This window comes from Tyto alba, unplaced genomic scaffold, assembly GCF_018691265.1.
Source record: "Tyto alba isolate M040663 unplaced genomic scaffold, T.alba_DEE_v4.0 Super-Scaffold_14, whole genome shotgun sequence".
NCBI lineage: Eukaryota > Metazoa > Chordata > Aves > Strigiformes > Tytonidae > Tyto > Tyto alba.
In genome coordinates, this window is record NW_024881276.1 from 15,564,327 (window position 1) to 15,674,131 (window position 109,805).

The following is a 109,805-nucleotide window of genomic DNA, read 5'->3' on the forward strand; positions in this document are numbered from 1 at the left end:
GTGACAGCCAATATGGCTTCACTAAGGGCAAATCATGCCTGACGAATTTGGTGGCCTTCTACAATGGGGTTACAGCGTTGGTGGATATGGGAAGAGCAACTGATGTTATCGTCCTGGATTTGTGCAAAGCATTTGACACTGTCCCACAAAACATCCTTGTCTCTAATTTGGAGAGATGTGGATTTGACAGATGAACCACTCGGAATTGGCTGGATGGTAGCACTCAAAGAGTTGAGGTCAACAGCTCAATGTCCAAGGGGAGGCTGGTGATGAGGGGAGCTCCTCAGGGGTCAGAACTGGGACCAGTGCTGTTTAACATCTTTACTGGGGACGTGGACAGTTGGATTGAGTGCACCCTCAGAAAGTTTGCCAATGACACCAAGCTGTTTGGTGCGGTTGACACGCTGCAGGGAAGGGATGACATCCAGAAGGACCTGGACAGGCTTGAGAGGCAGGCCCGTGCAAAATTCATGAAGTTCAACAAGGCCAAGTGCAAGGTCCTGCCCATGGGTCGGGGCAATCCCAAGCACAAATACAGGCTGGGCGATGAGTGGATTGAGAGCAGCCCTGTGGAAAAGGACTTGGGGGTGTTGATGGATGGAAAGCTAACTATGAGTCAGAAATGTGTGCCCAGAGTCCAGACAGTCGACTGTATCCTGGGCTGCACCAAGAGAAGATTCTCCCCCTCTACTCCACTTTTGTGAGACCCCACCTGCAGTGCTGTGCCCAGCTCTGGGACCCCAACATAAGGACATGGACCTGTTGGAGCGAGTCGAGAGCAGGGCCAGGAAGATGATCAGGGGGCTGGAGCACCTCCCCTGTGAGGACAGGCTGAGAGAGTCGGGGTTGTTCAGCCTGGAGAAGGGAAGGCCCCAGGGAGACCTTACAGCAGCCTTTCAATACTTAAAGGGGGCTTTTAAGCAAGATGGGGACAGACTTTTTAGTAGGGCCTGTTGCCATAGGACAACGGGTGATGGTTTTAAACTGAAAGAGGGCAGATTCAGACAAGAGATAAGGAAGACATTTTTTATGGTAAGGGTGGTGAAACACTGGAACCAGCCACCTGGAGAGCTGTTAGATGCCTCATGCCTGGAAACATTCAAGGTCACTTTGGACAGGGCTCTGAGCAACCTGATGTAGATGTCCCTACCCATGGCAGGGGGGTTGGACTAGCTGACCTTTAAAGGTCCTTTCCTACGCAAACCATCCTGTGATTCTATGAATCAGGAGCCTCATTTCTGTTTAACCACACTCGTAAGGCGGCCACCATGTGCGCTACATGGAGCTTGTTCACAAACTGCTGCCCAGCTGGCAGCAATTCCAGATGTCAGACCTAAGGCAGAATGCTTTTTCACATTCCGGCTATTCACGAGGCCAGAACCCAGAAGCTGCACATGGCACAGACTGGTACACCCACGAGTGATGAAATGCCCACAGAACCCACGCTGCTGCTGACAGGAGGCATCTCACACACCGGGTTGAGAGCTCCCTTCTGCGATCACACCCACCGGGCCACACACACGCTCTCCCCCCACGTCCACACGCATCCTCCTTTTTTTCTGCGGGCGCGTACGCAATTTGCCATCTCCTCCGGGGCCTAAGCGTGAGGCCACGGCACCGCCCGGGGCCCAGCCGCGGCGGCAGCGCCCAGCCCCGCCGTCAGGCCGCGCCCGCGGGTGTCCGCGCCCCGCGTGCGCAGCGCGGCGGCCCGCGGGCCTCCACCCCTCCCCCCGCAGCGCCCCGGGGGGCGGCCCCGAAACGGGGACGGGGACGGGGGGGGGGGAAGGGGCCGGGCCGTGCGGCCGGCGGCGCGTGCGAGAGGCGCGGGCAAGCTCCTCCCGGCGGCGGGACGTGCAGTGGGTCGGCGGGCCATGGAGGAGGCGGCGCGGCGGCAGCGGCGGCCGGGCCCGCGGGCGGGCGGCGGGGCGGCGGGGGCCTGGTGCTCCGCGCTGCTGCTGCTGCTGCTGCTGCCGGCGGCGGCGGCGGCGGAGGAGCCGCGGTCGTCGCGGCAGCGGGGGGACGAGCAGTGCCATTACTACGCGGGGGGGCAGGTGTACCCCGGGGAGGCGGCTCGCCTGCCCGTCTCCGACCACTCGCTGCACCTCAGCCAGGCCAAGAGTAGGTGCCGGGGGGGGGGGGGGCCGGGGCTGCCCGGGGGGGCGCAGGGGAGGGCGGATGCCGTACGGGCGCCTTTCGCCGCGCTGCCGGGGCCGGGGCCGGGGGAAGGCGCCCGCAGTGTGTGTGTGTGTGTGTGTGTGTGTCCCCACTCGGGGCGCGGGAGGCCTCCCCGGGCAAGGGTGGGCGGCCGCGCCCCAACCGGCGGCTTGAGCAGCCCCGGGCCCTGCGCGGCCCCCCCACACCCACCCCACGGGGTGACCGTCGCGGTTGGGGTCCCTGCGGGAGCGGCACCGGTCTCACGCCGCGGCCCCACGTCGGCCCCGGGCCCGGGCGGGAAAGCCCCTCCCAGCCCTGCGGGTTCGCCGTGGTAAAGCGGCGGCGGGTCCAGCGTTTCACGGGCGTTCGTGGAGGTCTGCGGTTCCAGAAATAGCGAATGAGCTCAGGGAGACGCTTCAAAGAATATGCAGAAGCGGTTTGTGCCCGCGCGGCGGTGAGAAATACGGCACTGCCGTCACCTCTCGTAACGCTTCGGCCGGGTGGCCGGGAGATGTTTTGGGGCACCCGTTCAGGTGGCCCGATGCTCCCCAAAAGCCCCGCTCCGCAGCGCAGAGCAGACGGAGAAGTCGTGCCGAAACAATCACTGCTGTGAGAATTTGCAGCTTTAAATCGTTTTCCTCTACCAAGCCAGGGCATAACGTCTGTTTTAAAAGTTTGCAAACAGATGCTATGAAAAAAAGATGGAAAAGCAGCCGAGATATTTGTAACCAACGCTGCATGGTTTTTCCTCCCTTTGTAACGTAAATCATTACAGCGATTCGGACAAGTGTTTTTAACCCCCCCCCCCCCCAAAAAATCACCTCATTTAGGAAGGGGTCAATATATGTTACTTAATTTCTTTTCCTTCTCCCTCCTAATCTCAAAGTCAGTTGAAGAGAATGTTTTGCTACAAAGAGATTAGATGTGGGATGTCACTATTTTGTAAAGAGTAATGTATTTGAAACATTTTTTGAGAGCTAAAAATAACTTGGAGATTAATCCTTGCTTTCACTTGAAAATAGTCCCATACCTGCAAAGACTCAATAGAAGAACATTAGAAGTCAGGGGCTTGAAATCTGATCAGAAAGATTTCTGCAGAAGGCTTGAGAGGAAGAAGAGCATTTCTTCAAAAAATATAAATTGAAATTATCAGTCATACCCACTGACATTCTGTACCTGTATTGCTATGTCCCTTGCAGGTTATACCAAGTGAAACCAAGGCAGCTGCTGCTTTCCCACACGGGGCAACAGCTGTCTGATAAATTGGGGTATTTTTGGCAGTCCTTGTTATACGTCCTCACTAACTATATTTTACAGCTATGGGTTGTCCTAAGAAAAGGAGAGCCCAACAACTCAGTCATCATCCAAATAATAATTCAGATTCCATGTATTTTTCTCAGCAGCATTTCCCCAATTTCCTGGAGCTGTATGTCAGTGTCCTTGACATCACAAGTATATTCAGATCACCTTGTATCTCCAGCATACCCTACCCGTTGTCTCAGAATTCACATTACTATGAAAATAGTATCTGGGAGATTCATTTTTAATATTTTAAATTCAAGGTTAATCCCTTTTGATAGGAATAGTAAATACATTTCATACCTTTTAATTGGATTCTTCTTTTTTTTAAGCACAACTATCTTCAAGTTGCAATTTGCTTAGGAGTTGTAATTTAATAAATATACACTGCATTTTTAAGCATTTGTCTCTAAACAGGTCGTAGCGTGTATTTTTTGTGGACTTGAGTTCCAAATAGATTTTCGTGGCTAAAAAGTAACAGTGAATTTGAACCATCTTATGCTTCTGGTTCACAACAACTATTCTTAACAAAATACTGAGGGTTCCTGAAGTCTTAAAACATTTTCTCCTTCAGTCCAACAGATGTTCTGCCATGAGCTGGTTGTGCACATGTGGTTTGTTCAGTATGCCCAGATAAGGTTTGTGTGGCCTTGGTTATCAGTGATTCAGAGGGCTCATGTATAAGAACAAGTTGGTCAAAATATTTACTTTCCATGTGTACTGCAACCTACATTTCTTCATCATCCTTTAACCTCTGCCAGCTGTTAACTTTTTAAAGTGGTAAGGAAGTTTCATTTTGTAACTGTCCAGTAGGTTGTTTTTCAGGCAAAGGGAGGAACTGTTGTCCTTGCACACCAGCTAGCTAATGAACAGCTTTGTTTGAACACGTGCTTCGTATTCTGACTTTTAATTGAACGTCCTTCATATTTCAGTCTCCAAGCCAGCACCTTACTGGGAAGGAACAGCAGTCATTAATGGAGAGTTTAAAGAGCTGAAATTAACAGATTATGAAGGAAAATACCTTGTCTTCTTCTTCTATCCTCTGGACTTGTAAGTAAGACCACTGTAGACATATCAAGACTGAGTGCAGCTACACTAGACTTGTAATTCATTAATTTTTCTCTTTTTTTTTTTTGTTGAGGTCTTGGGTTTTTGTTTGGTAAGGGTTTGAGGGAGAAGAAAGGAGTGACAGAAGAAAATACATTATTTGCATTTGTGTATTCATCATGCATTGGTAAAATTGTAGCACAGTCTTTGTTCTAATAAGTGTAGCTGCCAATTTGTGTCTCCACACCAAAAAATAGCTTTCAGACTGTAGTACCCAGTCAGGCAACCTTTACATTCTGATGATACTGTAAATCACTGCTGCAAATAGAAGACTGCATCCCATCTATATTTTCTCGAGTGTATTTAGTGTATCTAAGAGATGGCATTTTCCCTTTAAGCTTCTCCCATAACATCCTAAGAACACTTAATATTACCCTCCTTTATTTAGAATGCAGTAACTTCACTGGTTGAGTGCAAACATCACTGCTTTCTACCAGATGATCCCGTTCCTTTCCACAAAATGAAGAAAAGAGGACAGAGATGCGTAACTGCCGTAACATTATAAAGGAAATAATGTGGCTCTTGGCCATTAGCTTCAAGGCCCTAGAAATTGTGATCTTTACCACTTTTTCTTCTGTAATGGAAACAGTTTAAGTCAGAATAGTTAAAACTTTCAGACATGTATGGTAACAACAAATTACAGTATGTTCCTCTGAAAAAATGGGCTAATTTGTGGTTAAATTCAGCCACTTGAATATTCATAAAGACTAAAAGAAAGTAACTGTAAAAATACTTGAATCCAGATTGTAAGCTAACTGTAGATTTACAATCTTCAGTAATAAATCATTTATAACTAAGCTAGAGTCTAAGGCTGGAAGATCTGTCAGGCAGCATTTCCGTTAAATATTTGAAGAAGCAATAAAAAATAAGTAAAAGCTGAAATAATTTATGATAAATCCACCATTTTAAGTTAAACAGAGAACTCACTGGATGTTTCATGAAATTCTGACTTTATTTTGTCTTAAATTACCTAGTACATTTGTATGTCCAACTGAGATAATCGCCTTCAGTGACAGAATTGAAGAATTCAGAGCAATAAATACCGAAGTTGTAGCATGTTCGGTGGACTCAAAGTTCACTCACTTAGCATGGTATGTATCTTATCCTTGTCTTTCACTAAAAATTATTCATGGGTCCATCTTAGCTGAAGAACAGTATCCCCAGATTTTTAGCCTATGTAGGTATATCATAATGTGTAAAAGTGTGATGCTACTGATACAAATGCTTAGAATATTTTTCAGTGGTAAAAATTTTTAATGCTAGTGCATGGAAAGTACCTTTATCTTTGAAGCTTATTTAATATGTATTGCTTGAAATATATCATCACAGTACAAAAAAAATACTACAAATACAAAAAAGACATAAGGATGCAAGCATCTGTAAATCTGTCTCACTGCCCCAATTCAGGAGCACATTGGTATAAAGCAAATATGACTGATAAGAAAGAGGTCATTATTAATAGATGCAGCCAAAAACTGCAAAATATCTACTCAACATTTTGCTCGAACTATAAATACTATTCATCTCCGTTGTGTTCAGAACAAAAAAAATGTCACTTGAGCTAAATCCTTCTGTCTGTACTGCTCTGGTTTGTGTCTCCTAACTTTGTGTAGGGAATATAAATCTTTATGAGAAATACATCTGTATCTTATGTCTTTTAAAGGATTAATACTCCTCGAAAACAAGGAGGACTCGGACCTATGAAGATTCCACTTCTTTCAGATTTGACGCACCAAATTTCAAAGGATTATGGAGTATATCTAGAAGATCAAGGGCATACACTTAGGTATTTCACCTAATTACAGTTCTTTTTTTTTTTTTTTTTTTTTTTTTTTACTGGGGTAGTACTAATTTCTATCTAAAGAAGCATTTGAAATTTTTCTTAGAGAGCAGATCATAATTGGGGATTTGTGCTGAGAGAAAAAACGAATATTGAAGAACACAAAAAAAACAGTCATAATGAGTCAGCACAGGGGTGGAGGTTAATGTCCTGTTTAACAGCAGTCATCAGCAGATACCTAGAGCAGGGCAAACATGCAGAATTCCCCAGAACTTCAGTTACTTGGGGACCTCTCAAGTCCACCTGGAGTCAAGACCAAGGGTAATTAATGGCCTCAAGAGAGACATCTTTCATAAACTGGATTCATGCTTTTGGGATCCCTGTAGCATCACAGCATCTGCAACATCTCCTGGCAGGGCCTGTCAAAGTTTAGTTTTATGTTCTGCAGAGAAGTATACTTTTTTGTTTTTAACTTACCCTCAGCTCGTGTCATCTGATGCCCCAGGTAAAGAACGGTAGGTTACTAGTATTCTAAGGTGGTGGGTATTGTATGGTGTTTGCAGAGCTCAAATTCCTCCCATTCAGCAGACATGAAATAGTGCGTAAACACAGCACTGTAATTAGTTCTGTTTCCTAACACACACAAAAAAAATATTTTCACAGAGGCCTTTTCATTGTTGACGATAAGAGAATCCTTCGACAGATCACGATGAATGACCTTCCTGTTGGGAGATCAGTGGATGAAACGCTTCGTTTAGTACAAGCATTCCAATACACAGACAAGCATGGAGAAGGTGCTCTTTTAAATACTTTCATGCTGAAGATTGTTTTACTTAGACTGGAAGCTGTATTTGTATTTTTTTGGAAGAAAGGTACTCTTGGTATGCAGTGAATGAAGTGGTTTGATTGCCCAGCTACAAGATCCTGTAGTCCCGGTACCTCCATGGGTTGTGTATAGAATAGTAATACACATTTAGCTTCACATCCATGAGAATGCAGAGCATAAAGCATTCCTTAGTCTGAATTAAGGCATTATGTACCATTGTCGTTGTTTAAGCCCAGGCAGCTGCTAGCTCACTCCTTCCCCCTCCCAGTGGGATGGGGAATCAAAAAAACTCATGGGTTGAGATTAGAACAGTTTAACAACTAAACTAAACTAAAATAACAATAATAATAATAAAATATAATAATAATTGTAATGCAAAGGAATATAACAAAAAGAGAAATAAAACCCAAGGAAAAACAGGTGATGCACAGTGCAGTTGCTCACCACTTGCTGACTGACCCCTCCTGGCCAACTACCCCCCACTTTATATACTGAGCATGACGTATGGTATAGAATATTTCGTTGGCCAGTTTGGCTCTGTTGCTCTGGCCGTGCTCCCTCCTGGTTTCTTATACACCTGCACACAGGCAGGACATGGGGAGTTGGAAAGCCCTTGATCTTTCAGCAACAATTGAAAACATCAGCGTATTAGCAGCATTCTTCTCGTACCAAATCCCATGCTGAATCCAAACCACAGCACTGTTCTAGCTACTAAGAAATAAAACTAGCTCTGTCCCAGCCAAAACCAGGACAACCATCTGTCACAAGCATAAGTCTGTACAAAATATGAGGCCATGAAGAATCGGGCACAATATTTCAGTACATTTTGGCATGCTAATATAATCGAGGTGCAGGCCATCCTTGTCTTGTGTCATTCATTGAGGATCTGTGACAAGTAATTGAGAGTGCTTCATGGCAAGATACATGGTGACACTGTGAAAGGTAGACTGTCATTAAGTGTATTTTCTTTACAAGTGCTATGTGATCATCTTCCCCTGACAAAGCAGCTTTCACTGGCTTCACATCATTACTTTGTCTCAAGAATTCGTATTCCCCAAGTTCAAGCATAGGGTGAACTTTTCACATTTCTTTACAAAATGTGTTTAAATAAACACAATTTATTTAAAGATTTGTTTAACTATTAATACACGTGTTCAGCAGCTTAACTTTCATTTGAACTCAATTTTGCCTGACATTTTAAAGTATCTTCATCTGAAGATACAGTCATTATTTGTTATTCGCTGTACAGATTTAAAAAGATCAATGCTGATACTTACCTATGCACTGTTGACTAAGGAAATTTAGCTTCTCTCATTTAGTTACAAAGCTGTCTTACAAAATATTGACCTGCAGTGTGTTTCCACAGTACCACGTTTTTTTCCAGCTGTATGTGGAATCTCACCAGCTTTTGCATGAGTGCTGAGGAGAACCTTCCTAGGCACCTGATTGGATTCTTTGCATAGAACAGGCAAAAGAGTTCTCCACAATTCCTAACTGCATTTGTGGTGTTCTGTCTGACAGCATGCCTTAAAGCAGTGTAATATGGCATAATTCATTGAGGTAAAGCCTCAGAGGGAGAGCTCTGAACAGATAAGAGCTTCACTCCAGAATGTACAGGTGGTCACAGAGCTCTCAGCCACGCTGCATGTTAACTACATACTATAATCCCTTTACTCCTCTGTAAGGCTTCAGTAAAATCACTCAGTCTGTTGTGGAATCTTTGAACTGATCTCTGCTAAAAAATTTCCACTAGCATTGGTTCTAAAGAAGGAAAGGAAGGTCCCTGTGTAGTTACCTGAATTTTATCATGAAACTTTCGTTTCTATTAGAAGAGGTGTTCCTCCTAAGATACTGCTTTGACAGTACTTTGTCTAGAATGGCATGAGAATTAAACCAGGGCATAGACATTGATCAAGAAATACGCAGTTTCCAGTTAACAGAAGCGGTAGGTAGTATCAGGTATAAAATGTTATGATACCATCCCATGTATAAAGAACGCTGTGTATTTAATAGTTACAGATATTTACATGTGACACTTCTGTGCTGTTTTACTTCAGAAAGAGAATATTAAGTGCACAAAAGTAAGTTGGTGTAAAAATATGTTTAACTTTGTCCTTTGTTTTTTTTTTTTCCTCCAGTTTGCCCTGCTGGTTGGAAACCTGGCAGCGAAACAGTAAGTTGCTGGTTTTATTTAAATGCATGTACTACTAAAAAATGCTCAGTTACCATTTCCACTAAAGCCAAATCCAAAATCTTTGCAACTTGCAATTAGATTATATGAGTAAACTCACATTATAGTTACAGCTTTTGGATTACTACTGATTTTGTTACGAGCTGGTTTCCCTCACACTAGACATACTCCAGTTGGTTCAAATTCCCTGTGTATGAACAAAACTCTTGAGCAGCAATGAGTTTGTGGTTAAGAACCTCTTTTCCTGTTAACACCTGATGAGAGGAAGTTGGAAACTCTTGAGTCTGTCCTATCTTATTGGTTATTTGTCCATATAAACTCTTGGCTCTCTTGAGTCTTACTGTGGATCCTAGGAACTACCCAAAAAAAAGAAAGATAAGTTCCCAGGGTGATGTAGTATCTGACAGAGCCAGTGTGCCTCTGTCAGAACTCCAGCAGAGAGCACTGCTTGGCTGTGCAATCGCTCTTCCTCCTTCATTACTACTCCCCTACATGTGACTACAAGCAGAAGAGCTAGGGTTCAGATAAACACAGATCAAACTTGTTTGTGTTCTCTGGCTTGGATCAAGCCTCAGCAGGATAATGAAATTTCCACTAGAGGTCTGAGCTGTGTAGTTCAGATGAGATCACTGTCATTTATTTGAGCACGTGGCTTTCTTCTGAACCATCTGGTGATGACATAGCATTGTTGTTTAAGAGCTGTCTCGACAAAAAGTAGGTCCCAGCAGCCTCTAAGCAGAGTAGTGAGCATTGTAATTGAGAGTAAAAACTGTGGAATGTTAAGCCATGTTTCTTTGCTGGTTGCGAAAACTTCCCAGGATGACTGAAGGCTAGGAGTCATCTCTTCCAAGCTAGCAGAGGACTGTCTTAGTGAGAGAAGCTGGATATTAAGACTGTAAAGTGAAAGACGGCTGGCTGGCCTGACAGACATATTTTGGCACTGAAATGTTCTGCCCTCCATAACTGTGAATCACCTAAATAATACAACATTAACGTATTTTCTAAAAAAGATGCAGATAATTTAAATAGCAGAGTAGTTCAAAAAGCCTTTCTCAAAGATGTAGCCATGCCTTCTAAATGTGTTTGATTTAATTAGATCAAACCAGAGGAAGCCATGAGAGTGTGGTGGCCAAGGGAAGAACTGTAAGTAAATTCTAAGCCTCCTGATTACAGACATTAATTCATTAAAATACCTTGCTTTTGAGGCAAGCAACATAGATGTATCTGCTCACAACTGTCAAAATTCTTCCTCTGGTAGGCTGCACTCTCTCTTCCCCCAGTCAGTTAAATCTTTTTGCTACTGCTGTTAGGTACCTTTAGAGATAAACAGTAATCCAGTATCAAGTCAACTGATAAATTACTCTTCAGTGTTGCTTGTGGGTTGGCCTTTAACATCGTATTAGGAAATACTATGCCTTTCTGGTTTTATAGTTTGTTGTGTTTGTGTGGTTGTGGGTTTTGGCTAACATTTTCCTCTTTCTTTCTTGCACAGATAATTCCAGATCCAGCTGGAAAACTGAAGTATTTTGATAAACTGAACTGAGACTCACTTCTGTTGAATTACATAGGTCACATTCACCTTGATTTTTGCCAATAAAATTTCATTAATTTTGTTACTTTCATGAGTTTGACTAATACGTAACTGTAGTAGATCATTAAAGGTCTTGTTGCTTAAACAGGAGTCTAACCTCCATGAAGCACAGGTACCTCATTAGTTACCAAAGAATATTCTTATTAAATACATGTTTTCCCTGTAAGTCTTGTTTAGATACTTGGTTTTCCTAAAATTTACTTCTCCTAGCATCTCAAGCTTAGATTCATTACTTTTGCTGTTGATAGATTACATAATTTCTGCAAAAATCTTGTCTGCTGAGTCACATTCTAAGAGCTACAGTTGGAAAGGAGCGAATTGGTTATGTTACATTAGTCTGTAGTCCAGAGGCAATAGCAGCTAACCCAAAAGCCAGAAATAAGTTACAGTTGCTGAATTAAATTTCCAGTCTGTCCAAAGCTGGAAAACATTTTTAAACTACTAAGAACATACTCTACACTACATAAATCAGTACAACTGTACTAAAAGAAATACAGCTATGCCAGTTCATGGGATTCGAGAGCTGAACCAGTAATTTTTTTCCATGCTTGTATTTGTAGTGTGGATGCTGGTAAAATCAATTCCATTTCACACTGTCTGATTTCTTTCCTTGGCCCTACACTGTTAACAGATGAACATATTGGTTAGTGTCCTGTCCTTGATCCAGTTGTTAACCCTGGCTCCTAGTTTTAAGTCAGTAATGGTACTCCTTCCCAAGGTTAGTATTGACATGTCCAGTGATCATCAGAAACTTTTGTGGTTCATATATATGAACTTGTAATTTCAAGGGAAGATAACATCTCGATGGAAAACATACTTCATGCTTGTGTGCACTGGAGAACCCTTTCATAAGAATGTCTTTTCTTGCTTCTTCCCACCTCTCTGTCTTTTTGACATGGTGTTCTAGAGTCTCTGCAACTGGAAAAACAGCACCTGAAGTCAGTGTCAGCTCTTCTCCAGGGTCATCCTTGAAAAGGCCACAGAGAAACTTCCTCCCTGCTCCAGTCCAGCATCGCTGCATTATTACTCTTGGTTGGATCCCACACTGGTGGGAACTCGCTTCCCCTTCCCCCACCAGACGATACAGTGCCCTTCCCTGTACGCAGACACTTCGGTACAGTTCTGCAGAACTGAACCAGCAGTTGCATTTTCACTATAAAGTTACCTGATTTTGTACGCTTTGGTGAGCGTTGAGCAGCTCTCTGGATCAGTCGCTGCAGACAGAGAGCAGAGGCGGCTGCTTGACTTCTGCTTCAGCTCCGACACAAATACCCCCACCTGAGCGCAAGCCTGGGGCAGAGGCAACCACGGCCAGAGCAAGCAGAGCCCCGCCGAGGCCCGGGGAAAGGAGGAGTTCCTGATCCCATCCAGAGGGTACTGCAGGCACAGCAGGACCAACGCCAAAGGCTGGTCACGCGCTGGACCAGCCCATGCGGTCCCAAAGACCAGAGGGCACCATGTAGAGAGGTGGTTTCTCACGTTACCAGGCTGTAAATCAGCAGCTTCAATTCTACTCCGGATTTTGTTTACACCCTTTATCAACCCTGAAACATCAAAATGTTCAAATAACTCCAAGCAGCTGCAGCGTGACAAATGCAGGCCCAGCTATGACACGGATATTCATAAGCAGCCCAAGCCACAAAACAAACCTAACACTCGGGCCTGCCCTAGGAACAGTGCTTGTGCCCTCTCCTTCTGCCTCTGCAGCCAGGTCACTCTCACCTAACGCTCTCCCAGCAGCAAAAACCTCTGTGGCACTAAGCCAGCCAGCGAGACATTACAAAAATGGAGACGAGTTATCACCCACGCGCTGAATGCGCTCCATCCAGCCCACGGCTCTTTGTGGAGCCAGGCGAGCGGCAAGTTACAGCAACAAAACCACAGTTTCGCTGCAGCACGTACAGCAGCAAGAGCGTCAAACAAAAAGCAGATGTCGAAAGCTGAGGAAGGAACATAGGCCTGTGAACACTTACCGGCTGAAGAACACTGAGGCCATCTGCACACATTGAATATTGCAGATTTAGGTCCACAGCAGCGTAGCTGTGTCAAATTTGAAGGCCCCAGCCCTCTAAACACACGTGGTAAGGAATGGGCTAAGGAATTCTATTTTTTTTAAAAGCAGTTCAATGAGAATAAAAAGTCTTAGGGAAATAATCCATAAGCAAAGACCTAGTCACTATGCCAAATTCCTTATTTGAAGTGAAAGATGATTTCTCTGGAGAGACAATGGGGTTTTACAGACAGTTGGATATGCTGGTAGGGAACTTTGGGAAGGAAAAGACTAGACAAAAAAAAAAAAATGCAAAAGTGCTGGTGTGTCATGGTTTGAGCTCAGATGGCACCTGCAGGTGCTCACTTCCCCCTTTCCCCCAGCACTGAGAAGGAGAAAATAAGTCAAGCTTGGGATTCAAGATAGGACAAGGGGGGGATAAGTCACCCATTATGGTCACAGGCAAAAGACTGACTTGTTAAGGGAAGAAAATAACATAAATTTAATACAGACACTAACAACACTACTTAACAGATAGAGTAGGACAGTGAGAAGTGTTACCACATCTTGAGAACACCTTCCCCCCACCCCTCCCTTCTTCCCGGGCTCAGCTCTGCTCCCGATATCTCTACCTCCTCCCCCAGTGGCGCAGGGGCAGGGAATGGGGGGTGCAGTCAGTGCTGCTGCTTCTTCCATCTTCAGTGGAGGGAGCTTCTGGAACTTGTTCCCCCTACTCCAGAGTGGTCCCTCTCTCACAGAAGACAGTCCTCCACAAACTTTCTCTGATGCGAGTCCCTCCCACAGGCCACAGCGTTCCCCACACAGCTCCATCGTGGGTCACCAACTTTCTCCAACTGGAGTCCCTCCCATGGGCTGCAGCCCTTCCCGAGCTGCTCCGGCGTGGGACACCCCCGCATGCTGCAATCCTCCAGCGCTGAACTACAACAGCGGGGCTAACCTTTCCCATGAGACCCCGGCCTTCTTCGGGCACAGAACCTTGATCAGCCAGGAGAAACAAAACACAGGCCATAAATCAATGTCTGCTCCATCGATCTTCATGGGTGGCAGGGGAGGCCGCCCTGCTGTCTCACCACAGGATACGGGGGGGTTTCCGCTCTGGTGCACCTCCCCCTCACCTTACTCCTCCATTTTTTCACTGACCTCAGTCGTCACATAGATGTCACAACTCCTCCTCACAACTCCAACACCTCCTCCCAAGTCCCTTCTTAAATACATTATCAGATTGGCTCAGCCTTGGTGCAGAGGTGGTTCTGACTTGAAGCCAAGGGAGCTTTGACAAGCTTCTCACGAGGGGCCACCATTGTAGCCCCCTCCCCTGCCACGCAAAGACCCCATGAGTCACTCAAACCTAGGACATGGTGTTTGAGGGGGAGCAGTGGGAGTTTGGGAGAAAACAAAGGCAGATTCTCAGTTACACGCTGCCTCCAGGAAAAAGGAAAACCAAAGGACAGAAGTTGAGAATCATGAATATAAGAATAAAATTGGAAACTCAGTGTGGGGTGGAGAGGGAGAAACACTGAAGTCTGTGGGTTTGGGATCATAAGGATTTGCAGATCATAGGATGGTTTGGGTTGGAAGGGAAATCAAAGCTCATTTAGTTCCAACCCCCTGCCATGGGCAGGGACACCTCCCACCAGACCAGGTTGCTCAAAGCCCCATCCAGCCTGGCCTTGAACCCTTCCAGGGAGGGGGCAGCCACAGCTGCTCTGGGCAATCTGTTCCAGTGCCTCATCACCCTGACAGTAAAGGAATTATTCCTTACATCTAATCTAAATCTGCCTTCTTTCTGTTTAAAACTGTTACCTCTCACCCTATCACTACACTCCCTGGTAAAGAGTCCCTCCCCACCTTTCCTATAAGTACTGGAAGGCCACTATAACGTCTTCTTGGAGCCTTCCCTTCTCCAGGCTGAACAACCCCAACTCTCTCAGCCTGTCCTCATACAGGAGGTGCTCCAGACCCCTGATCTCTCATGACAGCAGAGTAGAGCAGGTGAATCCCCTCCCTCAGCCTGCTTGCCACACTTCTCTGGATGCAGCCCAGGACACAGGTGGCTTTCTGGGCTGAGAGCACACATTGCTGGCTCATAGTGAGTTTTCCATCCTCCAACACACCCAGGTCCTTCTCCACAGGGCTGCTCTCAATCCACTCATCGCCCAGCCTGTGTTTGTGCTTGGGATTGCCCCGACCCATGGGCAGGACCTTGCACTTGGCCTTGTTGAACTTCATGAATTTTGCACGGGCCTGCCTCTCTAGCCTGTCACGACCCTTTCAAATGTTGGTGCAGAGAGTTGAGTCTAAGAACCAGATTTCCAACAGCTGATTTGAAAATGCCGACTCACATCATGGCAACCTCAAATGAGTTCAGATAGATCAGTCGGTGCAATGGTCTCACAAAAACCACCTGCAACCACCTCACAAAACAGTAACTGAACAAACGACAGAGTGGTCTGTTCTTCCAGCAGCCTTCACCTGAGGTTTGAAATAAGGGAAGAATTATCACATAAGTCTGCTTCCCAAACCCTGGGATGTATTCAAGGCCCTCTCAGAAGTGCAGGAAACACAAGCACAGGAGGCTGCTATTGTGAACTTGTCTTTTCAACAGAAAAAGCACAGACCTCCTTCAAAGCAGTAACAAGTGATGAGACACTGCCTTCAACTTCCACTGCTGTTTCAGGCAAGCCTCTTGCACACCTCAACTGCTCTCAGCTGTTAAAAGAGAAAGTTTATAGGGTGGGTGAGGTCTGCAGCTGAACCCCAGCTCTCCAAGCAGGACAGATCTAGTTGGGGTAGGAACTTTTGTGACCCCCCCCCCGACTTTGGGACGGGTACTCCAGCAAGCCCACCTCACTGAACAACACCCACAGGTGCTGCCCCACTGCCCCAGGATGCTCCGAGCAAGTTCTGCCTCCCCGGCAGCCAGCCCTGCCCTGCCCCTCCTGCGGTGCAGAGCCCTGCACTAGCCTACTTGCAATCCCTGTAAGAAGAAACTCACTTTTAGCAGCATTTAATTCTGGAGATGGCCTCCTCCAAGGCACCTCACCAGCCTGGCGGGCTCAGAGGGCCCGGGGCACTGGTCCCTGCTGCAGGACCGTACCTGAATTTTCTGCTGAACAGTTACCAGATAAAGTAAAGAAGCGATGCTGCGAGCAGGGACCAGAACCTGTACCCCTGTCCTTTCTGAGTGCCCCAAGCACCAGTCCCCAGAGTCATGCTCCCTTCCTCCAGAAATCTCCCATTTCTGCTACGTAACAGAAGAGTAGGGAGGAGCCAATGCCCAGAAGTGCCTCCAGCCTCATGGGTAGGAGCCCTGCAGGGATGAGGATGCTCTGCTGTCAGGGCAAGTGCTCCAGTATATCTTCTGTGCAGGTATCATCACCCAACTACACCTTCCACAAAAGGCATCCCCAGTTTCTCTTCCATGAAAACTGAGTACTTACCCTTTTATTTTCTTGTTAGATACTGTCTAGCCCACGCAGAAATAATCTCTCCCAGACCTAGTTAAAAATGCATTCAGAGGAAGACCAGCAATCAAACAAGTCTGTCACCAAAGGCTGGACAGAACGTGCACTAAAACCAAAGAAGCATGCAGTAAGTTGAGGGCAGGTTTCTGAATTAAAACTGCTGCTCAGTGGCCCATGCTGCATCAGCTCCAGCAAGCTTCTTCCCAGCATGCTGTACACCATGAAGCAGCTGCAAAGGAATCCTGTGTATTTGAAGGAGGGCTGCCAGAAGCTGTTACAGGAAGTTTAAGTAAAGCAATTTTCTTTTTTTTTTTTTTTTTTTTAGCACAGAAAAATAAAAACATTTAAAACAAAGCACTTTTTCAGGCACTGAGCCCAGCCAGTCCCACAGAAATCTCCTTTTATATCACCGTTAAGTGAGAGGGTCAGGGGAAGCAATCCAGCTACCACAGACTCCCTCCTCCTCACTGTATTCCAAGATGCGATGGGCACAGAAACATTTACTTGTCACTACAGAGCCACAGCCAATTACACAGGTCCACTATAAATAAAAAGATTTTCTACCAATACCTTTAGGCTTGTGTGGTCACGGTTAGTCACTTACAGCAGTGGCAGGTTGGTCATTAAGTTGCAACATAAACTGAACATTAATTACCATGTTAAAATATTTAAATTCTGAATGTGGGATCTGAGAGCCTTTTTATCTTACAAAGGTATACAACGATGTGCATAAATAACATCCTTGAACAAAGATACATTTAGCCCATTATCAGCGAGGGTGATAACTCGGAGTTAACTTCTTGGAGTAAAAAATATGTAGGCACATATTCTATGTCCTTCTGTTTATTACTGTATATATATTATATCTTTTACATATGTGTAGATATATATACACACATTCTATATGACTGTACATACATTTCTACAACTACTGTGATTGTGGTACATGATTCAGTTACCATGAACTTTGAAAATACACTAATTCTTCTAAGCATCTTCATTTGTGGGATCAATTTTCTTCAAATGCAGCTGAAAAGGCAGTAGAGGAAGAACTTGGTACCCCTTTAACTTACAAATGTTACACAGAAGTGACCCAGGTAGGACCACTGGGTCAAAGATAAAAACCTGCAGACAGTCAGGAGTAACACATAGTTCTGAAATAGATCCCTCCACTTCCTACCGTCCCACTTATCTTTTAACAGCCAACAGTGATCCATGCAGCAACGGGGGAAGAAGCTGGGGTAGAATTTCAGTTCTTTATTTGTGTGGTCAGTCAAGTACATTCAGCTTCCAAAGAGTTTTAAAAAGGAGAAAACCAGAAAATACAATATATATCCACAGTGTCATAATCATTAAAGAAAAAGATAATAACATCATAAGGTTGAATCAGCACTGGAGTGTGGCTAAAGAGAGAAATTCTATGTAAGGAACCAACAGCTCACGATCACCGCAATGCATTCATCTTATATGGAACAGGCAACACCCTGTGCCTCCACTAGAAAGCTAACTAACTTATAAATAAAGGCAGCCAAATCCCAGAAAGGAAAGGCTGATGTGTAACATGCCAGTTATTACAGTGCTCACTGTCCTGACATGAATAGCAATCAGCTGTTAGGAGCCACGACCTTCATGCTATCCTAGCACCAAAGAAAGATGATCCTAACTGAATTTCTCAAACTTTCTTATTCAGAAGTAAAATTTCAACATGTTGCTTATTTTATCAACCTGTTTCGTGCATCTGTGCTGATTCACATAATTTCTACTTGCTGCTTCCTGATTTCAAAAGATTTCAAACCTAGCAAGAAATCCAGAGTCTATTCTCGTATATTATAAGACATCATCCATTTAACCTACCATTGAGCCCAACTACTTCTCTTTGGGTGTCTTGATCAGACAGGGTATCAGTCTTGATTTGAAGGAATCAGAGGTCCCATTTTGTGCTTGTGAGTAATCATCCTCACTGCTAAAAGCTGATGCCTCGTATCCACTCATGTTCCTAATTTCAGGATGTTGGACTTTTATCTGCCAGCTACTGGAGATTATTAAAACTTTATCCACTACATCGGAAGCATTTCAGTCTCAAGTACTTTCTTTCTGTTACTGATTTGCCAGAGTTATGTTCACCGCGGTGTCCCGTCTGTGGTGGGGAACTACTCTGTCCTTCACAGGTAAACTTGACAACCTTTAAAGCTGTGCAATATTCATATTTCATTACAGTCTACCAAGGAAACAGACAAATAATCCAGCTGGGGAGGCTGTCCTCTGACCGTACAATAAAAAAAAAATCAGTGCAACAAAAATCCTCCCACCATTCAGCAGCTGACTTGGGAGCTGGTCAACACAGATCCTCTGGAGCCCCAACTCCAGCACCAAAGATAACCATCACCATTTTAGCAGCATTTCACCCTTCCTGCTCCCAATCCTTAACAAACCAAAATGCTCTGCTCTACAATGCCATTTCCCAGTCCCACCCAATCTCACCAGTCAGATCTCTACTCTACAGGACATGAGAAACAATTCATTAAGGAATTAACTTACAGTTACATTAAAAAAAAAAAAAAAAAAAAAAAAAAAAAAAAAGAAGAGGCTGGTTAGGACTGGCTGTACACAAACAGAATGCCAGAAGAGACCATCTGGCCACCCCATTTCACTGCAAAACTCAGTTTCCTTCCAAGGGAACATAAAACCATCTGAAACAGAAGCTGCAACAACCTTGTAAAAATCCCAGCTCACAGGAAACACCTGCTTTACACTGTGCACACACTAGTAACTTCTGAGTTTATGTTGCTGCCCAGATGCATGTGTCCTTGTTAAAAAAAAAAAAAAAAAAAAAGGACAACCCTAAACCTAACTTACACAAGAATGTAGGTCAAATTACTTCATCTGTGTGTATTTACTTATTGCACACATTTTTCTGATAAAACTTCTATCCCTTATCAGCAAAACACAAAGGAGAGCTACTAAGGGAAAGAAGGCAGATGGTGACAAGACAGCCAAAGTCATAATGAGATCTGTCAAAGCAGACAAAGAGAAGCTATCTATAGCTTAAGATTGTATCTTTTTCAGCCTTTTTTTCCTAGCATTGGCATGTAAAAGAAGATTTCAACAAATCCTAGTAGCAGAGAATAAAAAAATCCAAATCTATGCGAATACATAAATAGCACTAAAAAGGCAGGATTTGTTGTGGGCTTCGGGGTTTTGTTTTGGGGTGGGGTTTTTTTTTTAGTATAGCAAGCACCTGTCTGTTAGCCATCTCTGCCGACAACTCCCTCCCAGACAGCATGCTGCTACACTGCTGATGCAGCACTCAGTGTGTCAGATGTCTTTCATGATTGCAGCAAAGTGTCGCTTCCCATCTAAATACAACATGGACTCTGAAATAAGGTGGAGAAAAGAGAGAACCAGATTAGTAACTCAGTATCAGTACTACAGCAACTATACAGAATTGTGAGATTAAGCAGCAGTCCACACTGTCATCAAAGCATAAAATAAATGTGGTTTGCCATGAAATCCTGTTGAATTACTCAAATGCCAATAGTTCATCTACTAAAACGATCAGTGTTCCAACAGAAAGACAGACGTCTGACCTACAAAGCCATAATGACAATGCATTAATTGGATACTTGCCTCCGTAAGTTTTGGGGACAACCTGTGGGACTTCATTTTCTGATATAAATGTAAAATGGAAGATATTGGTTGTCTGGTGCTCCCTGGTATCTGCATCATAAACCTCACTGTGTACTCGAACCTGGATGTAGTTTTTTTCTGTGTAACAGACCTACACAGTTAAGATAAGAGTTATAGTTCGTAATTTATCACTCGTGCTGAAAAACTGTAACAGGCTTCATTGCACTGTTTAACAATACAAGTCACACACTCTCATAGTGCACTGTTCATTGTCAGCGACTACAGCAGAGAGAAGTTTTTCTCCTACCTGTCCAGAAAGCAGTAATAAGGATCCAACCTCAACTGGCCTCTGAAACATGATATCGTCAACAGATACAATAAAAGGTCTGGAACTCCTGAGCAAGAAAAAGAGAAATTTCTTCTCAAAAATAATGGAAGTGTTTGGAAAAAATTAAAATATTTCATTGTCAGCATTTTAATGAAGGGTTACTAGAAAATAGATCTCAAACACAGGCCACAGGAGGTGGAGAATTATGTCATCACCCAAGACAAAAATAACTGGCAGAAACCTCTCGCATGCATAAAAATACACACTCTCTAAAGATACGTTATTGCATCATTACTGTACCTTACAACTTACACTTGCTAGGCAATCTTCATGCCATCATTGCTTAGGCCTCAGTTTTCCAAGCACTGAAACAAAACTCTTCACTATCAGGCTACGCATGCTTCGTTAAACCTATGCATAGATCTTTGTGGGGTGACGACCTCAGTCACACTTTCTAAGCACAAGCAGTTGCTGGAAGTTTGGAAACCATTCCTCTTGTGTACAGAATGAAAAGATGTAATATTTATTTGATAGAATGTCTTTTTTACATGGCTAGAAAGAAAACATTTCTTCAAAAGACAATCTCAATAGATTGAAAAAAAAACCAAAACAAAACAAAAAACAGAAAAAAGGATGTATTTTCAATCTTGGCATGTAATGCTTAAAAACCAAGCTCCAAGGAGCGAGATTAAAATCTCTTTGTAAGTACAAACAGAAACAGGGCTGTGCACTAATATCTAAAGTAGGATCTTGCACTATCTAGGTCTTTTCTACTCATTAGCTTCCCAACCTACATATATGTGCACTGTGCTCTGGATTATATAAATATTGCAGGTCTACAACTCACCCATAGCTGCAAGCAGTTGCCCATCCCAGTTCAAACGCTTTTCTCATGAGAAAACCCCCAAATATCCTATTGAAGATATTCCGTTCCTGTATGTAGAAACAAAAAAATCAAACTGCTGTATTACACATATTCCTTTCAAAGCATTGTGTTGAAGTCTGAACTTCAGTTTGCAGTATTTAACAGAACTCCTAGTATCTGAACGTATAAAAAGCACTACTGAAGTGTATACGCAAAAGTCAAAATGGCTGAGGCAACTTAATAAGAGCTCATCCAACTCATTTGACAATGTAAGATAAAAACTCAAAATTGTTTCGGCAGACAAAGCCCAACTTAAACACTTTGCAAAGGAATTTTTTTACACAAAATGAATAGTCTGGTAAAAAAAAAAAAAAGTAGTAATTAAAGATCTTCCATTTGCAGTGACAATCCATGCAGAAAATAGAATAACGGCAAAAGAAACTAAGATCTAAATACATTGCAAGGACTGCAGAACTGAAACAAGATAATGGATTGACTAGTCTTACAAGACAATTCATAACTAACTGGTTTCTGTAATTCATTAATACTTTTCAAAATACCTGAGGATGGCAAATCTGTAGGCCTTTTAGCTTTGCATCTTCCATCCACACTGAATTGGGTGGTAATTTACGACTCCGGAAACTTACTGTCCTTTGGAAGAGACAATAAACTTTATAGCCCACACCAGCAGAATTCAGCAAGTGAAAAATGCACAAGCAGACAAACAGCAAGTGCAGACACACACTGGAAAAAACAAAACAAAACAAAAACAACAAAAAAAACACCAAAAACCCCAGAAACACTATCACTAAACACTGTTCCAACTGACCTTGAAGTCTTATCTAAAATGATACTTTGATTTGTTACTGCAATAAGCCTACACTCTTGATCTTTCAAAAACTTCTGCTAATGTTTAAGCTTATGTGAGTGAACAAGCTTAAGAAAGGTACATGAAAGGAAAGATGAATCACACCCACAGAGTGCACACTTTGTCAGAAAACTCTTACTCTTTTTTAACTCATAATATGAATTAGAAGCACACAATGAGCTAACAGAGTAATAAAACATCAAACATGCCAACGGTTTGAGGTTTTCAGATCCAGACAGAATGTGTGCGAAACATCTGCTAATTTTAAGGGAAAGCATGTCTCACTTTTGTAAACAGCTTTGAAAATAACAGTTGTATAGTGCTAGTAAGTTAAAGAAATTATAAATTATCCACAAGTACAACACCACACTAATGCCATTAGGCACTGTTCTAACACCACTGACACTGGACAATTTCACACAAATCTCAAGTATAAGAGAAGTACGCCAACAACAGTGCCCCTCAAATAATGTTGTCAGGTATTACATTTAAAACACATTGCAAGGTTACCTAGTCAAAATATGGCCAATTCCTGCCCTCACAGGTTTTCTTCTAGATATCATGTCAGAAAACTCTTAGGTTGTGCAAGTCACACGGCTGCAAAACCATTCGATTCCCTTATTTGGTTAAACATCACTAAACTTTTTCCTCAAGATTATTCCTAATAGCTTGCTCAGAAGCACTTTGTGCTTACACCCCCACTTTCACCATCTTGGCACAGCTAACACTCCTTAACAGAAAACTCTTTTAAGACATGCAGACATCACATTAAAGTTTGTACCTCTGTTTCAAATAAAATGCCACTGAATTTAAATGGTGAAATGGGAAAACAAAATGCATGCATTTATTCCAGACTACCCTCTTACAAATACCCACTCAAAAGGCACATTACTTTTCTCTTTCTTAAGACTTTAGCTCTTCACCCCTCCCCTTCTTGCCTTGTGTCCAATGTATTAAGGAATATGTCATGAATAATTTTTCTTTCTTCTGCAGTGGGAGCCATTTTCAGTAAGGAAGCAGTGCTGAAATCAATCCTCTTCAGCTTGTTCACTAAACATTACCAAAAAAAAAAAAATCATTAGAGTTCAAAGAAAACAAAAATTTGGCTTCGCTCTGAAGACTTTAACCTGGAATGAGCTGTCTCTTTCCTTTTTTATTTTCCCCCCTGTAAGTTGAAAGCTGTAACTTCTCAGTCCCATAAATTCAAACAGAAGTTTGGCTTTTAGAATTGACTGCAAAGTTCACTGCTACCTCACCAATGTGGTGAAGATACTTTATGCATATACAATGATACCCACCCACCACTCCTACAGGAAACTTAAGTACTCCCCTCAAAGTACAGAAAAACATTCAACAAGAAACCCTACAGAACAATCAATCTTCTTCAGGTTTTGCCAATGGTGCAATAATGCAAATTAATGACAGAACTCATTACCATGGGCCACAATAACTGATTTTTTTAGTTTAAAAGATCTTCTGTTCAGATTATTCAGTCTTTAACGTCTCTCCAATTCTCAGCTTTACAATTCCAGCTTGAAGCAAAAGAAGATGGAGCTACACACTCCTTGCCTGGTTCCCCCAATTTCTTTTTCTGAATTTCCTTCCAAAAGGAACATAGGCACCCAGACAGGTAAGGAGCTGTGATGCACCTAGCAGGCCCACTGCACTCGGATCTGCAGCCTGGAAATGGAGAAGCCTAGGGAGGTGACAAGCACATCAGGAGTGCCCTCGTCTGTCAGTTTAGCCAAAGTTTCCAAGAATGTGATAGCAGGCTTTTAATCTCCCTTACACTACTGACATACACAAGACAGAATGAAAATCTGATTTTAAGCAAATTAGAAGCATTTCTAAGTAGCAGAACTTCTGAAGTTTGCTTCCTTCCAGCTATTAAGTTGAACCTGAGGCCTATGTGCATACTACCAGGAAATATGACATACATTCCCCTTGCTTGAAGATTTCTTCTTCCTTAGGGCTCTCTGGAACGAGTGGATTAACAAACGCTGGCCTATGGACAGGAATTTTTTTCTAAGTTACAAACCTGACAATAAATTGTCCTGTAAATACATTATAACACGCTTCCATTTTTGCTTACATACACAATACAAGACAAAAAGATATACTTCAGGTTATATCATAAATACATTATTTCATAATGTGCAGCTGCCAACAGAGTATCACATTAGCTTTAACTCTAAAGAGACAGTTAAGCAATCCAACCACTACCTAGTATAATTAAGAAAGAGTAAGTGATGCATCTATGCTTCTTAAAGAGCTAAAACTGTACCCATAGATTATAACGAAGATTATTCAAGCAGAAAGCTTTTTAGAAACTCTGCAAATGAAGATGTGATAATGTAGGACAGTCTAAAACAGTTACACAAAACTTGAATGGCATAATTCCTCCTGGAATAAAACGAGCACCGTGCCATAGCTAGCAAGTGTTTGTATAAACTATGTGTTCCCATGACAGCCTTATCAACAGCCAAAAGCTGTTTACCATATGTACCACTTATCAAAGAAGATGATATGCAGCTTCCTTAAGCACAAATTTTGATGTTTATTTTACTGTACTAATAAGTTTACTCTAACCTAATTATGTAATATTTAATTATTTCTTTTCACAAGAAAAGGCAAACACTTATTTTCCAGAACCATTCTTCCCCATAATTTCTAATTATTATTCTTCTACTTTCAACATTTATACAAATACTCAGAACGATAAAGGGGGGGTGTGGTGTGTATACATATATATATATATATATACATGTACACACACACACAAAAGTACCTGCTGAACAATTCACCTCTACCTGAAGCCTTTACTTAGGCTGGTGACAAGGGGCATGCAGAGAAGATCTTTTCACTTGAAACAAACTGCTCTTTCCCAGTTTTCTAAATCTCTGGATTTTGGAGACACACCAGCTCCTTCTCCATTGCAGAGCTCATTCTCACTCTCCTCAGCTCAGACCGCATCTACACTGGCTCTCCTGTCCAAGCCCCAAGCTGCTGAGATACAAGTCTGCTATGTCCAAAACCCACATAACCATGTTTCTGTGGCACCATCACCAATCTAACATACCCTGTAACCTCTGAAAGGTTTTTACCTCACACAGAATAAATATTCTCCTCATATGGACAGAATGCTTCCAAAACACAACTGGCTCGTGGCCAGCTGGCTTGAAGAACAGCCACTGAAGTTTGTATCTATCTGCCCAAGTCCATATAGGCTTGTCCTCAGTCAACCTGCTACTGTATACTTACATCATATTTTATATAATTCTTTTGCAAAGTAAGTCTTTAACATGGGAACCAAAATGGAAGTTTGGGGTTTTTAAAATGTGTAGTATGTTAATGGGTTCTAAAAAAATCTCACAAATCTGAAGGAAACCAACCTAATAACTACTTCTAATGTTACCAGGACTAAATAACTGTCAAGCAAAATCCCTTCACTAAACATATCCCTCTTCATTAAATACAGGCAATTATTTAGACGAGTTAGAAACAGAAAACTGTTTACTACTTTTGCAGGCTATATAAGAAAGAGGTAGGAAATACAACCAATTTTTCTGCTGCTGGAGTCATAAACCAAAACCGAAACTGAGCAGCCTGATAGTTTAATGACCAAGGAAATAAAGAGAGTAAAACCGTAAGAAAATTTGTTTGTTTGTTTTATTGTTAAGTTCTGCAGGAATACTTATCAGTTCCATGTTACTTACATTAACAAGTTTTAGGCTGAATTATTCTGATGACACCTACCATGTCTGTTAGGGAATTAATGGTATTATTCACTCAAAGACTATTTAACGATTGAAACTAATTTTTTTCCATTTTTATGGCAAGAAGACAATTCTAACAACTACTAGAATGCAGGTGGGTTTCTAGCAGACTCATTCACTTCTGTGTTCATCAGGCCAGTTGCTCAAGCACAGGGAAAAGCTGTTAAAAAAGAAGGTCAGATCCAAAGACAAACAGCAATTTCTGGTATTATCTGACTGCTGAAATCAGTGCTCTGAAGCTTGCCACGAGAAAGTAGCACTTGCCAGCAGAAAACACTGACTATGTGATTAATCACCTACACTATATGGCTTCTACACATACATAGCAAGCTGCCATCTTTGCTATTTTCACCACAGCAGGAGTCTGAAAACTAGTTTTCTGTCCTACAAATTACCGTTTATTCTCTGGATCCCGGGCCACCATGACAAAGGTTGCATCTAACACAGGGCTGTAATCACCATCATGTAGCTAAGAGAGACAGGAAACAATTACATTTTTAAACTCTAATATTGTAAATGCACTTAGCAAGCTATTCAGCTGACATCAACAATGCCATCACACTGTTAATGTCATTTACTTTCACATTCTGTTATCCCTTCCAAGGTCTCTCACAACAGGCCAAAGAGAATTAAATAACACAAATTAAAACCCTAGTTTCAGGAATTCTGCAACATGAACATTAAACAGGGAATGATTATTAACTACTGCTTTCAGCTGGGAGGGGAGGAAATCGCCACAGGAATTGTAGAAGAACCCACTTACCATTTATTCTGAGAAACACCAAAATATTTTTTGTCACTATCAAATTGCCACAAATGCCAGCACTGCGAGGAGTTCAGACGACAAAGGTGTATCATTACTTTCTACATCAGAGACTTTACTTAAGGAGACCAACTGAATAAAAAAATATTTACCTGTTTATCTGAATTATAGGCACTAATACCACTTAAGTGTTTATAGCATATCTTTGTTACTCTAAATAATTTAAATTGACATTTTAGTTAAATAATCAATTGACAGTAAATATTCAACAGAAATGTTAAGGATTTTTAAATTTAATTATTAATATTCCTTTTGCTTCCTGCACAGTGCAGCCTAGTTACACCCTTCATTTCTATTATTTAGTATTTAATAACTTGTTACAAAAAATAGGGTACACAGTAGATAAGATGAACATATGAGATACAACTTAATACTGAAACTGAATGCCAACATTAAAATTTATAAATCTAGAAAATGCAAAGGTATAAGGAAAATAAAGTGTTTCAAAAGCACAGAGAAACTTATTTAAGAACATGTAGAGCACAGCCACCTGTTTTTTCCGTAGGAGTACAGTGTTACAGTTTAATTACAAAATGATGGTTAAGAAAAATGCAGGTCTTGAAAGAAAGATTAGCAACAGAGTATCTTGCTGCACCTCGACTACTGGAAGTCATCTCGGTCTTGAAACACAAGGGCTGTCTCAAGCCCTTCAAAACCAGTTATTCTAAAAAACATAACTCAGATTGCTAACGTCATCATCTGGAATTCCCCTTAAGCACCTCATCCCTGTCATAAGATGGAGAGAAGTTACAGGAACTAACCTGCAGCATGTGCATCTTCACTTCCATTGAGGTCCTCCCAACCCAAGAGACATTGCCTGTGAATTTGATGTCACAATCTGGATATATAATCTTCTTGCACAAATCTGCAAGACAAACATTAGAGGTTACTGGAGACAGATCACTCACATCTAATATTAGAACGACTGGATTCTCTAAGACCTTTTTGTGTTTTGCAAGTGGCAACACACGCACAGGCAATCCAGGAAAGACAACTGTTGCAAGGGACCATACTGCTAGCCTGCAGTTTCTGCCTTCTCAGACTTCTAAAGCCAGAACAGGAGGAACAAGTAGGCACACAGGAGGCAGATGGATGTCAGACCCAAAGAGGTGTTCAGCAGAACACACGACACAAGCAAGGTCCAACTCCACCAAAACAAACGCTGTTCAATAATGAAGCTAAGGAAACTCACGTGCCAAAATAAAACCAGAAGTGCAGGAAGCATGAAAGTTGTATTTTGAAGAGAAGGGAAATACAAAATGCTGAAAAGCATCTACAAAATCCTCTTCCCTCCTCCCTTCAACAAAAGCCACAGTGCTCAGAATTCAAAGCTGAAACAAGACGAAGTAAACTAAACAGGAGAGTGGAGAAGGCATCCTCAGTAACAACCATGGGAAGGCAGTAGCGGCTGAAAGAGTGAGACAAACAGATGAAACCATTTCTACTGACCAAATTGCCACTTACTGATTTTATCCACCAGAGCTGTAACTATTGATAAGGGAGACCTTGGCTGCATTTCCTGCTTGGTATGAGTGTAGCAAATAAGAACTGTGGAGAAACCAAAAATGGAGTTAGCTCTTTAACAGAAACCTCAGCATAGCAGATCAAAGTCAACTTCATGAAGCATGAGGAGTACCTGAAAAAAACAAACTGAAGTACCATACTGTAGGAGTGCACAACTTACACATTTTCACGTATGTAACTCACAGGATTGCTATAAAGAAAACAGTAATTCAGCAGCTGTCTCAGTTATATGCATATTTATTTACTACAAAGAGAAATTTAGCTGAGCACTTTAAAATCAACCCACTGCTCCACTTCCAATCCCACGTAATCTCTTCCCTCTACCCCTGCAGCCCACTGTCTGAGATCCTTCCTACCTTCTGTTTTGATTTCATGCAGGTTGCCCAAGGACACATGCCATCTGAGGACTTATTTTCAAATACTGATTCATTTAAAGAGGTGCAGATTAGATTAACTGTGCATTACAGGCATGAAAGCATAGTCAGAGGTATTTAGCACACTGTAATTACTACTAGCCAAACCACTATTTAACTAATTAGCTCTGTTCGTAAGAGTACATGCAGGTAAACAGACTGCTGTCAATAATACAAGGCTGTAAAGATTTTTTTTTCCCTAGTACTCGTGTGATTTTCACTCAACACTGATTTCCATAATCAAGAGTATCTGTACTTCATGAGATCAGAGAGAAGGAAGAATTCTGTCCTTCCAGGTAATCTTTTTTTTTTCCCCTAAAATTACATAAGTCGCAATTCTAAAAACTGTTATGCCTATCAACTCATGCCATCAATATGATCAGTAACAGTTTGAATGGGATTTATCAGAACCTTACCACCAAAGACAAAAAACTAAGTCAGCCAGACCTTTATGCAGTACATCTGCTGAGATCACAGAATATATTGGGGTGGGAGGGAGGAGGGGAGAAGAAACAGTACATTTTCCTGTGAAAACTGCTGACCACCATCCTGAATATGGTGTCACTGGGACAGAATCTTGATTAACCCAAAATGATACATCCCCAGCAGTACTGTCTGAAGCCCAGTATGACTACAAACAAGGCAAAAACGTTCTGTGCTGCAACACAGATCTTAGGAAAAACCTAAGATCTTCACAGATTTCCATGGAAAATAAACAAGGCACAGAATGCAAAACAGGCTCATCTCAGTTACCAACTGAGGGTAGCCAATAGTTTCAAGTCTCCTTTTCTAATTCAGGACAGGTACTGAAGCCAGTATCTTCCACATCCCAGAAAGAACTATAAATCATCTAGCTATTTTGTCTCTCCTTTATAGACAGATGACATGCATTCACTTGTTTCCCTGCCTTCCTCCATTTTGCTCATCTGGACCCACAGAAAGGCTTTCTATCCTGCCAAAAAAACCTGTTCTGTTCAGAAATTTCCCTTAATAAGCACTGATTCTTTGTCAAAAAACTCCATCAAAATGCTCCCAACCAGCTACTGAACTTTGATGAAGAAGGAAGTCACCTGGTGATATTTTAAGATAAAAGTATCTCCAAGTCACATCAACATCCTAGCACTTACTTCAGCTGCAAAACAAAAGTCAAAAATCTTGAGCTTTTAAAGACCATGAAAAGGAGAAAAAAAAAAAATTAAGAAAGCTAACTCATGCAACAACTGAGTTGGTTTTATCCTTAACATCAATTTAGAAACAGAACCCAAGAATTTATAGCGAGTGTTTTTCATTGGTTCTCAATGGATACATTCTGTTCTTTCCAGATTATACTCTCTTCTCTCCAAATGGAAGATTAAAACATTTGCACCTCACTATCTGTTGGGTTTTGTGGGTTTTTGGTTTGGCTTGTTTTTTTTTTTTTTTTTTTTTTTTTAAAGAGAAAAATCATGCGTTTTAATTTGAAACAGCACACTGCAAATTTTATCTGATTTAACATTTAATGCAAATTCATAATCTAGGATCATTTCTCAGTAAATTATTCTTGTAGTTGGTCTTTTACAAAATTGGCAGAGGTAAGAAGCTGAAGCTGAGCAATTTTGCTTCTGTCTACTCTTTATCATCCTTCCTCCTCTTTCATCATCAGTATCTTTTCTTTTTTTCCTTTCCCTCTGAAATAGCACACTGACATGATTCCCTGCCTAAGGTCACACTGTATCATACCACACAGTGCTCAACAGTACTCAAAATCACTTTGTCTGCATTACTTGTGCATTCTTTACAAGGGCATAGATACATACCTCCTAAACTGTCAAGATCTTCAAGTATCCTTCCAAACCTGTAAGATACGGTTTTTGACAATTAAATGCCTACACACAAAGTAAATGAAAGTAAACACTTTCCTGTATGTGTAACATGGTTGCTTTGTTACCTTACACTGTTGTGTACATTCAGGTATTTTTCTCTTATTTCAGGTTGACTTCCTAGAGGTAGAATAACTTCCAAGTAGCTATCCTTCATTCTTCTAGGAGGGAGATCTTCCTGCCGTTTTGCCAGTAAAGTATGAAGAGCTTTTCTTTCTTGCATTGCTTGCACATGATCCCTGGTAAGAAAAAAACCCACCTGATCTGGAGTATGACAACAGAACTGCAATCTTAGCTAAAAGATGGCACACAGAAGATTATCAAAATGAAAACGCAAGAGTAGTAAAAATAGCATGACATAGTAAGTATGCCTTGAAAAGAAAGTGAAATCTACATAATGAGATGTGCTAAGCAAGACTACTGCAGAAAACTTTTAAATAGTTTTGTGTACAAGTGGCAAGTACATACTTTGCGCTAAAGACATGAACAAAATTTATTTAATTCTGAATGCTACAGAAATGGTTTCCCTTGAAAAGAACAAATCAGACATAATTTAACCTATATTTCTCTCTTCCTACCCAGTCATCTTACAACTATACAGAGAAGTTATAGAAAGAAACAATACAGAAAAGGGAGCACTGTCCCTCCAAAGCTGCCTTTCCAGCACCACCAAGTCAGAGGGGTAGCAACGCTCACAAGGGAGTAAGGGCCAACTTAATGTCACTTCCTTCTAATCTACCAAGTTGGTTCCTTGCACAGTTATCTATGATAAGCTTTCCTAACACTCTCTCTTACCTGTTCCTCCAAAGCTCCCTCACCTTAAAAGTGCAATTAGACTGAATAAAGCAAATTATTTCATAACATCCCTAGAATCAACAACAAAGCATTAAAAACCTAAAGGTTAAAAATGCAACAGCTCCAGTATAAAGCCAAGGAGTATGCAAAACTATGAATCAATTTCATAGAGCAAGAGAAGGCATAAAACACTATGTAACCAAACTCAATCTTAAACCTGTGGATATGTGCCATTCATTCAGGTGTGCACGCTGCATTGGTAAGATCTGAGTGCCACTGTGTTTAACAAAACCAATTAAAAAAAAAAAGAAAGAAAGAAAACGAGAACCTTTTCACCAAAGAGAAAATTTGTCTTAATTTTTACTTTGGTTGAAGTCTGGGTAATAGAGATTTAAGATTAAGACTTTTTTGGCTTGAGTTTTATTTTTGGAAGAGGAGAGGTACAAAGCAGTCATGCTTCAACACATTTATAATCCCTCTTTTCTGTTTAATAATTTTGAGGGAAATATGAATAATCCATGATCAAAGAGAGTAAAAATCTACCAGAAAATTTCAGTTAGTTTTGTTTGTTTTAAATATGATATATGGTTTACCTCATCTGGGCAACATAACTATTGCAGAGTCCAGAGAAGACAAATAACTACCTCCTCGAGAGGGTTAATGTTTGAAGTGATACCACTGCATAGAAATAGAATATACTAGATGACTAAGGAAAGATGAAATGTCCAAGATGATGTACCTTTATGCTTTTTAAAAGATTTGTTTCCAAGATCTTTCAGTGAAAGGTTTAAGAGAAATTAATCAGAGGGTAAATCAGAAATTTATCTACAAACACAGAGAAACCAAACAATAAAAATTTAACTATATTCTGTTTTCACCAGTCCCATCCTGGCTCCTCTAAGGTTAGCAGCAAAACTCTTCTTGACTTCAGCTTCAGAATGTACTCTTCAACATAAGGAAGTATTGGGCTTGAGGCAGTAACATTTTTCCACAGATAAATACTGTTACACACTGCAGTACTAGTCATACAGTAACAATACTTCATCTGAATATTAACTAATACTTACCCTAAGCATTCTGAGAAATTACACTATTTCTGAAATGGCCACAACTCTATCTAGATTATAATTAGTAATGAACAGATTAATCATTTTAATTACAGTTTAAGTACAAACCCAGACTAAATATATAAGGAAGACAGCTCTTTCTACTACAAAATGCCACTGGTCTATACAAGAGAAATCACGAACCAAAGTTTCCTTTCAGAACAATTAACGGCTGAAGGCATTCCTCCAACACACATATCTCTCCTCTTTCCCAGCAATCCAGAGGTATGTGCATCAGCCCTTCCCTAGTGCCCATTTCAGGACCCCTGTCAAGCTATTCTCTTAGGTTTGTCCTCTTTAGTCATTCTGTGGCCTAGCTCAATTAAAGCACCGGCTGTTCAGTCTCCACATGTAACAACTCTTTGTCACTCCATTTTAAAAGTGGGATCTCAAAGGCTACATGATCCATGTCCTCCAAACCTCTCCATATTAAACCTGTCAATCTCAAGCACCCCCAGCTATGGGCTCCCCAGCTTTACTTCTTCATGGTAGTTGAAGCATATAGTTTGCAAGCCATTTCTGCTGTATTTTATACAGCATAAGAGATGTGCCTATCTAAGAAAAACATTGCTGTGGCAATCATGGCTTCAGTCTGCTCTCCTTCCAGGATGGGAGCAGTGGGGGAAAAGAAATAGATGGAAGATCAGATTTGACCAGAGCCCCCTAAAATCTTGATCCTTGGATGATACTTCCATATGGCATGGCTCCTCTCCAGCCATTCTGGGCTGTAGGAAAAGCTTTTTTAAAAATCAACTTCTAGAGCTGTTGTCAACTGACCTACCAAAAATTTCAAGCACTCTTCTGCTTAGATACTAAGCAAAAATCAGCCTCCCAGATGCAGGTATTTTCTTTAGCATGCCTATAAACCTGTTTAGATAAAACTAGTTGGAAGGCCTGGACACATCAGACACTCCACCCAGGAATGCCTCTCTCCATTTCCCTATCAGTGCACAAAGTGTGAAAGAAGAGCTCAGCAAACACAGCCATAAGAAAATTAATAATCAATACAATAAATATGGTACCAATCAAACTGCAGTATCTAATTCCCCTAGACTGCTATACTGACTTTTTCAGAACTGTTAACAGTAGAGGATTACAGTCAGCTCTGGTTTATTCAACGTAATGCAGGGGGAGAAAGGTAACCTGGATAAAGCCAAAACATCACTGATTTAAATTATATGTAAATTAATCTAAAATTAAGTTACAGCAGAAAAAATAAATGCTTGGGATATTCCTGACTAAAGAGACACCGATGCTGAGTTGACAATTCTCCAAAGTGACAGGAATGCTGCCAGGCCATTTGCAATGCAGCCTGCTTCACACTGAACCAGCTCAGCTGTCTCTGAATCCAGTGCAGGATAAATCCACCTTGCAGGTAATCCACCTACTGGTAACTCGAGAGGTAACAGCAATGTAACATTTTCAGACAGGCTCTACAGCTCTTAAACTTCCACTGGATTCAAAGATAATAGGAGAATCTTACAAGCATAAAGATCACATATTTTGTTTCTTTGGTGCTAAAGATCTTCTGCCAGAGAAGTCTCAGAAGTTTGTGATCCACAAAGTAACAATTCAGAAACCTTGTTTGAATTACTTTTTAGCTGGATCTTTTGTCTTCCCCAGCCATCAAGCTAACATTGTTAACTTCTACTACCACAACCCTGAGCTCTACCTGGGTTTCACAAATAAAGTAAAATATGTTTAATGTACACTGTACCTCCAGTTGGTAGATGCTCCCACTATATCCCTCAATCTGCTCCGCACTGCAAGAAAGAAAAAAAATCAAAGCAAATCAAGCTTAGCTCTGCAAGTGATGAATATGAGGTTGCCTGGTGCTAAAATGCACAACCCTCATCCCAGAACAGGAAAATTAAGCAAATTCATGCAAATAGCAGCCCAGAAACAAAAATTTGGCCAAATTTACTGATGCTGTTAGTAGGCATATCACAATAATGGGTTGAGTAACATAATTCTGTAGCTTGTTGTGTATAGCCAACAAAGAGTGTTTGTTAATGCAAACACCTGCAGTGCTAATTAACAGCTGAAAGAGCGGATCAAGATCAGATTGAGGAATTAAGATGTGAAAATATTTCAAACTAAACAAAAATCAGAAAGTCGAAAAGAACATAAAAAGGAACAATGTAGCTGGGAGACAGGAAATGATGAGAGTACTATTTAAATAATTCCACCCATGAAGGCAGGTAATTTCAGAAGACTGGCCATTGGCAGCAAGGTTTCATCGCCTAAATTCTAAGCAGCCTCAAAAAACACAGTTTTAAGACACTAAAGACAGGCACTGATTCTGGCACTGTTTGCACTATCAGAGTTAATACTAGTTCTGCACAAGTTTTTCCTAAATTTCAGTAATAAGCTGCATAAGCAGTTTTTCTACTCTTTCCTCACATGAGGCTATTAAGTGTGCTAAGGTCCCATCAAATGTATCAAACTGCTCCATCCCTGTAAGGCAAGTCAATGTACACTGTTTGGAAACATCTGAAAACAAGCAGCAACAATTCCCAAGCTCAGAGCAGAAGTTGAGAATTGTATAGTAGGGATTCATTGCTTAGTTACAAAGACTTTTATACAAGGAGGTTCAAATATTAGGACAAAATAGTTAGGGACATATCAAGGAAGGGCTACCAAAAAAAATCCAAAATTTCAGGGTGAAACAGAAAGAGGGCTGCTGGCGACTCACGAGCTGATCCTTTATAATTGTGGGTTATGAGACATCATCATCACAGGGCTTGGCACTTTTCAAGCTAAATGCCCGGTCAGAGTATTCACAGGGATCGGGAAGCTGTCCTGTGAACCCTGGAGTGAGCACAGCCTGATTTCCTAGGTATTAAATCACATACCCCTCTCTCAGCCAGATCCACTCAGCTCTGACCCCCCTCCTCCCCATACAGTCACTTTAGTTTCTGCTGCTTTCCTGCCAAAGTCCCCACCACCACCACAACACCCCCAGCCCCCCCTTTCTCATTCCTTCCCCTGCAACACCCTCAGCTCCCATCCCTACACTCCCAGCCCGCTTCTGTTCTGCCTGCTCTCCAGACAAGCACCAGCATGAGCTGTGGTTAGCCCAGGGGCAGGCAAGGGGCTGGCTGCTGGCCAGCCAGCACGCAGATCCCAGTCACTCGCCTACTGCCAGCAAACACCCTGGTCCGTGGCCGACCCCAACACTAGCTCTGACACCCTAACGAACCTCTGATTTGGAGGCCAATTTTCACAAAGCTTGTGGAAACACGTTTCTCCTCGAGATCTGTGCTCGTCTATTTTGGCTGACATCAAGCAACAAAAGGTTCTGGAAGAAGAGGGGAACAAGAAGGTAGGCAGACAAAGACAAAATAAATTGCTTATGCCTCATTTCTTTAGGAAATTAGGCTAAAAACATGTTCTGAAATTGGAAAAATTCTACTACTAATTCTAAGAACAAAACAAATTTAAATGAAAGAAACTGATTGAAAATCTTAAGGTTGATTTTTTTTGGAAGGGGGGAAGGTCTGATTCTTGTTTCCTTAAGAAGCAGAGGACTCCTTTACAGAATAGGTACTACTTTCCTGTTACTCATACTCCACCTGTGAAGCTGCCATAGCATGCATTGGATCAATACAGTGTCAGCAGAAACAGTTACAGCTTCTAGAACACAAAACCTCAATTTTCCAACAATGTGCAGACTGTGCTGGGATGGAGGGGGAATAAACAGCACTTTCTCTTTGCTTAAATTAAGTTCATCTTCCTTTTCAACTCTAAAGAGGTAAAAAGCTCTGAAAAAAATCTCAGGTCCAAACCTGCAAACATGTATATACGCTGTTAGTCCCATTTCATACTTCTGATTTCAATTTTAGGCATACAAGTAAACATTCACCAGACTGACACCACATAATTCTTATTTTAACAATAAAAGGGACAAAGCGTGAAAGTGTTTCTAAAATGTTGCCAAGCTAAATCTAGTCCATTTTACCCGCTCGTAAGTACATCGTTTTTCTCTTTCCCCCTCCTTGGGAAGACAATATTGCTCCTCTAGGTATTTAGATATTAGTTACCTTACAAAAGAAATTTGAGTAATTAAGCATCAAATCCATAAACTCTGTTTTCTTATTTGGCAAATGTCTTAAATGTGCAAAACAATTACAGCAAACAGGGTTTATCCGTTGTTATCATGTTGCATATTTCACAGTACCTCCTTAACTGTGATCAGTGGATCATTAATGCCAGAGCAGCCGGGTTTGAGGTTATTTGCACCGCGCAGTGACGAAGGGCACGAGGGCAGCTGGACAAGATGGCTGCATTCACCTCTGCCGATGAGATCCCTGCCCCCCTGGACTGCTGCCTCCCCGGGCTGGACCCAGGTCCAGGTAGGCCACTACAATGTATTTTACCACCAGTTTTAATATAGACCTTGGTCTGGACTTCAGTGAAAGATGCCGGTTCTAATGCCTAGAAGGAAGCTAAGTACTACAGGAGCTGCTGCACAAGAGATTTTGTATCCCACAGGCCTCTCGGAAAGGTGTTAACCAGCACACCACCAGGCATACAGTGGGCCGACAGAGACCTAGTGCAACAATATTGCCACAAATAAGATCAGAGCCATTCACTGAAGGGCAAAGAGGCTTTAAGCAAGTCAACGGAGAAGAATAATAGCATCTCATTTTTCATAAATGCTAAAGTATGGAAAAAGAGTAGCTGAGTAAGTTCAGTGTTATAGAAAATATTAAAATATGTACAGATTACCACAACACACCGTTATTCACATGAATGGGTAAGTGCCCTGCAGAGTGGAAAACAAAAGTTAGATTAACAATTGAAAGAAACAATGCAAACTACATCTAGGAGTTACCTGATTATTCTACCTGCCTGAGTTCCACTTACATACATGTTCCTTATTTTTAGTAAGCAACTGTAGGCAACCTGTCCTTGCCTGACTTACACTCAGTATCTCTGTGTTTTCAACTGAGTTCATCCTTTCCTTCAGTGCCAGCCTTCCAGCTCCTTTGGCTACTGGCTCTGTGTAGTAGCTGCTTGCAATGTAATTCAAATCAGTTTTTCAAACTTGGTGCTACCATGTACGTTGACAAAAAACACTATTAACTTTGGAAAGAATATCTGGAGCATTTTTCAGGAAGCGGAAAGTTATCTCAGAGGAAACTTCCAAAGTCCTGCTTCGTGTCACCTTTGGGACAACCATGGAAGAAGTAACGGCATTCACAACTGGGACCCAAAGTTGGGACGAAGCATGTGAAAAACTAGTCAGAGTAAGTATTTGGTGTCTTGTGAAAGCATGGATACCAAAATAAAGTAACTAGTTTACGTATCAGCAAAAGTTTGTATAACATTATTTAAATGTTACAATTTTGGAACAGAATCTTAAATATTTACAGCTATTATAGTCCAAAAAATATTAGCATTCCTTGGAAAGAAATCAGAGTCAAGGCCAGGGTGGCCTCACTGCTTCACAATTGTCACTGCCCTTCTAAGTGGTATCATTATCAAATACCCAAATAAAAGAGCAGGGTAATATTTGCAAGTATGCAACATTCTGTATCCTTGCTTCTCTCCTTTACCCTCCCAAATTACTATTTATTGGCAGTAACAGAAAAAAAGTTCTCTATCAACAAATAACACTCATTTTCTCTTTTACTGGATAACCTGTGGTTTCTCTTTAGAGAACAAAGGGGAAAATTACATCTCAGAAACAAGCAGAACTCCATGAAGAAACCATTTCTACCTGGCTCCAGCCCTTTTCCTCCTCCCCTTTTCTCAGCACATGGGATTAGAATGAACGAAGACTTTTTTAAAAGCTTCTAAAACAGGAACATTACGGTTTATTACTATTAGAGCACCAAACCAGTCTTTCAACACAAAGGTCTATTGACAAGAGCATTTTCACAAGGCAATGCTGCTGATCTGATTAAAAGATTTCTCCAAGTTTACGAAATTAATGGTACCAACACATAAAAAGATCTGTAAAACATTATTTCTACTCAGTTCATACATTTCTCGGTCATTCTGTCCAGTTACCATAATACCTGTCTGTACTACGTTGACTTTCTGTCTAGAGCCAACTTGAGAAGCAGTTGTCCCTCCAGAAAAGAATCACACACTCTTCCAAGACTAAAGAACCAGATGAGCCTCTAAAACTGCAACTTCAATGATTATGTATATTTGTTGCCATTAACCTCCAAACACACACAGTGTTTGTCTGCTACTTCCTGAATGCTTACACTATAAGCTAACATTCAAGGGCATGTTCATTATCCAAACCATATTAACACATGAAGGGCCACCACCTGAAATAATAAACTCCTTAGAAACACTGCTAAATCTTCCAAAGTACAACCAATTACTTTACCTTCAGACATGTCAGGAAGCACTGGGGAGCCACTGGTGCCAGAAGTGAGCATCCTAGCCAGAACAGGAGGAAGCTTCCTCATGGTGCACAACCTACAGGCAGAGCAGAAGAACTTAGTGTCACTAAAAATAATGCCATGAAAATAACTTACGATTTATTACTGGAATGACACTGATTACACTTCAGAAACCCCACTTATTTTTAGCCTGATTTTCAGAACCTGATCCATTCAGTACAACAGTTCAAGCCAGCTGGAATTCCAGCTGATACATGCCCTTGTCTGAAAACTGGAAGGAAGGATTATTTGCTAGTGGTAACTGTTCTCTTCACTTACTGGGACAACCAGCATAGACCAAATACCAGCTTCTACCCTGTAGACATCCGCACATATGCATCTAGGAAATCATCCCGGATCCTCACCATACACTTCTGCACTTGGCTGGTGTGCCTATAGATGGAAGGTAGAATATCCCAAGAAGGATATCACAAGGCCTCCCACACAGTCCCTCTGAGCTAAACCTGGCCTTCTCCTCCCTGCTGAAACTCAGAGGAAGCCTAACGTGCAGGATATAATCCTCTTAGCTGTTCAGCCAGAAAGGACAGCCAAGAAACCCTTCAAAGAATGTAATCCACCCAGCAATTCGGAAGTATTCAACCAGGTTGTAGCCAGTGTGACTCCTCCAGGCAAGAAAAACTGTGTTAACACAAAAATACAGAGAGCGTCAGCAAGAGTAAAACCCCCTTGTGATAGTTCACGGCCTTTTCCTGACCAGAAACATGGGTTGACTGTCCCTTCATGTTCTTCAGCTGAGGCTAGGGTTTCACCTCAAAATAGAGGCAAGTCCCCAGGCTCCAGCAGAAAAGGAGAGCCATATACACATCTCTATACCTACATATATCCCTCAGGTACATATCTGCACATATATATCATGTGCATACAAGCTTCCTCTGTCTGCAGGTACACCTGGAGCACTTAAGAGAGCAAAAGGGAACACAAAAAAAAAACAAAAAAACAAAAAAAAAAAAAAAAAAAAAAAACCACAAAACCAAAAAACCCCTCAGAAGCCAGCAGTGTCTCGTATGCACCAGAGACAACATGAAGTGCAATGGTGAAAACTCTGTGTCAGGGGTGGGGTGCAGCTTCTGGGCTGGTGTCTCAGGGCACACTCGCCAAACGAGCTCCCGCTCGGCTCCCCCCACACCCGGAGGGGCCAGCGTCCGCAAGGCCGGGCGCCAGCCCCCCTCAGCCACGCTGCCAGCGGCGCTGCTGGAAGTTTCGGGGTGCCGAGCCCCCCTGAGGGCAGAGCAGCCGCGGGGCGAGGGTCGGGGCGCGGCATCGCACCCCCCCGGGCAGGGCGGCGGCGGCGGCGACCGCCGGGCCCGGCCCCGCCGAGGGGAACCCGCCACCTCCTCCCCTCAGGGAGCGGCGTCTCCCCCGGCGCCGCCGCCGCGGGCGGGGGCTGAACAGCACGGGGCAGCCTTACCGGGAAGCCAGCATGGTGCCCGCCGCGCCGCCGCTCGCCCAGCGCCTTGCGGGGGCCACGCCCGCTCCAGGCACGCAGCGCCACAGACTCGCGGCGGGCCGGGCGCCGGCAGCGCTGCGGCAGTGACCCTTCCGCCGTGGAGCTCCCCACGCAGGACCGCTCGCAGCCGGCTCCCCCTCGCCTTTCCCGCCCCCGGGCCCGCCGGGCGGTACCGCTCGGCCCCGGCCTGCGGCCACACCGGGGGCGGCCGCTCTCAGGGGCGGAGGTTGGGACCGCCGGAAACCGTTAGGAGCTGGGAGGGCCGCCGCCAAGCCCGTCAGCCCTGCCCGCCGGGCTCTGCCTTCAGTTTGTTTGTTTGGGTTTTTCAATATTCCCCTTTTTTTTCCCCAGCTGTGTCGGGGGGAGGGCGGGCGCACAGCTGGGCGTGCCGTTGTGGCAGGCCCCGCTCCCGCCGGCCTCCCCCCAGCCCCGGGCCGCAGGGACTGGGCGGGAAGGCAGGGGAGGGAGCCCTGGGGAGGTGTACGAGATAAGCCGTGCGCTTCCCACGGGCGAAGAATCAACGCATTCGAATCATCCAGAATTGCTTATATTACAGGGAACTGAAGAACCTGAGAGCGGAGAGGACAGGCGGCTCCTGGGCTGCACGGAAGGGTCCAGCCCGGTACCGGTGCCCGGCACCTGCGAGTGACTTGGCTTTCACAACGTGTGTGGTTCTCGCTGGTCATTGCAGCCTCCCAGCAAAATGCTCCTTAGAGGAGGAGTTAGCAAGGACGTTGTTAAGCATACCTTGCAAAAGACTTACCCAAAGGCACCACTGAGATCGTAGGAGGATACGTTCTAGCAAACAGTGGGAGTACATTAACCAGATCATTATTTGCAAGAGTAACACCCTATCAGTCTTTTTTTTTTTTTCTCTCTATCGCCTTCTTTTTGATAAACTGCTTCCAAACAAACTAAACTATGGCTACATGAATTGAAAAACGGGACTCATATCTTTTTTATGTGGAGACTCATGGGAGATGGCAGATTTCTGTTTTGCAAGACCAAGAGACCACAGTTGCGTGCCTTGCACACCAAGTACAACCCGCCCGGAACCGACCCTTGCTACTAACACGTTTGTTTTCTGTCATGGATGTGGTGAAGCACTTCCCTCCTGTTTCTTGGCCGCCTCACCGGGCACAAGCGAGGGGCTTGGCGAGTGATCCCAGTTCCTGGAGGAGGCAGAGAGCGGGCAGGGTGGCAGGCATAGCAGCACAGGGGAAAGGCTCCGCTCAGCTGGCCCGCACCCCAAGTATCTTACTCACAAGTCCCAGCCCCAGCTACAGCCCTTGTACAGCCACACGCCTCTTGCTACGTGGCCAGGTGTACGCCAGCTCTGTGTGTCGACAGAGGAAAAATTCGAGAGCGCTATCGCAAAGCTTCCCGTTCCACTGGTTGTGGGGAAAAACATGGAAACCTGGTGCGGGTGCGTGCTGAAGGTTCAAAAGCCAAGACGCCATGAAAAGAATTGCCTCTGGACAGGGCAAGAGACTGCACCAAAAGACTGACTTGTGACTGTGACGTGTAAGAAAGACACCTGCTCATCGTGCAAACCCCCATGAGTTTTAAGGAAAAATTTAGATTCCCCAGGTTTCTTTTTAGAGCCCGAGATGTTGCACCCAGGAACACTGCAGGATCAGGACCAAAGGGACTTCTACTCTATCCCGAACTATAAAGTTATAAAATTGAGGCCTGGATTGATTTTTTCACCAACATTTATTTCTATAACTTTTATACCCCAAATTATTTGCATGCATGATATAGATTATTTGTGGATGCAGGCAGATAATTAGTTATGTCTAAATCCCAAATTCATCAAATTGCATAATTACAAGTGACAGATGAGATGTATTAGCTTCCAGGAACAGGGTTCTAATGACTTTAAATATGCCTTCAAAGATAATAATGGAAAATGATGGTCCTTTTATTTCCACCATATGGAAAGTCATGTAGTTTTATTATGTGAAACTGTTAATTTTGCATCTGCCCCAAATTCTGAGCAGTGCTACTGCAGTATTTATTTACTATTCTGTACTATTCTGATAGAAATTATTATTTTTTTTCTATGTACAGCCTAGTCTTGATCAACTGTAAGTTGCTCAAAAAATATATCTGAAAGCACCTGTGAACTCATAAATATCAATGCAAGTTCTAAATATTGGGAAGAAATTATTCAGTTGAAAATGCTAAGAGAATCCTGAATTTTGCCCAAAGCCTAGTCTGGAAAAATTACAGGTCTATACTGAATATTAATTGCATTTTCCTTGTTTTGCTCCAGAGATTTGACAGGAGATACAATTTGGAGACACAGTTTGGATTGAAATATTTGAGAATATTTAATAATGTAATCAAAAATTATTAACTCACTGCATTTTAATGTGGAATAAGTAGTTCTTCCCTCTTTTATTTATTATAAACAGAGAACCTTTGAGGCATGAGAGAGGCATTCATACGGGAATTCAAGGAATCTTCCTAGAGAAGGAGGAAATCAAAAATGAAAATATGAGAAGAGGGTTGATTACTTCTTTAGAAAGAAAACTGGTGCCCACTTTGAGCCTTTCTGTCCAGCCTCCAAGAAAAGAGGATATTCACAAATCTAGATGCAAATAAAAATACACCATCAAGACAAGTCCAGCTGAGGTCCCGTAACTGAATAATTTGTTCAGTTGCATCGCCATGAAAGGATCTCTGGGAACTAGCACAGCTATTTCCTGTAGCTTGAGACGAGACAAAACCTCCATCTCTGGAGAGGATGTGGGGAAAGCTTGCCTCAGTCAGATACGTAGCGCGCTGTGTGCTTTTATTAACACCAGTTCCTGCTGCATGCTAAAAAAGTGCTGCTTGCTATTTTGCATTAAATTTTCTGTTTCTTCACTTACAAGTAAGATTGAGGGAGGAGATAAAATGAGAGTAAGAGCAACAGTGTGTATGATCTTTCTAGATAATTCTAACCATTCTGTCCCTCAAACACCGAAGTACCAACCCTCCTGGTAGAAATGTGGATGGATTCACAGTCAGCAGGTTCTGCGTGGAAGAAGCTGGCTGGTAACAGAAAAGCAAGCTAATCCAGACTTCAGTGCATATTTCATTATTTCAGGTTACTTCAACATCAGTTTATCTTAAAACACACTCACTAACCACTTCCCAGCATATGTATTTGCGTAATTTGAGAAAAACCTGATTATTTTCAGGAGACTTACCACTACGCATTCCCTTGGAGAGAAGCGCAAATAAACAGGCTGACCCCTCAAGGATAAAACCTGAGCCCTATGCAAGTCATTAGAGATTTCACCACCAACCTCAGCTATGTCAAGGTGACACAAAACCTGCTCCAAGACGAACAGACTTGAGACAAAAAAGCCACAAAGTACAAGGCCCATCAGCAGTCTGATTCATTCACAAAACTGAGCTCTTGTAGAACCTCTTTGTAAAATATTCTTTCCATTCTTACTGACCTTATTCTGAAAAAATACCTCTAGTAATATATAACTACATAATTGCAGCACAATCTCTGAGATCTAGATATCTTAGATATTTTTAATTTTCCTTTTATTTTTTAAACTCTGCGTTTCCTATTTTTTCATGAAACTATTTTTGATACTTTATGAAATTTTTTAATAGTTTTTTCTTCTGCCTCCTGAATTTGAAAGCTAACTCAAATGGACTGTATTCACTGGGGTAACACAGTATCAGCATATTTCTGAGCAAGTTAAAGCAGGACCTTCAAAAACAGTCAAGGTGGAAAATGGAGTTTTTTGCTGAAACTTCAGCTTCTAAAATCATATGACTTTTCTGACTTGATAATGAAAGAAAGAAACCAGTCACTTTCTGCTCTTACACAACAGTAAGTTTCCTGACAGCATGACTTCCTTGTTGTGAAATGCAAAACAAAAGAAGTTGACACAACACAAACACTGTTGTCTTTCACAGAGACAGTATTCCCCATTTCTGATCCCAGTCAGATCATTTCTAGGGATCAAAAAAAAATGTATATTCATTAAATGAATGTAGTTAGGCTGAGTATTCTTTGCTAGTTTGTTCAGATTCAATCTCCCTACCAAAAGCCCTGTCCTGAAGGATTTCCAGATCTGTAATTCATGAAACAAATCCTTACTGTTCTACTACTAGCCATTGGCAGTTGATTTGTGTTTTGGAAATGCTTCTGTTCTTCAGGCATCTCCATTTTTGCTCCAGTAGAGGGTAAACTGAGTCAGTTAGGGTGTCTGCATAAATCCTAAATTACTCTTCCAGCACTCCAGGCACTTTCTACTGTGTGGCAAAGGATTTTCTTGGCTAACACCAGCCAATGGAATGCACACTTCTTTATACAATTCTCTTGTAGTATCATGTTCCATGCTGACCCCCGTGTCTAAATGAAGGTGAACCTTGTAGATTGTTGGATGCACTGAAAAACAGGGTGCAAGTGTTGTGAGAGTGTTTGGGAATCCAGGTTTTCAGGATTGTTACCCTGCAGCACTAGTATGACTCAGTGTCTTCCCATATCCCAAATCACTCAAGTCAGATTAAGCTAAGTGTAAAAAAAAGAGTTCCTTTACAGCATGAAAGAATGGATATGATAGTCGTAAAATTTACAGAGGAGAGTGAAAAGAAAACCACACGTATGCCAAAGAATTGTACTTCTCCTCTGGGTGGCCTACCTGGTACGTCTATAGACACGCGTGGTCATCCAGATCAGGATCTGGCTCTCATTCTGCAGCACAGATCTACATCTGTAGGTAATGTTCTGAGAAGAAGCTGGGCTGGGGATAGTTCCTCCACCCTTCCATACTCCAAAGACATTTTGAGGAGTTTATCCAGATTGGATTTCTTCCTCACACCCACCTCTCTCCTCGTGGACAGCCATACCTCCATCGGGAAGGAGTCTCGGCCTCCCTTACGGCAGGCTACTGGCAGATCCCTCCTGTTTTAAAAACATTCCTGTCCTCTGTGCTTCTCCCAGCGCGACCCCATCTTCACCAGTCAGGCTGGTGAACCGGGTTGGTTATGGTGCGCGTGTCAGGCTGGAAAATGTCCCAAGCCCAAAGTGCAACAAAATGTTTTGAACAGTTTTCCAGCAGGACGCTGTTGCCCACGGCGTACCTTGGTATAGACACACACAACCTCCCCGCAGGGTTTGATACGGATCATTATTTAATATTTCAAGCAAGTGCAGAGGCTTTGGTTTTATTTTTTTTTTTTTTTTCTCCACACAGCGGCGAAAAAAACGGCGCCGGAAGCCGCCCCGCTCCCTGAGCGCTGAGGCTGCGGCCGAGGCGTCGTCACGACCCCTCAAGTGGTGAGGCAGAGCCCGGCGTCAGGCGCTGTCGCACTCGCCGGGGTTAACGACGGGCTCCCTTTTCGGGGGACTCCCCGGGCGGGGCTGGGGGTCCCCTCAGGCCCGGGCTCTCCCCCCGCCAAAACTACCCCCCCCCCCCCCCCCCCCCCCGCGCCGCTGAGGGGGAAGGGGCGGGGTCAAACCGTTCCGCTAGGGGGCGCCACCGAGCGGAAGGGGGGAGGGGGAGAGTCACGAGACACCCCTCCCCAGCTGTTGCTGGCAGGCTGAGGCAAGATTCCGGGGAGGGGGCGTTATCATTGGCTGCGGGCGAGCACCGCGGGCGCTCCCATTGGCTAGGGCGCGGGGAGAGGCGGGGCGCGGGCGTCAATAAAGAGGGAAGCCGGGGCGGGCGGCGGGCACAGGTCGCGTCGGGGCCAGGCCGGGAGCGGGACGGGAGTCGCCTGTTTGCTTCAGCGCCGCCGGGACATGCTCGCAGCCTGACTGACCGCAGGTGGCCGCCGCGCCCGGGACACGAATGAAGAAGCTGTTGCTCCTCCTGTTCACACATCGGGGACTCGTCAGCCGAGGGGGCCGCAGGGGGAAGCGCCGTCGAAAATGGCCTCGTTCAGCATCCGCGCCGCGCGCCCCGATGACTGCCCTGAGCTCCTGCGACTGATCAAGGTGCGGGGGGGGGGGGGGGGGGGCAGAGCTGCGGGCGGCGGCCGGGCGTGGGGGAGGAGGGGGCCCTGTGCCCGTCTGGCGGAGCGAAAACAAGCTCTTGCGCAAGGCGGCGGGGGGGGGGCGGGGAGAGGTCGCTGACAACGTCCTTCTCTTCCAGGAACTAGCGAAATACGAGGACATGGAGGATCAAGTGGTGCTAACCGAGAAAGGTACGAGAGCGGCAGCGGGTCGCCGGGCCGCTGGTCTAGTGGCGCTGTCTGTAGCTCAGGTGCCGATCTGTTCTGCTTTTCCAGAACTGCTTGAGGATGGTTTTGGCGAGCACCCTTTCTACCACTGCCTGGTTGCAGAAGTGCCAAAAGAACAGTGGTCGTCTGAAGGTGAGGCTTCCCAATACTTACTTGAAGATGCTAAATACACAAGAGGCATCTTATACTTAATGTTACCGATTATACGTAAGGTCACACCAGTGAATTGGGGTAGGAGGAGTAGGTTAACTGTTAAATGCAGTAACATATAGCGATACTCTGCTGAAGTAGTTGCTAATCCTGGAGGCATGGGAAGATCAGGTGTAACATAATGTACTTGATTCCAATTAATTAAATGGCTTTTCTTGTTTGACCCTGACTTACCTTTATGTAATCCTGTTGAATCACATTTTTTTCTTTAATTTGTCCCCAATCTTCAGGTTACAGTCTCTAGCTTCGCCATGTACATGGCCCTTCCGTGTACATGGATGGGCGGGGAGGTAACTAAAAGATCCGTTACACAATAAAGTAGATGATCATAATATGAGGTAAGGTCTACAGGGACAAGCGCTATTCCCAAACGTTTACCAAAGACACAGTAGATCAGAAATCTGTTTGCACGCTTCTCTTACAGTATGTGCAGAGTGCTACGGCAGACGTAGTTAAAATACTCTAGGTTTGAGTGGGCTGGTGTTGGAAGAGTTGGTTTCTTTTCCCTGTCAAGCCACGGATTTACAGTTGAAACTGCAGCTTTACTTACTTTGACTTTATGGTGCTGAAGGTAAAGAAAACCACATGATGGTCTCTGTGGAAGCAGAAGTTGAGGTACTGGAGATGCTGCTGTAAAAGTGGCCTGTGAGTGTGCCTTCTCACACAGTGTAGTTACTGAGGAGTATGCATTGAAAGATCGGTGTCCTTGAGAGTTTGATAGACTATTTCGGTTGCTAAGGAAGCAGAGTTGGAGCAGTCATCTAGATTGTGAACTGCTGTGTAAAGTTTGTACTTGTATTTCAGAATGGAAATGCTGATAAATTGGTAGGGTGTGCATTTTTTTTTTTTCCCCAGAAAAAAAGCCTTGTGTTCAGTACTTACTATGATACTGCTTTTGAGGATTTCAGGGTATGGCAAGGGCAATCTTCGTTCTGTCAAGTTGATACAAGTTTGTCAGAACTCGTATTTTCAGTTGTGTGCTTACTTGTAAACTTAATTTGTAATTCTAACCTAGTAGCAAATGTCTGCATGTTACAGAGAATCTGTATGTTTAAACCATGCATGTAAGACTTAATATTTTTGCCTTTTAAATTCAGACTAGCTGAAGTCACACCTTTTGTTTCAGAACACTGCATTGTGGGCTTTGCCATGTATTACTTCACTTACGATCCGTGGATTGGAAAACTGCTGTATCTTGAAGATTTTTATGTGATGGCTGAGTATAGAGGTATGTGTTACAGAATTAGATGAATTGCTTCCCATAGGTCGTCTTTAAAATTGAAACTGAGGGGGGTTTTTTGTTTCTTTTTCTAGGACTGGGCATTGGGTCAGAAATTCTGAAGAACTTGAGTCAGGTATGTTTAAGTGATAAGCCTAAACAAGCAGAACTTGAGGACATGTGGCAAGGTGGTATTCTTGCTTTTCTGCTAACTGCATGAGAGCTTCTCCTTCAGCACTACTCGGAATTAAAGGAGATGACAGGACACTGGATGGCTTAAAACAGTGTCTGGAGCCTGTTAGAGCAACAGGTGCTCAAGTGGCTGACAGAATGAACTTTGACTTGTGGTGATACAGTTAGTTGCTGACTAGTAGTCTCACCAGGTCTTACTAGGCTGATCACCTGGGCCTGTTGTCTGAAGCATGTCCTGTTGCACACTTTTGCAGGTCGCTGTGAAGTGCCGCTGCAGCAGTATGCACTTCCTTGTTGCAGAGTGGAACGAACCATCCATCAGGTTCTATAAGAGAAGAGGCGCCTCTGATCTGTCCACTGAGGAGGGGTGGAGGCTCTTCAAAATTGACAAAGAATATCTCTTGAAGATGGCAACAGAAGAGTGAGAGATGATTCCAGCAAATAAATTCTTTCTACGAATATACATGCTCTCTGAATAAACTCCTTCTTGCTTTTTTGTGTACAGTTTGTAGTGGAATAAAGTAGTGTGGATGCTAATAATGAAAATGCTATACAGGTGTGGTCATAGAGTAATCGGTACTGTGATCTGGAGTTGAGGCATCTGTGAAGTTGCATATGTGCTTGTTGTGCATCCTTTACCAGTGTGGGCTTGTAATCTTTGTATATGGAAACTTCATTCTTGTAAGTGTCACTCAAATGTGTACAATGTACACACTGGTAGGGTTTGTTTTAATTATTGCCTTTTATAAAAATAAATAGTGTTTTCACTTCATGGCAGTAGTTTTGACTTTAATTCTTGCATACACTTTTCACTTAATAAAAGACTCTCACCCAAACAATTTCCACAAATGATGTGTGATTTACCACAGTCCCAGGGTGATTAAAGTCTTGTTTGTGGGGCTGCAGGACCCAGGGGTGAGGTGCGGAGCCCCTGTGGTGAACCTGAGCCTTGGAGGTGTTTGAGCTCAACTTTAATCTCCTGCACTGTGGGGAGCCTTTTGTGCAAGGGAGCTACAACGGGCTAGTTCAGAGTTCTTCAAAGGGGTGGCTGGTCTCAGGCCTCTAGAAAGCAGCCCCTGAACAACTAGAGCTTGTGGTGTTGCCTCCTTAGGGCTTCCAGTGACCTGTAGTAGCACCTTGGGCAGGAGGGCAGAACCTTGAAGGGGAAGACGCATCTAATGCTTCAAAGACTAAGTCATAAAAGTAGGTTTGACTGGTCAGGAGTAGGAGAAAGGATTTTTGCAAGCTGCTAAGGAACTCCCTTCTATGAGTCTTAAAACATTAAAATTGAGTGCTTCCAGTAATCCAAGTTTATGTACGTGATTTCAGATACTGCCCAGAGTTTTTCATGTGCTTCAGTGCTGTGTTGTTGGGGGCAGTGCTAAAGTTAAGTGCTGTGTTAAGCAGTAAAAAACTTGGGTCCTGTGTATTTGAACCTTTGTACAGCTGTAAGTGAAAACAATGCTGCTCATCAACTTTTTAATCAGCTTGGAAACAAATTTATTGACTTTTCAATGCTGTGTCTGCCTTTCTCATGAGTTGATGGTGAAAGCAGGTGCGTGCAAGATTTACACTGCTCTCTTCTTGCTCTGTAGTAGCCCTGCAATAAAAGGCTTATTTTTGCCAGCACTGCTTTCGCTTCAAAGAGACTTACCTGCCTTGTAACCTGCACTGGTTTAAATAAAACAAGGTTTTAAACTGATTTTGACTGCTGCATAAATCATGTCCCATCTGGAAGATGTCTCCTTGTCCTAGAGAGTAGTGGGCAGTGATTGCTTCAACCATGGGTAATGCTAAACTAATTTTAAGAACAAGATGTCCCTCTGCCCAGTGCCAGCAGCAGGTTGTGCAGGGCCTTTAACATGAAACTGTACTTGTTTTCTCTTTTGTTTTTGTTTTTCGCTAAGGCGTAGGCAGCAGGTTGCCAGCTCTGCCCAGGTGTGAGATAGGGCTGTCAGCTGTTGCATCAGGAATGAGAAGGCCAATAGGAAATACAGGAGCTCTTGGAAGAGAGCAGGAGGTAGCATATGCCCAAGTGGTTGCCTGGACAAACACGGGCTGGACTGAGCCCAGAATCTGTCGCATAAATTTAAATTTAGCAGATCAGGTTCTGCGTAGGAACAGACATCTCCAGGCACTCCTCAGTGTCTGTGCAGCACCTCAGCTGCTGTGACAGCATTCATACCATGCACGGAAGCCTGGGGCTCCAATCCCTCTCCTGCCCGAGGGGAACAGAAATCTTGTTTCTCGCTTGACGGTGTATTAACTGCTAGGCCCCGAACCGCCCTGCTTGCTCTTGCTGAGCCTGCACCTTTCTGCAAATCAGCAGGCCAAAGGAGGTGAGAGCAAGCCTGCCCTGTGAACCGGCCTGGTAACTAGAGCTGGAGGCGGTGTGGGAAGGACGAGATGGTCTCCAGCACTCTGGCTGAGCATCAGGGTGTTGCATCTTCTCGCTGCTGAAGCTGCAGTAACTTCACTGGTTAACTCTGCGAGCCACAGTAACCTATTTGCTCATCTCAGTCCTAGTGGAATCTGGTTTGAAGTTATTTCGAGATGGTCCTTTTGGCTCTGTATATCAGTCCAGAAGGTGATTACTAGCAGAGCAGTTTAAGAGTGTTTTTATTTTCAAATTAACAGTTCATTAGATATCTAGGACAGACCAGCTTAAATCTCAGGCCCCAGACTTCTGGAGCACAATAAGGCTATCAAAGCTGCATGACTGAATGGAACAAGCTAACTAATTAGGCATTATAATTAGGAAAGTAAGCAGCTTAGCCAAATTTTCAATTAACTCAAAAGTGTTTATCGTATCTTGGTCATCTTCTTCTGCCAAAGCAGTTTACCACTGAATTTTCTAAACAAATTCTGCTGAAATAGATTCTCATGGAGTTACAGAAAACAAGTAAGGCGTTGCTAAATGAGAACCTTTTCTAGCCAACTGTGATAATTTTAAACATTCACACATGAAAGTAAAGACAAGGACTAACCTTTCAGATATGACTTTCACTGAAATCCTACTGAGAGGTAGGGTTTCTAAAACCAGGCGAAATATTCTCACAGTTATGGTACAGAGTCTCCAACAGGGTGATGTAGTAATGCCATGGCTCAAGAAAAGACCAATTTTAAATTCCTTCAATAACTTTTTCGCAATTTACCAGGGGACCAGAGTGACTGTAACTCCAATCGAGATGTACAGCTGAGTATTTCTATGGGTTTAGACACAGGAGAAACCTCACTCAACTTGATTTTCTTCGTTCCCAGGATCATGATCGCACCACCAAGCTGCAACGCGAGCGTATGATCAGGGCTAAGCAATACCAGTATGATCAGGCCAGCAACACACACCGGCAGGACTCCATCACGGCACAGGCATAGGGCTTTTGTAGGGCCTACAGGTGTGTCAGCCTTCTGTGTTACCCTATTTCCTCACTGCACCATGTTGCCTCTGGGGAAGAGGTAGAGAGTGGGTGTTACGACAGCAGTGATAACATCTCTGGGGAGGTGAGGTGCAAAGTTCCTCCTCAAGCTCATGACCCGGGAAGTCCTCCTCAAGCCAAGCCAGCCTGCAGAAGGCTTCACAATTGCAGTGTTTCCACGTTCCCATCGGGTGGGGATGGAAAGGTGGCCTTGGACAAACTTGCAGCTGGAGAATGCAGCAGAGGGCCATACCCAGCTGCAAGGAGCACCGGGCTCGCCGCCCACTCTCTGTTCAGTGTTTTCCTGCTTGCAGGCTCCCGCACAATGATCTGACTCGTAGCCGTAGCAACGGCATGGAAGGAGGCTTTTCTGTCTACATAATTTGAGTTAAAACATAATATATGCGAGAAAAACAACCCTTCCCCCTCTCCTCTTCTTTTAAAGAGCCTTTGCTCTCAGTGTAATTCAAAAAGCCAATGCAAACTTTTCCCCCAGAGGACATGTAGGTGCTCTAATGCATTCCTGCACATGGCGTTTTGTCTTGGGAGACTCGCCATCCTGGAGCCTGGCCAGCTGAATGCGGAGGTCTCACTGACGCAGCTGCAGGGAAAACACCAGCTACGTATGGAGCAGGGACTCAGGAAACCATCGTGTGACTCACTGCTGCACAGCCCTACCTCGGGCTGGAGGCTGGCCCAGAGACGTGCTTTGTGCCTCCCTTTCCTTGAGTTGACCAGAAGCCTTATTTCCTTCAGCTTGCACAAATTCCCTTCTCACAGAGCTCTCGCACACACACAGGGGCATGCACCGACTGATGGCAGCGCCGATGAAACCTGCAGCACACAGCTGTTTGCCTGGGTTTAAATAATTCAGCTCACCTAACAGACTCAGCTTTGCCCAGTTGTTTTGCTTGCCTGGGCAGGATTGCTTAAACACACTTTTTTTTTTTTGAAACTCAGGTTTCAGAGAAGCGGCTGCAATTTAAATAAAGGCATTAGCTGCTATCTGAAACAAAACAACACGTGACTAGAGTGCCTGCCACTAATGTTTAATCTCACTGCAAACTCAAAGCAGGCTGTAACTTCACCATCCAGACGCGAGTCCCTCTGAGGACTCTTCTTTCTCCACTCAAGACGTGGCTAAATTTTTTTGCTGGCAAGCAGGTTTATGGTAAGTGCAACCTTAATGAAGGGCTTTAGAGCCCATCAGGCGCTCCAACAAATCCCTGTAGGGAGCTCGTGGAGGAGAGGGTGTAAGGCCACTGATGGTGGCCGTGGGCTCTGGGTAGGAGCACAGCCCAACACCCGTGCAGAACCACCAGATGCACTTCTCCTGTCCTCCAGGCCTCACCCTGCTGTGCTCTGACTCCTTCTGCCATCACAAATGCTTACTGTGGTTGATAACAGAATAAAGCACAGGTACACACTTCTATCAAAAATAGATGGGGGAGGAGGGGGGAAGGGGGCTGGAGAATTCCATCTTCAAACCAGTTTCGGTTTCATTTCACAGATTTACTCGAGGCCAAAGCAAGAGATAAAAAGTCCCAGGGAATAATTAGCTCATAAGGATGAAAAACAAACACAGGTTGCAGAAACTCCTCTACGTTAAATAGTTTTGTTTATTTCAATTTGCACTTTTGCATATTTCTATTATTCACACAGCAGGTGCGAGCTGTTCACGTTCATTCAAAGGGAAAAGGTATTTTCATTTTCTTGAGCTCTGTTTCCCTTCTCCACCAAAACAGGTTAAAAAGACTGTGCTTTAGGAAGATGAAACCAGGTGCCCGTCCTCTCCTGAAAGTTTACTGTACGGCATGATGAGGTGGCTTCACATCTTCCAAATCACCTCCCAGGAGCCCACCATGCAGGGAAGGGATGTGAACCCCTGAAATTCCTATTAGAAACCTTCCTCCACCCGGGCAAAAAAGCATGAGAGAGACAGTAGCTTTCCACATGAAAGCCCATTGGTGTTTCCAAGTAATCTGGATATTGCAGTGGTGTTTTCAAAACACACTGGTAAAAGTGCAGGGTGAGATTTTTTCAAAGCTGATTATTATAATTAGGCACCCAGATAACACTGCAAAGGTACCTTTGAACAGTCATCCCCTATTTGCTCTAATGATGAGCAAACTCCAGACTGGCCTCTTCACAGTCTCCCTGAACTTTCACATTTGATCTGTTTCAGCCACCAACACAGAAACACCACCACACAGCTTGTACAAGAGGAACAAAAGGACCCATAGCTTTGGTATATAGTCTTGTGTCTTTTGCAATCAGTTCATATGGCGGAATCTTGTTTTTTCCCCCAGCCAACTTCCTACCATGGCCTAACACAGATGTACATGAACGTTTCTCACCACACAGCCTATATATGTGTTAGTTACAGTTGCAGGCACAAGTTATTTTCAGAGTTAATGTGGAGGGAAGGATCAAAATGTGTGTCCGCCACCCCAAGAGGTAATAACCTTTGTACATAGCTGTAGCTTTGCCATTGGGACAGAACATGTAAAGAAAAAAAGAGTCTGGAGGAGAGGTCTGCAGCAGTGACGGGAAGCTGAGTGAAGGGGTTGACCACGCAGCCTGCCATGGGAAGCCATGTGCCCTGCAGAGGAAATGGCATCAAGGGAAACGGTTTAGGCTTCGTTTTTTTTCAGGTAAATGTAATCAGAAGAAACTAGGAGACTCTTATTTTGCAAAATCAGAAGTCTCAGAGGTAAATTCCTGGGATACATTAATAATTTCTGGATTATTTTTACCTCCCATCGATCTCATTAGCCATAACTCAATGGATTAGCAAGCATTGGATTTAGTGGTGCAGGAGTACGAATTATTTGCTGCTGAAGAGCAACAGGCAGAACTGGCAAATAGAGGTGGCAACAAGTGCTAACGTCAAAGAAATAACACTATAGTAATCCAGTTTTTAACAAAAACAAAACTAGCTGAAAAATCATGAGATAGTGGCAGTCAGTGTATGCTGTTCCTTAGCCAGGCACACCCATTTAATGTAACTACGTATCTCTGAAAGCTGGCAGACTGTAAAAAAGGCTGATAAAACAAAGTCCACCGCATTACAAAGTACAGCTGGTCCAAATGACGATGAAGTGAGGACAAGGTCAAAGAATACCAGAGGAAAAAACCCCAAACCTTTTCATAAGCAAATATTCAGGATTTATAGGCATCAGTTGACTACCTTCTCAGCACAGGGAAGTAATAAAATGATTCTGCATTTCTATGCTGAGTTTGCCATCAATATTTGTCTGAAATGTGATTACAGAAGTCCTGCAGGGAATCAGAACCCTTTCTTGGTATTTGGGCTTGGTGTCAGCAAGCTGTTATTTTCTGCTGTTAAAAGCCAAAGCGCTTTTCATCCCTGTAGTTCAACGTACTCAGACATCCCTGCTTCACCCCCAGGCTGGACCAGGTTTGCCTCTTCATCCCCATAGCCACGTGCCTCTCCAGCACAGCTCAGGCATCTGGGGCTTCCCTTACACACGCATTTCTGGTTTCTCAGCTAGGGTATTTTCTGGAATAAACACAGGACTGCAAAAGCCAAAGGTCCTCTTAACACAGGTCTAAAAGCAATAAGCGTTCATTGAGGTGTAGAGGAGGGCATGACATTATCTCCCATCCTTTCTTAGAGAAGCTGTTGAGCCTTTGGGATCCAAGAATTGATGGTCCTTTCATTTAAAATATAAAGCAGCAGGTGCTCCTGTTTGAAGGAGTAAAGAACGCAGAACTAATATAAATACCCCTAAAGCCATGTGCAGCTTGCAACAAAAGGGTTAGAAACACAAGTACGCCGTGGGCTGTGCTGGGCCAGACCGTGCCACTTGCTAGGGTGTGGGTCCAGCCCCTCAGCTGGCTGGGCTGCCCTGCACGCTCCATAACCCCAGCACTATGGGGACAGTGGCACTTGCAGCTGGTCTTTCTGTTTCATGATATTTTCTGAGTTCAGCCACGGTGGTCTCACTCTACGCGTCCCCAAACAGCAGGGGCATCCCCTCCCCAAACCCACGGCAGGCGCTGCGGTATGTGTTTCAGAGGAGCTTCTGTGGGAGGTGGCGCAGGACGGAGGGGAGCAGAGGTGGCCGTGAGCAGCGGGAAGCCCTCGGCCCCTTGGTTCACAGCACTTGCCCTGCGCGGCAGGTCCTGCCGAGTATTCCACGGGAGAGCCGGCTGCCAGGGAAAATGATCACAGACAGCTCCAAGCATCAAAGTCTCGCAGGGTCGTCTCTGGTGCTACTGCAGCCAGCAAACCGTGCCCGGCTGCAGCGCGGGGAGCACCTCCTGCAGGCTCAGTGCCTGCTGACACACCACGGGGACGCATGCCACCGCCAGTCTAAGCAAAAGCAGTGTCCCTTTCCAGCAAGGCTGAGCCCCAGTAATCTCATGACACGGCAAACAGTATTTGGGAAGAGGCTGGTTTCATCTGAGACAGCTTCACTGCAGCGGGGCTGAGCTGTGACGGACGAGATCTAGTCCCGGCCAGGACACGAAAGCCGGAGTCACAGCCGTGGGCTCGCTGTGGTCCATGGTGGGAGAACAGTGGAGGAGAAACCTGCTGGGGTAAACACAGGAAGACGTGGGGAGCAGGCGTGGGTTCATCCCTCCTCGGGTGTTTGGGCAGGGAGGCCTGGGTGTGCCGAGGGCAGGGGAGGTCCCGGAGCAGATCCACTCCACTGCCGGGCTCCCTCGGTGGCCCTTTTACATCACAGAGAAAGGAAGCTCACACTTCTCCTCCTTCAGACTTGAACATGACACACAAAGGGCGTGTTATGGGGCCACGGGCACACGCTTGGGTACCTGTCTCACAGGCTGGTTCCCGACACGCTGAGCAAAACATACACCGAGTTTTATAAGCGAAGAAATACAGCACCCTGCAGTGAAACAGCAGGCATTCCCCCAAAACAGCTTTCTGCAACACAGCTGGCACAGAACGTAAATACTTTTTCCAGAGACCCTCTTTTACCAGAACCTGCAAACTCGGCCGGGCAGCTGCCGGCAGTTGGGGGCTGCACACCTGCATTTGGGGGAAGCACCAGGGCGTCCCCGGGGCCGGACGAGTGCAGCCAGGAGGATGATCAGGGCTGCACTGAATCAGCCCTCGCTGCAACACCTGGCAACGACCACCACGGACATCCAGCAGAGCTGCCGCCATTAACTAAGTCTCCTTTTCTTCAATGCAGTTTATTAAATCACATAGCCTCATAGTTATGTGTGACTCGTATGCGTGAGTGAGCATATGTATGCGAGTCCCTCTTCTCTTGCTCTGTTATAGTTAAAAGATGTTTCTCACAAAAATATAGTGGAATTTTACTTCATTCCCAGCAAATGCAGTACCTGAGTGATAATGTACATAAATAGAGCATGTTGCACCTGGTCATGATGTGTTTTTTGTATTCTTTCCATTAAAGGAGGAGCAGTGAACTTGTAATGCCAGTGCCCAACTGTGGGATGAGTGGGTTTACGGTGCCCTGAGTGAAGAACTGGCCGAATGACAGGGCTCAAAGTGTTGTAGTGAATGGGATCACACGTACCTGGTGACTGGTCACCAGCGGTGTTCCTCAGGGTTCAATTCTAGGGTCAGTTCTGTTCAACATATTTATCAATGATCTGGATACAGGAGTTGAATGCACCATTAACAAGTCTGCTGATGATACCAAACTGGGAGGTGCTGTTAACTCTCTTGAGGGACAAGAGGCCTTGCAGAGGGATCAAGGTAGATTGCACCATTGGGCAATGATTAATGGGATGAAATTTAACAAGTCCACATGCCGGATTCTGCACCTAGGACAGAATAACACTGGTCACAAGTCTAAACTGGGAGAGGAGTGGCTGGAAAGCAGCCCAGCAGAAAGGGATCTGGGGGTGCTGGGCACCAGCAGGGTCAATGTGAGCCAGCAGTGTGTGCCCTGGCAGCCCAGGGGGCAAACCACACCCTGGGGTGCATCTAACATGGCATAACCAGCGGCCAAAAGAGGTGATTGTCCCGCTGTATTCGGTGTTGGTGCAGCCTCACCTTGAGTGCTGTGTGCAGTTCTGGGCCCCACCATTTAAGAAGGATGTGAAGGTCCTTGAATGTGTCCAGAGGAGGGCAACAAATCTGGTGCAAGAGCTGGAAGGCATGTCCTGTGAGAAGCAGCTAGGGACTTTGGGTTTGTCTACTTTGGAGAAAAGGAGACTGCGGGGTGACCTCATTGCTCCCTATAGCTCCCTGAGGAGGGGATGTGGAGGGGCAGGTGCTGAGCTCTTCTCCCTGGGATCCAGTGACAGAATGTGTGGGAATGGTTCAAATCTGCATCAGTCAGGGGAGCTTTAGACTGGACATTAGGAAGCATTTTTTTACTGAAAGGGTGGTCAAACACTGGAACAGGTTTTCTAGAGAGGTGGTCAATGTCCCAAGCCTGTCAGTGTTTAAGAGGCATTTGGACAGTGCCCTTAACAACATGCTTTAACTTTTAGTCAGCCCTGAAGTGGTCAGTCAGTTGGACTAGATGATCGTTGTAAGTCCCTTCCAGCTGAGCTATGCTACGTTGTGCTATTCTACTCCTATTCTCCTCTCCTCTCCTCTCCTCTCCTCTTCTCTTTTCTCTTCTCTTCATCACAAAGAAGACTACAGAAAGTGTGTTGAGACACTGAACGCTGCATTTATGTATAAAGTACTTTATTCTAAGTGTTTTATTGTTGAGACAAGCAACTGTACTATTAGAGCATTAGATAAGAGACTTTTACAACCACTAGTAACAAGTGCATACTGTAGCCTCTGCCTTGAGAATTGCTGCCCATTGCAACCAAGTGCCATGTTTTGTGTGTCCTTTGCTCAGCTGAGAAAGACATGCTCCACCTGGCAGTCCCAGCATGTCCCCAGCCACCAGCCCTGTCCCAGTGGGGCCAGAAGCTGGTCCCTGCAGCAAGGACTGCCCTGTCAGCTGCCTCCCTGGAGGTGTTACAGGGCTTTTTGGCATGGAAGGAGAGCCCACATCCCACTGAGCCCTGCGGCAGGGCTGACTAATGGCCGAGCCATGTCCCCAGTGCAATCCTGTTTGCTTACAGCGAGCCTGTCTCCCCCTCTTTTCCTGGAGGGCAGGGGGTGGCTGGGTGCCATTTGGGCATTTTTTTCTTCCCTTTCATTCTGGAAAAAGGGCAGGGGGCCCCGCGGCGAGCCCCTGACATGCAGCATGTGGGGTCTCAGCATTGCTGCAGGACCACCTTCCTCCGGCCATCACCTCACGAGAGGCCTCGGCACAGCCCAACACCACGGGTTTGCCCCCGCGCTGCCTGCAATACCAGCTTCCTGCAAGTAAGCCCTAAAAATACCGGTCAGGCATCCGACACCTGCCAGTTTCTTTTTAGTCAGAGGCTCTGCGACACTGTTTTATCTGTCCTTTCCTGCCCTGCGACAACCCCTCATTTCACTGACTCATCTGAACATAAACAATGCCCAGGTAACTCAGCACTCAGCAGGAAATCCTTGTCTCTTCTGTGGCTGCTAAAAGGTTATGAGATGCAGCTGTAACCTTCAAGCATGCACCAGGAAAAACACCTGGTGCACTTTTCAGCAAAGCATTTAATAACATTTATTAATCCAAAACCACCATTGGACTGGGATTATCATATGATATATTACTTCAGGGTGTCTACTCTTGTTTTCAGTAAGATAATCGACAGCTCAGGCTTGTTAATCTATAAAGAGAATTAGGGCACCGTAATTGCACAGCCATGCTTGGAGAGGCCCAGATAGCTGCTTCTTTGTTATAAGCACAATTTTGCTTGTCTCTTCCTTTTTTTTTTTTCCCTCTTTTTTTTTTTTTTTTTTTTTTTTTTTAGGACAAATTAAATAGGTGAGATGAATAAATCAATGGCTAAATCTCCATCCCAGGAGAAGCAAGCAGTTCTTCTGTATGCCTCGCTACAAGTAGGTTGTTCTCCCATGATTTTTTTAAAAACCTCATGTCAATTTTCTTTTCCCAAAGTCAAAATGTTTAAACATCAAAATGTTTAAAGAACACAGTACCTAGAGCAATCACAAGAAAACTCATTATGAAATATGCATTTGAGTGCTGCCTTTCAATCTAATCTAATGATATGATCTAATTTAATTCTCACACTTGTTACGAACATACTGTTGAAAAAAATAAATCCCACCTAAAGAAGGAAGAAAACTCTCCTAGGAGATTTATTAGTAGGCAGGTTTCTCCTCTGCACACAACTTAGCACTCAGCCTCTGCTATTCCCTAACACAAAATAAATAATGTAAAGACCCTTTGCAACTACAAAGGTACCTTAGGAAAAAGTAATTGTGACAAAACTTATGGGGCCACTGTAGCACCTCTGTATGTATAGTTTCTCTGCACACTTTCACTGTGTCCTTTCTGAGCACAGTGCACACTTGTGCTCTCTCTTGCTCTGATGTTTCTTTTTTATCTGGTTTGTCATTGTCAATGTCCCTGCACTCAGCTCGGAGGGAGGGTCAGGTCCGAGGAGCTCACCTGCCCAAGGGTACCACCACGTCCCGCTGGTCAGGACAGATGTCTCCAATAACTGCCTTCACATGAGCTGGAAAACGAGCATTAGAGAAACAAATGCAACGCCAATCTCTTCATAAATAAACACTGATATCCCTCAAATACACTCCTTTTATGCAAGGCGTGCTATAACATCGTTTCAAGATGGATTGGGCTGCAGGGTGTCAAAGGCACCGCAAAGCTGCTGTTGCCAGGCTTTTAGGGACAGCCGCCCGACCTGCAGCCTCTTCCGTAAGGGAGGAGAAGCTGCTGCTGCGCCAGCGCGGCGAGACAACCTGCACGCACCCACGCCGGCACTGGGCGATGTGCCACGGCCCCGTGCGCCACGTGTTGAGGAATAATGGCTTCAAGGGTACCAGGAGTGCTCCAGGCATGCCAGCACCGAGCTGAGGCCTCCCTGTGCTGGGTCTGATGAGGCCATGGGGCCAGCACAGCACAGCCGACACCACTAAAAGTTAACCTGGCTCAAAACCTTGACATTTAAAATATATTACATTAAAAACCAGAGTGAGTTTATTATTCTCCATCTCTCAAAATACTAATTGACCAGGTTTTAAGGAAATGCTGTCTCAAAATCAGTGATAAAAGCTGTTAGCAGTAACCATACATGAGAAGGAGCTTGAGGAATCCATAAACGAGAAACCTTGAAAGCAGGGGTAATGAGGTGTCAGGGTTCCTCAAGAAAATTACCATGGTGAGAAAAAATGTTGGGAAGACCTCAGCAGGACCTGCGGGCCAGGGAGGTGCTCTGGGCAAAGCCAGGAGTCTGCCAGAGAGAGGGGTCACAAACGCAGCAAGAGGAGAAAGGTGAAACAAGTTGGTGCAGAGAATTAAGTCAACAGTCAGGTGTAGAAAAGTTACAGGATCCTCTGCCTAGGGACCCCAGCGTTGAGTCCTACACCCATGGGCAGAAAGGGTCTCTCTTTTCCAGTTGGGAGGGAGAGTGTTGAGCTCTCCCATGCTCCAGGAGCATCCCTCCAGGGCTGGCAGGGGAGCTGGGTGGTTCACATGCTGCTCCTCAGCCTTCCCGCAGGTAGAGCAGCTGCAGGGGAAGAGGGGAGAACTCGTGTGCAAATAAAACTGCTTCCCCTCATGCCTTTCATTCCACAAGGAAAATACGAACACACGGGAAGTCCTGCAGGATTAGTAATTAAAATTACCACTTCACACCTCGCTAACGGTTATGATTTTATTTATGGCAGTTTATTTACAATTGATGGCTATGAATTTATACATGATAGTTAATCCTGCAGCCTGCCAGGACAAAATCAGAATCTGAGCCCTGCACGTTCTTAGCTCAGAGACTTGTGGCCTGAGGTATGTAGCAAGTTCTGCACATCTGTCTTACACCTTAGCTCACCCACCAGGCACCTTAAATCACTTGGGTCTTTTGCTCCCAGAGTTCTGTTACTCTTGGGTGTGAGTCACTGGCTAGCCCAGGGCTGAGAGTGTTTTTACACCACTGTTCCTCTAACATTCCTCAAACAAGAGAGTGTCCTTAGCAGGCTAAACTCATCTACAAATAGAATAGTGTAAAACTAATAATGCTAAAAAGCAACTGGTAAGGAGCTGGCTTTTTAAAGAGTTTAGAAGGGTCATGGTAGTAAAAGAGGATGCTCTCGCATTTACATTGAGCTGCCTTTTTTTTCCACAAGCTAAGACTTCTTCTGCTTTATTGTTTTCTTCTTGGTCAAAACACGGTTGCTGATTTTAGCATCTGTGTGTTTTGCTCTCTTGCACAAGGATAGATTGTACTGATCTTACTCCATCAAGACAAAAGTACAGCCAAAGGTTGTTTGGCCCCAGGGACATGTCCTTGTACAGTTGGATGCTGTGCAAAAGCTGCTAAATGGCAGAGGACTCCAATATTATGTATGAATTGGCTCGCTCTCCCTTTTGGCAGAGATGGGGGAGAGCCGAGCAGATGCACATTTCCTTCTTCCATCAGCCCGTAACAGCTCATCTTTTTTGTTGTCAGATGAACCTGGAGGCGAGCAGAGGAGAGATAAACACAACAGACTGTGCCTCACTGATGTCCCACCGAATCCCAGACGGGACAATGAGTCCTTTGCTGCTGGTAGCAACCGAGTTTTCTCCAGCATCTTCATTCAGTTTAGTGCACGAAGGGCTGTGCTGAGCCCCGCGCCTGCCCCGCCTGGCTGGCGAGGCTGCTGTGCGAGCACCGAGCACCGTTCCTGGCACCGCGCCGGGCCCGAGGCTGACTCACTCACAGCTCCTGATGCCATTCCTCATCTCTGGCAGGATATGGAAAATGTGTCAAGCATGGCACACAATAGTAAACATACTCCTTTGGGCTGGCTTTGGTGCTTTTACCAGCCCATTTTAGTTTGGGCAGTTTGTAAACAATGCTTTTAAGACAGAAGATCAAAAAACCCAGCGATGCAGCTCTCCTCAGTAAATGCAAAGACGACTTCAGCGTCCTGTGTTGAATAACAAAAGTCTTTTTTTTTTTTTTTTGTACAACGCTGAAGTATCGGCGCAGTGCTTTGAACGGAGGTTACCTTTATGATTCACAGCATGAATGAGCACTTAGTGGGTGCATACAAGAGCGCTGTATGAATCAGGAAATGGCTCTTTCAGGTCTCCTTACAAAAGGAAGTGAGTCTGAAGCTTGCTAAATTTACAGAGAGGACGTTTGTGAACTTAATCTAGGGCAGGGGCAGGGGGAAGGGAAGAATCCCTTTTCTTTTGCTGTGGGTTGATACGCTAACTCTGCACGCTACTGTACATAATTTTTAACAACAAAAAAAAAAGAAAGTAGAGGGACTAAAACGGTGGTGGTGAGGGCTGCGTCCACATCTGCCTGCCTACGATCCCTAGCTGGTGTGTGCACACAAACATTTCTGGTTTCATGCTTCAGTATCTCCCCCCATCGCTGGGAAAATGAGCGCTTTTCTACCTCCCTGAGGTAAAGCCGTGGGCTGGCACGGAGGGAGCATCACGGCACACCCCTGCTCAGGGCATCCTCACTGCCTCCCCTGCCTCGAGAGCCGGGGCACAGCAGGCTTGTAGGGTGCCTCAGCCCTCCCAGACAAGGGCTGGATGTGGCTCATTTTCAGTTCAGAGCAAGAGATTACTTCTTCAAAGGCACGGGTGCTGCGCCCTGGAGTTGAGTGTAGGTATTTCAGGTTGAGACTTGGAAGATTTGGATGCGGTGAGATAGAGAACACAGGGATTTTGAAAGGTTGCAGTAGGGGAGGTGGTATGGTCCTGTGGCCTTCACACCGCAATGGCCAAAGGAGGAAGAAATGAGGTTCTCCTCTTGAGGTTATTCTTTTATCCAGGCGTGCAGGTGCTGAACTCACTGCACAGCAGTCTCAGGGCTGCAGGCCGCCTTCCTTGGGTCGAAGGACTGAGGAACCCAGGTAGTAAAGGCCAGCAGCAACAGCCTTCCCAAAACAGCACCTGCCCTCTGCCAAAAAGTGTTACCAGTCACCCATCTTGTTACTTCACAGGGCTCTTACGAACTTCACTTTAGTATTGCTGAACAAGATCTGGACACTTACCTGTAAAGCACATCCATTAGCTTTCAACTCTATCAGATTAAATTATTGAGTCTTGTGCAGGCTTATAGTCACACTATAAACAAAAGGAGAAGTTCCCTGACCAAGCCATCCCACTGACTGACTGGCTTTGTGTGTCCGTTGGTAGATTTAGACCTTTAAATGCACTCAACAAAAAAACAAAACAAAACAAAACAGGAGTTGTCAAGAGAGCCTGATGGCAGGCACTGTAGCTCCATTTCCCATGCCAAAAGGTATTTTTAGAGGAAGATTGGTAACCAGCTGTGAGACATCCTGAGCCTGTCTTTCTCCAGCTTTCAGCACCAATGCAATGGCTACCAGTAACACCAGCTTGAAAAAGTGGCTGAGAGAGCAGCATTCTGGTAGGATCCATGAGCTTGAAGACAAGATAAAAGTCCAGATCAGACTTTGGTCTTTAACCAGAGACGGCCAGTAATGAACTCCACTGACATGAAATGGGAGAAAACAACATAATTGCATCAATATACCAACATTGCTTCCAGAGAGACCTTGAGAGATATCAGCTCCAGCCAATTTAAGAACCATACACTATCAAAAGCCACCAGAATCAGCTAATGGTCTGGGCTTAAGAGGACAGGGGGTTGTTACACAATTAGAAACATCTTTTTCTACTACAAGAACTTCTGCTGTATAGTTAAGATATTGTTATCAAAGGTTTTCCTTGTAAACAAGGAGCTTTTGTACCTGTCAAAACCACTCCGCAGCGGGGCTGACCCAGCCAGCTGCCAGGCCAGCCAGGTGCAACAGCCGACCCTGCTTTGAGGTGCTACAGCCAGCAAGGTCCAGCCGGAGGTTACGCAGGCCCCCCAGCACGCCTGAAGAGCCAAAATACTCTTTGTCAACAGCAGTTTATTATGATAAAACTAGCTTTACACGGAGCTTGGGATTTACAGGAAGGTACAGAAATAACCTTTACAAAACAAAACAAAACAAGGGGGAAAAAGAAATGCATGCAGCAGGAGCTCACATTTGTTCTGAAGGAAATGTGCTCACACTGAGATTTTTCTGCCAGGGCTAATAAACAGACCAGCAGCACACCCCTTCAACTCCCAGGGCATTCTTTTCTCTAAGTCTGAAATACGATTGGCTCCATATCAGTCTTGCTCTTTATTGCACTGCAACTATAGGTCTCTTCGAAGGTGACAGATACGACGAAGAATACTCCAAAACATTTAAGTTACAAACTTTGCTGATAAGTCCATATCTGGGGCCTTCTGCAGTTAGAGTGCTGAGTCTAAACCAGATTTTTGCAATGAACGCTTGTGGCAAAATACTGTGTTTTTATTCAAGGCTGCAAGATTGTGCATATTTACCTGGGCTAAGAGGATTATTGCAGGTTGGTGATGCTCTTTCTAGCAAAAGGCTGCACTGCCCGCTTTTACTCAGAGAGCTAGCACATTACCTACAGGAATTGTCATCCCAGCATTGAGGGCTACACAGGCCAACGTGATGATCTCCAGGTCTGTGATTTTCACGTGCTGCACAGATTAAAGATTGTATTTTTAAGAGAGCAGTGCAACCTGGCCCCGACATATCTGCTAACACCCACTGTGGCCAGGGATGCCGAGATGAGAACGCTTGCTCCTCAGCTGCCCAGCGCTGTTACCAAGCTGAAAGGCTTTGAGTGGAAGGATGACTAAACAACATGAAACCTGGGTGGGGAATATATTGGTTTTAACTTATGTTGTAATACCCACAGGCAAAGTCTGGCAAAAGATAACACATGCATGCACAAATTAGTTCCGTGCATCTGTGTATGTGCACATATGTATATATACATACGAACAGGGGTTCTCTGCTCTCCTGTTCCTCATTAGGAAAGTCGGTGCCAAATGAGTTGAATGTTTATGATCTCTTGCACTCTTACCAGCATGAAGCTTTTTTTCTATTTCCTGAACTTGTGAAAAACAGAAGATGTAAGGAAAGGATTTCAGTTAAGACTATTTTGCTCACATTTTGGAACCATCTCTTCATCGTGTGTGTATGCCGGTGCTCGAAGGCAGTCACTTCCTGCTAGATAAAAGCATTCTGTTTTGATGTCTATGGTTTGGGATGTTTTTAAGCAGCTGTGTAAACCTGCACTATGAAGACATGACCACGTAAAAGGCATTTAAGTCAAGTGACTTATTTAAACCAGGATTTTTTTTAAACATGCACACAGATACATATGTAAATGAAGATTAAAAGATGTTGTGTTTGAATGAGGATTAGCTAATGAAACAGCCTGGACATGAAGAATTTCACTTTGCTCTCACAGGCAGTAAAAAGAAACAAAACAGCTAACAAACTGCACCAAAAAAAGAATGAGGAAAGCACATCTTGGTAGAATCTAGGGGTGAAAATACCTGAATCACCAAGTAAACATGTTCTTAAAGGCCAATGTGGCATATGCCCAATATTACTGAAAAAAACCCCAAGTGTCTAAAGCTGTATTCCTAACTCCACAGTAATAATCTTCTCCAGGATGAGAATGCATAAGTGAAGGACTATCCTTAAGACAAGAGACAAATCTATGCTTGTACTGCAAGCGTGGTGTAACAGAGCAGTTAGAGCTATGACCGATATTTCTCAAGTTTCAGTTCCACTATTGACAAAAACACTACTCTGATCCTCACAAGCCTGTTTGAACTATGTTGGCAAATTTAAGGTAAAAAAACAAACACACACACCCCACCTAAACCCCACAAGAAACTCTGCTCCCTGTGCTAAATCAACATCCGTCTTTACCAGCCTAAAACAATTATAAAAGCAGACACTGAACAAGTTGGGAGATACTGTTTTTCTGCCTGAGGCAACCACATGCCTTATGCCCGTATTAAAGAAGATTTGGCCTGTTTTACAGTGCCCACACAGACTGGTATTCGCTTCACCAAGGTCTGTTTTTCTCTAAAGGTTTGTGGAATACACACAGCTGGAACACCTAACCAAGTAATAACCAAGAGGTTTAAAAGCATTTTGAATCTTATTCACTTTGTATTTTCTTTCCTGTTCTTCAGAAAGTTAATGTATCGTATAAGCACACATTTAATTCAATTCTTCCCCCATTCCTCATATTCACTGATTAATTTAGGAACATTTAAGACTCACCAACACAGCTTTAAATGCTCTGAGCTACTTGAATTACAGTAACCTGCGAAGCAGCATGTCCCAAAAGAGAGACTCATGAAAATAGCAACAAATGATGAAAGTGTTTCATTGTGCAAAGATTTCAAAATGCTGGAAATCCTTTTGTATTTCCCTTCGCTTCACTTTTTCCTCCCCTCCCCTGGCTGGGAATAAGGAAACAGCCAAGTTATTCTATAGCTGGTTCCCACCACTGTAATGTTCTGGTTCCCAATGAGCTGTGCATTCAAGCAAAAACAAGGACAAACATTAACAGCTCCATTCCCATCCATCTACTAGACAGGAACTCACAGATGCTTCATTATATACCTCCTGCTGGCACTGATGAGGCAGAAGATTTGTATAGAAAGGAGGGGGGAGGTTCAGACAAAACACAAGAGTCATTGTAATTGTTCTCATTCATAATTCTATGAGCTAATGTTAGCCAAAACATCATGCTACTTCAGGCTTTGCTTCACTGTTAAAAAAAAAATACAGTCATTGTCAATAGCATCTCGAGAACCTTTCAGAGATTGTGCAAATGTCACATACATGAGTTTAAAGGAGATAAGAGGCAGGAAAAAAACGGGACCATTCTGTGTAACTGGAATTTTATTTTATATATAAATAATAACAAGTGACTAAGGAATTATGAGACTTGCTACTTCCAATGCTGATCCTGCAATGGGACAAACATGGGCAGACTTGAGTCCCACTGCAGAACTGAGGACAAGGTCTCAAGACTGACCCAAAATCCGTAGCATCCTTTCACAGGTTCCATACCAGAAATCCAACTAGCACACTGTCAGTCTTTCCTGAGGCAGAAGGCAGACTAGTCACATTCAAAATCAAAATGGATTCAGATGTTTCTCCTCTTTTTCTTGGGAAATTGTTGCTCATATCTATATTTTTAATTCACCTATAGCCAAAGAAAGGGGACAGAGGATAAGCGGGAGAGGGAAGGAGGGAGAAAGCAGAATTACAATATCATAGGCCTTCTGTTTCCATTGTCAAAGTGCAATAAAAACTGTTTTCTTTTGATGTGGCAAGTTGATCAAAATCTACTTGAGGAACATCCTCAATACCGATTTACTTCTAAGTAAAGATATTTCACTCTTCATATTACTGACATTAGAGCACTAATGATTATGTCTGCCCTAGAGATCTCAATTCCTACAGCTGAATTGTATGCAAATACAAAACAGAAAGAACTCTTCACAGCAACAAAACACCAACTGGAATCTTCTGTAATAAACTAACTTCCTCAAAAATAATGATTTTAAAATTCCCATCAAATGCATTTTTTCCTAATCTCCCTTACTGTGATGTAAAGCTGGAGTAATTTCACTCAAAGAAATGGAATTACATAAATATAGAACCTGAACAGAGTGAAAATGACATAATGTTATCTTCATGGAAAAACACTACGCTGTGTCATTTCTGTGCACCTCTTCTGCACAACAGCTGGATAAAATTAAAGCTTGCTTCTCCCACGAAGGGATGTGGTTTGAGCTGAAGTTTGCATATAATTGTTGATGACAAACATACTACAATAGAGGAGGTGTGATGCTGCTGGTTTTTGGAATGGAGAAATATGTTACTGTCTCCAATCCAAAGTCAGTTTGTCCTTGACTGACCATCCACAATTCAGAGACCTGTGCTGTGGCAAATCGTTGAGGTAAATTAGATTGTCTTTATTTTAGTAACCACATTTAACTAGGATTATTGCCAGCAGTTGAAAATACAGTGAGACTTTCAGGACTGATCTCGTTCAGAATAAACAAATATGTCTTTTCAAAGATAGCAGCAGCATTCTCCAACCTTTGGGATCACCCAAATTCAACAAAACATCTGGACTTGGGTATGAAGTTAAATAACTGGATCTGATTTCAAGCAGAAGCAACAAATCGCCACCCCCACAGAACAGCTGAAAATTGATACTGAATTGAACTTTCACCATCTGGTTGCTCTAGGTCAAAAATCCAGCAGTTCCATGTATGTAACTCCTCCAGAAACAACATGTGGCAAAGCAAGTAGATTTCAAAACCAGCAGCATTCAGGTACTTTAAGCACCTGAGCATGTATCTTCGCTCTTTAAAACAAAAATACCCCGTAGTAGAACATCTGCAACAACAGCTGTGAGGTTTTCCTCAAAACTTACTTATATAGCATGAGTATATTTATGATTAAAATCCTTAAGACTGGGATAGGGTCTGGATACCATATTTATTATGTCTTCCTGATAGCTTTTGGTTTTTTCCCCTCCTCCACACCCCACTCTCACAAAAAGAAAATGTGAGTCAAGCAAAAATCACCAACATTTCAAAAAGTGAATAAAGACCTAACAGGAATTATATTCACATAGTAAGAAATGCTACAAGAAAATAAGAGCTATCTACAGACTTCTGTTTGTAATGAACCTTGATATCTGTACAGTGTCCCACATACATAAACAAAAGTTCAATTTTCCTGGCTGTTTACCATTTAGTAACTCTATCCTAGTTCACAGTGAGTACAATATTTTAGTGAATTTTACATAAGTTTTTCTTCCTCTTGGTTCTCCTGGGTATCTTTACTCAAAACCCCACCTGTTTGGTTTTTTAATTTTTATTTTATGTGGATCTTTTATAAAATACTTGGAAAACGTGTATTCTTAAAGACTTTATATTCATATGTCTGAAGAAATACCTAATGCACTCAGTAAATGAGCCAGCTAACATACCTTTTTGCCCTTGTGAGAGTTAGCTAAAGCAATTAAAAACACATTAAGAGAAACACAACATTAGAAACTAGTTTTGCTTTTAAAGCTGACCATGTAACAGTGGAACGCTGTTGCTCAGCAGATGTGTGTGTTCCATCACATCGGCAAACATTTGTGACTAGTGATGATGCATGGAATCAAAAATTGGTGCAGTTTTCTAAATCCGGAGTCTATTTACACAGTTGGCAGTTAGGAAAGAAAGAAAAAAAAAATAAAAGAGAATTTTTTTGGTAAATGGAACACTGCATACAAAAATGAGTCCCTATAATGCTAAGATCACTTTCTGATGAAAAATAAGCTTTTACCATAACGTGAAAATAATACAGGGCAAAGACAAACAACTAGAAAACATGTCCAGAAAAGACGTATTTTATCAACTGATAACACAGCAGTCATCTGATATTTTGTACTAAACAATGTCCACTTACATCATCATTAGTAATAATAAGCCTCAGACACAGAGCAATTTCTGTCCTATAAAATTGAACCATCCTAAAGTTGAGAGGGTGTTTTTTGTGTTGCTTTTCTATAAACTGTAACAACCACAGGACTTGCTTGAGTTCAGAGGCAGCCCAGTGGCCAAGGCAGGAACAGAACTGGTGTCTCAACTCAAGTTTCTGGCTCAGAGAACTGGAAAGCACGGCCTCTATTTCCTCCATCATTCATTCCCAACTGATGAAGCACGTCTCATTAGGGAGGTGCATCAACATGAAAGGTCTGGCACATCATGGACTGTTTGTTACATGCTGTAAGATAACGCTGTACCCTGGCACTGAGAAATCTTTAGAGGAAACGTATCAGCAGGGAAGAGGTTTCTTTCCCTGCCTTCATACCTGCACAAGTGTGATAAAGGAGGTTTTTGGTATGGGAGGCAGACATGGGAAGGAGGAAAACAAACAAACAACCCAAACAGCCAACAATACATTAAACAAGGCCTTGCTAAGTTAACCCAGAACCCCTGGTAAAGACATGTATTTGCTTGCTCTAAAGATGAAGATTTTAGATTTGTTAACTTAAATAGTGTTAAGGAGCACGCATATTCTTGACAAATGTTAAGACAAATAAAATTATTACCAGTCTTTCCCCTCTTTCTTCATCAATATGAAGAAAATAACTACACGTCAAGTTTGTAAATGTTCAGCTTTTCCAGGTTATTTTACTGCATACTATTACCAGGCTTTATCCTTTACCTGTTTGATTCCAAGTGCTGTGGTGTTCTACTTCTGCGCTCGCTTTTCATTTGTCGCAGCATGGATTTCCAGGGGCTTGTTACCATCTGCATCACACTTGATGAGGGAAAAATATGTGCAAAATTTCAATTGAGGCAATCCATGATTAATGTTTTTGCCAGAACAGAAACCCTCTTCAAAAGCTGAAACAAAAAATTCTTGCAAAATCAAGTGGTTGATGAGACTAATGCAGTATAATATACTCAAATATGATCTTCTCCCAAACGGTTTCTAGATTTTCATCTTCCTGTAGTTAGCTGAGCAATTAAAGGATTTGAAAGAACAAGTAGTTCAACAGAAATGCTTTAATTGACTCATTTTGCCTGCATTAATAACAGAGGATGAATTACCACAGAGCAGTTGTTATTTTGCATTCTCTGAATTCTGTGTGGATTTATACAATAGGTCTCTTTTAGTACATATCCTTTGAGAGAGTGTTCTCACACTTTCCCCAAAATAAATGATAGCAATCAAAGAACAGAGAGGCTCATTAGAGTGTCTGGTCTATCTATTTGCCAAGTATGCTGTAATAAACAGGCATCTGACTATAGTTTTATATAGGTATCAATAAAAAAAAAAACATTTAAAAGGCCACACACACGGCTATGGGACTGAAGCACATGACATGCAAGGACTGGCTGAGAGATGTGGGTCTGTTCAGCCTGTAGAAGACCAGACAAAAGGGGAACCTAATTGCTATCTACAGTTCCTTAATGGGCATTCACATACTTGTAAGAGCTAGGCTTCTCAGAGGCTCACACCAAAAGGACTGGGAGCAAAGAACACAAGAGCATGGCAAATTTTTATCAGATCTAAAGGGCCTAAAAAAATAAATGTATCACACCACTGGTCAAGCACTGGAGCAGGGTTTCCAGAGATCTTTTTGAATCTCCATCCCTGGAAATATTCAGCACATGATGGCACAAGGCCCGAGTCAACAAATCTAACTTTGAAGCTGTCTCTGCTCTGAACAGGGCATTGGATGAAACGATCAGAGGTTGCACCCAGCCTCAATTATTCTTAAATTCTAGACATGAAAATAAAATGGCATTTTCCTTTTATTCTGAAAAGATATTTTTACCAATATGACTTAAATGTGATAGAGAATATAACAAAAGAAGCCAGAAGAGAGTGGAAGACAAACATTTCACAGGATGGGTCAAATTTATGTCCTAGCACAAACTAAACACGGTAAGGCATCAAATCTATGAGGCCCTGCACATGCTGCACTGGAGATAAGGTCTTGATACATCAAGATTCAATTATGAACACAATTCTTACATTTCTTATTCAAAATATGCCTAGCAAGACCTTTAAAAGGTAATTCTTTCTTTCAAAAACCCATTTTGTTTTGATCACTACACTGGGTATTTCATAGTAATCACATCCACAAACCACACCCATTTTAAAATAATGATCTACTCTGTAATTTTCCTGTACAGGAACTTGTGAATTATGACATTTTACTACAATTTATAATGAATAATCTGACTCATGATGCTTCGTCTCAGGGATTACTCAATCCTGAACAAATGAACTAAAAATAAATTGTTCACAGAGAATTCTATGTTTTTCCACTTGCTTAACTTGTAAAAAGCAAATACCATTTAGGTAAACTTATTTTTCTATCTTGAAAGAAGAAAAAAACCCCAAATCAACACACACACAAAGGTACAGGCGAACGGGGGTCTTGCTCAGTTCCTTTTTTTCTGTGAGCTCAGCAGATCTCATCACTGGGCTTGCCTTCTCTAGATCTATTAAGACCAAATTACTTAATTCAAGCCAATCCACTGTTAAACTGTCATGCCTCACACAAACTCATTTGCTGAATGAGCAATTAAGAAGTTATTCTAACTCTAGCCACTGTGCGTGCCCACTACAGAGTGAGCCTAAGTGAGACTGATCAAGCAGTAAGATGGGCAGCCAGAAAAGGACATCCTTTGAGCTGACAAAGGAAATAAACACAGCTAATTTTACAACAGAGTGTCAAAGTCTTCTAGTCACACTTAAAACCAGATCAGAAGCAAAAAATGTGTTTAGATCAATGACCCAGAAGACAGACCTTCTCTGTGCCATGATGGCCTCGCGTAATTAGAAGCAGGCACATATTCAAGATTGGCTTTCTACTTTCTGGCTCAACACAACCACTCCATAACATATCTGGGTGGCCAGAGGAGATCACGCATCAGAGCTCTATCCCGCAGCAGGAAGCGAAATATCTTGCATTCTTATGCTTCTGGCAGTTTCAACCAAAAGGTGACTGATCAAAAAAAAAAATAATAAAAAAAAAAAATCTATGTAGCACATTCATTAGTGAAGTGTTCAATACACTGGGATTCCATGGAATTTAAAAATAAAAATCATTATTTGAAACTGAAAATAATATTGGAACTAAGGGGATCACACACAATGCTGTTTGTAAGGTTTCAGTACGTGAGTGATGAAAAAACACCCCAACTTAGCTCACAGTATCTAATAGAGATATACCGAGACCTAAATTTTAAACAACAAACTCATAAAACCCACAGTGATTTGTCTGAAAAAAAAGCAACCTAGCCTAAAGTGAAAAAAACAAAACAAAACAAAACAAAAACCCCAACAAATGTATGGTGGCTTTTTTCTCACATTACAGTCTAGTCAGACGCAGAAGTTAGTTTCTGTTGCTACCTCTGAAAAAGTCTTGCAGATGGCCAGGCTCTTTTACACTGGCACCTAACCCTGGCAATTGTAACTCCAAAAGTAAGTATACATCTCTCATCTTTATGGAAAACTCTTGAAAGGTAGAGTCTGGCCACCAGAAAAAAACAACAGTCCATCTGGGCTCACAGATTAATACTAATTTTTACAAGTTTCACTCTGTTGTTCTTACTACCAAACAACAAAAGGAGAGCATATGACAGGGAGACCATACGACAGTATTTTCTGTCAGAAAGGACGTTTATCTTTTAGTTCAGATGACCAGACTTTTTGCTTGTCTGTTCTGAAGCTACCGAAGACCAGTCTTACAAGCATTTGCTGTAGAAAGCAGCTCCCTCGGCTGCTTATGTTGTGTTTTAAAGGATGCTCAAAACACAAGTGACTCAAAAACTCTCCTCTCAAAACACAATTTAAGGTTTGATACGGTCACAATTTATGATGCTGATGGTAGGTAAGGCTCCCCAGTCAACACAATGACACCCCAACCTCCAGCAGAGCTTTCAGGTGAGGAACGTTCGGGTCCACTATTTCCTTAATGCTTGTTCTGAGCAAACACAGGAAACCAGCACCCAAAGCTGAGCAGTCTTTGCAACTGGAAGCAAAGCTAGCTTGGTGACTTGGAAGTCACCAGCTAGCACTTAAGAAAATATCCAAAGATAGCCATGTAGAGAAATTTTAAATATTTATATTTCTCTGTGTGTGTAATAAATATGTATCTATAGGTTGAAAGTATATATTATATATTAGTATTGGTAAGTCACAGATGGTGTCTATCAACAGACCAGGCAGGAACAAAAACCAAACAATAAGCCACAAGAGTCTCTCCCAATCTCTGAAGCTGTTTAATCAAATGACAGGAGGAAAAAAAAAAAAAAAATAAATTTTCTGTAAGATCTTATTACTGACTGGACTCAAGTGAGAAAGAGCACAGACACGAAGAAAGGAACAAGACCTGAAAAGGAGGATGTTTTCAGAGCTCTAGTGCTGTTCTGGTTTTTCACATTTGGGCCACTTTACTAAAAACAACAGGTGACCAATTCAGTATTACGAGAAGAGAGAGAATCCAGAAAAGCTGAAAACACAGCAAAAGTCTTTGAGCGGTTTAAAGGCAAGACAAAGTGAGAACTTACTTAAGAAGATTGTTTTTCTATGTGTTTCAGTACACATTAGCACATTGGCTGGAACAAAACGTGGGTTTAAGTGACTTGGTGCCGTAACATCAAGATGAAAACAAAGTCATTATACAACACAATACAACAGTACAAATTATGGAGGTATCGAAACCAGAGGCAGAAGAGGAAGGCCAAACAGGCTGTATTTCATGAAAATAAACATCAAATGAGCTGACTGACAAACAGGATCAGACTGTTAGAAATTTACAGGTAGCATGTATTGAAATGTGGCTCTAAAACACTGATGTTTAAGCTGTTTCCTGTAAATAAGTTATAATCCTTTGTATAGATGTCATGGTTTGAGCTCAGAGGGCAACTGAGCACCACACAGCCGCTCATTCCCCCTTCTCCCGTAGTGATGAGAAAGGTAAAATAAGCCAGGCTTGGGATTTGAGATAGGACCAGGAGGGGAAAATCACCCATTATGGTCACGGGCAAAAGGCAGACTCGTTAGGGGAAGAAAAAAAGAGAGACACTATCAACAACATGTAACAGAGTAGGACAGTGAGAAACATTGCCACAGCTTGATAACATCTTCCCTCAACCCCTCCCTACTTCCCAGGATCAGCTCTGCTCCCGATATCTCCACCTCCTCCCCCAGTGGCGCAGGGGCAGGGAATGGGGGGTGCAGTCAGTGCTGCTGCTTCATCCATCTTCAGTGGGGGGAGCTTCTGAAACTTATTCCTCCTGCTCCATCGTGGTCCCTCTCTCACAGGAGACAGTCCTCCACAAACTTTCTCTGATGTGAGTCCCTCCCACGGGCCACAGTGTTTCCTTACACTGCTCCAGCGTGGGACACCAACTTTCTCCAGCTGGAGTCCCTCCCATGGGCTGCAGCCCTTCCCGAGCTGCTCCGGCGTTGGACACCCCCGCAGGCTGCAATCCTCCCAGCACTGAACTACAGCAGCGGGGGCTGCTTGTCCCACAGGATCACGGACTTCTTCAGGTGCAGCCACCTTAGTCGTCCATATGAGTCCCCTCCCAGGCCATAAATCAGTGTCTGCTCCACCGCAGGTCTTCATGCCTTCTCACCACAGGATACAGGGGGGTCTCTGCTCCGGCACACCTCCCCCCTCCTTTCTTCCTCCGTTCCTCCACTGACCTTGGTGTTCACGCATCTGCCACAACTCCTCCTCACAAGTCTGACTCCTCCTCACCACGTCCCTTCTTAAATAGGTTATCACAGAGGCACAGCTGATTGGCTCAGCCTTAGTGTAGCGGTGGGGCCGACTTGGAGCTGGGGAGCTTTGAGAAGCTTCTCACAGAGGCCACCGCTGTAGCTCCCTTCCCTGCTACCAAAAACCCCACCACTCACTCAAACCCAGGACAATAGAAAACTACAGTCCTTAAGTTCATGCTGTTGCACAAAATCCTCAAGCTGCTCTGGTTCATCCATCCCTCTGACCTAAGAACAGGTATTAAAGATGATAAACTCAGCCAATATGAAATGACTGCTGGGGGTGGGAAGCTGCAATTCACTGGCTTAATAGGTCAGCTAGTTCAACACTTCTGTAGGCACTGGAAGGCCAAAAGTGTCAAACAAAAGAAAAGTAGAAAAATATCTTGCATGAACTACGATAATATTGGGCAGAGCAGAGGGACCAGTTACTCACAAAGACTAGCTGAAGGTAATGCAGAGTATTAGCCTTCATAATTGCAAAACCCCAGTAACGAAAGTTTGATGCTGCCTACGGCTATTCAAAAGGGTTTCAAACACATAATTCTAAAAAATTGCATAAAGGCATAAGTTGGTATGATTCTCTACAAATTTTGCACACTAAGTTTAATATAAACAAGGTTTGAGGGACACTTCTACCATTTTGCTATCACTTCCCCTGAATATTTACAGCCTGATAATGTAATTCCACTGATTTTTGTGGAATTACTTCATGTGAGTAACAATCACTCAAGTAAGCAAAAGATTTTCAGAAGATAAAAAGCCTTAAATATACCTAGTGTTCCAACAAGATGGTCACATTTCTTCTACTATCTCCTTTACCTGGGGGAAGAAGCAGAAAAGCTGTCCACTTTATACTGAGGTAAAGTATACAGAAGCTGAATAACTACTCCTACTGTGCCTTCTTAGGAAAATATTTCATCCTTTCAGAAATAAAAAATCTGAACACTGGTTTTTACTTATGGTACTTGCATAGTTTTAGCAAAGGGCTTTCATCCTGAAGAGCTGGCTCCTTCAACAAGCCAGCTTCAGGATACCAGAATGCTATACTGTAAACAGCATATTCAAAACCTTATTAGACTGACTTGCTGCATGGAAGGGCTCCAGTGTTCTGAAACGTAGCAGTAGAAAGTCCTGGAATTCATCTTTCTTGGCAGAACTTAGATTTCAGTTGATATGACCTCAATTTGGCACAGGTTTTTGTTTCATAAAACCTTCAGAAAATTAACATATCCGATCCATTTTAATGACATACTGCTGCACAAACATGAAGTTATGCACAGCTGCGGTACCTGACTACCAAACAAATTATGAGCAATGTAACAAATTATCACTAGCCAAGAAGAGCCACCCATATATTGCTTGACTATTTGCAAGAATCCTCTGCGTAGCAACAGGAAAATGCTAGAGTAAATGTCACAAAACCAAAAAACATTATCTTCTGCTCTGGCATGGTTTCATGAAATGGGTTACATCTGCTGTAACAACATTGAGAATAACATTTATGTTTGTTATCACTAGCTAAGGAATCTAGCTGCCTAGTAGACAAAGAAATAAATATACAAAACCAACCCAATTCTTTCGCAGGGCTGTTAAATTAAGACAGAAGTCCCAGAATCTATCCTAGAACACTTTGCTGATTTCAGTACATGATAGAAGTATTTATTTTCTTCCATAACACTTCTGTATCAGTAAAAGCTCCAATAAAAATGTAACCGAAACAGAAATTATTTTGCTGGAAAAGTTGATAGTGAGTTGGTGAATCTAATCACCTGTATGAACAAAAAGTACTTTTTTGCACTAGTATAACCACACAGCATTAGAGACAGACTGAAAAAGTTTTTCTAGGGTGGACTTCACCTCTCACATCTCATGTTAGGGACATACCAGTGCTTAGAGGTATAAAAAAAAGGTAGAGGTTTTCATTATTAACTGTGACTGACCACATCCTGATAGAGCATCACAACACTATCTTAAAAAACAAAAACAAAAAAAAAACCCACAAAACAAAACCAACAAAAAAACCCCCTCCCTACCCCCCCAAATTCTCAACTATGTATTTTATACTGCTTCACCAATGCAGACCAAAGGAAGTTTCAGCGCAGACTTCTTCCATTAGAAATACGTTCCAGTCTACATCTGAGTGACTTCAAAAGCATGTGACTTTACAACTGCTGTTCAGCTTCTCTAGACACCAGGGAGACAATGCTCTCTCTTTAACAACTTCAGAGGACAAAGAAAGAATGAGGCTGTGTGCTCCTGTGGTAAGAGATCACCGAACATCCAAAATGAAGGCAATTTCATCAAGTGCGTAGCGTTTCTTCATTTAAGTCACAGGACTTTTGTACCTTGCCTAATCCATCAAGTTAAATGGTAACAGTTAACACTAGCAATATCTGAACAATTAGATTAACTTTAGGAGGAAACCATTCAATGGCATTTCGCTTTGTGCAAATAACATATTGGCAACTAAGAGGTGTGATTTAAAGATTCTGCAAGGAGGAAGAGAAAGAAGTGTGTTTACTTAGTGGTCTCTGCAATTTTGCATGTCATTTGTTTTTCTGCTGAGGTAGCAAGTGCTTGAATAAGCCTTATAAGATGAAAGCTTCAAAAGTTTTTGCCTTCCAATAACAACCACGTGTTTCCTTTTGAAAGCCTGGGACACAATAAAATAAAAAGCTCAGCTAATTTTTACTGATGCTGTCAGTTTGTCTTTCTGAAATACTTTAATGTTGCTTATTTTTTCGAGATACTTTTTCACAGCCTAGGTTTTAGGAAACGTACAGTACGATTAACTAACCTTTGTTTATTCACAGAGCTATACAAGTGTATTTACTGAGGCACATAGGGCCAATACAGGACAAGTATCCACTGATGAAAGTCTCCATTCATAAGACTCACCAACTGACAGGACACATAAGCATGTCTCCAACCCAGCTTGTTTGGAACTAGTCACACCTAGAGCTACCTAGGGAACTCGGTGCCACACTTGCAGGCTATTCAAGCGCAACTGTGTCTCCAAAACATCTCTCTCAGAGGCTATCCCCCTTATGTCTTAGGCCTCTGGGTTGAAAGCATCATGTTCTGGTCATGTAGAATTTCTGGTTTACAACCCAAAAGCTATTCATCACTGTTAACCTAGTATGTATGACCTGTTACCAGTTGTGAGGTATGGCTCAATCAAGAGGTCTGCACCAGAAGTCTGAGACTTTCTGCTGGTTCAAAGTTGTTTCCAAATTACCTGTTAGTTTTGCCAGGCTACATTAAACAACTAATGTAAGAGAGGGGAAGCAGTTTGCAACTAGGGCAGCAGTTCATATCAACAGAACAAGCATAGCTACTTCAAAATCAGGAATTAAAGATGCAGTGAGTTTAGAAGTTAATTTAACACCACAGAACCTTTATGTTACACACCTGAACTTTTATTTCTTTAAGTAGCAGCTAAGAAAATTTTCTAAAAATCTTATGGGCTCTCCCTGGCACACATTTAATCAACTCGCACTGTTCTCTGGTCCCTTAGACTCAGCTTCACCGAGCCACCTACATATATTTGCTAAAAGTCAGTTTGCTTATCTGTATCAGAGCAGTACAACTACAAAGACAGCTTGCTCCTGTGGGGTAACAGAAATGTTTGGTAGATAAAAAACAAAAACATCATTAAGATGCTTAACTCCAGAAGCTTCAAGGTTCTAAATTATGATCAAGACATTACATAATATAATTAGTCGTTAAAACGAGTTCTCATTTCTTCACAAGTCGGTGCTGATCTTCAACTAAGATCATTAATCACACTGCACTTATTTTGAAACTTGGTAGTATTTTGTAGAATGCAAAATGCATCTGAAGCAACAAAACAGAATCTTCTTTCCAATTTTTAGGGGGGGAATATTTATGAATATTTGCTCTAACATAATGATGTCATTGCTACTGCTCCATTGGACATTACTATCCAATCATAACATCTAGCCATTTATAGAAGCAAGCAATTATAGATACACAAAAAAATAAATCCTACAATTCACTACAGTTGGGTATTATGTTTGACCAACTCTACAAAGTTAAAGTGCTGTGTCCAGTTCTGGGTTGCCGAGTGCAAGAGAGACATGGACATACTGGAGAGAGTCCAATGTAGGGCCACAAAAATGATGAAGGGACAGGAGCACCCCTCTGATGAGGACAGGAAGAGAGAGTTGAGACTGCTCAGCCTGGAGAAGAGATGTTTCAGGGGGATCTTCATGTACATAAATACTTGAAGGGAGGGTGCAAAGAGGACAGAGCCCAGCTCTTCTCAGTGGTGCCAGTGACAGGACCAGAGGCAAACATAAGAGGTTCCCTCTGAACCTCAGGTAACACATTTTCACTGTGAGGGTGACTGAGCCCTGGCACAGGTTACGCAGGCTGTTTGTGGAGTCTTCATTCTTGGAGATATTCAAAATCCATCTGGACATAGTCCTGGACAACGGTCTCTAAGTGACCCCACTTGAGCAAGGGGTTGGATCAGATGACCTCCAGAAGTCCCTTCCAACCTCAACCATCCTGTGTTTTTATATAAAAACATAATATAAATTATACATATAGGCCATCATTATATTATATTCTACTTGGTAGAGTAGCATGGGATAAAGCTCTGAAGGGAAGAGGAGCCCAAGAAAGCTTGTTAATATTCCAAAGATGACCTCCTCCAAGCTCAGGAGCAATGCATCCTGTGCTCAGCAAGATCATGGAGCGGATCTTCCTGGAAACTATGCTGGGGCACATGGAAAATAAGGACGTGATTGGTGACAGCCAACATGGCTTCAATAAGGACAGATTGTGCCTGTCAAATCTGGTAGCCTTCTATGACAGGGTTACAGCACTGGTGGATGTGGGAAGAGCAACTGACATCATGTACCTGGACTTGTGCAAAGCATTTGACACTGTCCCGTATGACATCCTTGTCTCTAATTTGGAGAGACATGGATTTGATGGATGGACCATTCAGTGGGTAAGGAATTGGCTGGATGGCCACACTCAGAGTTGTGGTCAACAGCTCGACGTACAAGTAGAGACCAGTGCTGTTTAACATCTTTGTTGGTGACAGGGACAATGGGATTAAGCACATCCTCAGCAAGTTTGCTGACAACACCAAGCTGTGTGCTGTGTGGTGCAGTCGACACGCAGGAGGGAAGGGATGCCATGCAGAGGGACTTGGACAGGCTTGAGAGGTGGGCCCGTGCAAGCCTCATGAAGTTCAGCAAGGCCAAGTGCAAGGTCCTGCACATGGGTCGGGGCAATCCCAAGCACAAACACAGGCTGGGTGATGAGTGGATTGAGAGCAGCCCTGTGGAGAAGGACCTGGGTTTGTTGGAGGATGGAAAACTCACTATGAGCCAGCAATGTGCACCCACAGCCCAGAAAGCCACCTGTGTCCTGGGCTGCATCCAGAGAAGTGTGGCCAGCAGGCTGAAGGAGGGGATTCTCCCCCTCTGCTAGGGAGACCCACCTGAAGTGCTATGTCCAGCTCTGGGGCCCCCATCATAAGAAGGGCATGGACCTGCTAGAGAGGGTCCAGAGCAGGGCCAGGAAGATGATCAGGGGGCTGGAGCACCTCCCCTATGAGGACAGGCTGAGAGAGTTGGAGGTGTTAAACCTGGAGAAGGGAAGGCTCTGGGGAGACCTCATAGTGGCCTTCCAGTACTTAAAGGGGGCCTACAGAAAAGATGAGGAGGGACTCTTTAGCAGGGAGTATAGTGGTAGAACAAGGGGTAACGGTTTTAAACTGAAAGAGGGGAGATTTAGATTAGAGGTAAGGAAGATATTCTTTACTGTGGGGGTGGTGAGGCACTGGCACAGGTTGCCCAGAGCAGCTGTGGCTGCCCCCTCCCTGGAAGGGTTCAAGGCCAGGCTGGACAGGGCTTTGGGCAACCTGGTCTGGTGGGAGGTGTCCCTGCCCATGGCAGGGGGGTTGGAACTAGATGATCTTTAAAGGTCCCTGTCATCCCAATTCATTCTATGATTCTATAGATATTAAAAAAAAAAAAATCTAACATAAAGGGTTAATATACACTGCTTTAACACACACAACCATATAAACAGTTAGATACCAATACAAACACTAACTCAAATCCAAGAATAAATTCATTCATGTACACTGAAAAATATGACTTAAATACAGCACAACTACTTTGATGACTATAAATCAACATGGAAGAGCACACTTGCTGAGATATTGAGATTTAAAGTAAATAAAGGCACACATGCCTTAAAATGGTGGTATTGAATAAGCACAAACCACAGGAGTGCTGGCAAAAAAGGCTTCCCTTCTCTGGTGAGGTACACAAGGAAATTCTACTGTTATCACTGATGTTCTGAAGGGGGTATAATGAAAGCTGCTCCATTCTAAAAATGAAAATAAGCACACACACATTCACTTAGTTGTATTAGCAGTGTTAATTCAAAAATATTGTTTTAAAGAAACCTCAGTGCCAGCTAGACTCTAGAAAACAAAGTCATTATGTTAGCATTTGCTCTGTCATCAGATGCAGGCATCTCTAACACAAGGCATCAATCTGCTTAGCATAACACAGAACAGTAATGTCAGACCAAAAAAAGAATTGTAGAAGAGAAAATAAAGATGAATGTTATTCTAACTTAAAAAAACCCAAAACCTGCATATATGAATGTTAATCTGACACTTCATATAGTGTTTAACAATTGGAAATCTAGAAAGCAGGAACTTTCAGCAATGACTGCACTTGGTGCCTCACCAAGATGCCTCGTTCAAAGCACATTCAAAAGAACCTCAAAATTTACTGGCAGTCTTCTGGATGAGAATCAACTAAACCAAAGTTTCCTAAAATAGGACTGTAAGTAGTAAACCACACAGCTAGTTATCTATGACTAAATCTCCAAGAACTGCATGTCCCTATAAACTGCTGGTTTTATGACTAGATAGTAACGTTTAACAGAGCAGCACACAATGACTTCATCATGCTAGAGCTAATATTCATGAACATTCAAACAAAAAAAAAAAACAAAAAGGGAATAAATTGGAAACAAGATTTTATTTTCTCTCTTTCAAGGAGGAGATATGTAATGGAAAAAAAGAGTTATTTCATCTTTTTAAGATGGAGCTTGTCAAATTACTTTTAAAAACCACCAAGTTATTTTTTCTAAATAATCAAAACTGTAAGAGCCTTGATCCCTAGCATTCCAATCATAATACTTCCAACTTTCTTATTAAATACTTAGTAGATTATACTAAAGAAAACTTCCATATAGCATTTCTGAAAGTTTAACTTCAAATAAGCTTCATATTTTTCCAGAGCTTAGAAAAAGAGAATTAAATCTTTGTCTTCAGAAATAAAAGCTGAGTCAGAGTGGAAAAAAAACCACTATCGTTTGTATATTCTTTGTCTGAAAATGCAGTGGTAAATTTAGAAATCAAGTTCCTCAGACTTCTTACCTTATCAGTTTTTTCCCCAGATTTCTTCTTCTTAGGATTATCCTTCCAAAGAGATTCTACAGCAATATATCCCTGAAGACTCCAGTCATACAGCTGTGTACCAGCAACCTTTGAAACAAAAGGTATTAGAAAGCATTAACTTAAACACAAAGCAAAATATTATTTCCCAGATTATTAAGTGGAAGAAGTCTTAAAACACAAGATCTTTAACATCTTCCTGTTCAAGCTCAGGGTGTACAGCACTAATAAACATCTTGAAAAAAAATACACATGAGGAATAAGAAAAGCCAATTTGCTAAAAAACTGCTTGAAAGCTACCTGAAAATATATCTGTACAAAAAGGGGTGGAATGATGCTGCATGGAAACAAATCTGGTTTTCTTAGTATTTGATGTTCAACAGATGTAACATACGTAAATTATTTCTTCGTTTGACCATACTAATTTTAAAGACAAAAACAACAAAAAAAATCCAAGCCCTACCTAGTTTGTCACTATTTTGCCATTTTACATTTTCACTGCTTTAACAGAACAATAAGAGTACCTTTTTGTTTGTTTTTATTTGCTATTTAGAAGAAAGACCTAATTTGCTGATAGATGGCTGTAATGAATAAGCAGCTGTCGACACTCAAAACAGAAGACAGCCAGGAAACACGGCGTTTGCTATATTACACCAACAGGTAATTTTACAACAGGAAAAATCCGGAAGTCTAGTAGAAGAGTATCTCCTGCCTCTTAAAATGATATGGAACAGTAATATCCTTTAAAACTCACAGCTCTAGGCTCAGAGCAGTACTCACTTTCATATCACTATCCACTTTCTTACAAATAAAGAACAGTAAAAATGGACAATTTGCCCAATTAGACAGCTATTAAAGTAAAAAACTTACGAAATCAAGAAATACGAAAGTATCACTCCATCCTCCACAGCAGGGAAAGCTAGAAAACTAAAACTGTGAGAACAGGGCAAGCAAAAGTGATGTTTCTGAAAAAGTTTCTGAATGAAATTTTTAAGTTTCTTCCAGTCTCAAACAATTCACTGCTCAGAGTAGTATAACAACGCCCAAGGAATTTCCTCCCATGACCTTGTTGCACTTCCCTCTGAGCCCCAGGCAAACTTTTTGCACCCAGAACATCCCATGTCACGGAGTTCTACCACTGGGCACATATGGTGAGAAGAATGACTTTCCTTTGTCTGAACGAAATTAAGTACACCAGTTATGTACCACAATGGTAAGGGATGTGCTTCTGGGCAGAGACCATGATACTACCTTCCAGAAGAGTCTATTTAATAATTAGAATTGAAAGAAAACCAACCCAAATCAGCAACTACATTTCCAAGTTAACTAAATTCAAAACGTAGGCTGCTTCATATACAAAGAGCTAGCATGTTTGTCACCACATTTGACAGTTACAGTTGTCCTTTGGTTTTAAGCAAGTCAGTATGATGCACTGAGTTGTCTCTATATTTGAAGGTGATAATAAAGGTCATTGGAAAAAAACATACCAACTGTTCCAGGGATGAAAATGTTAAATCTCCAAAATCCCTCAATTCAAACATTACGGGTATAAACAGATATCTTTTTTAGTATCAGGAGTGTTCACTCTCAAGTACTTCAGCAAACTAGTTCTGAAAGTCAGAGGAGCCTATGGCTCATCTGGAAAGGTAAGTGTCATCGGTTGTGCAAGTAGTACAAACCCACTAGTACTGAAAAATAACCACAATAAACAAAAAAAAAAAAGGGTTTTTTTTGTCTGCAATGTTACTGAGGACACAGCAATCAACATCAAATGAGAAACAACCACCATCCATAAGCAATCTGTTGTTCCTGCTTAAAAATACTCCATTAAAATACTTCACTCTAAATACCTAACAGTACAAACATAAAAATATTCTTATTATTGGAGTCATATGGTCAAGTGAATTATGAATTGCACTAAATGAGAAACTGGTCATTCATGTTGCTAGAGTAAAGTAGCTACATCACAAGATACAGCAGCCCAGATAGTTTCATCTGCCACAGTCAACCAATGTTTCAACAATGTGAACACCTCCCAAGAGCTGGGACCCATGCACAGGTTCACAGTTCACATGGGTTGAAAAATACTGTTCTAGGTAGACTGCAAGTTGCAAATTCCAGGGTCAACAGGACCATAGCCAAGAAATGTTTATATTTATATTTTGTATTTATAACCACCCAATGAATCCTCTCATGAACACAACACTGGAGTCATACGTTAGGATTGTGTTTTATACCTCCTCTTTCTCATGGAGCAGTTGAAGAGGAACCAGGTGGGTACTGCAGTGGCCACCACTATTCTTGGGAGTGGCAGCTCCAACCAGGAAGAGTAAAAGGAATAGTAATAATACAAACAGTTCTTCCCACTGTTAAAAGTGCTCACTCGAACATTCATACAAAGAGTTCCTTTCAAAGAGGGACAAGTTTTCCCATTCAGTCATCTGGAATTCTTCATTTCTGGAAGATAATAATTTCCAGCTTGTTTGTGTTCAATTACAATGGGATAAAATACCATCTCAGTTCAGTGCAACACTTGAAGTTCATACCCTAAAATTTGAACAAACAAATTCAGCAGACAGATTGAGTGGTTATCAACAGGGACTCTGAAATAGTTTGAAAGTGACCTTGGGTCACAAACACCTGTAGTACTAGGCACTACTGGGGTAGCACCAGCAGTCTCTAGGGCCTAACGTGCACGTAAACAAGCTCCCATATTTTAATTCCACACAGGACCAAAAGCATGTAGTGTTGACTATACCATATGTTATACATCAAGATGATCAAACAGAATTATGGTTAGCAGTTTTTTATCTGTATCGCATGCCAAGAAACTCAAATGAGAATATGATGGCTTTTCTACATTTATGTTGTTAAAGTAGCCATAGTGCAATTTCACAAGCATTTAATTCTGCAGCAAACATAGATCAACTGACCCCAACTCTTTCTCAACCCATAGGCCCTGTAATCATGTCATGATCTCAGTTCTGCCAGTACGACTGTCTGTGCCTTATGAAATGACCTGGGCAAGGGATGAGGTATAGGCTGAAAAGACAGAAATAATTTATTCTGTTGTCAAAGAAATAAACTCACCTATTAGGAAGCTTTTCTTTCTTTCAAAAAAGTGGTAAGCATAACACACACTACTTTAGATAATTTAAGAAGTTCTAATAACAAGGAACAAAAATTAATTCTAATGATAAAGAGACTGATTTAAGTAACTTCATAATGGAAAGATTTTTCCAGATGGAAGAGAAGCCACAGTAATTACAAAATATTTTGAATGTATCATGATTAGCTGGAAAGCAATACATTTCCAAAACACTAGTTAAAGTTCCACCAGAACAAAATAAACTTAAGTATTAAATTTGGTTCCCTTACTACATATGCAGTCTGGCCAATTGTTCAAAGTTATATGAATTAAAGTAATATTAGCAGTGAGGAAGTAAATCCTTTACAAATTTGTGATTTATTACAATGATTACTAAAGCAGGAAAAAAAAAAAGTTAGTACATTTCTGCCATCTCCAGTTAGATTAATAGTTTCTGAAAACCACCCATTATCAATGATAAACTCTGTTGCTCTAACTTGCACTTAGCAACTGACACATTTCAAAGAAAAAAGTTTTCTTCCAGACAGATGCATCAAGCGCTGTACCTCAAACAGCAAAACACATTTGCAGTTATTTCCAACTCTCCAGTGGAAAGTCATTAATAAAGGTGGGAAGGAAAAAAAACCAAAACAAACACCCAAAACTTTTGTAGTCTTTTAAAGTATGGTCAAATCTGAAAGTTTACCAAATGAAGGGAACTATACATACCACTGTAAAAGAAAAAGCAGTGATGAAGTACTCAAATGTGGAAGAAAAATAAAAAATACAAAATTCATATTCCAGAGTATTTCCTATACTGTTCTATTAACTTGGCAAGTGAGCTTTGTACTGTAGGTATCTACTTTTAGGCTTACAGAATTTTTTTGAAAGGCCTATGGAACATTTCAAAATATTTACTAGAGAGCAAAGTGCTTCCAATTTCAGATCAAAGCATAAAAATTATGGATAGTTAAGATGTGATATGTTTAAAACTGTGCTTCTTTAGAAAAATGCAAGAGACATTAGAGGAACGAAAACAGTATCTAGGATAACCCCCTCTCCACAGAAGTTTCCAAACTCCTATGTCTAGTGTCCTGATCAAGTCAACAAAGCTAAACCTATTCCAATCAAGTTTCAGGCTCACGGTCTCATATCAGATTTTTCATTACAGTCAAACTAAGAACTGTAAATTAATCAAAGGGCAATCATGCACTTCAAAGTTTTCGTAAAATAAACAAGGTATTGTGAAACTGTTAGTAGTAAATCCATAGTTAAGACTGGACTGAGCTTCTTTAAAAACAGTAACATCAGTTTGAACACCATTCAGTCACTTCCCACTTCACTGTTCAGAAGGCAACTAGAATTTTAATACGCAGTTTCCAACAGAAATATCCAAGTTTCTTAAATTTTGGTGCCTTTTTTTTCCTGTCACTTCTGTAATTTTCACTCTTTAAGAATAAGTCAACAGAACTATCTGTATGTAGAGCATCTGAATCCTGGAAGGACTAAAAAAAGATTCCATCAAAGATTAGGGCATCACCATGCTGGCAGAGTTCAAACACAGCATTTTTGACTCTCCCCAAGTCAATGACCTTTTAGTTTTCAAAGAACACCATATGTTCTTGAGAATATCATTTTCATTCCAACATCTCAGTGTTATTCACAATTCACCAATAACTGGATAGCCAATTTACCAAAGCCTGAAATATAAAGAATTTCTGATACACTAAATATGTGTGGTGTGAGTGGTTAAAAGATGGATTTGAAAGAGATTGTGGTGGAGAACTGAGGAATCTGCCAGTACAATGAAGAGTGGACAGCAAGGCACATGATTTGACATCAATAGAGGCTATAAACAATTGTCTGGCCTCTGCAGTTTTCTTCCAAATGAAACCCACTTATGCAACTGTAAGTTAACATGTTTTATGTGCCTGAAACAACAAATGCATAAACAGGAATGGGTTCCAATAAGCAGCACGATTCTCACCCCATTCCACAATATGCATGCTATCTTTCTTAAAACTCTTATTCAACAAAAAGCAGAAAACCTCAATAACAAGGTTTATCTCAAAATGTTGTTCCTAAGATTTCTCTATAGAATCTCCTTTATTTTTTTTCTTCTTTCAAACCCTGTTTTCACTTGCTCTGAAGATATTTCAGGCTTCCTTAGTCTTGTAATTAAACATGCAAACTGTGCTTACTAAGCATATTTACATTAATGTAGAGTTACTTGAGGTTAGAGATTCAGAAAGGAAATTATGTTCCTTAAACTGAAGACACTACTGCAGATGTTAGTAAAAAAAGTCACAAAAAAAAAAAAAAAAGAATGTCTGAACATCTTTCAGCCTAGACTGCACGTTCTTTGACAAAATAACTATCATTTTGTTAAGTGCCAAACACACTGACATAGCTTTTAAAAATGATTAGCAGTTAATTTGAAGGTAGGAGGCAGTAGTCAAAGTAAAAGACACTTTTCCAAATAAAGGTATCATGACTGACCTTTGCAATAGCAACCGCTTGCTGAGGGTAATACATGGAGGCACCAATACCCATGAGACCTGCAGGATACACTAACTTCTTTATTTTTGAGCCTGTTCCATAACAAAAAAAAAAAAAAAAGAAACAAAACAAAACATTGTTAGAGTGTATGTTAACCAAGACAGTTGAATGGCCCTATCCTTTTATTTATAATCAAAACAATTTTATTAAATACAGTTTAGCATATTTTCTGTTCACTCCTGGTTTCTGAAGAAATTACTCTTATCAGTAATTATTCTTTTAATCTTCTCAAGAGACTATTTTTATTAACACCTTTCCATAGTAAGAACTACCTTACATCTATATTTACTGTAGTAATACATAATTTATGTCAGTACTGAATAATGAAGTAAAAGCCACAGCTAAGAGATATTGAAGAGAATTATACCAACTGATACTCTTTTCTAAACTAAAAGGAGAAACTCAGGCAAGGAAAGGTTAAGATAGGATTTGTTTGATGCATTCTTTTGATACATCAAGCAGAACAAGAGACCTTCCAATGCAAACTTTGTAAGTCACCTTGACTCACAAATACTGATTCTTCCACAACTGCTCATGAATAATTTTTCTTGATTCACTACAGCAATTTGCAAAGCATTTGAAAGTACTTTTAAAGTACTTACAATTATGCTATACGCCTATTGCTCGGTCTCCAACTAAACTGTGAACATTTTAATCTATTTAAACTCTATTCAATTATATAAGTCTAAAATAATTTAACTGTCTGAAAAGGTCATCGTCTTATCCCAACTTGCCAGAGGTTGCACACCCTGGCTGACCAGTGACTAAATGCATCACTGAATCAGTTACAGGGCACATGCTGCAGCTTAACCAGTCAGAAAGGAACATAGAAGGAAGAAGGTAAAAGAAAAAAGCAAGCAGTACTGGAGAAAAAAGGTCATAGAACAGACAGACATACAAGAGTCAGGACACAGTAGTTCTGTTCCTCATAGAACAGCCTGTTCTATATGCAAAGCCACACGTGCTTCTAATAAAGGAGTAATGAATTTTGAAGAGGAAATGCATATTAGAAGTGTTCACTGTTTCCACTAACATATGCTCATGATGAGATAAGAAACTTAGCAGTAAACAAGAGACATTTATAAAGTGATATTGCTAATCTTGTGCAGAGGGAACTTGGTATCAATTAGCTATAAGAAAGCACAGAAAAGGCAAGCTTCATTTTATCTTCACAACCAGAAAAATTACATTTTTGTTGCAATTTCTGGGAATGGGGAAATCTTCCTTAGTGATAGCTTGATGGTGTGCCTACAAAAATCACTTAACAAATAAATGTAATAGTTGAAGATATTAATGCCTTCCAGAAGGATGCTACCTGCCAGAGATACCCATTAGAGGGAAGTTCAGGAATACTCCTGTATCCATTCCAGTACTAGTCAATGAAGCTAGAACAAATTATCTTCCAAGGCATTTTAAACCAAGCTGGCTGATGGTACAGTAGTCACATGATTAAACTCTGAATACCGTACTTTCTACTCAGCAGGCAGCTGTATCTTCAAGTGTTATGGTTAGATCTAGAAGATTTTATCTGTACCTTCCAACAGGGAAATTTTTCCAGTGAGACCAAGGGGGGAAAGGGACATTTGGTTCTAACTTTCTGTAGCATCAACATTAAGGGGCACTTCCTTCTACAATTTGAATACTTTCTGGAAATAACAGTCAGTATTGTAAACTACAACCAGACAAAAAGTTTTAAAATTGTATCTCCCATCCCAAAAGGTCCAAAAATCAGACATTTGTATTATGAGGAATTTTTTACTTTTACTAAACTTAGGACCCACTAATCTTTCAGATACAGCCCCAAGACTGCACTCTCCCCATCCCCCCAATTTTGATACAGTTGTAAAGGCTGGAAGCTGATCTCATTCATAATCACATAACTCAAAAATAGAAATCTGAAGAGAAAGAACTTCAAATGGGTAAAGTTGGAGACCTTGATGTTCATTTAAAAAAATGTTAGAAAAAAATACTGCTTTCATCATCTTCACTGGAAAATTAAATACTTTGAGGAGTGCATATATAAGTGCACATATTCACAGAACGCTTTCCATTTCTACATGGCCAAGCACACACTTCCAGTTTGTTCAACACATGCAGGCCCCACAAAGGTGTGTTTTTATCCAAAGCAAGTCCTCACTACTGTTTAATTTCTGTAACTTTACATTTCCATTACCTACAAGATTTCCTCTTATTTTGTTTCACTGTATTAAGAATACAAACACAAAATACTTTTCACAATTAACATTTCTTAAAACAACATTTATTTGTAGGAAAGCATGAACATATTAATTTCTTCAACTAGTGTGATGAACTAGTGTGATGTATGTATAGTACACTCATGAGTTCACAAGTATTTTTGATGAATATCACCATCTGCAGCAGCTCTGTGCCTGGACACGCAAAATTTCAAAGTAACTTGAATATACAACTGTACATGTGTCATAGCTCAAGAACTTCCATATTTTACCATAATTTATTCCTCTGTAGTTTTCTACAGTGACACATGTGATCAAGAACCAAAATAAGTAAAAAGATTTTTAGGCTAAAAAAAAATCCTTTCCTATATTTGCTATAATAAGCTAGGCCTGGAAAAGATCAAAAACTAGATTCCAGTAACAAATACAGTATTCATAAACAATAATTGATGGCTATTACACACCTGTTACATTAAGTTCCTTTATAATTGGAGAAACCTTGTAGAAACATGCTTGTACAGTTAAGTTAGATCTCATGCATCACAATTAAAAATTAGTATCCAAAAAGACACACATAAATTAACCCAAATCACAACATAAGCAGTTCAAAAGGTTCTCACTAACCTCTAGCAAGGAACAATCCAACAATTCCAGCAAAACCTATCACACCAAGCCTTGGATAAAATCCAGCAGGGGGGTTTTGGAGAAATTCACAGCCCTCTGAAAAGAAGTCAGAACAAAGTGCTTTAATGTAATGTGAAAGTGTTTTTGTGATAAGGAATCATCAAAACATAAAGAGTTATCAAAACACATTTAACTATCAGGCACATTTTAGATCTACTGGCATAAAATTCAAAGCCTTTGAGATCTTCTCTAGTGACACATGAATGAAACTGAACATTCTATTGTATTTACCAATTTTCATAGAAGCTTTTGCCTTTGCTCCTGGACTATCTGTTTTGTTTTGCTCTTTTGCATCTCAGTTACCTCTTCTTCAAATTAGTGATAAAAACCTTTGCAAAATGGATTCTTACATTTACATGTTAACAAGAATTAGTTTCGCTAAAACATTGTACAAAAAACGAATCACAGAACAAATGAAAGACACAGCATAAACAAAGCTCACTCCAAGATGGGAGTCTGATGGGGAAATGGAAAACTATGAAAAACCTCCCATACAAAGAAGTTCAAAAGACAGACTTAAGTTTAAGGAAAAGAGGTGCAGTATCTGAAATGAGCTCTACATAGCATACACGCTCAGTATTGATGAGCCTAAGAATGAAAGGATGGTTCCAAAACCAGAAATACATACAAATTATTTTGGATTAATTCAAAATTCTTCAGAGATCCAAGGAAGTAAGCCAAAATGAAAAAGCTTATCATTACAAACAGAAGACCCAACAGTTGTGACAAGTAATAAATATTGCAGGAAGTTTCAGTTACTTGTCTGGGTCAAGCAAACACTACAAACTGTGAGGCTTTTTTTTCCCTTCTTTTCTTTCATAACTGTCATTTTTAGAGACACTAGTCAACATAGATGCAGGTCTCAGATTTTAACTGTTTAGAAAATGTAGTGTCATAAGGACCTACAAAGGAAATTTAAACAGATATACAGTGCAAATAGTCTTAAATGTATTAGAAATTATATATTTAATGATGCTTAATGGAATTCCCTTTAAACTGAAGATACAGTACAGTCCTGAATTTGAAATTGCTAATTAAGAAAACTAAACTGATTTACCTCTACCATGCTCAACAGCTTTTTCTAATTTGGGCATAGCTTTGGCATAAAGATCCTAAAAAAAAAAAAGAAATAAAAGAATAACAACAGTGAATAGATACCAAGTAATTAAAATACTAACTACAGATTGTAACTGACCTGACATACAAAGGGGAAAAAAAAAAAAAAGAAAAAAAGAAAAAAAAAAAAGTATTGGGTCCCTAAAGTAACTTCCTTTTATTCCCACTTCCACCCTTCACTTACAGGGCTATGCTTGCTCATTGTGACATTTGGCAAAACCTACAGCTTTTTCTCAAAGCAGTCTTTGGACACAGATGAAATATAATATCTCAGAACGCAAAAATCAACTTCAATATTTCACTCAGTACCTGGTCAGGCAGCTAAAACTCACGATTATCTCAGGTTTCTCATTGTATGTAGGTATCAAAAAATACTTGAGTTGATGCAAAGAAAGGAAGTACAGTGCCGTAATAAACTCTTTCGTAGCACTTCACAGGCATACTCCAAGGTGATAAATTCCACTTTCCAAAAGAGTATCTTAGGTTAACAAAACTGCATTTTTGAAGTGATGTAGAAACGGAGATGTCCATACAGTGTCCAAAGTAAATCAGAGAGGACTGCAACAATCCCACAAACTAGTGCTAGACTTTTTTCTCAGACTGAAAATATGCAGGAAGTAAAAGAATTCACATTGCCTTTAATCAAAGTAGGAAAAAAAAAAATTCTCAATTTGAGCAACCCTGATAATTGTTATGATGTTAATAATCTTTCCGAGAGACAGTGTAAGACTGTTTATCAATTAAGGAACAAGTTCATAAACATGCATGACCAAAGCTAAAGCAGAGAATGGTCTCGCAATACCTCTTGAGCTGTATCTGTGCAGAAGTGAAAGCATTTGTTCAGGACACTGCATGGGGATAATATCTTTAGAACTTTCATTTCCTCACTGGCAAGACTGACTTAAAAAAAATTGTCATGAAAAAGAAGTGTCAGCATGTGACACACACCATAACTCTAAATGGACGTTGGTCTTACTAAAAGCCAATGAAAAAAGCACGTGCTCTAAAGACCCCAGAGGCTAGGTCTGATCTTCTGCCACAGCTCACGCGTAACTGGCTCATTTCTACATGTTTTGAACGGACTTTCCACTGCAGTTAAGCAAGCAACTCTAAAAATTTAAAATGGATATACAGACATAGCGAATTTTACTCTTGCTATCCTGCATTATGTTTTTAAAGACAACTGACAGACACCTAAAATGTTATTTTCTTTAACAGAGCGGGGGTGGGGGGAAGGAACCAAAACTATCTCTGACTATGGTTAAGCAAGTAAGATGATCCCAAACCCATGAAGTTTACATGTCCACTTCATAAAATGACTCAGTAAACCACTGCCAGGAAATGGTTTGTTGTGTGTGAGCAGAAGAGCACATCTTATGTAAATAACTACCATGCAGACAAAACATAAGGCAAATAGGAAGACAACAGGCCAGTGAGACAAAGTGCTTTTCAAGGCTTACCTGCAGTCAGTTCAACTGGGCAACTAACCTCGTCTCAAATTTCATTCCTGGTTCATTACAAAATTAATTACCGCAGGCAACAGAACAGAACATGCATTTAGAAGGTCAGAGCTCTACCTATACTGTAGAAAATCCCCCTTCTTCAAATCTGAAGTCAGTACTCCTGCTGGTGGCACTTTAGAAACACATCACTAGACTGAGTAACCCTGAGTATTTCTGAAAAAACGTTTCAGTGTTAAAGGTTAGTACCACAACACAGAACTTCTAGGCAGAAAGGGCACCCTGGTCTCAACAGCTTGGCTTTCCATGGAGGACTGGAAAACCAGTTTGCAGCTTAAGAATTAGATTCACAACAAGAGTACAAAGCAGAGAATCACCTAAAGTTACCAAGAGTCAAACAGATGACAAGGATGCCCTTGCTTCAAATAAAAGACTCAATATTTGCTGGGTCAGGAAAGAGCGAGAAAGCCATCATATGACTCTGCAATCTAACATCAATAATTTAGGCCTTGATTACAAAGATTTTGGGATTCCTCCAAAGACTATTTTTGTATTTTATGATTGCTTAGTATAAACATGCTACCTAATAAAACATATAAGAAAGTTTTGGGGTAAGGTCTGGGGGCTAGGTTTGCCACTACTAGTGGCCCGGGATTTTCTCTCTTCCAGAGCGCCATGTTCCTTCCCTCAACATTCCTGTTCAGCAAATACTGATTTATTTTCTGCAAAGTTGTGTTTTGTCACAGTTGCAGTGAGGACAGCTTGGTATTGCTGCTCCAAAACATACTGCTTGGTAACTTAAGGCCTTCTGCTTGAGCATGGAAAAAGAAAATTTAATCACTCTTCTGTCTTCCTCAGTCACAGGATGGTACCAAATCCAGATATCCCTAGATATCTTTAACCCTAAGGTTTATTTCAGATAACAATTCTAAGCTTTAGTTAATTTTCTTTTAATTCTTTTAGAGGGTTACAAAATGCCAAAAAGCAGGGGTTTAGTTCAGCAAATGAGTAGAAAGAAACAATGGGTTTTATGTGAGGAGTGGGTAAATATTATGACCTGAACTGTGGAAAATTTTAAGTAATGCAGCATTTTGGAAATATGCTTGTACAGCTATCAACTTTTACTTGATGATATCTATTTATTCTGACTCTTAAAACCAAAAAAAAAAAAAAATCTCAGCTCAAGTCTTATCACTGAACCACTACCAGATGTGATATAAAACCATTATACCTGACACCAGGCTGTATATGGCTCCATAACATGCCGTAAACGTGAAACCCCCTCTTCCAATTGGGTTTGTGGATTCTCCACATATTTAGTCTCACGAGCTGGAGAGGAGTAGAGTGACAGCTGTGAATATTAGCAAACAAGAGGTTAAAAAACCAAAGGTGTAATTGTGTAAGTAGGTCTTCAGGGCATGAACAGTCTAACCAGAGAATACCTAACACTGTGCTTACTACATAAACAATGCATAATAAAAAAATTCAGGCACAGCTGTGAGACAACCATTATGAGCAAAGTTTAATTACATACTATGATGAAGATGACTTCTAATTGCTATGCAATTCATCCATAGCTGCTACACGATCCAAGTCACAGGTTATAAATTAATATTAAACTAGTTTAATAAGAACACAAAACATAATTGTGAAAAATGTTTCTGGTCTTAATCAGCACTTCTGGTTCCCAGTTAACATACTAAATGTACTAGAACTCTGAAATCACAATCGATCATTTTCTATATTTGCACAAGCCATCATTAAAGAGTCTAAGTAGCTTCTAACAAAGGTAACATCCAATATAAATTTGTCTGTTTGTTACCGAGCAGGAAAATGGTACAACATCCCAATGTTGCAGTCATTAACCACATCAGCAACTGACAGCATTAATGGGGCTGAGCAAATAGGAACTGCAACATCCACCTGAAGAGCAATGGGCATCTTCACATAATAAACACTAAACCACCATATTTAGGGTTTAGCATCACAACGTATTTATTACAATTACCTAAACATATTTAAAATTGTATTCTATTAGAAAAAAAAAACTATGCTGTTGAAGATGAACAGCAAAGTCTAGATTAAAACAAAACCTGTTAAAATTACTAGAAGTTTATACACTATACTGGTGTTTAATATAAAGAGCTTATATTTTATGCTACATTTATACCAAATTTTGTAGCTTATTATAAACTGATGTTTACCATATTTTACACATCAAAGTGTAGCTAGCCCTCTTTTCCAAGTAAGTTGGAAAACAACTGTATCTCTATCATAATAAAAAAAGCTGCTAACCATAAGAAAATACATCACGACACAGAATTTGTCATATAATTCAATAATTCGTGCAGCTGGATTTCCCATAATACCTCAAAAGACAAGCATTTTAAGTCTCATTTCCCTTGGAAATCCAGTCATCTCTGGCAATCATAGTTACAATCAGTTTAACTTGGATCCTGTTAGACAACTAAGAGGCATGTCTGGCACAAGGACAGAAGTCTCAGAGATAAGGAAATTCCCATACATTTTATGAAACTAGACAGCTGACAGAGTAGAGATCCAAACTGACATGCTCTGTGAATGGTAAGAAAGGCAGCCAAAACTCCACAGCTTGCACATTCTGCTTTGCTGAAGCTGATGGGCAAGCCAATTATTCCGCACACATGTAACTTCAAACTGCTGCCTCATTACTGACTCATGACAGTGGTGGTGGAGGGCACGCGACGGCCCAAGCTCAGGTTACTGCACTGGGGTGAAGCCAGAAACTGCTTCAACTATTGATCCTCTCACATTATGCAAGTGAATGCCCATTCCGACACATCCAAAGCAAACCTAAGTTTCATTTACTTTCACTGCTCATGTAACAACACTTCAGATTGGGTTGAAGTACTTACATTTTTTAAACAACTACAAACTCTCTTGGATATAAAGCTGTATTTAGTTATGAACTACAATTTTTTTTTTTTTTTTTTAATATTGGAAACTATTAAAAGCCTATTCAACAATGCTGGTGAGTCTACAGTTTGACAGGGTGTTCTAAAGCGCCACTTGTGATATAACGTGATATAACCAAGACATCTGTAACATCTTAAAGAAACAATAAAGTAACTGTTTTTTATTATCAGTACTTATCGTATCTGTTGTTGCTTAGGTCTGAATGCTGAAAAGAAAGGAAAACTGATAAAATTCTGTAGGCTACTATATGGGATTCAAAGCACTGCCAGGCAATAATTTTGCCTGTAGAAAAAAAGAGAATATTTTCAGAAATAAAAACTTTGTATTTGCTGTTTTACTGTAGAACATAAATTTTATTAGAATTTGCCAATAGTACTTGCAATAAAAAATACACGGTGTTACCTGGATAAAAAACAAATAAAATATTCCTGAGGATTTGGAACATGACAAGTAAATCTGCAAACACGAGTGATTTCTGAACAAAGAACAGAAGACTTTAATGTAGGAAAAATCTTACACACAAGCAAGCCTGATGCTATCTAACAGAGGCCATCAAATGCAACCTTCCGGTCAAAGCAGCAAAACCACATTGAAATCTCTATTACCGAATACTGAGAAGCAAGTTTAAATGCGAGAATACAAAAGGTGCAGAGATGTACCTAAATGCTTTCATGCATCAAAAGATAATGTCTTTCAGAATTCTGTAGATATTTCCGTACAGGTAGAAGAGCACAAGGGCTCTAACCATACTTACCTCCTCAATTTTCAGCAACTCCTTTTTGGAAGTCTCCTTCTCTGAAGAGGAAGCATAAACCTGGATAGAGAGCAAGCTCAGGCTAACAGGGGTGGCCCCCAGCCGAATTACCTAGAAACATTACAGGAGGACATGTAAATCATTAAGTTCAAACAAAATGGCAACACATTTGAACACGTCCATGCAGACAATGGTTATGTCCCCGTATACGGTAATAAGTGATATATTAAGATGCTCAGAAGTAAGGAGAAAGGGGAGTCAGTGTTATACAATCTAATGCTCGCAGGCATCCAAATGATAACAAATGAATTATTCAGATGATATTTGGAAAAGCCTAAGGCTAAAGGAGACTAGATATAAATGCTCATCTCATCGGTTTTCATCTCACAAAAAGATCTTCTGTTTTCTCTCACTTGAAACATAATTTTCACTAACTTTCTCAATATAGATAATAACAACATTATATTCATATTTTGAACAACTTTGTGAATGTCTATAGCCCCTCAATTTTTCCATAGGTAGTATCACTAAGTTCAGCGTTTTATTTCTACTTATTGTCTGCATCCAGATTTAGGGGAAAAAAAACAACAACAAAAAAAAAAGATGCCTACAGTTGAAAGTGTCAGAACATAATCACTGCTTTCCAAGAATTTTAGGAACATCTCCTACTTTTCTGTAAGAAACATGAATTACAGTGCATCGTGACAGATACCTGATTGTTTCTGAACACTTCAGGTTCAATCCAGTCATACAAGACAACCACCATGAGTAAGGTGGATATAAATTCTTCCTATATTCAGGACTTACACTAAATTGTGTTTCTTAACAGGAGAGACTGCTTTAACTTAAAACAGTAGATAAAAATCTTAGCTGTGTAGCAAATGCAGAACGCACAGCAAGCATTACCCAACAAATGCACATCCTTATTAACAGCAATGTTTAACTCAAAAAACAGCAGCTGAAAAAAGAAACCTTTCAATGCCTCATATTCAAGTTACTGCTCAGATAAACATGTGCAGAGTTGCAACAGCCTGCACTCTGTTGTATCAGGTTACTGCGTGAGTGGATCTAACAGGCTGCGGCCACCAAAAACTGGGGAGGTCTGGCTCTGCTGGAGGCATCAGTTCCCAGAAGTCCTGCTGCTCACCTTGCCCTAGCTTCGGTGGCCAGACACTTCCACCATGAGGCAACTGACCTCACCAATTTGGCAAAAGATTAATCCTGAAAAAGAAGCGGAGAGCTTTGTGCGGGCTTAGTAAATTGAACCAATCCATGAAAGCAGCCTGACAAGCACCAGAGGAACTGTGTGGCCAGGGAAGAGGGGGTGAAAAAGGAGAAGGCAGCAAGCCCTCTTCCTTTTCAGAAATAGTAAGGGTACATTACACTGACCTAGCTGCTTGTGAAACTGAGGCCTTGGTCAAACCAATACATCCTTCATGCCATTAGGATGATAACTGACCTAGTCACAGGACAATTACTCTGAAACTTTGTTTCTGTCCATTGCAGAACTGTTAGAAAATAGCTACACGCTTATTGTATACAGATCAGCATTTGCAGCTTAAATTTCTTCCACTGCTTTGCAGATGGAATATTTATTAAACGTAACCAAGAGACTCCTGAAACTCAAAATTAGACCATATAGTTGTCAAACCTCCTGAACACGTCAAGTTATGTATAGAGAAACAGCACACAAGAACTAGGTCATAGGATTGCTTTGCAGAAAGACATAAGGGATCTGATGAATCAAAGGGTACAGAAAAACTTGCTTAAAATTGAAGTTTTTCCTTATTTGAATTTATGGACTCAGTATTACAGCGCTATATAATCAAACACCACAATGACTGGAACAGCTGTTTCACAGCCAAGGGAAGACATGAATAATCTTTAAGCGTTTGCTTAAACAAAGACTTTTCACATAATTTCATTAGCCAAGATAAAAACATGAACACCACTAACCATTAACAGCTGTAGAATCTATTTCCTCAATCTTTCTTTTTTTCACTGCAAAACTGTTTTGTCACTGAAAAGGCAAAAATCTAAATGCATTTTCATTCTGAAAAATATTTGCAAACAGTGTAAATGGTGCTAAATGTCACCAATAGTAAGTCCAAATGCTTCAAATATTTGAGATTTTTATATAAAGACGCAAACAGTGGAGCATAAGAACAGAAGCACTTTGGTTTCACAAACAGATAGCAGTGATCACAGAACTACTCAGACTGACTATTCATACTATCAAAATACTGAAGTGCTGGCACTTTCCAAGGGTTTCATATTTACATTTGAAACTAAATGAAATTAACCACTAGAAGTGCAAGATTAATCTCTCCTTAAATGCACTGTTTAAGCTATACTCTATATCAGATAACTTTATGGGACAGACACAACTGGCACTGAATCACCATATATATGTACACACTAAAAGGTTTATTCGGTAGTATGAAAGATTAACGATTCTACTTCTTGTTTCCAAAATTCACTTTAGGATCTCATTTCTTAATTCCATATTAACCACATTTTACGAAACAAATCAGTTTAGTAAAACATTTTGATTGAGCTATGCCTTTAGTCTGCCTGTCTTACAGCTATTCAGTTGATACCAAAAAAATAGTGCTGACAGACTTTTCTCTAGGCAATGCTCTGCATTTAAGTAAAAAAAAAAAAAATACACTAAGCTTATTCCCTTCTCTAGCTGAAAAATTCAATTTTATCTGTACACACCAGATCACTCATAAGCAAATTCTGAAAGCTGAAGGAAAAAAACCTACCATATTTTGTCATCTATTGTCCTGCTTTACCTTCTCAAAGTTCTTAATGCTTAACTAAAAAATACCTCTGAGAAGAATAAACCCCATACTAGTTCTCGATACAAACAAGGGAGCAGAGCTAAAGATTAACTAGAAGTTTTGTCTTCTTTCTCCTCTTGTCTGTGGTTTCTCAGTCCACTTGTTGCTGTTCTTGTCACCCTATCAAAACTGGGGAAAGGAAGGAAAAAAATCCTCAATCACACCTTTGTGAAGGCTGATTTTGTCCTAATGCATGAAGCTGCTTCATTTTTCTTTCCTTTTTCCATTCTTTCTCGTATCTCTCAATCCCAACTGAAAAAACAAAATGCCCCAAACCAAACTCTTGAGTATTCCAGTTCCCTGAAACACAGATAAAAAGGACAAGAAGCCACCTTCCCCTTCTGCTTTTGGAGGCAAAAGATTAGGTTGGCCTGAAGCACTGAAATCTACTTAACCTCAATGGTTGTATAGAAGTACTAATATTACGCATAGCACCTAAACCCACAGGTTCACACATAACCCCTTTAATGACAATTCAGCATCACTTCCGGAATTCTCAACGATTCTGAGATAAAATCCTGACATAAGAATTCCAACAGTTGTCCCAACATTAAAGTACAAAAAAAAAAAAAAAGTTGCAACAAGAGTACAGCAAGCATAGGCTGTTCAGCATATCAATATATTGATATATTACCATCAATTTTTGACAAACAAAAAAGGTACGAAAGAGAATGAATTTCAAGAACCAAGTGTCAGCAGTTTTGGGAAGTCTTCCTGCTTCTCAAGTAGTCATGGCAACAATTTGACTGAAACACACAACTGAAGGGACCTGGGACTCCTCTTATCAGAGGCAAATATCTTTAAAACAATTATCTGATTTAAACCCAGATTATGCACGTTCACCCCTCTTCACAGCCTTCCCTGACGACCTGCGTGCAATAAAGGGAGACTTCCGAGACGAGGCCTTCCACAACTGCAAGAGTCCAAACTCTGCAGTGACACTAACTCACAGCTCCGCGATGCTGCGGCCGAGAAGCGATTTTAAGTAAGGAATGCGTTTATGTGTTTCTTCCCGCGCAAGACAGGACAGGGCGCGCGCTCCTCGACTATTAAAAAGAGCGATTATTTATAGAGCTGCCACGGGAGCAAAACTAACAGCTCCCAAGAGACATCGACAAAACACCCCGGGGACAGCTGCCAGCAGGTAAGGCAGGGTTTAGAACAACTTCAGCTGGAACGTGAAAAAAAAAAAAAAAAAAACAAAACCAAAACCAAACAAACAAAAAAAAACCCACTCGGTGGTAGCAACGCCGGGGCCTTGGCTCCGGCGCCCCGTCAGCCGCGGAACTAGCAGCTGCTTTACACCGGGCAGCGGGAGGAGCGGCCCGGGCCGGGCCAGGGCTCCTCACGGCGGGGCCGCCCCCTGCCGGCCCGGCGGCACCGCACCCGCCGCCAGAACCGGCGCGTCCTGCTGCGAGGCCCCGGGGCGGCTGCCGGGCCTGAAGGGAAGGTCCGGCGCCCTCTCCCCCGCCGCGGGGCGGGGCGGGGAGCGCTGCCGACGGAGCGGGCGGGGAACAGCGACGGAGGGGGGACGGCGGCTGCCTCACCTTGAACATGGCGCTCCCGAGCGGGCGGAACACACCGGCCGCGTCGCCGCGCTGTGACGTCGGGAAGCCTAGCCCTCCGGGGGGGGGGCGGGACCGCTGGGCTCGGGTCACGCCCACCGGCGCCGCGGTAACCTGGCAACGCGGTGTGGGCGGGGCCTCTCCGCGCCCATGTGGTCCCGGCCGCGGAGAGGGGGGAAGGGGGCGAAGTGGGGGGGGAAAGGAGGGGGAGGTAAAAGCAGAAGGGGCAGCGGTCAGCCTCGGCGGGAGGAGGTGCCAGGGATTGTTCGGACTGGGCGAGGACGTGATTGCCGTAGGTTGTTAACATTGTTAAAAGCAACGCAAGCACGTTCACAAGGGGAGTACATCGGGCACATGTCGATTTCTTTTTTAAATTCAGACTTGCTTTGGTCTTGCATCTTGAGTAAGTGCTTACTGCACTCTGGAAGGACCTTAGTAATAGAAAATATTCTAAATTTCAGTATCTACAATGCAGAAACATCTCTTTAGAACTTATTTATTAAAAAAAAAAAAAGTGCCAGAGTACCAAAAGCACATACACACTATTCTTTAGACCTGCAAGCATGGCTCAGTGTATTACCTCGGGGCCTTTATAATGGATATTTAGAGACATCTCAATGCCAGTAGAATTTGGATGGGGCTAGAGTACGGAGACCAAGGTAGGGATGTGCCTTTCTGATCTCAAAGTACTAAAATAGAAAAATATGACTACCCTCTTCTCCATATCTGAACACTCCTTGGTTTCTGCAGCCCAGGATGTGGCATCTCCAGCTCATTTCAGCAAGTTGGATGGGAATAAACTCTTTTTCGCTCACATCTGCTGTGAGGGCGGGTCTCATATACATCCCATGCTGTCTGACTCGGTGATAGAAGAATATCTGAAATAGTGAGTAGTAAATTCACATCAAATAAGATAAACCAATGAGAAATTCTGTTCTAATTTAAATCATGGGAAATCTGTCCTCACATTGTCAGTTAATAAACTGCTTCTTTGTTTCTTCAGGAGACTGTTTCTTCAGGAGCTGGTCAGGAGTTTCCACCTTTTGTTGTGTTTAAGATCTTCTGCAGCACTCACGGCTACATCAGCAGAAAAAGAAAAAGTCCATCAAATGAGGCGATGTTCTTCATGTTTGTATGTCATCGTTTTCTGACCAGTTACTTTGATCTTGGTGCTTGTTATTTTTAACATTTTTAAAGATATTTGTCCTCATACTTAATCTTGGTCACATAACACCATATTTCAAATGCAAACAAGTGCCTTGCTTTCACTGAATACTGTCAACTTTTGGGTAGCAGTGAAAAATTACCTTGAAGCTTAAGACACAAAAATACTCAAAAGCATTAGTCTGTATTCTCTGTTCAGATTAACTGCCATGTGTGGAAAATGCAGGTTCCATAGGCTGTGCCACACACTTGCCACCACAGTTCTGCTGGGGGGCTTCTCCATCAGGACTTGAGGTGAAGGGGCGATTTAGGCTGCCAGACTTTTGAAACCTCCCAGGAGCCTCTGCTGCCTGGGCAGGGACTGGGCACAGGCTCTGCCAGGGGGTTCACAGCAGCACCCTTCCCCTTTGAAGTGCACCCTGTCACCTCCTCCTCCTCCCCGCCGCGGGGAGAGCGGCCTACGCTCCTCATTTAGACACTTAAGAACACCAAGAAAATAATGTGGTCCTCTCTTTATGAGGTTTCTTCAGGTCCCTCAAAATATTATAGTAATTTAAAACAGTTAAAATTGATTTTACAATATGAAGAATAGCACCCTACTAGCACTGGAAAACTTTATAAAAAACAATTTTTATGCAGAAGGTAAAGCACCTGAAGAACAGAGTAGCAAAGAGTCCATCAGGAAGGGTATTGTGGAAAGACAGTCGAGGTATGCACCCTCTTAGAAATTTTCTTTGTGATGCTAATTTTTGTTGTTCCCTCTTAAAGAATATTCCTACATTTCTTTATTTTAGTCTCTTTACAGACCTAATGGAACCAGCTATAGCAGGAACAAATACTTTCCAGGCTAATGGGGATGTCTGACCATCGCACTGCAGACTTGGGCGATGCTTCTCAATGAGCTGTTTGTAAAATCAGCAGACAGGCCTTCCTTGTTGTTGGTACATTCGATTATTGTCAGGAGCAATTTGGTTATTACAGATCTGGTTATGAAGATTCCCTCTTTAGCAAGGAATAGTTATATGTAAAATGTACCTAAGTGACCAATGGGTGAAGAAGGCTAATTGCCCTCTTTCTCCATTGCATTATGCTTTGCAGTCAGTTGTATATGTGGAAAATAAACAGATAAGAGTGTGGCAAATGTTTGTGGAAAACCAATTTTGCAGTATTTTATGGCAGTTTTGTGAGAGCATGGAGAGTGATGGGGTAGTTTGCAATCGCCATCCTGATGTGTTTTAGTCATCCTGAAGGAGTTTGAGAAAGAAAATTGTCAAAGCTCAAAATGACAGGAGAGCCCACAAGAGGAGTGATGGCACTGAGGTGAATAGCGGCACCTGCTCTGGTTAGTTCTCAACTAAGTCCCAGCCTGTGTGTGGGACCGGCTGTTTCCCAATTTTACAGAGAACAGATATAAGAATATTTCAAGTCCATTCTCTTTTATGTTAGGTACATGAACAGTAATGAAGATACCAACTGTTTCTGGACACACAGTGGTGTGTATCTTACAAATGCATAGTTTTGTGATCAATTTATATTCAGTGACTACACAGCAATTATTGATACAATTATGCAACACAGATATAAATATCTGAAGCACAGATGGTGGTTTTATAAATTTTTTTAAACCAAACAATTTTATCAGCTCCAGCATCCTCAGTATATTTTTTTCTTTAATGTGGAAGTTAATCTTTACAGTGATTGATATGACCGATTAAAAAGAATGGGAAAACCTTTATAGAGAAGAACAATACAAATACATTAGCTTTCCAGTGGGTGTTTTGTTTTCTTACAGACTACCAGTAATCTGGATGAAAGCCCTGCGTACTCTGGTGGCAGGAATAACTGCTGGAGAAAGTTATCTCTGCAAAATTTCCCTGGGACAATGATAATATATGCCATAATGGATTATGCACAGTCCAAAACATTGTCAGACAGGCTTAAAAAGGAGCTGAAGTTTCTGCTGCTGAGGCCACAGAATAAACAGCTTTGGCATGATCAACTCCTGGCTGTTTCTAATGTAAGAACCTATACCAAGTTTCAGGTTTATTTTGGAGGCCAGTATTTCTCCCTTTCCTTGATAATTGGATTTTCTAAATACTTTTGAAATAAATATCTCCTTCAGGTAGCTGCAGCTCAGAGAAGCTTGAAAATGTTGCCACAGTTCATAAACTGTGTCAGCCCAGGCAGAAATACAAGTTAAGAAACTTGATCTCTAATCCTTTGCCTTAGTCATTACAGCTTGAGCTTTCATGATGTTGTGTTAGAGTCCTTATTTACACTTTAATTTTTTGTCGGGAAAATAAGAACAGTCCCTTACTAGTGATACAGTGACAGTTATGTGCCACATATTTATAGGTACAGTAGAAAAAAATTGATCTGTTGCACATTTCTGATAAAATGTGAGTTTGTAACATCTGCCCATTAAGTATCAGTGCAGTTACCCACTCCCACTGATCACTGGAAAGCATACATCTGAAAGGCTGGTTTATTTTGATGTTTTCCTTCATAATAAATCTCACCCTTTTTTTTTTTTTTTTTTTTTTTTTTTTTAAACCCACATTTTTCCATGCACCTTTTATTCACTAAATTGAACGAGCTTTTTAATACTAGGACTTGCCACTACAGTTTTGCCAGCCTGTTTAGAATTTATTCTTAAGGTCTTTATAAAATAAACCGCTTTTCTGCCTCTTACAGCTTTTTTTTGTGTCATGTTGTAAGTTAAAAGAATGCTGTTTGGTATATCTCTCTTCAAGTTCTTTTAAAAATATGTCATTAATAGGAAATACACCACTACAACCACTTCAATAAACTCAGCTTTCAGCTGTTAAGCAGCTTCACCTAACGCCATGAGCCTGGCTTTCTAAATGCCCAGCACAAAGCACAGTCAGAGGTGACGTGTCAGATATACAGCTTTTCTAGGTTGGTCTCCAAAGCACACAACCCATTTCTCACATTCCCATCACTTTTAGCACATATTTGTCAAACAGCTAATTGAACTGGCTTTTATAGGGTTGTGTGATGATGGATCCTCCCCAGTGTCTTTATGAAGGGAGTGCAGTTCGTATATTCACAAGAACACTCTTTCATTGTTTCTACTTTATTCACTTTCTAACATGAAAAAAAAAAAATGTGTTGAACAGATTTTTGTATTTAATGATACTGGTTTATTTGGAGTGAAACTTACCTTGTTCTTTTGCTTCTCATACTTAAGCTGGATCATTTTTCAACATTTGGCAGAGATGCTATTTTAGCAGCTACAAGGTCTGAAGTCAGACATTCAGAAAGTAAAATGAATGTTAAGGACAGATGCCATTACAGAGCTCTTTGTGCCTTCCCACTGATCTACCTTTAATTGAAGCAAAGGCGTTACTGTATTCACATTTGCGGTATACCAGTACTTGAATCTCAGTATGTGCTGTCTCATCACTTTGTCACGTTCTGACAGCATCCAAAATATACTCAGTGCTTTCCAAATAAAGATCCTATATTCTAAGACAGGGGACAGGTAGAAAAGAGAAACATATCATGCAAAAACCCCAACATAATTCAACTGCATAAAGTTTCACTTTTGATATCACCATGATTAAACACCCAAATGTTTCTTCTCTAATTCAAATCTTCAACTTCTCACTGCAGCCATCAGTAGCTCTAGTTCCACATTTTTCAATTACACAAATAATTCTGTTAAGTTGTTGATGCTACCAGCAGAGATGTCAGCTAACGCGTGGTGTAGCAATCATCTTCTACAGCACAGATATATGCTACAAGTAGCAGTGAGAACACAAACACCTTTTTGATGGTTTTAAGCACCTATCACAACAAGTTCCAACTCCTTTCAAAATTCAAATGCATCTCAAATTTCAGTCTAGCTGGATACATCTTGGAAATTAACTGAGGCTAAAAAGTGAAATGTCTTGCATCTGGTGCCCATCTCTTTCAGTTTTAGACTATCAAATCTTTTTACCTTCAAAATTATTTTCACAGTAACCCTTAATTTTTTAGCAAGATGATGTAAATATCTTTACCTTATTTGCCTATAAATGTATTGACATCAGTATCTTCATAAATATACATATTAAACGTAGTACCTTATTTTTCTGAATGGCAGTTTCTAGGTCTACCAAATAATTTCCAGTTAAGGGCACACATTCCTTCTCTTACCGTGCTGCCTCTTTAATAATTAAATGTGACATGCTGAGCTTACTTTGTTACTTATAATTGACTTTTAGGATGATCGTTTTTGAAGGGTTTTAAATTTCTATTTTACTTTCTACCAGGGCACATGATGTAGTTCTCCCAGGAATGAGAAGCAGAATGTATTATATACTTACTATATATACATATACCCTTACATGATTCTTACGCTCCATTACCAGAAGTGTGCTAGTGCCTTCTTTTTAGCTGTTAGGAAGCTGCATTTTAATGTTTCTAACGGTATCCAGGCACATGTGTAAGAGAGGAGCTACACTGAGGTCCGTGGGACTTACCACTTACGCAGACGGAGACCAGCTGGAGTATGCAGCATGTACCACTACCTGCTGTGCGACATCTTGCATGATACAAGTTACTGAGAAATAGGCAAAATTTGTGTACTTGATTAGTGAAGCCCATACTTATCTTGCTAATTAACTCTTGGCTTAAGCTCTGACTCGCTTCCCCATTAAGGCCCTAGGCTGGCGCCTGAAGCCTTACAGGATTCGAGGAACCAGAAGAGCAGCAGACGCATCTGCAGGGCTGTTGTGTTTTGAATCTGGTCGGCAGCCAAACACCACGCAGCTGCTCACCCACCCTCCTCCACCTGGGAATGGGGGAGGGAATTGGAGGGGTAAAAGGAGACTCGTTCATTGAGACTGAAACAGTTTAATAATGGTAATAAAACAGTGACAACAATAGAAAAAATAAACCGGCAATGAACAATACAATTACCCACCACCCGCTGACTGATACTCAGCCTGTTCCGGGCTTGCAATCCCACAATCACAATCCTGGAAGTGAGAGTGCCCCTTCCCGGCTGCCCCTCCTCTATATAGTGAGCATGATATTACATATGGAATATTTCACTGGCCAGTCTGGGTCTGGTGCTCTGGCCGTGCTCTCTCCTGGCTTCTTGTGCACCTGCACACGGGCAGGACATGGGGAGTTGGAGCATCCTTGATCTCTCAGCAACAACTGAAAACATCAGTGTGCTATCAGCATTTTTCTCATAGCAAACCCCATACTGAATCCAAAACACAGCACTATTCTAGCTGCTAAGAAGAAACATTAACTCTGTCCCAGCCCAAACAAGGACAAGGGGTTTGCACAGCTTGAAGAGGAAGGGAGACAGAGTGGAGCAGCACATGAAGAATCATCCAGATTTCTTCTTCAGTGATGCTGTCACCATCATGTGATGTGATAGGAAAACAGTGGAAGGGAAAACCTTTATTATTATATTATTATATTTCTAGAAGGCAGAATTTAGTTTCATGGCTTTATTTGTTCAGTCTAGAGTAACACACCTTTGGAGAGGAACAACCTGTATTTCGTTTTTAAATCTTTTTCTTTTCCAGATCTTCATTTCCATACAATTTATCCATCACCTCTTCATTTTACTCTCACTGGCCCCCTGCTGTGTCCATGTAGCCAACACGTGGCTCTTCTCAAGCTCAACAGAAGCTAGCGAAAATTAAGAGGGCGTATTTGGTTGAGAGAAAATGAGGTATGAGGCAAAACCGGAAGGAAGATGCCCTTCTCAGGGCACAATCCCATGTTTGTGCGGAGAGTACTCATTAGCTAGGAAGCCCTGCTACAGTTCCTTGCTCTTCAGCATCTGTTCAGGCTGGTTTTGCACCTTTCCATTCCTTTGCCTCACATTCATCAAAAACCATCATGTCTGGTACCTTCAACTACTGCTTCCATGCCAGGAGCATTTTCCACAAAGGAGTAACAGCCAATCTTACACATGCTTAATCCTGAAGTGCGTTTAGGAAACCCTATGACATGTTTCAGGGGTCTTTCCCAATCACTAATGAAAACTGCCATTTAGATAAGTTTCCCCCAGTGATCCCTTATATGTTTAACAATGCATTATCTCCTACTACTTCTCGTAACATGAAGCCGCTAATGTTTTCGCTCCCACAACCTAAGCTATGGCTGGCAAAGCTGTAGCTTATGGTGTAGGAACTGAAGGGGCACAGGGTAGTGGTGCACAGACTGACAAGGTCTTTACTTT

General features: G+C 41.9%; 4 protein-coding genes across 18 annotated transcripts; 2 read left to right on the forward strand and 2 right to left on the reverse strand.

The window, feature by feature from the left end:
• The first annotated feature begins 1,846 nt into the window (after nucleotides 1-1,846).
• PRDX4 (peroxiredoxin 4) lies at nucleotides 1,847-10,973 on the forward strand. 2 transcript variants are annotated; one of them, XM_042788898.1, is made up of 8 exons: nucleotides 1,852-2,118; nucleotides 4,386-4,503; nucleotides 5,535-5,651; nucleotides 6,224-6,346; nucleotides 7,004-7,134; nucleotides 9,305-9,339; nucleotides 10,454-10,500; nucleotides 10,850-10,973. In XM_042788898.1, exons 1-8 carry the CDS (start codon nucleotides 1,872-1,874, stop codon nucleotides 10,851-10,853), a joined length of 822 nt encoding a protein of 273 aa, XP_042644832.1. In that variant the 5' UTR covers nucleotides 1,852-1,871; the 3' UTR covers nucleotides 10,854-10,973. The 2 variants fall into 2 exon arrangements, with proteins under 2 accessions (XP_042644831.1, XP_042644832.1); XM_042788897.1 differs by lacking the exon at nucleotides 10,454-10,500 and having other exon boundaries at nucleotides 1,847-2,118.
• A 6,687-nt stretch (nucleotides 10,974-17,660) lies between these two features.
• ACOT9 (acyl-CoA thioesterase 9) lies at nucleotides 17,661-40,611 on the reverse strand. Of its 9 annotated transcripts, none has more exons than XM_033010137.2 (16): nucleotides 40,241-40,611; nucleotides 38,757-38,848; nucleotides 37,149-37,175; nucleotides 34,125-34,170; nucleotides 30,575-30,745; nucleotides 30,444-30,481; nucleotides 28,175-28,258; nucleotides 27,472-27,575; nucleotides 26,283-26,356; nucleotides 24,049-24,116; nucleotides 23,050-23,161; nucleotides 21,804-21,894; nucleotides 21,226-21,311; nucleotides 20,358-20,445; nucleotides 20,051-20,201; nucleotides 17,661-19,797 (listed from the first exon to the last, which is right to left on the reverse strand). In XM_033010137.2, exons 1-16 carry the CDS (start codon nucleotides 40,252-40,254, stop codon nucleotides 19,739-19,741), a joined length of 1,305 nt encoding a protein of 434 aa, XP_032866028.2. In that variant the 5' UTR covers nucleotides 40,255-40,611; the 3' UTR covers nucleotides 17,661-19,738. The 9 variants fall into 9 exon arrangements, with proteins under 9 accessions (XP_032866028.2, XP_042644548.1, XP_032866025.1 ...); XM_042788614.1 differs by lacking the exon at nucleotides 40,241-40,611 and adding an exon at nucleotides 39,804-40,116; XM_033010134.2 differs by lacking the exons at nucleotides 37,149-37,175; nucleotides 40,241-40,611 and adding exons at nucleotides 35,610-35,708; nucleotides 39,650-39,780.
• Nucleotides 40,612-45,958: 5,347 nt separating this feature from the next.
• On the forward strand, nucleotides 45,959-48,873 carry SAT1 (spermidine/spermine N1-acetyltransferase 1). Of its 2 annotated transcripts, XM_042788354.1 has the most exons (6): nucleotides 45,961-46,235; nucleotides 46,393-46,444; nucleotides 46,529-46,612; nucleotides 47,817-47,918; nucleotides 48,005-48,045; nucleotides 48,356-48,873. In XM_042788354.1, exons 1-6 carry the CDS (start codon nucleotides 46,170-46,172, stop codon nucleotides 48,524-48,526), a joined length of 516 nt encoding a protein of 171 aa, XP_042644288.1. In that variant the 5' UTR covers nucleotides 45,961-46,169; the 3' UTR covers nucleotides 48,527-48,873. The 2 variants fall into 2 exon arrangements, with proteins under 2 accessions (XP_042644287.1, XP_042644288.1); XM_042788353.1 differs by having other exon boundaries at nucleotides 45,959-46,235; nucleotides 46,393-46,612.
• A 4,245-nt stretch (nucleotides 48,874-53,118) lies between these two features.
• Nucleotides 53,119-102,496, reverse strand: APOO (apolipoprotein O). 5 transcript variants are annotated; one of them, XM_042788366.1, is made up of 9 exons: nucleotides 102,413-102,496; nucleotides 98,020-98,130; nucleotides 95,542-95,661; nucleotides 92,792-92,846; nucleotides 91,675-91,770; nucleotides 88,796-88,887; nucleotides 83,191-83,298; nucleotides 70,662-70,757; nucleotides 53,119-54,119 (listed from the first exon to the last, which is right to left on the reverse strand). In XM_042788366.1, the coding sequence occupies exons 1-8, from the start codon at nucleotides 102,419-102,421 to the stop codon at nucleotides 70,689-70,691; spliced, it is 660 nt and encodes a 219-aa protein (XP_042644300.1). In that variant the 5' UTR covers nucleotides 102,422-102,496; the 3' UTR covers nucleotides 53,119-54,119; nucleotides 70,662-70,688. The 5 variants fall into 5 exon arrangements, with proteins under 5 accessions (XP_042644300.1, XP_042644299.1, XP_032865975.1 ...); XM_042788365.1 differs by lacking the exon at nucleotides 53,119-54,119 and adding an exon at nucleotides 67,305-67,629; XM_033010084.2 differs by lacking the exons at nucleotides 53,119-54,119; nucleotides 102,413-102,496 and adding exons at nucleotides 67,305-67,629; nucleotides 99,976-100,039.
• Between the last annotated feature and the right edge of the window lie 7,309 nt (nucleotides 102,497-109,805).

What these genes read in the sequence shown, in the direction of transcription:
- SAT1 (XM_042788353.1), top strand. Translation starts at nt 46,170, where the DNA reads ATGGCCTCGTTCAGCATCCGCGCCGCGCGCCCCGATGACTGCCCTGAG. An exon ending in TGTGATGGCTGAGTATAGAG is followed by an intron (nt 47,919 to 48,004) that starts GTATGTGTTACA and finishes TTCTTTTTCTAG; the next exon opens with GACTGGGCATTGGGTCAGAA. An exon ending in TTCTGAAGAACTTGAGTCAG is followed by an intron (nt 48,046 to 48,355) that starts GTATGTTTAAGT and finishes ACACTTTTGCAG; the next exon opens with GTCGCTGTGAAGTGCCGCTG.
- ACOT9 (XM_033010130.2), bottom strand. Translation starts at nt 39,693, where the DNA reads ATGCACATGATATATATGTGCAGATATGTACCTGAGGGATATAT. An exon ending in CGGGATCCAGAGAATAAACG is followed by an intron (nt 24,117 to 26,282) that starts GTAATTTGTAGG and finishes TCCTGTCCATAG; the next exon opens with GCCAGCGTTTGTTAATCCAC. An exon ending in TGTCCCCAAAACTTACGGAG is followed by an intron (nt 19,798 to 20,050) that starts GCAAGTATCCAA and finishes ACCTTATTTCAG; the next exon opens with AGTCCATGTTGTATTTAGAT.
- PRDX4 (XM_042788897.1), top strand. Translation starts at nt 1,872, where the DNA reads ATGGAGGAGGCGGCGCGGCGGCAGCGGCGGCCGGGCCCGCGGGCGGGC. An exon ending in TTCTTCTATCCTCTGGACTT is followed by an intron (nt 4,504 to 5,534) that starts GTAAGTAAGACC and finishes TAAATTACCTAG; the next exon opens with TACATTTGTATGTCCAACTG. An exon ending in GGAAACCTGGCAGCGAAACA is followed by an intron (nt 9,340 to 10,849) that starts GTAAGTTGCTGG and finishes TTTCTTGCACAG; the next exon opens with ATAATTCCAGATCCAGCTGG.
- APOO (XM_042788366.1), bottom strand. An exon ending in CATATACAGCCTGGTGTCAG is followed by an intron (nt 92,847 to 95,541) that starts GTATAATGGTTT and finishes TTTTTTTTTTAG; the next exon opens with GATCTTTATGCCAAAGCTAT. An exon ending in TGGATTGTTCCTTGCTAGAG is followed by an intron (nt 88,888 to 91,674) that starts GTTAGTGAGAAC and finishes GTTATGGAACAG; the next exon opens with GCTCAAAAATAAAGAAGTTA.